General features: G+C 33.8%; 1 protein-coding gene across 1 annotated transcript; it reads right to left on the minus strand.

The window, feature by feature from the left end:
- Positions 1-74,632: 74,632 nt before the first annotated feature.
- Positions 74,633-119,532, minus strand: LOC129231347 (protein TRC8 homolog). The gene is made up of 2 exons (XM_054865640.1): positions 119,256-119,532; positions 74,633-76,684 (listed from the first exon to the last, which is right to left on the minus strand). Exons 1-2 carry the CDS (start codon positions 119,482-119,484, stop codon positions 75,132-75,134), a joined length of 1,782 nt encoding a protein of 593 aa, XP_054721615.1. The 5' UTR covers positions 119,485-119,532; the 3' UTR covers positions 74,633-75,131.
- Positions 119,533-144,179: the final 24,647 nt, after the last annotated feature.

The following is a 144,179-nucleotide window of genomic DNA, read 5'->3' on the forward strand; positions in this document are numbered from 1 at the left end:
CCACTTCTTAACCGAACTTTTAGAACACGGAGTCAGCTTTGTTTTTGCAAATGCTGACGTAATTTTTCACTGTGTTCTTCACTTAAAAACATGTTTTAAGCTAAATAATAAGCTAAACTAAATTATTGCAAACCATTATATGAACCTTCAAGTAAATTTATAACAGTGTTGATTTTTTTTTTTTTTTTTTTTTTTTGCGAGTAAGTTCTAAAGTAGATGATGGGGCACTTAACACAACATCTAGGACACATGTGAACAGTTCCTATTTTCTCTCCGTAATATTAATTTTAGTGTAGGGTATCATAAGTGTTTAACTGTGGGAACATTTATACTTTATAATATACTTATAATATTCTGCTCAAATTTCTAAGCAGTTGCTGATTTGTTCTTAAAACCATGATACATTCGAGATAACATTTTGATACTACATGACATTTCCACTAATATTATGGTTTTACCAACTATAATGTGATTTACTTCATTTTGCATTTTTTATAAGCCGAAAACGAAATCTATTTCGCAAATAGCTTCCTGGATCGAAATGCAAGGAAGTATTTTTTTAAAATGCAAGCAAAGTTTCTTTTGAAAAAACGATTGCGATTTCAACATTTAGCTAGATTTATTACTTCTTTTGACCTTTGCACTCATAGAGAACATTTGAAAGCCATTGTTTTAGGTGGAAAAAGTGAAGGGGGGTGTGATATTACCAAGAAAGTAATACTGGCCAGAGTGGCAGAATACATTTAACTCACTGGTTTTGAATTCAAACGAACGTAAGATCGCATTTCGACCATTAAATCTTTCTTGATGGAATCAATAATTGACATTTTTAAAAAATTGTGTATAGACGTACTTAAAAGAGTCATATATTTTTTGCCAAAAAAAAAAAATCTCTTTTCGTTATCAGCCAAAACAAGTTCGGTAGAATATTATTAACAAACACGTTAATGTAAATGTACTGCAACAGTTATATAGAGGTGATGAATAAGTAAGTAAAAAAATAAGAAAGTAAAGATGAGAAGATAAGGAAGTAAAAATGGTTCTAATTTAGTACATTGTAATGCATTGAAAAGGTGGAATATTAGGAGAGACTGAGAACTTAAGTTTTAAGATAATTGTTGGGGGAATGTGAGGCAAAGTGAAATAGCGGGGCAAAGTGAAGTGGTGATACATTTACTCTGCTTTTGGCGCCACCTATCTGGTAATATTTTAATTAGGTAGTACCACACGTAGTCTATTCCAGTCGAGAAAAAAATATCGCAGAAGATTAGAATTTGATGACGCAGACAATTTTTTAAAAATGGTACTCATATTGTAATATTTTGTTGTTTGACAAAATTATTTTTGTTACAAAAAAATCATAAAGTTCTTCTTATTAATATTTTAAATATTAATTGAGACCACCTAATATTCAGTGCAGTATTAATTTAGTTAATATTAAGCTTATTTATTTTTAAAAATTTTTACAATTAGTCAAGTACATGCGGGGCAAAGTGGATGGGACAAAGTGAAATTGTTCATTTTGTTAACTCACTCAATCATCTCAATCATTTACTAAATCGCTTACATTTTTATTTATTAATTCATTCATTTTCATTCCTTCATTTAGTAATTCACTTATTTATTCATTCATTCACTTATTTGTTATTCATTCATTCTACCAAATCTGAGGCAGAATTGCAAGTAAGAACCAAGCTTTGCCTGCTATTTCTTACCATGCAAAGCTGCAGTTATCCAGAGACTTATTCACGCTCTTTGGGAGGTTAGTCAATCTGGACGAGTAGTAATCAACTTAAAGCCGATATACTTGCTAAACACGTTCAGTCAATCTTTAAACAGATAGCTAAAATCATTTTTCACAATAGTGAAAAGTCTTCATTCGTGCAACTTGCAGCTATTCAGGAAACTTTTTTGCTAAGATACTTGATTTTACGAGGACATAGATGAAAACCCGTGAAATCTCAAAACGTTACACTGAAATAATTTGTGACGTTTCGGAATTTTTTCACTGAAATTGCGCTTTAGAAAATATTGAGAAAGTGTATTACACATTGTAAAACTCTCTGGAGTAGCCTTAGTTTAATGTTAGAACGCTTCTGTCAGGGCCTGATTAACGCACGGTCCGGCGGGTCCGCGGACCTGGGCACCACAAATTTAGGGGCACTAAAAGAGCCTAAATTAACTTCCTTCCTTCCTTTTTTTTTCTGTTAAAGTGAACGTTCCTTTTCAGCTTTGAAAAGAATCAAAAATCGTTTGAGAAGCTGCGTTTCTCTGGATAATTTACAGGCGTTTTTCTTATTGACCATTGAAAATTCTGTGACACCAAAATTAGATTTCGATGATGTGATCGACACATTTGCCTCTGTTAAAGCCAAAGCCTTTTTAAAGCTTAATGTCAGAATTAGTTTTTTTTTTTTTTTTTTTGCTATTTTTGCAGTTTTAAAACGTTTTTTAATTCATTTTCACCTTAAGGTGAGGCAATTTTAACTATGATTAGTATGTTGACTATCAAGTGTTTGGTATTCAAATCCCAGGTTTTTGTAGTAATGTGTAGGTTTCTAGTGTATTAGGTTTCTAGTATAAAACATTGACTTTGAAATTGTGCTGATTTTCTCATGGGGGGGAGGCACCAATTTTTACTCAGGACCTGGGCACCAGTTTGTCTTGATCGGGCCCTGGCTTCTGTAAGCTTATGAAATGCTTTCAAAAACCTGTAACTAACTAAAAGTGCACAATATTTTTCTCTAAAGAAGAAATCAGTGAAAAACCTGACATTTATGCTCCCTAACCTGTAATAACTGCCTGCCGATATCTTTGTCACCGTGAAGCTAATATTAGAAATGTTACGTGATACCGTGAAGCTAATATTAGAAATGTTACGTGATACCGTGAAGCTAATATTAGAAATGTTAGGTCGTACCTTGAAAATTATGTTGGATGTGAGGAATGAGCTGAGCAATCTGCAATAGTCGTCACGACTCTACACTGTTTAAAAAAAAAAAAAACCTGAATTCTCAGATGGTTTTCTGGGTGATTTTTACAGAAGATAACCGTACTGCTTTAAAACGTACATTTTTCTTCCAAAAACGGAAATATCACATGAGCCAGCAATTTAGAAACGTACAAAAACGGAATTTTCCCCTTTTTTTATGGTTGCTGCACTTTTATTAACTGATTCGTAATTGGCAAAATGCCCCAATGGATATTCAAATTTCAGATCGTTGCCGAAACATGTTTCCGTTACCCTTGAAATATTTGTTTGTGAACTAATTTCATATGGGGCTTTTTGCGCACAGAAGGAAGGAGAAATCGTTCAATTTTAAAGCTCCACTGTACGCTGCAGTCGCCAGTACTACTAAATATATTCATTTTTACTTAACACTATGATAATGTGACAAAATCATATAATCATATTTTTAAAAACAGTACAATCATCTTAAAATTTAACTCTCAGCCTCTTCAATAAATCCATTTTCTCAGTGCATAGCAATGTAGTAATTTCAAACCATTTCTATTTTCTTTTATCTTTACTTACTATTTCATCATCTTTCTAGAACTAATGTAGTTCTTTTACATTTTCCAACGTGTTCGTTAATAATGTTCTACGCAACTTGTTTCGACTGAAAGCTAAATGTTTAGACTCGCTGCTTCCTATTCCACGCTGCTTTAATACGTTTTAACAGAGGACTTGCAGGTTAAAAAGGAACACCCTGTATAATTAATTGAGTGTAAAGAAAAATTAATTATTTGAACCTAACTTCATAAATATCGGTCAGTTGTCCTCCAACTCCCCAACTCTGCCAACTCCCTCAACAAAGCAATGCTATTCACGATTATTAAACTGAGGAAGCTGATCTCTTCTACTCATACTCAGAATGCACTAATGTCCAGTCTGAAGTTTTCTTGGAAATTTTCAGACTGAATAAAAAGAACAATTTCATTCAATTTTTACTGAAAAAATTAATTTAGATAAATTTTATTATAAGGTTTGGAATCTGGAAGAATGTACAGATTTTTGAGAAGCTATGACACTTGACAATGCAACGGTGAAAAATAAATTGGCATTATGAATTTATATTTTTTATTTTAAATTCTTGATTATTCTGAAAACAGAATACGATGCTGTACGCTTATACAGTTGAGTCTTAAGAGTAGAGTCGGAAGATTTACTTCAGTATGATAAATATACAATACAAATACAAGTACAAATGTGACGACCAGCAACAGGCTCTTGGCCAACATGTATGAGATACGACCAATGACCATGAAAGCTTTAGAGAAGGAAAAGAATGTGCAAGAAAAAGAAAAATGGTCAAGCAAATCCAAAGTAGCATTGAAAACTAAATTGATGCAAAGAAAAAGGAAACTTATGATTGTTAAGTCAGCGGTCAGTTTAAAAAATCAATGCCCAAATATATTAAGTACCACAAAAAAATGTCAATTTCACTTTTCTTTTTTTAAATGAATATCAAAATGTCTATCATGAAAGAAAATTTTTTTGTTTTATTCGACAGGCATCTTCATTTTTTTTTTTTTTTTTTTTTGTAAATTTAATTTAGAGAGCATGATCTTAGTCAAATTTGCTTTTAAAAACCTTTGCATTTTTTTATTGTCATTTTTTGTTTTTTAATTCAAGTTAAATGTAAATATTCAGTCACTGTATTATTAATTCAGTTTTAATGAATTCTTTACTATCATTTTTTTCTTTATTTATTTTTCCGTGATAAAACTATCAGAATATTAATGTTTCTAGTCCCTATACGATATCAGTGTTTGTTTAAAGTTTGTAATGCTGCAAGGCGTGGGGGGGGGGGGACACATGCAGGGAAGTTTCCCCTCAGACTAGAGTAGCAACCTTGTGTGTATCAGTTTTATTTATTATTTCACAATTAGGTAAAATTTTATCAACCATTCCAACCCAGACCTCGGATAAGATAAATCCTTGGGTAAGTACCCAAAAAAATATTTACCTACCCCACCCGATCCACATCACTACTCTTAGGTATTTAAACAAGTTTCAACTTCATTCTCATAAAACCGCGCAATACGGAGCCAGTATATATCGGCATTGCGAAAATTTTCAGGTTCTAAATTGGAATAGAGAGTTGTTTTCTTCCCTTAAACGATTTTCAAACAGCTTAACTTTGTTCACTTTATTTTAACTTTTTTTCTATTTGAAACATGTTTCAGCGGACCATGTATTTTTTTCCACTTAGCAGCTGTTTCCGTGATGATATTTTTATTAAAAATAAAATTGAATTGTAAATATTTCGGTGACCTCTATGAAGCTCTCATGTTTATTACCATTTCATCTTTTATTTGACTGAAGCTTGTCATATGTTTTTGCTACACAATAAATACTTTTTTTCGTCAAAAAAAAAAAAAGTTTTTAAAACTCATTTCGGCATTCCTTAACTAGGCAACTTATACTACAAAATTTTGGATGAACCCAAATAATATTTTAAGATTGCATTTTCTTTCAAAATTTCAGATTTTTTTTTTTTTTTTTTTTTTTTTGTTCGCTCAGTATTATTATTTTGTTTTATTAAGACTAGAAAACGTTTTTAAAAGTTTTTCGTTGAAAATTTTTTTGAAGAGCTCAGTTCTGCAGCCCTTAATCTAAAAAATTTTGGATGACCCTAAATAATATTTTAAAATTCAATTTTCTTTCACAATTTCACAGAATTTTCTTGTTTATTTATCATTATTTTTTTAAGACTGAAAACTTTTTTTAAATCTCTTACATGAAAATGGAGACCCCATGTCTAAACCCCGGGGGGGGGGGGTAGCGTCCCTTTTTGGCAACGCCCTGAGTACAGTGGTACCCCCATTACTGAAGTTATGCGCACGCTTAAGATCCGATATTGACAAACATTCCCTTTTGTTTGTATTATTTTATTTAATCCGCAGACAGTAAAGTTTTTCCCTTAATTTCTGCATCAAAATCAGAAGCAAACACGTAATTGCATGCAGAAGTATGATTCAAAATCAAATCATCTTATTAAATAATTCTGGAATTAATGCACACAGATAAAGAAATGCAAATAATAATATAAGAATGCACTTACACTCTGGATATGAATATACCCCTTACTTATTACTGACAACTAATAACTGACAGTTTAGTAAGACAAATCCTACTTACATTTTTTCTCCGATCGCGAACAGTCAACGCTTCACCAAGTACGAGTAGAGTTTGCCAAAAAGAAAATAAACGAGCTTATGGACGAAAAAGTCCGTAGGTTCTACGTATCTGATTGGGTGATGGGTTTAGTATAAGTTGCTATTTTGGCGACTTTATCAACTTCTATTTTAAAACTATGAGCGAGAAAACATGCATAATTGTTTTCTAATTTCTATAGCGAGTCGCAGTTATTGGTTTTCATTGAAGATGAGGTGTTGGTTTTAAATATTACAAAATAAGTTAACAACGGGAAGGAAAAACGTTACACTGGCAAAATTTTGAATTATTTACTAGTTATAAAAACAGTGTTCAATACATAAACTAAATAACTATTGCAGTTTCTTTTCAATTTAAATTAAATTAGCCCGGATCATTAGATATTAATTTTAGCAGATATTTCTGAAACAACATTATATTAATGTTTTATAAACTATAATTATCCTAAAAGAAATAAAAGCAACTACTTCGCAATTTTCATAATTTTTATGGTAATGTATATGTTTGTAAACATGTTTTGGGACATGTCCAGAAATTCAAGAATTATTTGTGGCGCTAGAATAAATATTTTTGTTACCATAAGAAACTGACGCGCATAAAATAATACAGGGTGTCCGAAAAATCCTTGACACATCTTAAAAATTCATAGAAAAGCAACATATTGTCGTATGAATATGAAATTTGCGCCACAAGTTCAAAAATTATTTATGACATCATAAAAAAATGAAGAAAAAAAGTAAGTATACGTAATCGCTGTATCGTCACATTAAGAAAAACGTCATGTTAGGTAGTGGCGTCGCTACGGGGGCGGGGGGGGGGGGGGGGGGTTTCACGCCGCGTGTCACCCGCGTTGGGGGTGACACCCAAAGTGAAAATACAAGTTTTTGAAAAGTATGAAGCTAAAATGCAATTTTAAGACAACAAATACGAAAATTTTCCGGTGGGTAAACCCTTCGGACCTTCCACTTTTATTTGTCTTTTGTACATTAACCCTCTTAAAATTTCGCTATAACACAAACGTAGTTGAGTAAGAAATAACAACGTCAAAAAGCACAAATTGCAGGTTACTGCAGACACGTGTTTCGGCTTTATAAGGAACGCCTTTATTAATGCAAAAAGTAATAAGCTTATGGATGAAAAGACATCCGACAAAAACTGTTTCTGAAAATTGCATGAATTTCATTTTTTAATGCTCACATATTTTTTTCTTTTGCGTTTGTAGGGGGAGGTGACACCACAAATACCGAACCGGGTGTCACCCATGCTAGGTACGCCACTGTGTGAGGTGTTTAAAAATATTATTAAACAGAAAGCAATACCACAGAATATAAATATCGTTGGCAATACCTTACATTACCTACCAGAGTTCAACGTGTGTATCGTTTGTGGACATGGGAGGAACTTGAGTACTGTTTAGATGCGGTTTGTGCAGAGCCGCTGAGAGCCAAGGCGTACCTCTTGTCAGTTTGGTTGCCGGGTCCCTCTCCGCGCCTAAAACTTGTCAAATTTATACTTCTCCGATTTCAAGCCGGGCCCCCTCAATTGACGGGCCCTAGTTTCTAACTAGGTTTACATGACCTCTCGTAAGCCCTGGGTTCATGCAACATTAGGGCTTACATTACCTTGAAAGTTGTGAAATTCTTTTTTTCTTATTTGTACATGTTTCATCCTTTTATTTGGTTCTATTTACTGTAAAAATGATGCAGAAGAAGTTTGAACAATGTACTAACGTATTTAGAGGTAGTTCAACAGCCTCTTTTTTTAGAAAATACAGTATAACTTCGATTTAACGATACCCGATTTAACGATTTCCTCAATTTAATAATACATTTCACTGGTCCAGATCTGACTGCTGTTATACTGAATAGAGAAAATTACCATTTCTTCAAACTTAACAGAAGCTTTCAAAATTATCACAGAAATTGCAAAGTTTTAAAAGTAGTACACATTGACTTTAACTTTTGAAATTAAGATTGTATCATCATTGCAAAAACTAAGACTTCTGTCTCTGCTAGTAGGGTACTTTGACTTTCTATAGCTCGTATCTGTAATTGATAGTTTTCGCCATGGGCTAACCCGCTGTCTTTTATAAGAGCCACTGTCTTGCAGCGTCCAGTACCATGCTCCAAGAGAGCATCAACCTTGACTCCAAAAGGACGCAAAAAAAAAAAAAAAAAAAAAGTTGCACAGGTTTGAAGGTGAAAAAAAAAGAACGACTGAAAAACGACAGCGGACACGTTCAAGGACACAAATAATGTAAAATAGAATACAAACAACCGAAAGCGCATAGGCTCGAGGACGCTAAAGAAAAGCCGAAAGAATTCAGGTTTGAGGACGCAAAAAAAGAAGATGCTTAGGTTCAAGGGCGCAAACAGAAAAAAAAAAACGCACAGGTTCGTGGGTGCAAAAAAAAATACACAGGTTTGAAGGTGCAAAAAAAAAAAAAAAAAAAAAGAACTCCAAAGGTGTACAGGTTGAGGGCACGATAGAACGAAGGTACAACGGGGTTCGAGGGCAAAAAAAAACCGAAAACGTGCACGTTCGAGGCCGCAAATAAAATAAAATGAAAAATAAAGTTCGAGAGAAAGGAAGAAAAAAAAAAGAAAGAAAGAAATAGAAAGAAAAATGGAAGGCGCAGCACAGGTTTGAGGGCACAAAAAAAGCAACAATGGTGAGCTTTGAAGGCGCAAAAAAAAAAAAAAAAAACCGAAGGCACACAGATTTGACAAAAAAAAAAAAAAAGAAAGAAAGAAAGCGAAGTCACACTGGTTTCAGAGCGCAAAAATAAGGAAATAAATAAACAAAACGAAGACACACAGAGAGGGCGTTCGAGGGCGCACAGGCGGGAGGGCACATCGCCCCGCGGGCCCATTGTCTGGCGGGCCAGTCCGCCCCTGCACATATATGTTTCCTTCGTTTTAACTAAAATATAAAAATAATGACAATTAATATATAAATATTTAAACAACAAAAAAATAATATAAATATCAGATAATCTAATTACTGAAGGGAATTGTCAATCAACAATAAAAGCTTTGTACTGACAAGATGATACTAATTGGTAAATAATGATCTAAAATAAAATCTACTATAAAAGCTGGACCACTATAAATACACATTTTAATTCAAGAAAGTCGAAAATGATCCATTTATGTACACACAGAAATATGGGCTGCTAGTACACCAAAGTGTGGGGGGAGGGGATCAAAAGAGGAGTGATAAGTTGGGGGAGGGAGGGAGCCTCTAAAGTTTTTATTTTATAAATTTACCATATATTATTGAATTTTATCATCACTGATTAAATTATCTCTAAAAAAGTTCAATTGTGATCTCTAAAGTCGGCATAGGGCGACCGCAGATATCCCCCACCCCCTTCCAATTCAAAGCTGCACTCTTATAAAATACATGAGAAAAGTCCAGAAACTCGGAACTTTTAGTTTAATCATATTGCAATCTATCCTCTGAAAAGTGAGGGGCAGTTGCCTTCCCCACCTTCCCCCCTCCTTACGAGCTGCCTATGCACAGAAATATGGAATATAATGAAAATATGAAACGTGGGTGAATATTCCATGATTGGCGATACTTGAGCATTCGCCAAAGCACAGGGTTGCAATACATTTCCACGTCAGATTTTTCCACCACTGAAAGAATTTTAGGAAACGTTTAGTCACATGATTTGTAGCACGTGACTTTTCTGAATCAATTTTCTCCTCCTCTGTTGACCTTAGATAACTATATCTGGCCATTGGCCTGAAAAACACTGGAGAGTTTAGTTTTTTTTCCTTTTTTTTTGTCCGGAATTATATTTATATCTTCTAATGCTTTGCTCTGAATGTACAGTGGGTTGTCAAATTAATGAGAACACTCGGAAGTTTCTATTATTTTTCATTTTACGTACATTTCACGTGCTTACTAGGGCTCAAATGATGCAAAACTTTATTTTAATATGCAAACTGATTGCAATCATAAAAATATTTATTTATTTATTTTCTTTCTTTTTTTTTTGTTTTGAGTGTGCTTTTTTTTTTTTTTTTTTTTTTTGAAACAATAATGATTTGGATGCCTTTTGATGTCTATACTATAATTCGTAAAATTTACAAATTGCTTAATTACAAGATTCCAACCCTTCCATTCTGTTGGCTTTTAATCCTAGTCTCACAAGAGGTTCCCATGACTACAATTAACCAATAAAACGGTGGCCTTGCAACACATCTTTTTTTTTTCTTCTCCAGAATACTTTTATTTTATAGCTCATCATTTATGGGTGAAGGTACCGATCCCTCTTCTTGGAACAAATTCAAGATAAAAACGATTCTATTGCTCACAGATCCCTCCCAAAGGATGTTAGCATACATTTGAGATATTTTTCATCTCAGTTCTTGACAAAATCTAACTTAATTTGGATATAAATTTCACAATTTCTACCAACAAGAAGGGATGTGTCACAGCATTACATCCAGGGCCTGATTACTACACAGGACGACTAGGCCTGGGCGGCCTGGGGCCCCATCTTACTAAGGCGCCCCAAATAACTTAAAAGAATTATGCGTAGCATTATAACCATGCGAAAAATACATATATTTTTTAAATAATAATAAAAAAGTAATGACTTGTTAATAGGAAAAAAAACTTTCTTAAAAGAGAAATTTTATTCATATGCCAGCAGTGAATTTACCATGTCAAAATTATGAGGGGCCCCGAAGGGGTTTCTTAACTGTCCATGATAAATGATTTACATAGTTCTGTGACAGACAAAGAGGCCCTCAAAAAAATCATTCCGACGAGCCTCAAATTTTAGTCTAAGATCCCATTAGCTTGACCTCCCCTCATCGAGTTTCCTAAAATTATTACCATATATGAAGAGTAAAAGTTGTAAATAAAACGTGAAAGTAAGAATTTATGCCTCTTTCACGTGAACTAATCACAGGGTTGCCAGGGGTTGAAAGGTGCCCAAAAATGAGTAATTTACTCTCATCGAGTTTCCGAAAATCGTTATGACAAATGAAGAGTAAAAGATGGAACTAAAACGCTAAACTAAGGTTGCGTACCTTTTTTGGCTCCCTAATCAGGGTTGTCAGGGGATAAAAGATTTTCAATGAGGGAGATAATTTACTCCTTATCGAGTTTCCGGAAATTGTTGACATAAATGAAGAGTAAAAGCTGTGAAGAAGATGTTAAAGTAAGGTTGCCTACCTGTTGCGTGTTAACTAATCAGGGTTGCCAGGACTAAAAGGTGCCCAAAAATGAGTAATTTACCTTCATTAAGTTTCCAAAAATTTTTGTCATAAATAAAGAGTAAAAGCTGTAAAGAAAACGTTAAAGTAAGGTTGCCTACCTTTTTCCGGTCACTATCCAGGGTTGTTAAGGGCTAAAAGGTGCTCAAAAATGAGTAATTTACCCTCATCGCGTTTCCACATAAGTTACAAAAAAAATGTAAATAAAAATATTACAAAACCGATGATATAGGGTTGCATAAGCAAAAGTGCTCCAATCATAGGGTTGCCGCAATTCAAGTTTTAATATTTAGACTTCGATAATAATTCGATATAAATAATGTAAGAATCTTGTATTTTTAAGAAAATTACAAAAAATCAATGGTTTATTAATTATTGATACTTTATTTGTAATTTTTTTTTATTTAGATGAATCAATAGGAGTAAGAAGGCTTTATTTCTCGAATTTCATGCATTTTTCAAAAGATAGTTAGTATGGTCCCCCCCCCCCCCCCCGCCATAAATAAACTGACTAAAGACTCTATAAGAAGACTCTGAAAAAGAATTGTTTGTTAAATAACCCATCCACTTCACTATTTAATGGAGCTATGAATATATTAAGTTATAAAATGAATACAAAAAGAACAAACTTTAAAAAAAACCAATGACATCCCCATTATCTTTCGTTGTGTTTGAGATACATTTGAAATAGTTAAGGGCCCATCAATTTTCTACATCCCCTAACTTTTTTGACTTCGCGAAAGTCTTGCACATACAGTGGCTCCCAAAAGTATTCGTACACTTTGAAATTTTTTAGTAAAACCAAAATAACTCAAAACTGAATTCGAATATGAAGTCCAATATTTTTTTACATCATTCCTAAGTCATTCTAAATACAACCCATTGGTTTTTTTCAAAATATTGACGGATCTTCTTTTTGAAATGGGTCAGAAAACGAAGAGACAGAGAAATAAGACGCCACAAAAGTCATCGTACACTCAAATATTTTCGAATAAATTCATGATTAAAATTATCATATGCCGTTTTATTAAATTTTGTACATTGTGTTGACCCTTATAAGTCATTTGGCTTTAATTTTTTGTTTATTTATTCCTTAATATTGTGCTTATTACTATAAAATGGCAGGTATTCGTAAAAAACCGCAAACACCATTTAAAATTTGAATTTTTTTCCCCACAGTAGCGGTAAATTGGTTTGAAATGTCTCTAATGTAGTTAATTTATTTGTTTGTATATGAAAGTGCTTGATAAAATGCTTTAAAGTAAGAAATCGGACCGAAAACAAGGTAAGAAAAGGTCAACCGGCAAAGTTGACAAAACGCAATCGGAGATTTAAAGTTAAAAAAAATTATGAAAAATACACATTTGAGAGCTGTAAAAGTTTCTGCAGAGTTAAATTAAACATTTTACATTTCATTTTCACCTAAAATTGTTCGCCAAGTTCTCTGATTAGCTGGATTAAATGGGACCTCTTCCAGCAGAAATTTTCTTGATCGTGCGAAAAACAGAAAGCTTACGCTTTTCGTCGCAAAATCAATGATAAATAAGCTCAAAACGTTTTAGAATTACGTCTTACTTACAGATAAAAATTAATTTAACATTTTTGATTCAATTGTTGTATAATTGTAAGTAGAAGAAAAAATTATGAACTTAATCTTAAGAACTTAGTTGGATCAGTTAATCAGGACGGTGGAGGTGTTTTAGTGTGAGGGTACGTATCAGCATCAGGACTTGGTAGTTTGGAATTTTTTGATGAAATAATGAATCATGCTGTTCCTATAAATATTTTAAAAACCAATTTTCAACTCTTAGTCAAAAATTTGGTTATCGGAAACAACTTTGTTTTCCATCAAGATAACGATAAGAAGCACACGGTTTTCAATGTTTGCGTCTAGTGCCTCGAAAATTGTCCTAAAATGTAGAAAATATCCCCTCAATCTCCAGATTTTAACTTAATGTAACGTATTTATAGATATCTGGGGGGCTAGATTATGAAAATAGGGCTTTAAAACGAAAATAGAGCTAGAAATAGTAAGACTCGAAGTGTGGTTGAACACTTACTCAGAAATTACGCAAAAAAAAAAGAAAGAAAAAGAATGAAATTTATTCCCAGACGTTTAAAAGGTGTAATGAATGCTGTATGATATTCTACTAATTAATAACTTAATCAAAAAATAGATTATTCAATAATATATAGACATTTTATAAAGTGTACGAAGTCTTTTGTGAAATAAAATTTCTGGCACTTTTTTGTTTTTGATTTTAAAAAAATTTAGTTTTAATATTTTTTAAAAACTTTTCATGTAGTTTTGTTTAAAATAAATCATAGATCTTATAATTAAATACTTATTCCGAAATATTAATTCTAACCAATGGATTGTGACCTATTTCTTTGAAAGTCGAAGGTGTACGAAGACTTTTGGGAGCCACTGTATGCGTCTAGGGGAAGTTATGTAAAAAGCGTTCATAATTTTTATTTGTCTTTTGTACAGTAACCAAATCAAAATTTCGTTGCAACATAAATGTAGTTGTTTCTGCAAATTTTATGAATTTCATATTTACATAGAACTTTTTTTTTTTTTTGGATTTGTAGTGGGGGAAAGGGGTGTCACCCATGCTAGGTACGCCACTGCTATCAACTTAAAGGATTATTGTAAATGATGATAGTCAAAAGTTAAACTGATAATAAAGTTTAACTGCTCTAATCAACAGATAAACTGATAACTGATAAAATCTACTGATAAAAATTACTTGAGAAGAATTTAAGAAGCTTTTCTTCAAAATGTAATACAAATAATCTAGATCGATGGCCTTCAAGATTCTCGTCCGGAAAATGGCGTATCAGATTAGAGAACACATCTGATATATATCTGATATAGTGTAAATGATTTCTTGATTACAACACACAATAACTGCAGTTAATCATAAAATCTTCATATTAAGATTAGTTCTAAAGCAGCCAATAAAATTTAAATTAAAAATTTAGCGAAGAAAAAATATAGGTATAGTAAAAGCAATTCATGCAAATTTGTATACCGCCGCATTTTGTGTAAAACTAGCTCCTGACGTATATGTGCCCTATTTTCGTTGAAATTTTATTGATGAAATATAATTTAAAATATATTTTCAGAATTAAAGTAGTTATATTTCTTATAAACTCTGAAATTAACTTTGGGTGTCATTTACCAGATAGGTGTCATTCAGGGCAAACCACCCCCTCTCAAGAACTTGGATTTAGAAAAAAAAAGCTTTTTTTCTCTCAAGTTACAGCTTTTAAAAATTGAAAGCACACGATTTGATCAATATCTATTTGTTAAACATTAAAGGGGGGCAAGTTACAGATAATCCTTTTCAAATTTTTTAAAAGGGATTTTTAAGTCATCTCACTATTTAACTCGTAACTATTGGAAAATTTGATTTTTAAATTGAATTTCTAATGTTGTATGCGTCTTGGGTTTACAATAAAAAACAAAATGCGAAATTTTCATAAAAAGGAATTAATATTTCAATCTCTGTTTAGAGGTTTTCCCCCTTCCCCTGAAGGGAGAGAGGGAGTTGAAAAAATACAATTAAAAAAAATAATAAAAAAAATCTGGAGTCGGAGTTGGGCGTTTCAAAATCCAGGAGTCGGAGTCGGGGTCGAAGTCCGCCATTTTCCTTCCGACTCCGCAGCCCTGGTTAGACAGGCCCGGCTCTTGGGGTAGACGACCTTTGCCACCGCCTAAGGCGACGGATTTTAGGGGTGGCAAATTGCATAATGGCAAAATGCAAGGAGGGAAAAAAAGAAAAAAAAGAAAGAAAGAACAACTCAAATTTGTTCCTTAGTATTTTTTTTTTCTTTGCAGCTCAAATTGCAGCAGAGAGTTAGTACGCTCGATTATTTAAAACTAGCAGTACCCGCACATGATGCTGGTGCTAAGAATGTAAAGGAAGTCCGTTGAATAAAAAAAATTCACGCCCCTCCCCCTTTTTTGATGTGAAAAGATTATTTTTCTTCAACTAAAATGCGTAAACACCTTTTCAAAAAACCTATTAAAGTCTGTTTGGAATTTAAGGCTACAATGGAATATGATTTTTTTTTTTTTTTTTTCATTTTGAAGATATAGTTCTGAAATTTTTATGAGTTATGTAGACCTTTATGAAGGGAAGTCATTTGGAGAATTTTGTTGAACAATTCTGAGTAGAGAAAAAGAGAGAGAAAGTTTTTAAAATACAGAGGATGTTGTATTTTTTAATCGCAAATATTTGAACCAGAAATAACACTCCAGGAGTAACAAATTTTTGTTTAACTTTTTTTTCTATGCTTTTCTAGGTGCATATTACATATTCAAAGAAAACTTGGGGAGCGAAATTTCAATAACCACGATATTTTGTTCAAAAAATCTCAAAAACTAAGTCTTAGTTAAAATTTCGAATTTTTCTGAAAAAAGTCAATAAGATTAGGATTTAAGCCTAATTTCAAAAAAAAAAAAAAGAAATGATGGTATTACAAATTTGCTCCCTATTCTTTTTAAATTTGTATCTCAATATCAATCTAAAAAAATCAAAGTAATTAAACAAATTATGATCTCTAAGGTACATGTGAAAGATACACATGAATTAAATGTTTACGATTTAAGATTTGCATTTAAATGAAACATTCGTTCACAAAATGTATACTATCAGACTGACAGAACAGCTTATAACTTCTGTAAAAATAGTCCGAATTCTTTTTTCTTTTTTTTTTTTGCTATGAATAACTCACATTTCAAAGATTAATTTTAAGAAAAAAAAATAAATCAAAATTTTGGTCGATTTCTCTCATTTTAAGACTCCAATGTAGCCTTAAAACTATTTACCAAAAGACATAAAAAGATTTACAGTAGCCTTAAAACTCAAAATAATCCATCGCTTAACGCGCCAAGCAACCACGCTACCGTAACCTTGCCCTTTAGCGAGTGAAGCGGTTTTTTTTGCAATTTGAAAGTTTCGCCAAATAAACAATGCTATAATAAAAACGTTATAAAGAAAAATCACAATTGAATAATACGACAAATCAAATTATTTACTTATATAATTATCTCTCTTCAACTATAAGAACAAAAACAAACGTTGAAAAAATAAGGAAAACAAAATCCAACAGAAAAATCTTACAAAATCAAATTATATACTTGAATATCGAAAATCAAAACGCATTCGAAAATCAGTTCGCTAGCCACGCGGCATGATTCCTCGCAGTTATCGAGACTGTTAGCCAGCGCCCTCTAGATGAATTAACTTACCCCACCATCTATTAGGAATTCATAGAACTAAACAATTAATTAAACTAATTTGCAATTATTTCGGTGAGTCTAATTTAAAAAATATAGCCTATAGCCTTCCTCAATAAATGGACTATTCAACACAGAAAGAATTTTTCAATTCGAACCCGTAGTTCCAGAGATTAGCGCATTCCAACAAACAAACTCTTCAACTTTATATTATTAGTATAGATACACATATAGTATATATTATTAAGAACAGAGTCCGGCACTTGTTAATATCGCCTGGGGTGGAAAAACTACTAGAGCTCGCCCAGGCTATAAAGCAGCGGTTCAACCGATGGTTCGCGAACCCCTGAGGGTTCGCGAGAGGTTTTCAAGGGGTTAGCAAAAAAACTATTGTAATGGCGGAGTTTTAACATGCCTGTTTCTGATGAAGTCTCATTTCAAGCGGTTTCGAGCAAATTTTGCTCCTTTTTATTTATTTGTCTCTTGAACATTCGATACTCTTAGCATAAAAATATTTGCATACTTCCTGACATATTTTACATTTAAATAATTTAGTCTGTCACTGCAAAGAGTCAGTTTTAGCGCTTACATTGAGAATTATAGCTCTGAAGCCATGCTAAAACAGTTCTACCTATGAATACAATGTCCTCAGGTGAAAGAATTTGAAAGCGTTCGTTTCCTCAGAAGTTTTTAATAGGAAAGATTGATTAAACTTGATGAAAACATAACATGGAGCTTATATGCGAGGGCCTAAAATGTTTTAATGTTTAGTTTCTTTACCATTTGAGTCCGACAAAGAACTATCGCTCTTCCCTTGTGTTGAGTCAAAAGTGTATAGAAGTCAGATCACGCTGTTGCTGCAATAATTTTTACACTACATAAGACTACAATTTACTTCGAACTTTATTGTCGAAAAAGGGAAAGAATGACTAGTAACCCAAAAATACCACAGGAAGTGTGAAAAAATTAACTACTGTAGAAAGTTTTCGTGGGTGAAAGTTTGGCAGTGTGAGGTTTACGCAGTAAAAAAAAAAATCAATAGAATTCAACCATGCAACTTAATTTGCGCAATATGTAAATAAGGAATTTATGAAATTTGTGTAGAAAATTCATTTTTCAGTAAGTGAGCTTGAAAATATTTGTTTTGTGCAAAAATTAGATTGAATACGTATATTGAAAATAGACGCTTCTATTATTTTTCAATCTAAGCATTTTACTCCGCACTTATAACATAACTGCAAGAAAATTCTTCAGAAACAAAACGATTAATGTTATATCTGTATCAAACTGCTGGGCTCGTAGTCCTTTTCAAGAACAATTAAACCTATAGATCTTTCACATTTTACTGTGAGAAAAAAGTTCATTTAGTTAATCTGAGGCAGTTAACTGAAAGGAATTTTAAAGGAATTTTTCTTTAATTAACATCTGATTTAGTAATAGAAATAAATGTACCTGAGAAAAATTTCAGCCTGTTTGTTCCACAAATATCCCATTTTCAAAAAATTTTCGAAGTTGATTGAAGCACAATTTAGAATAATCACTGTTCATTTTTTGGTGAATTTATTTTGCATTCATTTTTTAGAGATCATTTTAGTTCGTAGCGATATTTAATTCTATATTTTGCAATTATGTTTTCGTTCTTGTTATAAACTATGGAGCAGCATCAAACTAAAAAAAAATCCCAAATTTTATTGTCTATGTGTGTGTGTGTCCGTGTTTTTTTTTTTTTTTTTTTTGCTTTTTATTTATTACCTAGTACACAAGGGCGGTTATATAGGGTTTCGCCAACTTCTTTCAGAGTTTGGAAGGGGTTCGCAAGAGGGAAAAGGTTGGGAACCACTGCTATAGAGGGACACTTTCCCCAGTTTCTCAATAAACATTTATTCCACATTTTTAAAAAAAAATACCGAAGATCGGTATTTCATTTTTGGTCCGGTATAGCAATCACTAAACGCGTTCTAGCATTTTTTTTTTTTTTTCAGACAAAGTACTTTAGGACTAAAAGTTTTTTAAGCTCCTAAAATTTCTGGCTTCCTATGGGATAAAATTTTTTGCACACGTAGCCTAAACATAGCAATTCGTTTGGACAGAGAGTATTTCAAACTCATTTGGGCATCCTTATCTGAAAGAATACCTTCGGAGAAAGGCAACTTAATTTAATAGGAAAAAATATGCTCTTTGTAATGGTATTGACGAAAAGAAGAAACAAGTTGACAAACTTAAGCCACAGAGCATTGAAAATAGGCTGTTTTTCATGTGAGCGATTTTGATACTCACTGTAGCTGACACTATCTTTACGCTACAATTGTAATCCATTAAAAACAATCATTTTGACTACAGAATTACGAAATACGGACCTATGAATTTGTTTTGTTTAAAATTTATGAGAACCTAAAATCCAGAAAATAATCCCCCCCCCCCCCCCCGCGTTTTTTCTACAGTTTACATTCGTGCTACACAAAATCTAATCAGATCAAACTCACAAAAACACTAGAAGATTACTAACAGTCAAACGTACTTTTAAGCTTCCAAGATTTCAGGCTTCCAGTGTCCCCTCCCCCCACGCACCCCTAAATGATGAGCCTGTCCGACATTTTGAATCAAAAATTTGAAAAATTGAGTAAGCACATCTTTTAATCCTTACATTTGATACGGGGATGCCACTGACACAGTTTTTTTTTTTGATATTTAGAATTTAATTTATTTGCATGTGTTACGTGTGGAACGTCTAAAATGAACCTCTTGTAATTTGCTGTATAAATTAGTTAATACTTTTGCTGTTTCAATATAGCAATGACGAAGCAAATTTTAGGTTTTCATACCTAAGGATTCTTTGTAAGGGAAACCATTCTCATTTGACGAGAGATTTGAACCATCATTGAAGAAATATGTATTTAGAGAATGCGGTTTGAAAATTAGTCATTATTTGGGGTTCCGCACCCTGCCCGTTTCTCTTGCGGCGAGTGAAGATGATTTTAATGCTTTTTCCACAGGATTTTTATTTTATTTTATTTTATTTTAAACCAATGATACCTTCGTACCTGCCATTTCTAGCTTAACCGGTGAAGGGTACGCCTTGTGGATTGTTTTTATGAACTTTTATCCTTGGTCCCTTAAGATTTGTAGGTTTGAGACAGGAAGGAATGGCTTTCCCTGGATTTCCTGCATCCAACAATATCAGTATTGACATGGTAGGCATTGATAGTCCGGATCAGATAAGTTTACAGACACACAGAGACAAAGACAGATGCACACAGGTTTTAATAGTATACTAGCTGCGTGCCCGGCGTTGCACGGGCTACTTAAAAAGTGAAAGAGATGTCCAATTGATGTTTTTGTATTACTCTGACATCAGTTTCTAAAGCGCTAAGGAGTAAATAAATACGCGTAATGCAAGGTTTGCAAAACATCAGTAGAGCATATGTTTGGCAAAAATCTCTTTAACGGTAATCATAGTTATCAGTGATAGGACTCGACCGATGCATCGGCGCCGATGGTTCAACAATTAAGCCATCGGCATCGGCATCGGCGGCCGATGCTAACTTGCAGGAAACATCGGCCCATCGGCCTTAAAAAAACATCAAAAAGCCGATGGAATTGGCCGATGTTTTAGGGGGAAAAAAGGACCTTTGCTGTTTCACTTTTAATACAAAGTAAATTGAGTTATTGTTTTCATATAAAATTGTTTACTTAAACTTCAGTATGAATTTCTATTTTAGTCACCGCTGAAAGAGTTTTTAATATTGCATTCAGGTCACCAAACAAGTTAATTATTGCGTTACTTCTTTCGGCTAGATGTACGTATGTATCTCTTATAAGTCGTAACTCAAAATTGGTAAGCTGTAGAAGGCTAAATTTTCGCATGTGGGGTGTGCGTACGTTCCAGTTGTGCACTTCCCTTTTTGTTTTCGATCGGGTGTTCTAAAAAGCCTATTTACTCATTTTTTGTGGCTATTAATTACTTATTTCAATGCAAAACTAATATAGCGTCTCAGACTGACGATCATTTGGTGATATATTGCCGAATTGGAGACTATGGAAACAAATATGAGATGGCGAAACCGGTTTTGTTTCATTTTGTTAGATTCCCGTTGAGCCGATGGTAATTTTTCGATATTTGTAATATGAATCACAGTAATGCAGTCTTTTCTGTATCGCTTCTGCTGAGCGACAAGTTTGAGACCCGTCAAAATACATTTTGGGGATCTATTTCTCTATCACAGAAGTTGTAAAACATTTATCATAAGAACCATTTTTGTAACTCCTAAAGTGCCCCTACGGTTACGGGGCCTCTCGTGCAATTGCAAGATTTGCTATATTTTAAATCTGCCACTGCACGTCAAATCAAACTCGGGTGAAAGTTTTAAAAGGGGTTTTCTGATCAATGTTTATGATTATTAATGCAAAAAATAGTCTATTTTTACGACTATTTTTTGTACTTCCGAGAACACTTGAGTGCCCCTCCTCCCACTCCCTCAATTTCTGAAATTAAACTCTAGTTATACTTCTGAGTTGTTTAAAACTAACACCATTCATAGAATTAGAGATTTTTTTTTCAAACTATTTCTATTGTTTAGGAAGAATTTAGAGCATTTATGTAAGAAATTGATTAAAGGCGTTTTGAATGGTGACTTAATTCGGAAATCAAAGGGACTTTTGAATTTTTTCTTCGGAAGTGCTGAAGTAGATTCAAAAATTCTTCCGAGGCGTTGGTGGTATCGGTAGTAAAAAATGAGGCCAAAGTTGGAGCCGCGCGCGAAGTTTAATGTTGTGAGTTACTCCACAATCAGAGGGTGACCCCCTAACCCACCCTCGTCGTTTCAAGCATTTCTTAAATATTTGGCGATTATTTATTTTGGTCAAGAAATGTCATTTTGCGTATTTCTTATCCTTGTTCCACCTATATTTCGCAATGCGCCATCTTTTTTGCACCATTATTAGCGATCGATTTTTTTTTTCTGTTGTAATTAACTATTTTTATGTATTTATATAAAATGAATGAATAAGTTTTCATCATATTTTTATAAGATGTTATAGAAAAGTTTCAAGGATTCTCTATTATGCAATTTTTTAAATATCAGAAAATTATTGTTAAATTGAAAAATTCAATTAGAACTTGTTTGTAGTGCTTCATAAAAGATTAAACAATCAAATTGTTTAATACTGCGTGTGCAAACATCAGATTAAGTAGTATATGTATTCAGTTATTAACTTGGTGCAAATATTGAGTTTCTTTATTGTAGCTGCGTTTTAAAAACCTCGCTTTTTTCATGGCTATTTTTTTTTCCGCAAAATTTATCACTGTTATAGCTTTTATCAAAAATGCAAACTTTTCTATTCATAAATTTTAAATAAGTATAAAAATATTCCTATTATGATTTAATATTGTAATTTATCTGTTACCTTTTTTGTTTAACTTGATGACTAAAAAATGTCTACGTGCAATCTTTACACTTGAATTGCATAATTTGTTGACCGTTTCATAGTTTTGTTCTTAATTTCCTTTTTGAATGAATAAACAACATAATTTAATGTTTTTTAACTATGTTTAGTGTACCTAAATCAATACGTTACTAAGATATTACTGAAATCTTAGTTATATGTTCAATTAAGAAAAAAAAAACAAATATTTATTAAATAGTTTTTTTGTTTTTCTTCCATTTTTCCTTTTTTTTTTTTTTTTTTTTTTTGGCTGTTGTTCTTCGTTTTCCATCATACAGCAGTCTGAAAAGGAGAAGCATAACTACAGATTGAATGTGGTACGATCCAAAAGTTCGGGGAACAAGCTATATAAAACCTTCTACAGAATAGTTCACATTCCCGAAGCACATCCACCTTCAAAAGGTCAGTTTGAGGGACTATGTACTTCTGCCAGTGTTCATATAACTTTTGGAAACACTCCTGGAAGCCATTTTTCGCTACCTTCTGTGATGCAGCTTTATCTCCTCCTGACAGAACAAGAAGTTCTGTCTAGAACTATACGAGCCTACTTTCCCGTATACCCATACTACTTTCTAGTACCTGATCAATATTCTCAAAAATAGCTAAAATCGCAAATTGTTTCAAACATATTTTTTTAATATTTTAAGCTGATTTCTAGGAATAAAATATTCCTCACTCATCTAAAAAAATTAGATGCGTAAAAAAAAAGAAAAATAAAACGAACAAATAAAATAGCAGCACCTTTTAAACAAAGCAGCTAATACACTTTTTTCCATTAAAAAAAATATCTTTAACTGCTTTCAAACCAAAAAAAAAATAATAATAATAATAATTAAAATAAATACACCATATCAACAAAAAAAAAAAAAAATCGTTTCTTTTTCCCCTGTTGCCAAAAATAATTTTTTAAATGAATTAATGCACTTATCGAAATAAATAAAAACAATAAAATGTCAACTTAAAAAATACTTTTCATTGTCAAAAAAAAATAAATAAATAAATAAATAAAAAATCGTCTGCGCATATCTTTATGTAGAAACATAAATGACTTCGAGTTTATTCACCGAAAACTGAATACCTAAACTAAAACGTAAGCGAGAAAATAAAAACAAGTCATATCAACAATAATTATTTCACAGTTAAAACCATAACTGCGGAGTCGGAGTCAATCTCATTGTGGGATAAAGGAGTCGGAGACGAATATCCAAGAGTCGGAGTCAGTCATTTGCCCTCCGTGTATAAATTTTTGCCAAAGCTACAAAGTCAGAGTAGGAGTCCGATTAATAGTCGGGCACAGGAGTCGGATTCGGAGTCAGGTGTCCCTAAATTCTCGGAGTCGGGATCTGGAGTATGGCGTCAAGAGCTATTTTCAACAAAATTTCTTGAAAAAAATCCGCCTTCAAGTACGGAATCTACATTGACTTTCAGTTTCCCCGTAAGGGATTTGAACTGTTCAAAATTGAACGGAAAATTGTTCAAATCAAAAAGATATTTTATATAAAAGTTTTTCATCAAACGCTTTTTCCTACAAAGTTTGTTTGAAGCAAATTCGCCTCACAGTTCGGAATTGCCTTGAATTTCTCAGTAGGCGCTAAAGTTAAGTTTTTTTGAAATGTTCAAAATTGAACAAAAAATAGTTCAAATCAAAAAGCGAAATGTGGGAATGAGGTGTCCTCGCCGAGATCTTTCGAACAAGAAAAGTTTATTCGAATCGGACAATTCATTCAAAAGTTATTAGGGGGGGGGACCGACAGACATTTTCCCCCATCTCAATACCCTACTTTCCAATTTTTAATTTTTCGATATTTATTTATTTTATTTATTTTTGCCTTTTTTTTTCGCGATATTTTTAAGATGCAATAAACCTTTTTTCTTGCTTTTTTCTTCTTTTTCTGACTTTTACTGGGAAAGTAGGCTAAAAAAGCGGCGTTCATGCAAACGTTTTTTTTTTTTTTTTTTGCTGGGAACAGGTAAAAGTCACACGGAGCTAAGTCCGACGAAACGTTATGGTATTTGTTTGCTATATCAGAGTATTGACCAATCGAACCGTGCATCCTCAACATGAAAGTCGCCTTCATCCCCACGAAGAAGTTAAAGCAACAGCGCAAGAAGCCTTGCAGGAGGTTGCGATAAATGTCTTCAAGGTGTCCTTCTAAAAGCTATACGTACGTTGGCAGAAGTGCAGAGTCGTTCAAGGTGACTATTTTGTAGATAGATGTACTTCGGTGATGTGAACTATTCAGGGTAAGGTTTTATACAACTTGTCCTCGAACTTTTAGATCATACTACGTACGTATGAGTTTTCAACTTACTATTTCATAACGTTTTTAAGTGACACTAATTTACGCGCATGAAGACATCACAAGAGAAATTGCGATAATTAGCTAAGGAGGCGTTCAAAATGAATATTTCGGTCATCTACATGTTCTTAGGTACATGTGCAAGTACAGATGTGGCGAAAAAACTTGTGAATTGTAAACTGAGTGATTGTAAAATAGAAATTTAGGTCGAAATCTGATTTTTTTTTTATGATTACAATTCCTTATTCGTAGAAAGGAAGTAAAGTGAAATGAATCAATGATCCTTTAAATCCCTGACAGTCTTATCAATTTATTTCCGTTAATTTTTTTTTTTTGCCATCGGCCAACGGCATCGGCCATTGTCCATCGGCAATCGGCCATTTGGAGGAAAACAATCGGCCATCGGCCGTCTTTGAACAATCGGCATCGGCCCATCGGCCAAAAAATGCCATCGGTCGAGCCCTAATCAGTGATACAAGTTATGAGTATTTTCAATTAGCACAAAAGATGAAAATATATGCATTATCAACTATAATCTGTGCTCACGTTAAAATGAACTACATCTGATAGACTATATCTGAAATATTTATGTACAGTTATAATCAGCTTTTTACATAAAATGACACACACTTTTTGGTTGGTTACGTGAAACTAAAGCACCAAGACTAAATAACTACCAATAAGCATTAATTTAATATCAAGTCATCAGATTCCAAATTAGCTTTAGTTAAAATCTTTAAAAACAATCTTTTTTGTTCAGCTCTGTTTCACAAAGAAATCCAAAGTATCTTAAGGGGGTCAGTACCCTAAATACTTTCAAAAATTTGATTTCTTGATTTTTATATGTTTTGAAACTCCATTTCAATACCTTTTTAATGATACAAATTTCTTGATGGTGCTCATATTAGAAGTAAGTTAAAATAAGCTTTGAAAAAATTTAAACGCATGTTGATAAGGTATGATTTTCCCCTTTAAATTGCAATATCTCGAAATGGTATTCTTGAAACTAAATGTTCCTTTCTCTCAGAAACTAAATTGTCTTAAGCTTTGAAATTTTTACCACATATTCCATACATATAATTGCATATACTGAAGTAAAATCTTTCTCAAATACCAAAAATATTTTTTTATAGAGCTGATTTCGTGTTACAAAATGTCATTTTTTGAAAAAAAATCAGTGACTTACGCATTAGAATTTTTTTTAAAAAAAACTAAGCTTCCTTTATGTAAAATGTTACTTCAGTATAGAGAAAACAGTCTACTTAAGGTACAGAAAAAATTTCATAAATGTATCTTAAACAGATTTTCAGAAAAAGGTACATGAACCTGTACAAATTAACATTGACGGTATAGAGGGTACTGACTCCCCTTAATTTAACATGTTCTTTTAACGATAAACTGTATTTTAAAAATAGAAATAGGAAGGAAAAAGAGAGTTATTACAATTCGAAAGCTCACCCATGTGACGGGAAAAAGTCCAACAAAAGAAACATAATTGGTCGCACATCCTAAGTGTACCAAAATATGATCCCGGTGAATGATAAACTTACACTACAATCAATAAACATAGCTAAAGAAACAACTTTCATATGCTGAAAAGAGTTAAGAACGTTGAATGTAAAAAATAAAAAAAGGACAGACGATAAAATAAATGCTATGTCCGAATAGGGCAATCAATTTTAAACTAATTTAAAATGAAATTCTAGATTGAAACGTTGTTTTAAGATTTGGACAGCAGCCAAAAAAATCTCTTTTAAAACAATTATTAGAATTTTACTTGCTCACGCATATGCAAAATGGCAACAGGAAAGAAATAAAAATTCCTGAATAACGTTATGTTAATTAACGTTTTAATTAATGGACTGACTGACTGAGACTGACTGACTGCTTTAGTGACTAACTGACTGCACAGGACTGACCGACTGACTGACTGACTGACTGCCTGACTGACTGACTGACTGAATGACTGACTGACTGAGACTAAATGACTGACTGCTTAATATCTTCACTAATTAAAATCTCACAATTACGAGATTGGTCCTATTGTTTTCTTTGGAAAATTTCGAGTTGATCGGTATCTCGTTTGACTCTCGATTCGCAGTGGTTCTCGAGAAGATCGATCTTCAGACAGACAGACAAACGGACGCGAACAGATTTTAATATTATAGTGGGTGGATAAGGTTCATTTAAGTAAAACCAGGTCAGTGCGTCTAACTTCACGTTAGACGTTAGACGATGCCACGTAATTGCATGTATGGAGACATCATTTATTGGTAGAGAGACTGACGCGTGCGCAACGTTTCATGTTGCACAGTCTCAGTGTGGTTTAACGCCAAAGAGAAGGGGGTCACACAAGTTATCGTCCACTACGATACAGGTCCTTTTTTGACCACAAGCGCCCACTCAGGGGAGGGAGCCTACTCCCTGAGCCCACTGCTTGTCGAGTTCCTGAAACGGGGAACCACCATCAATGCTCAGCGTTATCAAACCTCTTTACAGAGCCTTAGACGAACCATTACTAGGCATGTTGTCCAAAGGCATCCACATACGGCCAATGCGGTGAAGACAACATTACAGTAGTATCGGTGGGAAACGCTGGAGCTGGAACATCCACCGTGTACTCTTTCACCGTCTAGACCTTTCACTGTGTGACTTTCATGTTTTCGGACCTCTAAAACAAGCTATTCGCAGATGATACACCGGATATCGCGGATATCACAATGGACGACGAAGTGTGTGACTGGGTACAGTCCTGGATCCCATAACAAATACTAGCTTCCTCAAAGATGGAATTGACCACCTAGTGTTGCAATGGGATAAATGTGCCAACAGTTTTGACGACTATTTTTGAGTTAATAAAATCGTAACCGTTACTTCAGGCTAGTGACCACGTTTCATTTGAATGCCCCTTATAAATCACCTAAAGATTTTTACATTACATGAAAGCATTTTATTCCGTGGAAAAGGAAGTCAGTTCACTCATAGAAACGGAAATAAAAACTTCAATAGTTCCAAGGTATATTTATCTTATAAAAAATGTATTCTTTCGGAACTTCAAACACTTTTTCAGAATGCAAGCAGTGGATTAGTTTGTACATTAGTCTGTATTTAGCCGCTTTCAGGAGTCTACTAAAAATAACTGAAGTACTGTCTGTTTTTCTTAGCTGAGACCTTCCGCCAATTTGCGCATGCGTCAGGTCTGCTCTGGTTTTATCAAAATAGGGAGGGAAACTCGGAAGTAAAAGGTGCAAAATGACAGAGTTCAGAAAGTTCTTCCAAAGTAGCGTCAAAAAAAGACAGAGATTGCAAATGGAAAGTGCCCATCCTCAACCTATCGCCCATTTTTAAAATGGAATATATCCCGAGTGCTTGTCTTTGCTTCTGAGGACGGACAGTATCTGGTTTATGTTTACTATTTTTTCGAACTTATATGCAGTAAAAAATGGCTTATTATTTCTGTTTTGCATTAATGAACTGCAAATCTGTTTAAAATCTTTGTAAAGACCGATTGCGTCATCGTTTAGGAGCCATTTCAGCCACCCGCAAAATATTCCACCATGTTATGATATCACTATTCATCTCAAACTGTTTCATACAGTGCTTCAATGCAAAACGCTAAAATTTCATATAACGCAGCTCAATAACTTTACCCCATGCTAACAAGTAATTCTGCTTCTTCCTCGGCATTAAAATTACTATGACTCAGGATCCATTGCTTACTTCTGACGCATTAAAAAAAAATCTATTCTTGGTAGTGAAGAATTTCTTTATTCACTAGGCGATTTACATACACTGATATATTTACGTTACTGCCTATGAATTAGAGGACATAAATGATTTTTGATGTAATTTTATTGTAAAAAATATTAAGAAAAATAAAAATTTAAGTAAAAATTCAAAATAAAACATGAATAACTACAAATAACTGTAGACTCAATATCTTGCAAAACAAATCATTATAAATACTTTATCAAAATTTATATGCAATTTAGAATGATAGAGAACAAGCATATGGTTTAGAGACTTATTTCCTTAATTTAATCTTCGCAAAAAAAAGACCCGTTTTGACCGACTTCAATGTGAAGGTAAGTTTCTAAATAGGTAAAAAACATAGATCTGAATCATGTTTTCTGTATCTTAGTATGAACGCAAAATAATAGTAATAACAATAATAATAATAAACAAAAATAACGTTATTCTGGTCGTTTCAGAAACAATACCCTGTGGCTAACAGGAACGATTGAAATTCAAAAACCGTGCTACTACAACCGTACAAGCTGGTATTCTCGTTCCTTCTAAGAGAAATATGGGAACTCGTCGCTCTGCCAGAGATGTTTGTAGAAAACGAACACAATTAGGAAGGCATTCACTTCGCATGTAATAAACAATGTTTAAAAATGTATGCAGTTTATTTCAACTTTTCTATCATGAGTTCTATCTATTCAAATCAATACACAGATAAATGACCAGCTTCTGCTCAAAAGAGTGATACACAAGATCTAAGGTTTTGATTATTAACTGTGATGTATTTTTAACAGTATTTTCAGTACTTTCTAACATTCTAACTCCAGCGATGAACTGTTTGATCAGGGACACCAGAAAAGGGGTGTGAAGAGGGGCGACGCCATAACTCGGTCTAACATTCATATTCAACAGACTATTCCATTCTCGGTCCGACACTTGAACAGCAGATTGAAGCCTCCTTATGGATTGAAAAAGGCTTCGACTGGTGCTTTTGCTGTCAGACCGAAGATCGATTCGACTGGTGAATACAGGCATAATCCCTCTGGTTACGTTCCTCCAACAGCCTGCAGGGGACATGAGCAGCGGAAAACAGTTTTCATAAACCTCTTAAGACATATGCATATCTTTAGTAAATCAGAATAGCAATAAAAGGCAACTGTGACGTAGTTGATAATATCAGAGAAAGTAATACACAGTACAGTTACATTAATGTGATCACCTATCAAAATCCAGAATAATCACAAGCCAAGCGAACCGCTGCGTGACGTGCAGGAAGAGAGCCAATTACGTTCTTATAGGTGTTAACTGGTATGACAGTGCTGTGGAAAAACCCAGAATCTGGAAAATTAAAGGTGAGTCCAAGATTTTAATGCTCATATTACTGTTCTACAATGTTCAAATTATAAGTGTGTAGCTTTACTTGAGTGAGTCCATTCCTATTTCTTTAACTATCGCGTAATTATATCAAGAACATGTGTTCCGGTGTGCTAAAATTCCCTTCTGACACTTTATTTGGGTCTTTTATAGTTAGTTTTCCTGTTAAATCATTTAATCGAATCACAACATTATTGAAAAACAACTTTAAGACAAGGCAAAAGTTTAAATTGTGTAAATTAAATTTTTTTAACGATAGATCTCTGTATTCGGTTTGGCGCGATCAATTTCGTGCTTGGCGACGAGTGGAAGTAAACAAAACATACACTTGTGATATACGTGAGGATGTCTTAACTTGTGATTTGTATCATAAATGCTGTATGTTGCAGATTTTTTTTTTTTTTAAATAAATGTGACTTGATATTAAAACCCATTTTAACTTATGTTTTAATTTTAGGGTTTTTATTTTTCCTGATCATTGACAAAAATTTTGTATCGTTTTTAATATTCCTTCAAGCTATAAAACTCCAAGTTAAATCTTCTCTTTATGCAACGTAAGTATTTACAGTGTCAAATTTTTGTTTTTTGAAAGGAGATGCAGAGGAAATAAAATGCTTATAAATTATAGAACTTTCAATGCTTGCTGGCAGTATCTTTTAATAACGTTTAGATTTAAGGAAAAACGATTTGTTATGATTTTCTGCCAAATATTTATTAGTTAAAAATTGTAAAAAAAATGTCAATTTGATTATGAAATTAATGTCACCACATGAATTTGCCAAAGCGTTTGAAGTGGATATGAAGTAGAACACTTGCTTGACACACGGCAGTTTTTATCGATTTTTTTATTTTTTAGGTTGAGCGAACCAATTTAAAATGTACTATTTTATTAAAAATTTAATGAATTGTAGGCAGTTTTGGTTATTTTGGTAATTTAATCTTTTTTATTCAACAAGCATGTCACTCGCTGTGTGTTCCATCATAAACAGAAAACTGAGATGTTCTAAGTTCGTTTCAAGTAGTGTGTTGGTACTTTTTATTATGCTCTAATTAGGGTTTACTAATTTTCAGGTTGCCTAGTTATTTCCTTTACATGCTACTCTTTCTTTATCACCTGAAGAATAAAGTACATGCTATCACCCCGCTTCAGGTTAGTAAAAATTTCTATTTTTATTGAGAAAATGATTTTTAAATAATTATGACCATGATTGATACATAATTAAGTTTTAACAAGTGTTGAATTACCTTTGAAATCAGGACCGTTATCATGGGTTTTTGAGATTGTAAAAGTCCTCCCAGCAACAGCTCTTGTTTGTCAGAAATTGGGTACATTTAAAATTTTGCGGGTTGAAATATCAATACTTTTATTATAAAATGCTGAATCAAAGATTTTTTAAGTGAAACTTTTTACGCGAGGGCTTTGAAGTTATGATCCTTCCTTTTTGTGTGACGAAATGTGGTAGGGATAAGCAATGTCGGTTAGAAGGAAAGCAGTGGCTTGCTTGCCTTCAGGTATTGGAGAAAAGTGAGACATTACACTCTTCTCGCTTCCTTTCTCATTTTGTATGGTTGCATGTACTGCGTTCAGGCAGCGCAGAGATCAATATGTACATTTGTTATTACTTACTTTAGTTATCGTAAACAGATCATTTCTCTTCTTAAGAAGGAAGAAGATGATCATTATCAGTGGACACATTTATATAATTTTATGTAAAAATATGAATAAGAAACACAATCTGTTCAAAAGTGTTTGATGAATAGTTAAAATGTTTCACGTCTATCGTGTGTCATTATGACACAACCTGTTTCTTGGAATCAAACTTTAGAAGAATTCTACTCTTCTAGATCAGCAGAAAAATAAAGTACATGAAGCTTTCACCCCACATCAAGTTCGTAAAAATTTCGATATTGGTGGGAAAATGATTTTTAAATAATCCTATCTCAATTAATGTGGAGTTAAATTTTAACTAGTATGGAATTGCATTTTAAAATAAAGGCTGTCATCGTGGGGTTTTGAGATTATCTGTAAAAATCAGGGTTCAAAAATATCCGATATTTTGATATACAGTTGAGTCCAGACTTACGCGAGGGATGCGTTCCAAGACCCCTCGCGTAAGTCGAAATTTCACATTGTGGAAAAAGGTATGTGTAAAAACTTTTATAAACATAACCAATCATTTTAGACACGTGTAAATACAGCCTTAAACAGTTAAAAACCTTTTCTTAACCATACCTTACTGTTTCCTACATAAAGAACTGAATTTTTATTTGTATTTTTAAAAAAAGCCGTTTTATTCAACATAAAATACTGCTATGATGCACAGAAACAATGATCAATGGGAAAGAAAGACATAAAATAAACCAGTACTGTACGTACGGCATGTAGTAAGGAGAACAAATGCCCTATAGTTGTACTGTACAATTGATTCAATAATGATATTTGTAAAAATGTTGATTTATGCTGTTGTTATTCTAATATATTTTTAAATACAGTTGCTTCATTGGTTCTTTTATAAAGTTTCCATCTATGGCATTACCCCTCTTCCTGGTTTCTTTTATCTACAATAAAAAACAGCTTCCATTTTCATAATTTTTGCATTTTGCTTGGATACTATTACTCGGTGAACTTTTATGGATTTCCTTTTCCTGACTTTTAGTTGTACGTATGGAAGATTCACTCATACCATCATACCTAATTGTCGTGCTACCCTTCGAAGCATTTTTTGGTTCAGCTTCAGCTTTTCAAGAAGCTTTACCTTTTCTTTAATTGTCAGAAACGTTCTCTTTTTCTTTCTATCTTCACCAACTTTAGATAAAGCAGCGCTCCTAGGTGTCGTTATATTTCGTTAACTTCCGCATTTAGAATGAAAAAAAAATAATGGAAAATGAGAAGTAGTTATTTATATAAGCGACAAAAGACTAGTACAGTGTGGGTTCTTCTGCTCTCAGTGATTCTAAAAGGATGAAGGTCCATTCACGAAAACAACTTACTCACTGCGGTTCCTTTCCGAAAATTTTCATTTTGCGGGCAAGGAATTCGCGCTAGCTCAAAAATTCTTTACTGTTGAAAAAATCGCGTTATTGCCATTTCGCTTAAGTCGGATCACTTTGTAGCGGGAGTCGACTGTATATTGGATATTTTGATATTTATCCGATGTTTTCAACCAATTGCAAAATAAAGTGTTTAGTAACTGCTTCCTTAAATCAGAGTTATTTATTTTCTTATATTATTATTATAATGCATCAACTTTGAAAGTAATTTTTCTTTCATTATTTATATTCATTTATTACATGTTCATGATTTTGCCTCACCCACTCAAAAAGTAATTCAATTGCATCCGAGTTCATTTCAACCACTCATAAAAATAAATATATATATAAATGAATATTCAATTTATCAGAGCTTATCTTAATTTGTTGAAGTCTTTAGAAAATCAATACTTTTGTCAGGAAATAGAACATTGAAATTAAGGGGAATTCAAATGCTCTAAAACAGTGGTGCCCAACATACGGCTTTCAAAACTGATTCATGTGGCCAGCTAAAATATCAGGTACAGATAAATGAATTTGCTAAAAAATGTGGCTTTATTTTAAAGAATTTAAATTCAAGCATCAGTATATTGCATTCCCTGTATTTTTACTTCACTTAAATTTATATATTAAAAACAAACAAAAACAGTTTATGGTTAATTTCTTTAGTATGCACTCACATTTTTTCCAATCACAATCACAAGTAAGTGCAGTGGTATTCATGTAAAAGTTGAATTCATTGAAGTTGAAAAATTGAAAAAATTGAACTCATGTAAAGACAGGAGTTCAATTTTTTTTTTCGCAATCTTGACTAAAACCATTAAAAAACTTAATTCATAGTTTTCTGAAAAGTACTGAGGACTGCTGAAATAACACTTTCTGGAATAAAATTTGTTCAATATAACTACCATGTGATTTCATTATAGGATTTGTAGGACCATAGGAGCTATTTGTTGGTCAAAAAATAAATTAAAAAATATTAATATTCAAATAATTGGAACCCGTACAACATGCCCCACTATCCAATGTGCCCCACTTTCCCCTACAATTTTGTTGTGGATATTCCTAAGTAAGGTGCAGAAAAAACAAGCAAGTTTTCTCACGGTTCCTAAAAAGTTTAGAATCACGAACGTTCATTACTTATTTTAGTCATCATAAACTGATGATTTCTCTTCTTAAGAGCAAAGATGATGCACAGTAACAAATATGTACATACTTAAATGAAAAACAATCTATGCTAGTCAAAAGAGATTGATGAATTAGGTAAAATATTCCCCTGTAATATGTGTTTTACTTTTTCAAGTGTTTTTAAAACACACCCTGTTATTTGAAATTAAATTTTACAACACACTTAATGCAAAGTAGTTGAAATACAGTTCTATTTCAATTAAAGTGTGTTTATTTCTTTTCCATTTATAATTTTATGAACTAGTTTAAAAAAACATTCCTACCAATTGTGTTCAGCCGTATTGATGATTTAGCACATTTAAAGAGTTTTACTTCTGCTTTTAAATTTATTTGCCCTTAATGTTTAAGTTTCTTCCAGATATTCTGACACTTGAAGAAAGCTCAACTACTAGCTGAATGGCCCTGATGAAGATGTTCTAGAAAACTCATGATAGTATTGTACTGTTCGCTTAAAGAATTGTATAATAGAATGATCTCCAATATTTAGTTTACAAGGATGTCCAGAAATCATTTTCCAAGTTTTCTTAGCTTGACAGCTTTATCAAAACTAATGAAGTAGTTAAAAAAAATGATAAACTTCCATACATAATATGCCATTCATGTTTGTTATGCTTCTTATTATGCTGATGACTTCAGAAAATTTGTTGCCGAAATGGTCTTTGGACTTTCAACAATGACACACAAACCAACAAAAATTCTGTGTTTAAATGCTAAATAGTGTAATTAAATAAAATTTTGATCTTCTTCATACAAGCAGTGCTGTATTTCTGATTTGTCACGCTTATTATCATATTTATTATCATTCATTTGTATAATAATATTGAAATGTAAAGAGATTAAAATAAACAATTTTGCAACAGAAATTGAGAAATAGCTGGAATTCTGTTTTGATTCTCTAAATTTAGAGTTTTGAATTTGTTTTGTAAATCAAATGCTTTAAGGTTTATGCTTGTTTGTCATGTAAAAATATTGTTTTCAATTTAGATTTTTAATAAATTTTTCGGTATTCAATTGAAGTAATTTAAGGTATACATAAAATTATGAAAGATATATTTAGGTTTGTTTATTTCAGCATTAAATGAACAGTTCATTGATGCTTATTCTCTTTGTGTAGTTATCCAGAAATCCCCCCCCCCCCTCTAAAGAAGAGATTTTTCTCCCCACTTAAACTATAGGACAGGATTTGAATAACTGCAAATAACTCCAATTTTGAAAGGGATAAGTAGCAACTGTTATCTTAGTCCACTTCCGACTGTCAATGCACCTTCTCTGTTTCTGACTAAATTCTGGAAGCATTTTTCAAGATGTTGGAATATAGGTCATGTTCATCCATCCATGATACAGGGTAATGAATGGAATTGCAATCTATATGAAAAAATCTGAACAAAAAATTCAATTTATTTCAATCAAGGGTTTTTTTTTTTCACAAACATTCACATCACAAATAGTATAAAAGAAAATAAATTACAAGCATCAGTATATTTTGCCCTGTCTAATCGAAACTCCCTAATTGAGTAGATGGGAGTAAAGCCTATAACAAAATTCATTTTCTTTATGCTTATAAATGACTGAAATTTTTGATTAAACTTGTGTTTTGTCCATAGTTATTAGTTTCAGGAAATAATACTTTGGAGTAAAGAATTTTTAAAAATTTGATAATAATAACCACATTTTGAACATGTGAATATTTTAAAGTTACGTTGCATTCCAGAAAACACAAAGATTAATCTTTGCTTATTTTGTTACTTAAGCAGTTATTGACAATAATAGTTTGCCCAAAATCTATAAAAACTACAAATTCTGTTTTGTTACCCTGAATTTGATTTTAATTGCCTCATTGAGAAAAATGTCTTTGTTTTCTCTCTCTCTCTCTTTTTTTTTTTTTTTTTGTGTGTGTAAAAATGTTAGATATTCTATGTTTGAAATAAAGTTTACAGATGTAACAACACCAAAAAAATTAATTGAACACTAGAGACTTTTGTAATCTTTATGTGGTAATGACCTGAACTGTTAGTATGGAATGAAGGAGTTTTCTTCATGCTAAGTTGTATTTAAAATCTCTGTCAAAATTAAATGTAAACATTGCTTTTCCACGAACATTGAAAATAAGTACCAGTCCTCTACTGGTGCTGGGAATGATTTTTTTCTTTGCTTCATTAAGAAAGTGACTACTTTCTTTTCTTTATAATATTGTTTTGATTTGAAAATATTGTTCAAAATGTAAGTAATAGATGCATGATCTGATGCAGAGAAATAAATAACAATAGATACATTTGTTTCTTATTCATATGAGTTGAAATTAAGTAATGTTTCAAATTGCACCCCTCAACTCCTCAATTTATTTCTGAATATTTCTATCTACATCAAACTAAAGTAATAATTTTCAACTTTATTCAAATTAATATTTTAACCAAGAGTGCCTACTGAACCACTAAAATATTTAGAGGTTCTTGGTATTCTTTCTTTCTTTTTTTTTTTTGGGAGGGGGGGGGGAGGGAGAGGTTACCTCGTTTTGACCATCTACCTATTTCTAGTATTGAACTTTCAAATTTTCCTTTGCATATTTATATTTCAAATTTTATATTTTAATGTTTAACTTAATCACATTTAAATCAGAAAATTGTACAGGGTAAACTAAAACATGCAATTTTAATTAGCCTTTTTTTATAGCAAACCATTTTAATTAGTGATATTGCGTTTCAGATGGTTACAGGAAATACTTTTAGATTTAAAACTCTTTACAACGTTTGCCTTTCCAAAACAAAAACAAGCAATTTCTAATGTGCATTATCTGTCGTTCATTTATTTATTTTCATTTTACCTTTTTTTATCTCTTTATTTATTTTGAATCAATTAAATTCTAACACATGGAGGGGAGAATTCACATGCTGCAAACCAAAAAAAAAAAAGAAAAATTATTACAAAAAAAAAAAAAAAAACTGTCGGCAGATTTAAATGGCTATATTTTTGCTGAAATTAAAAAATAAATTATTCCTTAGTTTTAACTGTAAAAGGCATGTGATAGCAAAGTTGCACTTTTTGAAGATTAGCCCATTAGTGACTGAAGTTTTTAATTAAACTAATGTTTTCTTTTTCGGATGAAAATGCAGAAAATTTTGTGTTTTAAATGAAGTTTATAGATACAATAACACCAAAAAGTAAATTGAACAACAGAGATCTATGTTGTTTACAACAACAACAAGTTTACATCAATAAGATCATGCTATTGATCTGAAAACTTAGCATGAAAGAAATGAGTTTTCCTCATGCTAAATTGTTTTCAATTTTTAGTTTTTGCTTTGTCATAAAAATTCAAAATAAGTACAAGTCCTTTTTTGGTGCTCTGAATTGTTTTAATTTTGTTTCATTAAAAAAATGTCTATTATCTTACAACCTTTCATTCTAGTTTCAAATAAAAATGACCTCTGATTAATATAATTTCAGTTTTCAACTTTATACAAATTAATCTATTAACTAGGTGTGCCCACTAAACCATTAAAATATTCAGAGGTTCTTAATCTTTTTTTTTTTTTTTTTTTGAAGTGGGTTGGGGCGAGATGGGTTCCCCGCAGTGTGGGGTGCTCCACGTCTTAAGGGGTCCAACGACCTCTGAAATTAAAGACAAAAATTGACAAAACCTAGCACTAAGACTTATTTAACGTTACAAATATACACTGATGGCCTCTGGGGAGGGGCTATACAGATTTTGTTGCAGGGAGGCCTAAAATGTATAGATCCTGGCCTGGATAGTATACCTTGTTTTAAGCTTCTACATATTTCTAGTATTCCTCTTTCAAACTTTCCTTTGCATATACATGGGTGCCACACCCCTAACAGCTCCCCCCCCCCCCCGTAGGTGGGCATCCCAGGCATATATTTTCTTTCAGAATTTTTTAAGCTAATGCTAAGCTTTGTTCCATTTAAATCAGAAAATTGTATATTTTTCCTTTTATAGAAAAAACATAAATAAGTAATGCTTTTGATATCAATATAAGAAATATTTCTATGTTCAAAAATCTTTATAAAACTTAATTTAATGTAGCAAAAACAAGAAATTTTTTATGTTCGTTATTTGTTGCTTATTTATTTTCATTTTCTTAATCAGTCTTTATTCTTTCATTCATTTTAAATCAATTAAAATTATAATATAATTTTCGTTGTCTCGGAATCTTTTGATTAATTTAAAATTGATCGTATTAAAGAGAATAAGGTTTAAGAAAAAAAAATCTGCTCTTAATTCTGCTAACACACAGCCATTTTGTCTTTTTTTAATGCTTGAATCAAAATCGAGCGTTTCACTTATTGAACAGCATGCATTTTCGAATCCGCGCACTGTCAAAAATGAAACGCTCAATTTTGACGATTCGGCAATCCTCGAGCACTATTTCGTTATTTTCGATGATCCTTTCGTCACCGAATCACGTGATATTTGAAGAAACCAGAAATCTCAAATTTTTGACGAAATTATTTCGTCCCAATTTCGTCATATTGCAGTGCATTCTGGGAATTTTCGTTTCAGTCTTGTACTTGCTCGTTAAATTATCTTACGGAAATTATCCTACAGGATTCATAAAAAAGGTTAGTATTTATTAAAATTTGTATGTGCAACGTGCCTTCTTTTATGTATTGTTACATTTTTGCTTAGTGTTGTGTTTATTGTTGTATTTAAAACACATTAAAAAAGAAAACGAACGGTTCGATTAGGTTTAGAATTCTGTGTGTTGTTAACTTTGAGTCACCTCCACGTTAGGCTTAGCTAGAGTTATTTTTTTTTATTTGAAAAAGAGAATATTGGTTTGTTGACATTTATTTCCAAAAACGTACTTCCTTTATTTCGCTAAAAAAATTACAAACATGACTAAAGAATTTGTACGAATTTAAACTTACAAAAAAAAAAAAAAAACACTCCACCGTAGCTAAACTAACACAGATGATATACAGCGCTTTTATAAATGGCATAGAACTTTGAAGCTTTTAATTTCAACGTGGAATATATTACATGGTTATGTGTTTTCATTCTTCTTCATGAATTTTACAAAAATAATTCTGTTAAACGAAGTGTATTTTTTAGTTTAATAGTTCAAATTTGTTTCATTCCGCATTTTTATTTTCTTAAAAAAATACTATGTACCAATCCCCCAGTAAGTATTGATATTTTTTCTTCTTCCACTCTACATTTAATGTTTTTTTCAATGTAATAATTTATATAGTAGTTCCCAAAAGTGTTCACAAACTTATCATTTTCAATGAAATATTGCTATACCCATTAGTAAAAATTAATATTTTGGAATGGGTAAACAATATTACAAAACTTCATGAAATATTTAAGTAGCAAAATAAAATTGATTTTGAAGAAATTAATAATCAAAAGTATCAAGAACTTTATAACACAAAAGTGTTCGTAGAAAATATTTTAAAATAATTGTTTAGCAATCTTTGAATAAAATCGATGAAACTCGAGGAAAAAAAAAGCGCTTGATGCAATAAAAAATAAATGCAAACCGTTTATATCAGCTTTTGGATCCGAAATGATACCGTCTTTTATTTTGTTAAGCTCGTAGACAAGACTTTTAAATGCTTATCCCATGTTGTTTATATAATCTCTTTCCCTGCAGCAGATGTTTCTAGCAATAAGTGCTTATGTTCATTATTTGTGGAGCCTTTTTTTTTTTACTTGCATAAAACATGAAGTAAAGTAAATATCAATTTAATACAAATCATTTTAAGATAGAGAAAATATTAATTTCCATAAAGAACTCTATCTTTGTGCTTGATATTTCAGCAGAATATTTTCAATATTTTTTAAAAAATTTCCGCAAATTTAAATAAATTATTGAAAGTAGAGTTTTAATGTTTAACCTCGATTTAAAAAGAAAAGATAGTATAGCAGCATGTTTGAAAATTGTAATAACAATAATAAGCATTTCTTGTTTATTTTCCCACTTCATACACTAAATTTATAGGTTTTTCTATGTCAATTTGTGTTACATGATTTGTTACAATTATGAATTTTTCCATTATACATAGTTTCTACAGCTAAAATAAATGCAGCATTAGTTTTATTGCCATATTTGCCGCCTGAAGGTATTGTCAACAAAAAGTGAGAAATCCCGGTCTACATTAAATCAGACTAAGAAGCATTTTATAGATGAACTTCCAATAAATCCAAATTTTTTGTTGGAGCTGTAATTTTGCTGGAAACAAAGTAAAATGTCTGAAAATTTAACCGAACTTCAATTGAAAAATTGAAAGGATAATGAAAATATATGAAAAATTAAAAGGATAATGAAAATATATGAAAAATTAAAAGGATAATGAAAATATATGATAAGAAGTAACAAGCTTTGCTTATTTGCACCACACTGGTCCCTATTTTCATTATAAATCTTTGGAAAAAAAAAATCCATTGATATCAGTCAATTAGTTCTCAAGACACAAACAAACAAGGAAATGCACTTTGTTATTGGGTTTCCCCTATCTTTGGCAGCTCTTCTCCCTTGGCGTTTTTTTTTTTTTATTTACTGCGTGAAAATTGCATATTTTAAAAATCAAATATGCTTAGTTAAAAGGTGATACTCCCTTCGTCTTCGTCCCAAACTAGTAAGTAGAGCTACGATTGAATATTTTTGTACTAGTGATTGATTCTGATGATTTTATGATTTTGTTCGAATATTTTTTAAAGATTTCAAGGTACTATACTATCAATTAAAAATTTTACTTGGCAAGCATTCCCTCTTAAAATCATTACCAGCTGAGTTAAAAAAATCCGAAGTACACACGCCCTTAAGCTACGCCCCATTTTGTAAGTACTCTACCCCCAGTATAGCAGAAAAATCAGTTTTTTTTTTCTACTAAATCACTATCCATCAGCTAGAAGGTAGCTTTATGTAATTATTAGTTAACTTATGAAATGGAGCTTGGCTTCGAGTGTTGGAGTCCTGGGTTTTTGACTCGAATTTCATAATGGTTTAAGGAGGTAAAGCTCGGTAAGTAAATGTTGTTTATTGATAACATAGCACGATAAAATCTCTGAAAAAAGTGCAAATAAAATCATAATCACCAGTTTCAGTACTACTTAATTCATAAGTACTTTATTGGAACTAATTTCAGTAGGGGGAGAGAGTACTTCAGAAAACATTCGTGAAGAAAATGGAGCACGAAAATCGAAAAAAAAAAAGAAAAACGGTGTATTTTGGCTATCGGTTAAAATAAAAAATAAATAAAAAAAAAATCACAGATCAACAATTTTCGCACTTTTGATTTTTTTATAGCTCAAAGAAATGAAAATTCACGACTTGATGTGCAAAAGAATTTACTCGTTTAATGGCTAAATAATGCTGATTCGCGATAAATTGAAGAAACTCTAATTCTAGAATATTATTCAGAAATTAATTTCAGAAACTAACTGAGAGTCTATCTGCCTAAATAAAAATTTTGTTCATCCGCTGTAAAAATAACTCATTCTTGCAATCTGCTTGAAAAAAAGCTGTCAGCATTGAAATCATCATATATTTTGAAAAATATAAAAATTAAATCAGATGCTTTTCAAAGTCACAAGCGAATCGTAGCTTTTTAACTTAAGGAAAAAAAAATTCAGATTTTGAAAGATAACGTGAAAACATGTTTTATTTCAGAAATAAACTGATGAATTTAATCGTAAAACTTTCCTCGAAATAGAAAAAAGATCCATGTGTATGAGGGCATACACCCATGGACTTAAACCTTTACTTATTATGTTATATATTCTCTTTTTAAAACTTTTTTTAGGATGGATCCAACATCACGGAGATAATTGGAACAAGGACAGACGAAGATTTTTTCATAATTATAACAATATTCTAAATGTTCGTATATTATACATTGATTTCATGTTACACATGTTTGGAAATAAAAATAAAAACTTAGGGGTGAAAAGCAAAGGTATATTTTTATAATTATTTAACAAACATTACACTAAATTAATTTTACCGAAAGATTTATTTCACATCTGCATTTTTTTAAGATTTATATTTTCAAATACCTTTTGCAATTTTGGCAGAGAATTGTTTTCAAAGTATGAAGTATGAAATGCATGCAATAATAAAATTCCTGTATTAAAAAACAGGAATTTTATTATTGCATGCATTTCATGTGGCCAAATAAACATTCTACATACAAGCAAAATTAATAAAACAAATAATTAATTAGAAAAAGAAAAAGGTAAGCTTTTTCTTAAGATTATCTAATTTTATTTTCCGTATCTAATTTTAGAACAAATATGTACTAACTTAAAGTTGTCCAATTTATTGTACTTTTTCTTTGAAATTTATGGTATAAGTTGGATAAAAATCTTTTTTTTTTTTCTGGAATTTTTCATGCGATGCAATGAAGAAACTTCTCAGCAATTTTCTCCCGAGCATATATCGATCTAACTATGCATAAAAGTGGCACATGATTTATTTTTCCAGAACCCAATGTCTGCTGAGGAAGTAGCACTTTTATATTCCCAGTAGGGGCAGGGCGATGTAGGAATTTCAACATCGTGATGCATCGCCGTCCTTACATCGCGATGTAGCGATGTAGTTCAAACAGTTTGAAATATTCTTTCTGCTTTAGGGGCACCCCCCCTCCCCAATTAGGGGAGTTTTCCTTACAAAAATCCAGGCTTTTGTCAGATCTTTTTCTAATTTGGCACATAGGTTCTTTAATCACATGGGGTAGTACCCCATATGAATACTACCCCATGGGAAACTATCCTATGTGGATTTCCAGCATCAAAGGATATCTGGGCCGAATCTGGAAAAGATCCGACGAAAACTGGATTTTAATAAGGAAAACTCCTATGGGGTTTGCCACACATAGCGGGGCGAAAACTACACTATGAGAATGCCGAAACATCAAAAGACAAATGTACCAAATTTGGAACAGATCAGACAAAAACTGAGTTCTTTTAAGCCCCCCCCCCCCCACCCCACACGTGGTTTCCCACTCCATAGCGGGACGAAGGCGGGAATTTCCGAGCGTCAAAGGATATCTGTGACAATTTTGAAAAAGGCATGATAAAAGTGGTTTTTTGTAAGAAAACCCCTCATTTGGTGGTTGTCCCCCATAGCGGGGCGAAAATCACCCTATGAGAACTCCTGAGCATCAGTGAACGAGCCTCTATGCCAAATTTTGGAAAGATCCGACAAAAAATAAATGTTTTTCAAGGAAAACCCCATCGGGGTTGCCCCCCCCCCCCCCCATACATTGACGAAAGCTAACCTTCGTGAATTCATGAGCATCAAAGAACCTCTATGGCAAATTTAGAAAAGATCGGAAAAAAACTTTTTTTTATATAAGGAGAACCCTCAATGCGGTGTTGCTCCCCCCCCCCCCATCATGGAGGGTTGAAAACTACCATGTGTGAATTCCCGAACGTCAGAGGACCTCTGTTCCAAATTTGGAAAAGATATGATAAAAACTGTTTTTCTATAAGAACCCCTCCCGTATGGGGGTTGCCCCCCATAGCGGAAAGAAAACCACCCTATCAGAATTCCTGAGCATCAAATAACGAAACTCTACCAAATTCGGAAAGATCCAATAAAAACTGGATTTTTTGTAGGAAAACTACCATAGGGGTTGCCCTCCTCCCCCATAGAAGACCGAAAACTACCCTGCGTGAATCCCCGTGCATCAAAGAGCCTATGTGTCAAATTTTGGAAAGATCCGACAAAAATTGGATTTTTTCAAAGACCCCCCCATCGCCCCCCCCTCCCCTTATAAAGTGATGAAAACTACCCTGCGTGATTCTTGAGCATCTAAGAACCTCTGTGGCAAATTTAAAAAAGATCGGACAAAAACTTTTTTTTTAATACGGAGAACCCCCAATGTATGGTTGTCTGACCCCCCCCCACCCCCCTTCCACATAGAGGGACATAAACGACCTTGTGTGAATTCCCGAGCCTCCAATAACGAACCTCTGTGCCAAATTTGGAAAATATCCGATAAAAATTTGATTTTTTGAAGGAAAACTCCCATTATGGGGGGGGGGGGTGATTAGATATCATGGGGAGTTTAATCTGCAATGATTTGTTTTACCTTTTTTAAGAAGTTGTTTGTTTGCATTTTTTAAATAAAAATTCGCTTGACATATTTTATGTGCCTCTTTTTTTTTAACAATTACTTGTCTTTTTATTTGATGGGGGGGGGGGTGGAGAGGGGGCTGCAGGCAGGTTGTTTCATTTTTTCCCCAAATATGACAAAGAGTCTGTACCCAATAAAAATTTTACAGAAAACGAACTAAAACAACGGCCAGTCATGTATAAAAACATGAATGTTCAAAAATCAAGACGGGAGGGGGGGTCAATTGACCCCTTGACCTCATAAATGACGGGCCTGTGAAAGTGACTATACGTAATAAAGTGGGAAACTACGGTGGTAAGATTCTGAAGTTAGGATTTGATCACACGCACACGAATCTTATAAAATACAGTCGAACCTCGTTATAACGAACTTAAAGGGACCATTAAAATCGATTATTATAAAAAGTTGGTTCGCTTTATCCAAAAAACAATAAGACAAACATTGCAAAAAAGTTTCATTTCAGCAGTTATTTGTTTTAAGCGTGTTCGAATTAACGAGGTTCGACTGTATTCTCAAAAAAAAAAAAAAATGTGCCCAAAGGAAAAAAAAAAAAAAGAAATAAATTTTCTTAAAAATTTACGAAATTAACGTCCTCATATATGACGAAATCAATTTGACGAAACTAATGCTCTCAAAACTACGAAAATGATTGTTAATTTGACAAAACTAGAATAAAGAAATATTTCGTTACATTTGACGAAATTCGCATCCTCAAACCACTAACAAAAGCAGTTTCTTCAATTTGACGAAATGTTCGCTCGGAGCATATCCCTGGAAGTGGTTTCGTCAAAAACGAAGAAAATTTCGTCAAATTTGAAAGTCCATTTCTGAGAGTGCGGTGCTAACATCCTTCAGAACCCGTTTTAGCCACTCTTTCCGCTCCCGTTTGCGACTATTTTTTTAAATGAAACTCGAAAGCGAGCAAAAAGCCAATCTGGCAACTCGGCGGCAACCCTATCTTCCCCCTGTAACCGGTTGCGCTTTCCGAGCGTAGCTGTTGTCGCAACTCTGAAAACTACGTTTTCATATAGGGACTCTAGGTTCCACAGATTCTCGATTGGGTATAAGTCCAAGGAATTTCCTGGCCAAGAGAGAGCGGTTAACTCCTCCTGACGAGCTTCAAACCACACTGCAAGCTTTATGACGCGTCCCATTGTCCTGCTGGAAATTGCCATCATCCTGAGAAAAAACAATGAACATTTAGGGGTTAGAGAGAACCGCAAGGATAAACGCATACTTCTGCAGATCCATCGTGCTTTCCACAATGATATGTACATCCCCCAAAATCAGAGAATATCACGAAAACATTCCCCCGAACAAAATTTTGCCTTCTCTAGCTTGGATCTTGCCGTCAATAATTGCACAGTGTTTGCTTTCTGGCTTATCACGCCGTATACGCCAACGGCCATCTATCCAGTTAAGCATAAAATGTGATTCTTCAATAAAACTCCCTCTACCCACTCAGTACAAAGTACAAGACGAATTGTAGTGCTGGCGAGCAAAATCCAACCTTAGTCGCTGATGAACAGCAGTCAGCATTGGTATGGTGCCTCAACTAGGCTTCGGCTGCGAAGACCGATACACAGCAACGTTCATTGAACCCTCATTGTGGAGACACTGTTGGTATCCATTTGGTTCATCTGGACTCAACTGTTGCATGTTTATTTGCCCAAACGCATCTCCGCAGCCGTCGTTCTCCTCAACCATCTATTGCCCATGGTCACGATATTTGCGACGTCGCTGATTTTGAATAGTGCTATTTTGCCAAGCACGGTATACAGGGTGTCCTGAAAACGACTGACTGTTTTCAACAATTTATAACAGGAAAATGATTAATGATAAAAAAATAATTTTTGCAGAAAATTTATGTGGTGGACCGTAACTTTCGTCCCCCCAAAGTTCCAAGTTTTAGTTCAAAATTTTTTCAATAGATGGCGCTGCATATAATTAGCCTCTACGTCAAAAAATAATTATTGGAACTCACCGATTTTTCCTCCGATTGCGACATGTGGTTGTAGCCGGCGGTAGGCATTTTGAAAAGATTGTTGCGTAATTTTGTTTATTATAAAAACATTTTTCGAAAAACTATGATGAAATTTTCTGTCTTCTTTGATTTACGATCTTACAATCTACAGCGCCATCTATTGGAAAATTCTTGAACTAAATTTTGGAACTTTGGGGGACGAAACTTACGGCACACCACATGAATTTTCTGCAATTTTTTTTTTTTTTTTTTTTTTTTTTTTTTTTTTTTTTTTTTATCGTTAACCATTTTATTGTTATAAATTTTTGGAAAACAGTCAGTCTTTTTCAGGACACCCTGTATTTTTACCACGGCAGCCCGCGAAGAATTAACAAAATGAGCAATTTTATAAATGCCTCCACCCTTGGCTCGAAAGCCAATGATCATGCCCTTTTGACGTCGGATAAATCGCTCCGTTTCTGCATGACTGCTAGAATTGAAATGGTTTCCAAATGCCTGCAGCACACTCGAGGTCTAATTTATCAAAAGGGAACATACACTACAGGACCAAAAGCATTGGGACACTTTCAAAATCTCACATTTTTAAAGATTTCTCATGAAATAAGAGACCGATTGCCTTGTAACTTTTGTCACATAAAAGGTATGCTCCAGATGTCATTTTCCAATTAAAGTTATAACACCCTTGCGTTTCGGAGATCAGTAAGAAATTGGGGAAAGCAAAAATGTCATTTTATCATCATTTATCGTAAATAGCTCACAATGGTCCATTTAACTTTTCGTCTGCGAGTTTTTTAATTCAGTATTCAGGATTAGTAGCGCAATAGAAACTCGTTTTATTCAATAATGACTGGACTTTGTATACATAATACAAGTCCGGTTAAGCTCTGAAATCAGAGGAAGTTCGGCCTCATTTTGGGGCCCCCACTGTTGCTGGGTGAAATTTTTCTACACATTCTAGCACATTGATAAAACACTGACTAATGCAAAGTGGCCCAGCAGAATTCAGATTTCAGTTAATTCCACCTTACCGAATGACAGAAATTTTGTTTGTTACATACGTTGCACTTGAATTCTCAGGAAATATGGGTAGTAACATGTTGAATCATATTTGACACTTCACAAAGGAAATTCAAGGTCATAAAAGTACATTGTAACAAAGTTGAATCCAATCCCACATTTGAAAGTATAGCTTGTGGTCACATTTTATCAAATGTGTCTTCATTTTCCATAATTGTTTCAAATATTTTTATTTGGCAGTTACTAATTTTTGAAATCTCTTTAAAAAATAGTTTGTTAAGCACAATTTTACAGTCATATTTGTACCCTCAAAAAATTTTAAAGGGAAGTTCACGCTTCCAGAGCCTTTTGGGTAACTAGGCCCGGTACATAATGAACATGCGTACATCTTATAGTACTACGATTGCGCAAAAAACGCCAAGAAAAGGGAAGAAATAAAAGATAATGTGTGTTTTTACATATTTTCTGATGAAGAGCCAAGATGCTTGAAATCAGGAAAATACGATTATGAAGAATGTATTTTGTAATCAAATAAACCGTTCCTCATTCTTTTAAAATATTTATAGGATCAGGGCCGCGCCCTCCCTATGTGCAAGGTCGTGCGGCGCACGACGGCGACAGAGCCAAAAAGGCGCCGAGCTCTACGAATATCAATGCTCTAAATGAGAGAATAAATCTCCAACCAAAAAAAATAAAATTGAACTTTTCAGTTTTCTATTAAAGTACCTGTGAAATTATACTGCTCATTAAAAACAAACAATCCTCCTTGCTGCCTATCTATAAGGGGGGGGGGGGGGAATGCCTTGTTGTGTCTGAATATGCTATTCAGAAGCGCAACCTTTTACACTGAAAACACGCGATGCTAATTAATACATACATCGGCATTTTTCTTCATATGTGGAGTCATGAATGTTATTTCGGTATGTCTATAATTTCACAAGGTTGAGCATACGAAGCAGCGCAAGAAAATTGCTCTTCTCCATTTTTGTTCTTGCGGTGAATTTGTTATAATGTGTGCAATATGTCTTTTTGTGATTTTTAACTACTGTGTTTGCTAATTCCTCTGCTTCATGTTATCATATATTAAAAAATACGGTAAGCACATTAGCATACTATTTACTTGTGCGTAATATGCGTTTTTTGTAGACAATAATTTAGATAAACTTTTAGTTCCAAAAAGTAACGACTTGACCATGATTACCCAATTCCTTCATCCCCTTTTTCTTCAACTATTTGTGTATTAAATTTAAGAAAGAGCTTTGGACAATGTGTTTGTTTTAGACATTAAATTCAATGCCTTTTTAACGACTTCGTAAGTTGGAAGTATTTGTTTTAACGTCAAGTTTCAGTTTCAGATTTTAAAGCGGAATATCCTCTGCAATGTTATACTTTAATTCAGAAATATAATCAGTCACCTCCTGTTTCGTGGCGCAACCAGAGTTGTCCAGAGGACAGCCCCCCCCCCCTTCATTTACTTCTGAAGGGGGGGAAACGTGTCCAACAAAGTGGTTTTAATACGGAAAAAATAATGATGTTGAGTTGAAACTAATATCCACAAATTGGTCAGCTACTCACCCTCTGTCCTATTCCTTTTCTTTTTTCTAGTTCGCCTGAAAATAAGAAAGTTTTCGAAATGCTACTCTACCGAATTACTCCCCCCCCCCCCCCCCCAGCTAAAAGCATTACGGAGCATCTCAAATTTCGTTTCCAGACCTTCAATTTCACAAAATTTCGAGAAAGCTCCCGAATCTGAAAAAATATCGCTTGAAAATCCGTTCGAAAATCAATTAAATTGCGTTTTTAGAGCTTCAATTTCGAAAGGATGCCGGCCCTAATGTCACCAAATATGGTCTTACAATCACGTTTTTAAGACTTCATTTTCAGAAAATATTCGGTCAAAGGCCTCCGAACCTCTTTTCTTAAATATCTTAAAAACTTAAATTTTTCATAAGTCTTTTGAAAAAGTTAGTATAGCCTCTGAACCACTTCTCCTAATATCATAGAATACTGCTTACGTTTTTAGGACTTGAATTTTGAAAAAAAATTCAGGGGGGGGGGTGGAGCTCCACAATTCCCTTCTTGTAAAAATCTTCAAAGTGTCTTTAATTACGTTTTTGTTCTATTTCGAAAAATTGGTGGGGAGAAAAGGGGAATTGATTTCTATCTATTTTTCAAAGAAAAAAACGATCGGGTAGAATCTTAGAGTTCCATTCCTTATTCTAACGTCTATAGATATGAACTATACAATCATGTTTTAAAACTTCCAAATTCTATAAATTTCCGCAGTTCGCCTTGTACCCACTTTCCCCATAACACCACCAAAGACCGTCTAAAATTGCGTTTTTCAAACTACATATTTCAAAAAAATTTCGGGGAGAACCCCCTGACCCCTCTTATTAAAATAGTTTTTTTTTTTTTTTTTTTTCAATTTGTGCCCTTTAAACCTATTTTTTAGTTGCGTCACTGCTCCTGTTGACAGGCATAAAAGTTTCATTAATTATTCATCACTTAGAGATTAGATAGATATTCAAAGTGACTTTAACTTAGATATTAATATATTTTCTTCTTCCAAAACGCATTAGCATATCAGCATATCAGAGGAGCTGCTGAACTCAAAATAATTTCGAGATATGAAGTAAAAACGTACACCATAATGCAAAATTTAAATATTCACGCTTTTTTTTGTGTAAACTAAATGCCAAACGCATTTTTTTCGTTTTATATTTGTCTACAAAATCTCCCACCAGGTGTTAACTATATTTTCCTCGAACGCCAGAGCATAAAGGCGCTCAAAAGAAATTTGCACGACGGCGCCGATCAGGCTTGGCGCGGCCCTGTATAGGATAGGTAAAAACTTTCAAAGAACTGTTTTTTTTTTTCTTTAATTGAAATAAGAATTTTTAGGAAGAAAAAATTCATATGTTAATGGGCGCCGGTTGATAGGATTTTTGTCTCCTGCAGTACCCTCAGTAACGCTTAATACCCGCAAGTAATGTCATGTGAATAGGGTTCACTGAACTAATGTACCCTTCTTCTATACTCTGAAGCATCGTTTCCCAACCGGTGGTTCGCGAACCCTTGGGAGTTCGCGAGAGGTAAGAAGGGGGTTCGTAGGGCCGTGGTAGCCTGATCGGTAAGGCATTGGACTCGGGACCGGAGGGCCTCGAGTTCGATCCTCGCTGGTCGAAGACCCACCGTCGTCATTAATGGGGACTGGGCGACGTTAAATATGCTCGTGGTCTCAATGTCCTCCAAGTGAAACGATACCTCTGGGGGTGCTAGTACTAGGTGGCTATTAGCTCCTGGGCTAGTTCAAAATTCTCACTAACTGTTCGATCCGGTGATGGTGCTGCCATCTATCGGTATATAAAATAATAGAGGCAAGGCACATAGTATGCAGTCCTCGACATAAATACAGTTGAAGTCAGTTGTGACTCTTGAATAGAAAGGGGATTCGTGAAAATAATATTGTAATGGCGGAAAATTTAACATGTTTGTTTGAGATGAAGTCTCAAGTTCAAGCGTTTTTTTTTTTTTCGTCATTTAGTGATTTGTCTCTTGCACATTCGATACTTTTTGGATACAAATGTTAGACCACTTACTGACATTCTATTTTGTAAATTTAAAGTATTAAGTCTGTCATTTCAAGGAACGGGTTTTTACTGCTTTCGTTGAGCATGATAGATTTGAGCCCGTGCCGAAAAACTTTTGAACGCAATGTATGTAGTAGACTTCATCATTGTAGAACGCAATGTATGTAGAAACTTTTGAACGCAATGTATGTAGTAGATGAAAGCCTTGAAAGCATGCGAATGCTTCAGTTTTCTCCGTTTGATAGGAGAGTTCGATCAAACTTGATGGAAGCATTAAATGGAGCACATGTGAGCGTTTGAACTATTTTCACTTAATTTTCTATGTTTAATTTCTTTACCATTTGAGGGCGACGAAGAGCTACCGCGCTTCTCTTGTGCTTCGCCTGAAATGCGAGTGACACAAAAAGTGCAATGGCGCTGCTGTCAGTTGCTACAGTGATGTACGTCGCGTCGTAAAAAGTTTACTGAATTAAAATTTGAAAATTTGCACTCCATGTAAAAAAATAATTCATAAAATTTGCGCAAAAAAACCCTCTTGTAATAATAGGAAAGTTTTCAATTTTTCAATTTTATTTTTATATGATAGAGTAACATGTATGAACATCATAGGTGAAAAAATTTTTGCGATACGATAAGTAGTTTTTTTTTAAATTAATTTTTAAAGTTCAAGCTCTTGTGACGTCAAATGGCATAGGAAGTGACGTCATCCCCTCTTCCGATAGGGGAGAAGCGAAGGTCACGCATTCGACTTCGAAGACGAAACGTAAAAGGCTTTCCCCTTGCATTTAACTCCTCGCATTTCTGGAACATTAAACCTCTCATCCTCCCGAAAATATTCGAATATCTCATTGGTGTTACTTGAGGAAGATTATTTAGATTGTGCTTTAACGAATCCGGCCTCCATAGTGTGTTCAAAAGGATTATTGAATTTCTAAAAAATAAAAATATCAGCGCGCTCAAAATGTTCCTAGCGAAAACAAGGCATCTTCGGCTGAAGGCTGCCCATTCGCGCCCTGTGACGTAGGCTCGTGACGTTTCAGAAGCGCGCACTTTTGCACGTGGATTTTTAAAAATTCATTAAAAATCAACCACGGTGTTTTAACATTCGGCGATGGTGAATTTTTTAGTTTTGAGGGTCAATTAACACTATCCAATAGCCAAAATATGAACATTTAATAGGTTGCAACTTCCCTATTGAGCATACAAATATTTTGTTGGTAAAATTTACCGTTCATGCAATAATTAGCGTTACTTGCAGACGTTTCTACGATATTTCATAAAATAAAAAAAAAATAACCATGTATTTTATTCTGCATTTTAGCATAAGGAAAGGAAAATTCTAAAGCACTAAAACGATTAATATTCACATTTGTATCCTTATCAAACAACTAGATTTTACTGGAAGAAAAGCGATCATTTTGTTTATCTGAGACATTTTCTCTAAAAGATATTTTTCAGATCATTTTTTTGATTAATGATTTAGCGTCACGAATAAATGTACTTTTGCGATAGAAAAAGACATTCTCAATTTTATTACTCCTTTTGGACAAAGTTTCCATGGGAAATATTAATTTCAGTATGCAGAGATAAATGTAGAAGGAAATTTAATTCTGAACCTAATGTAAGACTGAAACTGTGAGACAAGACATTTGAGAAATAGTGAAATTCTTTATTCCATAACCATCCCATTAAGAATTTTTTCAAAGGGAACTGAACCTCAAGGAATTTATCACTCTGTTTGTTTCGTTGTATTTGTTTCGTGATAGTTTTAAATTTGTTTTAGCCATCACTTTAACATGTAGCAATGTTTGTACTTCTATATTTTGCGATAATTATTTTTGTTTTCCAATAATAATAAATATAATAATGATAAATAAAAAATAAAAAAATACTGTGTGTGGGGGGGGGTGGGGTGCTTGTCACTTAGCACACAAGAGGAAGGGGTTCGCTAAACTTGTACAGATTTTGAAAGGGGTTCGCAAGGCAAAAAAGGTTGGGAACCGCTGCTCTATAGTATAGCTCTATGTTTCCGCATGATGTAAATGTGACTGCCGTCACAACCTATCTGACTCGGGCATGTCCCCTGAGTCTTTTTATAACATGGATTCTTGAAACATTTTGAAAATGAAAAAAAAAAAAAATATTATTGCGATATTAAATGTTTTGCCACCATCCAATCTGTTTAACAGAGTGCGTTTTGCTTCTGCCTCATTTCATAATAGTACTATAGGAGTAGCAACCCACTATAGAAGTTAGAAGAGTCTCCAAAAAAGTATAAATCTTTGCAATAAATCACACCCAACCCAAAGAGGGTTTCATGCTTACCTAGGGTTCATTTTCACTAATTAAAAGTTTATCGTTGAAGAATAAATATTTAAACGATCCACACATAAATATTAGACCAAAAACTAAGTACTCATATAAATATTTTTCTGCACTTGGATTATTCTTATTAAAAATTGTCTTGAATTTCTTTAGGATAGCTAGTAATTGACTTATCTATTTTAATTGACGAAAGAAGTCAAAAAGAGAGCGTTCGCATACCTCAACTGGTCTACCGGCGACTAACCGCAGCGTTCTATGAAAGCAACCGGTTAACCGGTTGCCAGCCACATTGGTTGATCTAGAGTCCCTATGTCCCTGTATGAAAACGTAAGGACTCTAGGTTGATCTACCGGTAGATCGTCATTTAAGCTGGTTGATTGAAACACGTGGCTTTACATCTGCGTGTTATTCGTCTGCGCCATGTCTGCGCAAGTAACCGGTGATCAACCGAGCCGGTCGATGAAGCATTGGTTGGTAAACCTAGAGTCCCTATATGAAAACGTAGTTTTCAGAGTTGCGACAACAGCTACGCTCGGAAAGCGCAACCGGTTACAGGGGGAAGATAGGGTTACCGCCGAGTTGCAAGATTGGCTCCTTGCTCGCTTTCGAGTTTCATTTAAAAAAATAGTCGCAAACGGGAGCGGAAAGACTGGCTGAAACGGCGGGTTCTGGTTCTGAAAGGATGTAAGCACGCGGATTCGAAAATGCATGCTGTTCAATAAGTGAAACGCTCGATTTTTATTCAAACATTAAAAAAAGACAAAATGGCCCTGTGTTAGCAGAATTAAGAGCAGATATTTTTTTCTTAAACCTTATTCTCTTTAATACGATCAATTTTAAATTAATCAAAAGATTCCGAGACAACGAAAATTATATTATAATTTTAATTGATTCATAATCAATGAAAGAATAAAGACTGATTAAGAAAATGAAAATAAATAAGCAACAAATAACGAACATAAAAAAATTGCTTGTTTTTGCTACATTAAATTAAACTTTATAAAGATTTTTGAACATAGAAATATTTCTTATATTGATATCAAAAGCATTACTTATTTTTTTTTTTTTTTCTATAAAAGGAAAAATATACAATTTTCTGATTTAAATGGAACAATGCTTAGCATTAGCTTAAAAATTCTGAAAGGAAATATATGCCTGGAATGCCCACCTACGGGGGGGGGGCTGTTAGGGGTGTGGCACCCATGTATATGCAAAGGAAAGTTTGAAAGAGGAATACTAGAAATATGTAGAAGCTTAAAACAAGGTATCCTATCCAGGCCAGGATCTATACATTTTAGGCCTCCCTGCAACAAAATCTGTATAGCCCCTCCCCAGAGGCCATCAGTGTATATTTGTAACGTTAAATAAGTCTTAGTGCTAGGTTTTGTCAATTTTTGTCTTTAATTTCAGAGGCCGTTGGACCCCTTAAGACGTGGGCACCCCACACAGCGGGGATCCTATCTCGCCCCAACCCACTCCAAAAAAAAAAAAAAAAGAGATTCAGAACCTCTGAATATTTTAATGGTTTATGAGCACACCTAGTTAATAGATTAATTTGTATAAAGTTGAAAACTGAAATTATATTAATCAGAGGTCATTTTTATTTGAAACTAGATGCAGATAGAAATATTCAGAAATAAATTGGGAAGTTAAGGAGGGGGGGGGGGGTGTATTTCGACACATTATATTTTTTCAACATTCTTATATGCATAAGAAACAGATGTCTCCATTATTTTATATTTATTTCTTGAAAGTACACTATCTATTATTTAAAATTTTCAACAACATTTTTATACTAAAACAAAACTAGAATGAAAGGTAGTAAGATAGTAGACATTTTTTTAATGAAACAAAATTAAAACAATTCAGAGCACCAAAAAAGGACTTGTACTTATTTTGAATTTTTATGACAAAGCAAAAACTAAAAATTGAAAACAATTTAGCATGAGGAAAACTCATTTCTTTCATGCTAAGTTTTCAGATCAATAGCATGATCTTATTGTTGTAATCTTGTTGTTGTTGTAAACAACATAGATCTCTGTTGTTCAATTTACTTTTTGGTGTTATTGTATCTATAAACTTTATTTAAAACACAAAATTTTCAGCATTTTCATCTGAAAAAGAAAACATTAGTTTAATTAAAAACTTCAGTCACTAATGGGCTAATCTTCAAAAAGTGCAACTTTGCTATCACATGCCTTTTACAGTTATAACTACGGAATAATTTATTATTTTTTAATTTCAGCAAAAATATATCCATTTAAATCTGCCGACAGTTTTTTTTTTTTTTGTAATAATTTTTTTTTTTTTTTTTTTTTGGTTTGCAGCATGTGAATTCTCACCTCCATGTGTTAGAATTTAATTGATTTAAAATAAATAAAGAGATAAAAAAAGGTAAGAAAATGAAAATAAATAAATGAACGACAGATAATGCACATTAGAAATTGCTTGTTTTTGTTTCGGAAAGGCAAACATTGTAAAGAGTTTTAAATCTAAAAATATTTCCTGTAACCATCTGAAACGCAATATCACTAATTAAAATGGTTTGCTATAAAAAAAAGGCTAATTAAAATTGCATGTTTTAGTTTACCCTGTACAATTTTCTGATTTAAATGTGATTAAGTTAAACATTAAAATATAAAATTTGAAAGATAAATATGCAAAGAAAAATTGGAAGGTTCAATACTAGAAATAGGTAGATGGTCAAAACGAGGTAACCCCTCCCCCCCCCCCCCCAAAAAAAAAGAAAGAAAGAATACCAAGAGCCTCTAAATAATTTAGTGGTTCAGTAGGCACTCTTGGTTAAAATATTAATTTGAATAAAGTTGAAAATTATTACTTTAATTTGATGTAGCAGAAATATTCAGAAATAAATTAAGGAGTTGAGGGGTGTAATTTGAAACATTACTTATTTTCAACTCATATGAATAAGAAACAAATGTATCTATTGTTATTTATTTTTCTGCATCACATCATGCATCTATTACTTACATTTTGAACAATATTTTCAAATCAAAACAATATTATAAAGAAAAGAAAGTAGACACTTTCTTAAAGAAACAAAGAAAAAAATCATTCCCAGCACCAGTAGAGGACTTGTACTTATTTTCAATGTTCGTGGAAAAGCAATGTTTACATTTAATTTTGACAGAGATTTTAAATACAACTTAGCATGAAGAAAACTCATTCATTCCATACTAACAGTTCAGGTCATTACCACATAAAGATTACAAAAGTCTCTAATGCTCAATTAATTTTTTTGGTGTTGTTACATCTGTAAACTTTATTTCAAACATAGAATTTCTAACATTTTTTACACACAAAAAAAAAAAGAGAGAAAATAAAGACATTTTTCTCAATGAGGCAATTAAAATCAAATTCAGGGTACCAAAGCAGAATTTGTAGTTTTTATAGATTTTGGGCAAACTATTATTGTCAATAACTGCTTAAGTAACAAAATAAGCAAAGATTAATCTTTGTGTTTTCTGAAATGCAATGTAACTTTAAAATATTCACATGTTCAAAATGTGGTTATTATTATCAAATTTTTAAAAATTCTTTACTCCAAAGTATCATTTCCTAAAACTAATAACTATGGACAAAACACAAGTTTAATCAAAAATTTCAGTCATTTATAAGCATAAAGAAAATAAATTTTGTTATAGGCTTTACTCCCATCTACTCAATTAGGGAGTTTCGATTAGACAGGGCAAAATATACTGATGCTTGTAATTTATTTTCTTTTATACTATTTGTGAAGTGAATGTTTGTGAAAAAAAAACCATTGATTGAAATAAATTGGATTTTTTGTTCAGAATTTTTCATATAGATTGCAATTCCATTCATTACCCTGTATCATGGATGGATGAACATGACCTATATTCCAACATCTTGAAAAATGCTTCCAGAATTTAATCAGAAACAGAGAAGGTGCATTGACAGTCGGAAGTGGACTAAGATAACAGTTGCTACCTATCCCTTTCAAAATTGGAGTTATTTGCAGTTATTCAAATCCAGTCCTGTAGATTAAGTGGGGAGAAAAATCTCTTCTTGAGAGGGGGGGGGGGATTTCTGGATAACTACACAAAGAGAATAAGCATCAATGAACTGTTCATTCAATGCTGAAATAAACAAACCTAAATATATCTTTCATAATTTTATGTATACCTTAAATTACTTCAATTGAATACTGAAAAATTTATTAAAAATCTAAATTGAAAACAATATTTTTACATGACAAACAAGCATAAACCTTAAAGCATTTGTTTTACAAAACAAATTCAAAACTCTAAATTTAGAGAATCAAAACAGAATTCCAGCTATTTCTCAATTTCTGTTGCAAAATTGTTTGTTTTACCTCTTTACATTTCAATATTATTATACAAATGAATGATAATAAATATGATAATAAGCGTGACAAATCAGAAATACAGCACTGTTTGTATGAAGAAGATCAAAATTTTATTTAATTACACTATTCAGCATTTAAACACAGAATTTTTGTTGGTTTGTGTGTCATTGTTGAAAGTCCAAAGACCATTTCGGCAACAAATTTTCTGAAGTCATCAGCATAATAAGAAGCATAAGAAACATGAATGGCATATTATGTATGGAAGTTTATTATTTTTTAAAACAACTTCATTAGTTTTGATAAAGCTGTCAAGCTAAGAAAACTTGGAAAATGATTTCTGGACATCCTTGTAAACTAAATATTGGAGATCATTCTATTGTACAATTCTTTAAGGGAAAACAGTACAATACTATCATGAGTTTTCTAGAACATCTGCATCAGGGCCATTCAGCTAGTAGTTGAGCTTTCTTCAAGTTGCAGAATATCTGGAAGAAACTTAAAAAACATTAATAGCAAATAAATTTAAAAGCAGAAGTAAAACTCTTCAGATGTGCTAAATCATCAATATGGCTGAACACAATTGGTAGGAATGTTTTTTTAAACTAGTTCATAAAATTGTAAATGGAAAATAAATAAACACACTTTAATTGAAATAGAACTGTATTTCAACTACTTTGCATTAAGTGTGTTGTAAAATTTAATTTCAAATAACAGGGTGTGTTTTAAAAACACTTGAAAAAGTAAAACACATATTACAGGGGAATATTTCACCTAATTCATCAATCTCTTTTGACTAGCATAGATTGTTTTTCATTTAATTATGTACATATTTATTACTGTGCATCATCTTTGCTCTTAAGAACAGGAATCATCAGTTTATGATGACTAAAATAAGTAATGAACGTTCCTGATTCTAAATTTTTTAGGAACCGTGAGAAAACTTGCTTGTTTTTTCTGCACCTTACTTAGGAATATCAACAACAAAATTGTAGGGGGAGGTGGGGCACATTGGACAGTGGGGCATGTTGTACGGGTTCCAATTATTTGAATATTAATATTTTTTAATTTATTTTTTGACAAACAAATAGCTCCTATGGTCCTACAAATCCTATAATGAAATCAGATGGTAGTTATATTGAACAAATTTGATTTCAGAAAGTGTTATTTCAGCAGTCCTCAGTACTTTTCAGAAAACTATGAATTAATTTTTTTAATGGTTTTTGTCAAGATTGCGAAAAAAAAAATTGCACTCCTGTCTTTACATGACTTCAATTTTTTCAATTTTTCAACTTCAATGAATTCAACTTTTACATGAATGCCACTACCAAAAAATGCCACGCCATCAAAGCGCTTACTTGTGATTGTGATTGGAAAAAATGTGAGTGCATACTAAAGAAATTAACCATAAACTGTTATTGTTTGTTTTTAATATATAAATTTAAGTGAAGTAAAAATACAGGGAATGCAATATACTGATGCTTGAATTTAAATTCTTTAAAATAAAGCCACATTTTTTAGCAAATTCATTTATCTGTACCTGATATTTTAGCTGGCCACATGAATCAGTTTTGAAAGCCGTATGTTGGGCACCACTGTTTTAGAGCATTTGAATTCCCCTTAATTTCAATGTTCTATTTCCTGACAAAAGTATTGATTTTCTAAATACTTCAACAAATTAAGATAAGCTCTGATAAATTGAATATTTATTTATATATATATTTATTTTTATGAGTGGTTGAAATGAACTCGGATGCAATTGAATTACTTTTAGAATAACAACAGCATAAATCATCATTTTCACTTTTTTTAAGTTACAAATATCATTAGATTGAATCAACTGTATAGTACAACTATAGGGCATTCGTTCTCCTTACTACATGCCGTACGTACAGTACTGGTTTATTTTATGTCTTTCTTTCCCATTGATCATTGTTTCTGTGCATCATAGCAGTATTTTATGTTGAATAAAACGGCTTTTTTTAAAAATACAAATAAAAATTCAGTTCTTTATGTAGGAAACAGTAAGGTATGGTTAAGAAAAGGTTTTTAACTGTTTAAGGCTGTATTTACACGTGTCTAAAATGATTGGTTATGTTTATAAAAGTTTTTACACATACCTTTTTCCACAACGTGAAATTTCGACTTACGCGAGGGGTCTTGGAACGCATCCCTCGTGTAAGTCTGGACTCAACTGTATATCAAAATATCGGATATTTTTGAACCCTGATCTTTACAGATAATCTCAAAACCCCACGATGACAGCCTTTATTTTAAAATGCTATTCCACACTAGTTAAAATTTAACTCCACATTAATTGAGATAGGATTATTTAAAAATCATTTTCCCACCAAATATCGAAATTTTTACGAACTTGATGTGGGGTGAAAGCTTCATGTACTTTATTTTTCTGCTGATCTAGAAGAGTAGAATTCTTCTAAAGTTTGATTCCAAGAAACAGGTTGTGTCATAATGACACACGATAGACGTGAAACATTTTAACTATTCATCAAACACTTTTGAACAGATTGTGTTTCTTATTCATATTTTTACATAAAATTATATACATGTGTCCACTGATAATGATCATCTTCTTCCTTCTTAAGAAGAGAAATGATCTGTTTACGATTACTGAAGTATGTAATAACAAATGTACATATTGATCTCTGCGCTGCCTGAACGCAGTACATGCAACCATACAAAATGAGAAAGGAAGCGAGAAGGGTGTAATGTCTCACTTTTCTCCAATACCTGAAGGCAAGCAAGCCACTGCTTTCCTTCTAACCGACATTGCTTATCCCCACCACATTTCGTCACACAAAAAGGAAGGATCATAACTTCAAAGCCCTCGCGTAAAAAGTTTCACTTAAAAAATCTTTGATTCAGCATTTTATCATAAAAGTAATGATATTTCAACCCGCAAAATTTTAAATGTACCCAATTTCTGACAAACAAGAGCTGGTGCTGGGAGGACTTTTACAATCTTAAAAACCCATGATAACGGTCCTGATCTCAAAGGTAATTCAACACTTGTTAAAACTTAATTATGTATCAATCATGGCCATAATTATTTAAAAATCATTTTCTCAATAAAAATAGAAATTTTTACTAACCTGAAGCGGGGTGATAGCATGTACTTTATTCTTCAGGTGATCAAGAAAGAGTAGCACGTAAAGGAAATAACTAGGCAACCTAAAAATTAGTAAACCCTAATAAGAGCATAATAAAAAGTACCAACACACTACTTGAAACGAACTTAGAACATCTCAGTTTTCTGTTTATGATGGAACACACAGCGAGTGACATGCTTGTTGAATAAAAAAGAGTAAATTACCAAAATAACCAAAACTGCCTACAATTCATTAAATTTTTAATAAAATAGTGCATTTTAAATCGGCTCGCTCAACCTAAAAAATCAAAAAATCGATAAAAACTGCCGTGTGTCAAGCTAGTGTTCTACTTCAAATCCACTTCAAACGCTTTGGCAAATTCATGTGGTGATATTAATTTCATAATCGAATTGACATTTTTTTAAACAATTTTTAACTAATAAATATTTGGCAGAAAATCATAAAATCGTTTTTCTTAAATCTAAACGTTATTAAAAGATACTGCCAGCAAGCATTGAAAGTTCTATAATTTATAAGCATTTTATTTCCTCTGCATCTCCTTTCAAAAAACAAAAATTTGACACTGTAAATACTTACGTTGCATAAAGAGAAGATTTAACTTGGAGTTTTATAGCTTGAAGGAATATTAAAAACGATACAAAATTTTTGTCAATGATCAGGAAAAATAAAAACCCTGAAATTAAAACATAAGTTAAAATGGGTTTTAATATCAAGTCATATTTATTAAAAAAAAAAAAAAAAAAATTCTGCAACATACAGCATTTATAATACAAATCACAAGTTAAGACATCCTCATGTACATCACAAGTGTATGTTTTGTTTACTTCCACTCGTCGCCAAGCACGAAATTGTTCGCGCCAAACCGAATACAGAGATCTATCGTTAAAAAAGTTTAATTTACACAATTTAAACTTTTGCCTTGTCTTAAAGTGTTGTTTTTCAATAATGTTGTGATTCGATTAAATGATTTAACAGAAAAACTAACTATAAAGGACCCAAATAAAGTGTCAGAAGGGAATTTTAGCACACCGGAACACATGTTCTTGATATAATTACGCGATAGTTAAAGAAATAGGAATGGACTCACTCAAGTAAAGCTACACACTTATAATTTGAACATTGTAGAACAGTAATATGAGCATTAAAATCTTGGACTCACCTTTAATTTTCCAGATTCTGGGTTTTTCTACAGCACTGTCATACGCTCCATGTTAATCCTACGGAAGAAGAAGAAACACTGCCTCAGGCGGTCTTCGACCAATAGGAAAATGATACCGCGTTGTCGCAACTCTGAAAACTACGTTTTCATATAGGGACTCTAGGTAAACCGGCAGTTTGTAACCGCTGAGGTCCGTAGCTGTCATGTGATGTCCGCTGATGTCCGTAGCTGTACTGACCGGTAGCTACTGGCCGAGGTATGCGAACGCAACCTTTCAACGTCATTGGGGAATACATATTTAATCATCCGTTTCCACAAAAAGTGTAAGCATTATAAAAAAAAGATACTGAGGAGAAAAATTTAAAACTTGCCGTCTGTAGAAGACTTGATTAAAGTGTCATCTCAATATTTTGCTCAATTTTGTAGGTGGCGCTAGAAGCATTGAAAAACGTATCGTTCAGTCTTTAATCTGAATCGTATTATTCGTGGGTGTGGATTAGAGAATTGACGTATGTCCGTTGCGGGAGGACGCTAGCGCAGTAATTCCCGGCTTTGTCTCATACAATATTTATGATGCACCTGGTTGAGGTCGCTGCGCAGCTATATCATATCCTCTTCTCACGAAGTACTTGGATGTTGTTAAAACTTGTGTCCTGTAAGTATATCCTTTTCCAGTTTTATTTTAAGCTTATTTGAATCCGAAGTGAAATCTTGGAAGGTTTTTTGGCGGACCTTCTTTGTTGAACTTGTCTGCTAGCGTATGCGGCAACGAACGGCGTCCATTTTATTTGAACTGCGCATCGGCGTTAAATATACTACTGACAGTTCAATATGCGGGAATGCATTTGAACGTTTTGTGCTCGAATGATGCACGTTTTATATTTGCCGTTTGAAAATTTTCTGCAACGGCTCTTTCGAAATTGATGTCGACGTTGATGTTTTCCTGGTTGCTCTCAAATTACGTTGGAAGCGGTGTAAATGACATATCGGCACCATCTTCGGCGGTTTCACTCGAAAAAGGGGGGAGGGAAGCGTTTAGTATTGTTCAGGCATCAAAGTCAACTTTTAGTATTGAAAATATAAAATTTCAGAGTTGTATGTGCTTGTGTTTTTAATTTCAAAAGTAATAAGAGTTCGGGGTGTCGAACAAACTACTTTTCTGCCTTTTGTGATGCTGAATTCCTTTGTTTCTACGCAGTTAAATGAACCATTTAGTGGATTAATTAGATTAATTGCTTTTGGCACCTTCGGAGGAACGGCTGTTGGAAATACTGCGTTGATTCAACACTAAATATTAGAGAAACGAAATCACTGAAATATTCCATGTTTAAAAAAAATGAAGTGCTATTTGAAAGAATTCTAATTTAGTGTATTTGTTGATTATAAATTTTGGTCACACATCGGCAGTCACAACAGCGTCCGATTACTAATCGTTATTTGAGAAGCGCGAAACGTGTGCTAATCGCCATTAGGAATTTTTATTGCAACGTTCATCTCTACCGGAATAATTATTTACTTGCATGAAATTTTATTACAAATTTTCGTTGCAAGTGCTTTTAGTTACCACACTGTTGAAAAGTTTACATTTGCCGAATTTATGTCATAGTTCATTTAGTGGTTTCGTTTTTGATGGTGATTTTATTCGATAAATATATTGAACGTATTTGCTAAATTTGTGCCTACTATTTTTAACGTTTAGTATAAAGAGTGTTTACATAAACATCTTTTAACCATAAATATTTGCGATTTTTATCTGTTCTTTCTCTCTTAATGTAATGTTTTTCCAGAACAAATATTATTCTTAAAGCTCTAAATTTTACTTAGTCATTGTAATTGTTTTGCATAATATTTAAGTACGGTAGCACCGAATTCTTACATTTGGATATAAGCTTTAGACTTTGTTAAAACTGTGATTGTGTTTCAGTATTTTATTTGCGATCTGAATTTTGCCTGGAATGCTTTCAACATACAGTTAAGTTATGTTAATATTCATTTGATTAGGAGACTGAAACAAGTTAATATTTTTTACATGAGATTTAATGTAAAAGCTCTTGGGAAACAATGTTGTGTTAATCGACGAACATTTTATCTTAAGGGCTTATGCATTGAACTCTCGTTCATCTAATGGCTGGTCGTCATCTGAACTCTTCTCCAATGTAAACAAAGTAAGTGATCTTAAACATTTAGAGCTTTCCACTGTATGTAATTTAGGATTTTGTGGAGCTGAAAGGGTATAATGAAAAATCTCTTAAGAGATTGCTTGTAAACATGGCATTTTCTCCCTTGGGATTTAGCAAACTTTTGGAGTCTTACACAGATGTGGATTATAAGTATTTGCCAAATTTTTTTTCGCTAGTCCTTCAGTTTTTTAAATATTTTATTTTCGTTAAATGTACTTAGAATGGATTTGTTCATAATGTGCAGTGAAACTTCGTCATGCAAGCATCAGAATATTTATGATGTTTATAGCCAAATGAGAATTTCTGTTTACGTATGAATAAAGGGACTGAAATTTCAATGTTATAACAATTGCCACTCTTATCAAGTTGAGCAGTAGGGGAGTTTGGTCTTGTTGGTCTGCTTTTCTGTTATTTTTATCTTGTCAAAAAATAGGCTGATCTTCTGCCATGAGTTTCATTCAATTTTTCTTATCCCAGATTTTCTTGAACATGTTCATTATCCTTTTTTTTTCTCTTTAATTTAGGGGGAGGTGGGGTACATTAGACCGCGCCGCAATTATTATAATACTATTAATATTTTTTATGACCAACAAATAAGATCTATGGTCCTACAAATCCTATAATAAAATCACATGGTATAGTTATATTGAACAAATTTTATTTAAGAAAATGTTATTTCAGTAGTCCTGAGTAATTTTCAGAAAATTGTAATTTTATTTTTTTAATGGATTTCATCATGACTGAACTTTTTTTTAAGTAACTTCTTTTAGTTCATCATAATTGTCTTTTTTTTTTCATTTTTTGTCAAAAAGAAAAAAAATATAACCTCACTTTATCAGACTAAGAAGGTGGGATAGCTTGGTCCACTCTTTGGGGCACGTTGGACTGAACCAACCTACCCCACATAATTTAAAAACTTTTTTCTCTTAAATCTCGATAATTATAACAATATTCTATGATTTTTTTTTTATTTTTTTAAAAATAATTATGTACTAATGATGAGTGCTTATTGCTGTTTTTAAATAAAGATGATTTATCAGAAAATCAATATGCTATATTGAACATTAATCTTAATATTTTTCACTCTACACACAACAGAGAATAAGGTAATTACAAAGTTTGATAGTATTTATCACTAAAATTATAATGTGTTGTTTGAGTTATGCGGTCTGACATGCCCCACCCGTTGGCACGTTGGTCCACTTTAAGAGATTTCGTTAAAAAATTAATATAAAAAAGGTTTATTAATTCAACACTTCGAAAAAAAATCTGTGGGGTTGAAGTGTTTAGTGAAATTAATTGTAGAAAATCGAACTGATCATTAAATTTTTTGACAAAATAAAAAATAAGTAAAAACTCTGACCAATGTGCCCTCACCTCCCGTTATCTTTTAACTCCTTTGAAGTGGACCAACATGTCCGAAATAAGCTGGTTCACATTGAGAAAATAACTTCTGTTTAATGATAAATACTATCTAATATTGTAATTAGTTTTTTGTGTTAATAATGAAAAATGCCAGTATAATTGAAGGGGCTCGAGGCAAGAATGTGATGTGCCACATGATAAGTTTTTCAGTAGGTCAATTTCTTGCTTATAAAAAATATTTATAGAATTTTTCAGAGTTTTTTCTTTCTATATTCTGCTATAGTAAAACCAGATGTTTTTCTCCAAATGACATAATCCATTGTCATGTTTATTTGAATTTTAGTTATGAGAAACCAACATTTTTATCAATAAGTCATTCCTTGTGGCTTGTCCCATTTCTGCCCCAGCCTCTCTATTATTAATGTGACATTAAATTCAACCTAATACTAAATTAACCTATTTTCTTATTTGTGCTAAAACCATCCATATTTTCTTAAATCAGCACAACTTGGATTTGCCTTAACTTTTTGCTATTACTAGGTTATTGCTTTCAGATTGTTCTAACAGTTTTTGAAAGATCTTAATTTTATTAGTTTTGGCTCTTATTTGGCACAACCTTCTAGATTTTTATTCCTAGTGTTTTGTTCTCACTTTTTCTATATTCCTGAATGTAAATTGACTGCAAGTCTTCAAATCATTAAAATTTAATTCTGTTTTTTATATTCTGATATTATGTTTATAATTAAGGGGATACTTGAAAAGGAAGACTTAAAAGATTCTATGAATTCTTACTGTGGTATATGATAAGTATTTCTTTTTTTAAAAACTAATATCTTTAATAATTAAGCTGTTGATAAATGTCATAGCTTTTTTAATAAATATTTCAATTTTTGATTCTTCTCTCTTCCTTTGTTTGAAAATTTCACTCTTTACTATACCTCTACCCTCCCATGTCACATCATACTAAAATATACTCCCAGTTTGGCAACAAAGCATTACTTTATCAATATAAAATTGTATTTTTTAAAATTTTTACACCCGAAGGCGTTGGTTTGGCACCTTGGCTACAGTCTGGCTTTTCAAAATGCAGAAAATCAATGGTGTCCATGTCTTATGATTATGTGGCATGCTAAAGGTCCCTCAAGTACTCATTTGGCATGGAGTATTTCTATGCAAAAATAAATTCCTAGGGCTATTTTGAATCTGCCTCTATCTAGCGGATACTGGGTGTCAAAATTCTTGTGTCGATGGCATCTCGATCGTGGTGAAATGTGAAAGAGTGGTTGCGATGCCGTGGGATTGCAGAAGTCTTAAAAACATTTGAGCGTAACATTGATTTCGATGATTCAGTCTGATTTCGTCAAAAAAAGCATGAAGGAAAAATCTTATTATTTTCATCCGTATTTCTATTTTAACAAGTAAATACCCAAACCCAAAGAGATTTCCTCTTTAATTTAAAATTCAAACTGAATATCAACATTGATGTTTTGATATAAACCCAATCTAGAGAAGAAAATGGCAGTTTTATATTTCTGGGGTGAACATGAAAAGGATATAAAAAGAAAAAGCTGTTAAACAACTAAAATATTCACCATACATACTCTAAGACACCCTTCCTTCTTGTTATCCTAATCACAATTTCATACGTATCCTTCCCCAAATCAATTGGTAACAGGTTTTGTTGTACTCTTTTTCTTCAATTAAATTATTCAATTTTCAAAAGCTGTACAAATAAAAGCCGTTTAAAATATGATTTAAGTTTTGTAAATGTTTTCTCCTGTTCAATATTAGTATTTCTTTTTATGTTAATTTTTTATGCAATATTAAACTGCTCTGCAAAATGCTTCTCAAAACCACCCTACAGGGTTCTCAAATAAAAGGTAGGCAATCTCACAGTTGCATATTTGCTTATAATATGACTATATGATGTAGTCCTAATTTCTTCATTTGAGTTTTTTTTTTTTTTTTTTTTTTTGTCCAATTATTGAAGAACTCTGTAAAATCCCTGTAATATATAATGCTTTATTTTCACTTCAATTTTGGAATAGGAACTCTTCCTTTTTTTTGCCTAGATAATGAAAAGAATTAATCAGTTTCAATAAACAAAATGTGAAAGGAGATTTTGTATATACAGTGAAGCACCCTTTATACATTTTTCTTTTAATAAGTTTTATCAATTATAAGTTTTTAAATTGGTCCTCGCAGAGTAGTGATGTAAAATACCTGGGTATTTTTAGGGGTAAATATCCAGGGTATATACCCGGGTATTTATTTCAAAAATTTATATTCAACTAAAATACTTTTCTGTATGTATTCCACTATGTATATATATAACCAACCGTTACAAAAAAAATTTTTTTGCCCAAAAATTGTGTTTTGATCATATATTTAAAGAATTATTGTGTGTAGCAACTTAGCAATCTAATATGATATTCGCATTAAATTTGTTGGATATACCTAATCAATGTTGATAGCCATATTTTTGATATAAAAAGCCATTCAACAAAAAGTAAAAAGATTAACTGGTTACAAAAAAGCAAACCTCAATTTTTTAAGATCCTAGTCTTTTGTAACCCAGTAATATATCCCTGCATGACATCAAAATGTAACGAATTGCCGCTCAATTTTTTATTCATATTTATTTACCTATTTCCTATATGCAGAAATTTCCTCAACCTAATTCAAGTGTTTAGGTGTATTCTGCAGATAACGTATCAGTCCTTAGTTCGCTTAATTCATTTTGATATTTTGACTTAAACTTGATATTGTATTTCAAGCATATGTATTGAGTGTGAGAAAAAAAGAGACTTTACAGCTGATATGCTTTAATTTAAAGAGCAAAATAATTTATTATAAAGAATAAATGCATTACAACATAAATGTTAGTATAAAAATACTTAATCATTCCTTTTTCAGTAAAATGCGTTTGAAGACGGTTTACGTTTTTTAAAAAGAAAATCATCACCTTTTGATATAAATTTTTTTTTTTTTTTTTTTGCAAAATGCACAATTACTAGGCAATTTACCCTGCCTTCGGATCAATACCCAAAAAATATTAACCTTCCCACCCTACATTACTATTTGTGTGTATTAAAAATAGTTTGAACAAATTTTCTTCATGAAGTACCAAGGAGCAAATGAGCAAGGCAACAAAAAACAATATTTTGATTTTTTTTTTTTGCTTATTAATGTGAAAACTTTCTATATTTGCCAGGTTATCATTTAAACAGCAATAAAATAAATAAATAATATCATGGTATCTTAATAACTTCTCAGTTTATTTTTCCAAACATCCTTCATGCTTCCTTTTTTTCCCTTTTGGATATGACTAACCTAGATAGTGATTTTGAAATCCTGAAGTTCATCATTGAATTACTTATACTTCTCCAATTATGACATTGAAATGAAAGATTCTTTGGTTTTCGATAGGTTTCTTTCATAATTTCATCAAATCTTTCAATAAAAAAATATTAAAAACTGTTATACGTATGTATCGGTTTTACCAATTATTTCATATTTAGATTTTTTTAAAAATTTCCCATTCACTCTTTACATTTTTTTTTGTAAAATACCCAGTTTTGGGGTATTTGCCCAGGCTTTGGGTAAATACCCAAAAAATATTTACCTACCTGCTGGATATTTACCAAATCCATATCACTACCGCAGAGTCTAATACACATTAACCTATATCTAGTATACTTATACATTTTTTCATTTGTCGCTTTTTTCATGCAGTCCCTTCAAAAATGTATAAACAGTGCTTCACTGTATTACAAAACAGATATTGTCAAGGTGTTCAATATCTTGCATATTATGGACTCAACGTAAGAAAGACGTCGAAATTTTTGCTCAAACTGACTTCAAATTTTACTATGCCTCAAAAGTAGTTTAAAAGGCGTAAAAATATTTTTCCATGAATTATTTATGGAAGAATTCTTTTTAAACGTATGTTACAGACTCTTTATATTTTTAAATTTTGTGTTTAAATTCTTTAACAGAAACAAAACATTGATGCTATCTTATTGTTCAATAGCTTCAATGCTAGAACCAACTGTTGTGACTTTTTTCGTCATATGCAAAAAGCTGTGCTGAAGAGTTGAAGATGGGAGATGAACTATCTCCTGGTGGAACAGACAAGAAAGTGCTGATGTCAGTCTGCTTTTTGCATTGTCCTAAATTTGTTTTTAGAAATAGGCTTTAATTCAAATTTCAACAGGAACCACTTTAATAAATTATAATTTCTAGATATTTGATCGAAAGTATTAAGATTTTATATTTAAGAGATGGAATTTCATTTTTATTTAACACACTGTTAAAATATGTATATTTGTTTTTATGACTTATTCCAGCTTTTGAAATTACTGCTGGTCCACTGGCCCAGACCATTGAAACTTGCCTAGGATCACCACAATAAAAGAATCAGTGGTCCTTGGGACCACCAATCGCTGCTGGCTTTTTTTATCACACTTGGCAAGAAAAAATTCAGAGCCAAACTGTTGGTTGACTTTTTTTATAATTAATATTTTTTTAAAATTGCTTTATATAAATTTAAGGCACACATCCACATTTTACTCAATATAGTTATACTAGAGGGAGGGGTAGAGTTGGATAAAGCCCTGAAACTATGTAAAAATAGTCAAATTAAATTCTCAAACTTTTGGTAGCCTATTTTAAAGACTGCTAATGAAATTGGTTTTCAGACTGTTCACTTGGGTATTTAAGATATCATATTTAAATGTTTTATTGCCAAGCAAAATATTTTAAATTTTGATATATTAAGTATATTTAAAAAATCTCATCAGCAGAAAAGTTATTTACCCTTTGCTTACTTGTTTTAGTGAAAGTTTAAATCGGATCGGTGATGTTGCCTGTGGGCCAGTATATATATACATGTTAACTGGTCCGAAGGACTAGTAGGGTTTTTTACTGATTTCTAATGCTGCTTATTCGAAAAATTCTCATTCTGACTCGGAAGTATGGTACACCAATTTTTAACTTTTAAATGCTTTATTTTTCTCATTAGAGTTCTAAAAACAAAAAGATGAAAGTTATTTTGTTTATAATGCATTGTAAGAATATAACATTAGGATTAAACTTAAAGTTAAATTTGGCAAACTATAAATTAAAAAATGTAGTCAAAACAAAATATGAAATAATATAAATAGAATAATTTGATTTATTTTATTGTTTCGTTGTTGTTCTCCAAACTAACTTTATTACTGTAGAAAAGCTCAGATTGTTTTTCTGATTTGTTCTTAGTCAAGGAATTTGAAGTTTTTTCTTGTTAATTTGCGAGATGTAAAATGATTAAGTTGTATCCTTTACAACAATGTTTTGCTTGGCAGTTTTTTTTTTTTTTTTGTATGTTCTATTGAGCCGAAATTTCAGCGATTTTAAAATTTGTACCTTAAGATTTGGTTTCAATATAACGTGATACACATTCCTTGATTCACATTATTTCCAAGTCTCGTATAACATGAAATACGGTTTCGATAGAACACCAAACATGTTGACATGATTTTTACTGTGTGCATAATTTACTAGTTTAAACAATAAATAAAAGTTACTTTAAAAAAGTCTCTTATAACACAGTTTTGATACACAACCAATTAAACATGTTATAGAAGGATACTCGTGTATACAAGATTCAATGAACATTCCCAATTGTAAAGTAAGTTCATTTTAAAAATAACTTTATTCCTAGTGACGTCGGAGCATTACTTGATCAGTGATTTTGGCTATTGTGTGATATTGTGTGTTCGTAAGGTAATTCCTTTTTTTTATTTTCAGATGCTAAAAGCTAATCACTTTAACATGACATTGTTTTAATTGAATAATTTAAATAAAAATTTGAATACACAGAATGCCAACTAACACTCTAGAAATGTACTGGAAGTTTATCTACATACTGGTTTTCTATGCTGAATTGCTGGAACATAAATTTTATACTTTTCCCTTATGCTCTTTGTATTATAAAGGAATAAAGGAGAACATTGTGTCAGCAAAAGAGCTGTAGGTGATGAGGGGGAGCCTTAATATGTAAAAAAAAGTAACAAGAAAAAAAATATGTAAAGGTAAAAAAAGTGATGCAGTAATTTTTAACCAAAAAGTTAGTACAGGACCAAAAAAAAAGTGCTCATGGTAAAATAGGCTATTTCAAGAAGCTACTCTGTCCTGCACATGAAGCCCTTTGGAACAATTTTAAACGGTAATGAACAATATTTGAGTATTATTCTTTTAATGAAATAGAAGCTGTCATGTGCGATACGAAATATTGATCTTTCCATGGAGTGCTCTAAAATTAATATGTAATAAATGATGTGCCAAACTTTTGTTTTGTTGTGTGATTTTTAAAATTTGCTACTTTGTTGTGATACTGTAAATGTTTAAAATGTCACACTGAAAACATACTGAAATTTTGGACCACCAGATCAGTAAGAACCTATGAAATAAAATGCACCCATGTGCATTCAAAATGCCTTTGCTGTGCATTGAAACTGTTGTTGAATGTTGTCCGAAACCCAATTTATAAAATTGATAAAAAATCTTTCAATAACCATAACTCTTATTTTAAAATATTGTAAGAATGTACTTAGCTGTACTATGAAAGAGCCTTTATTTGTCCCTAGTACTAGTTTTGACTTGCAAATCTGCTCATTTGCTGATACTGTTTACCTTCCTGGGCAGTATTATTATATATTAAAGAGAAAAAACCTTTATTTTCAAACCTTAAGTCACTTGCTGTGAAATATCTAAATTTTATGTTGTGTTTTTATGTCCTTAGCTTTTCTCAAGTTTTTACAAAGTAGGATTCCACAGGGGCCTTATTTGCATGAAAGCTCAGCTCCTATACTTTTCTAATTAAAAAATGTTTTGCATATGTAAGAGTTCAGGTTAATATAACATTCTGAAATTTATGGCTCCTGCATTTGGGGGGGGGGGGGTAAATTAAGCCCTGCTGTTTGAGTCTTTTTTTCTTGTTTGAAGAATCTTGCTAAAGCTTAGACCTTATGCATGTAAAATCAGTGAAGGCATTCTTCCAGGTAAAACTTACATTCTCCTAAAATATCCCCCTTAACTGCTGTTTTTGTCTCGAAATCCTTTGTGTGTAGCTGTAAAATGAATGCAATAATAAATATTATGCATTCTGTTTTTTAATACTACATATGAAAAGATGAAAAATCAATGAAAACTTGGTACACAATTAAACTGTTGTATCCAAATTGTGGTACATGATGTAACATTTTTTTTAATATTGTGGTATCAATGAAGTTGATTTATCAATTTTGACAAGGCAGTTTAGTGTCCGGCCAACAGATAAATTTCTACTTTTTTTATGGATTTGAAGTTATCAAATGTTGTGACGCAAGTGTTCATTTTTCAGTAGTAAGTATAAAATATATTTCTGCAACATAAATTTTTCCTATAATAATTTAATTTTTTTTTTACTTTAAAATCCCTTATGCAAGCCCATTAAATTTCAAGCTAAATTTACGACGCAGAAACTTTTTTTGAGGCATTCTTAACATGTTTTAGTCTATTCGTTCATGCGACTTGCAAAGGCTTTGTAAGTAAGCTTTGAAAGCTTTTTGGCCACTTAAATGATGTTTTACTTAATCAGAATAGATCCAGTTTTTAAGTTTTTACTATCAAATCTTGATTTTAAAAAATACGAAGTCTCCTTTGAAATTACAACAAATTTTCCATGCAAAAATTTTTCACAGAAAGGAAAACCAAAGAAGTACTTATTTTCTAAAGGAAACAGAACTTATTCAATTTGTTGTTAGAACAAATCAGTGGCGTAGCTAGACCCGACTTTCGGGGGGGGGGGGGTTACTTCTTTTATATCTCTCTCTCTCTCTATATATATATATATATATAATACATACATATATATAATATATATATATATATATATATATATATATATATATATATATATATATATATATATATAAATGTGTGTAATCGCTTGGAATTTTTTTCCTTTTCTTCTTTTTTTTTTCTTTCTCTTCTCTCTTCTTTTTCTCTTTTTTTTTTTTTGAGACTAACTTTTCGGGGGGGGGGGGGGTTTGTCCCCAAAACCCCCCCTTAGCTACGCCCCTGGAACAAATGTATGCATTTTCTGTATTGCAACTTACATTACCCATTAAACCCATGTTAAATGCAGTATAAGAAGAATGTTTTTGCAAGATAAAGCTAACATTGACAGACTTCATTTAAAAAAAAGTTAGCTTTCACCTAGAATCAAAATTATTGAATGTATTTTACCTTAAGTACAGTGGAACTCCAATTATCCGAACTTGGCTAAGGCAGAATTAAGTGCAATATACTAACAGCCTGGTTATCACACCCAGGCACTTGTTTCTTCTTTGTTATTGACTCGTCAGTCTGGAATAGTGAATTACCAAGCTGGATGCAGGCGCCATCGCGTACCCAAAAAATCCAATTATCTACATAGGGTCCAGTCCAATTGATTCGTATAATTGGAGTTCTGCTGTAGTTATATAGCCTTTCATGGGCTTTGGGAAGATTGCTTTCCATACAAGAAATGAATGGCCCATGACTGCCCCAAAGCAGAATACTACTAAATTTGCGACGTACGTCGCAGAACAGATACTTCAGCTGCAGAACAATTCTGTTCAAATGTGAGAGGAAAACTGACGTATTTTCTGCAGAAATTCTGCAAATTTCGGTGAAATTTCTGCAGAAACCGCGGTGTCCAAAATCTGTAGAAACCGCTGTGCCGAAAATCTGTAGAAACTGCAGATTTTCTACAAATATCTCCCAACTCAAGATAGAATTCTGCAGATTTCTTAAAATTGGAAGAAAATCTAAAATTCTCGCAAATTACGATAAAATAACGATAATATCTCGCAAATAACGATAATTTGGCGGAAAGCTCGCGATGTTGAATTCAATAAGTCCTTTGTAGGATTTTCCCAATCGATCTTCATCCACTGCAGTTTCCGCCATACACGACATGCGGACATTTAGAAACATGCCGACATTGAAACACGTCCATCACCGGAAATTGCGTGTCTTGTTTGAAATTTCAATCCCTTTGCATCCGGAAAATATTTAAATTATTTAGAAAGTTTTGAATTGTTTTATTACATGCAACCCAAACTCGACTCATTTTATTTATTATTTCAGTAATTTCTTTATTTAGTAACATTATTTTAATTGATCCTTCATGCCATGCAAAATTAACCCAAAAAAAAAAAAAATGGTTTGACACCTAGGTTTGAATTTTTATGAAATTTTGTATCTTTGCTCTTTTTATGCATTTTAGAAAGCACATAAACTATTTTTGGAGAAACTCAATCGGTTTAGGTTTAACACCCTGTTAAAGTTTTTTTTTTTTGATTTTATAGTTTTCATGATCAACTAATTTTCCAAATTCAGTGCTCTTTAATTAATCATTTGGTTGAAAGCTGTGATGTTTCCGGAAGTATCTCATTCGCACAGAAATAAATAGCAACAGTTCAGTTTTTAAAAAAAAACCTATGTGAAACGATTTTGAATTTTGGCACCCAATTTGTAGAAATGTCACGATTTTTCGCGTACAATGCTTGAAGTACTTGCAGAACAATTTTGGTCAAATGATTTTACGTTGCAGAACATCGTAAAGTATTCTGCTTTGGGGCATGACTGTTACATTTGCATGCATTGTGAAAGTTTTGAAATGTTGATTTCTTCACTCACTACAAGAAAGTGATCCAAGATTTCAAAAATAAATGCCACATAATCTTGAACGTGACCCAGACTTATTTTGAGATAAAAGTTGTACTAAAGGGCTGGGTACCATTTCGAACCTATTGCTGACATTTTTTTTTTTTTTTTGTGCTAGTTAAGGAATCTATAGGGTGCCAAAGAAGCAGAAAGGGTTCCATACTCTCAAACTAATTCTCATTATCGCTATTGTCAAACCGCTGCATTATCGAAACAATTTTAGGAACGGGAAAAAATATTATGGGTGCTAATTAAGATAAAACTAAGAATTGTTTTTTCTCTATCGAAAAAAAAAAAAAAACTGGGTGATGTTCAGGATTATATGAAATTTCAAATTCAACGCATTGTGTGATAAATTTTAGAGTGAAAAGTCCACTTCCAAAAGCTGTTGTATTTATTTGACTAGAACATTTTTATCAGAATAAACAAGTCATATTTGCCTGTCTAATTTAGGAAGTACTTGTAGTGCCACTACACAAATGAGTATGACAAAGAGGACATGTTGCTTGTACATTTAACCATTTCCTAATGCATACACCATGGAATAAATGATTACATTTGGTTACTCTTGCTGTATTTAATTCTTGAAAGCAGATAGCACAGTTATTTTTAGATTTAAGTTGATCTGGTGTTGCTTCTGGTAAGAATTGTATTTTTTGAGCAGCTGATCGTCTAGCTAGGTAATATTGCCATTCATTTTTAGCCTGTTTGTAAACATTGAAATAAGCATGCAATAGCATCATGCATGCACGTATAACTCCTGCAGATTCAAAAATAAATATCCATAGGCCATTTAAAAACAAATAAAAACCTAAGACAATTTCTAATGTGTTTGCTGCAACTTTTAGGTAGTAGATATAGTCTTCTAAATTCTCCCACAATCCATTTTTGTACGAGTCTATTATGAAGAGAATGTATGCAAATATTGAAACCATAGTTTTAATAATCAGTTCCATCATGAATGCGGTTAAAGCTAACAACCATGTTGATGCATCATGCATATTCCATTGCTTTATTAAAATGGTTGCTGGCGTTATGATGAGGAAAAGTCCTATCATTAAGGCTCTTATGTGTTTTGCTGGAGAAGGATTTTTTGATGCACTTATTGATAATAAAACTGGATGTAGTATGTTGTACACAAAGTGTAACAATGCAGTGTAGATGAGGCATAAATTGCGACTAGTTCGAATATATCTTGCAGTTGGGTCTAACCGTGTTATTCCGTTTTGGATTGATAATATCAAGAATAGTGTTGCAGCTGCGTTACCGATGTTCTTCTCTGCTGGATCATTAACTTGTAGGAATAGTTGAATACTGTAACCAAAAAGTTGACACACAAGAGAAACCACACTTGTCATGCCTAACAGAGCCACAATATTTTCGCTGCCATGAGATATTATACATTTCATAATTTCACTTACTGATAAGTGCTTATAATAGTTGATAAAAACATTTCTTGTTACATAATGTGTAGATCTTAATAGCCAAAAAGTAAGGAAAACTTGAGGTATATGCTGGTCAATCCAATGCGTTTCTATCATTGTATATAAACCATAGATTTCTACTGTGTCATGACACCAATTGATTCCATTATAAACAGTTTCGCATACTTGTAGTCCATGAACCCACAGATTGTATACTGCCAATATGATGCATCCTGTAGCAGATAAAACTGGCGAGATTTTTATTATTGAGAAAGGTAAGTCAAATGCACATGTTGCTGTTGGCATGAAAAATAAAAGCCATACAACACTTGACCACTTTATACGTATTGAGTTAGTGAAAAAAAATAAAATGGCCAAGATAAAGTGAACGAGATAATTTACAGTCATATTTGTTAAGTAAAACATGTCTGGGGTATACTTTGCATGGCTGTGTTGAGCAATGTAATTTGTATTTAGCTCATAAGCTAAAAATATAATGCCTATTGAAGAAATACGAATGTAAATCGAGAGCAGCTGTTTGATGTTGAACAGGAAGACAAACAGGACTGTGATGAAGGCTGTAAAAGAAAAGATTTTATTACTATTTTGTAAGATTTTAGTAATTACTTACCTCTATTCCAGTCGTTTCAGAATTATTTGCCATCAATGCAAGAACTACAGTATTTAATAGACATGAATTACGTATAAAGAAAGAAAAAGGGAGCAAAGATGGATGTCATCTACACGGACTTGACTATTAATGTTCAAGCTCTCGGGAAACTATGTTGTCTGTTTAACAAACATGGTATCTCAAGGGCTTACCCATTAAAGCACTAATCATCCTTACAAAACTGAACGCATCGCACTAGGTAAGTCTTGACATTTTTTCGATTTTTAATTTTACCTATATTTATGACTATGCATATGCGTCGCCCAAACTTGCCCAGTCGACCTCGAACCTAAGAGTTATGCCAAATCACTAGGCTTGGCATAACTTAAAGTGACGCATGTTTAATAATTTGACTCTGATAAAAGAAAAGGTGTGAAATTTCCCGTCAGAGTAATGACAAGTCTCTAAAGAAATATATTTAAATTTGGACATTTGCCCTTAACATGTGCATTCGAACGAAAACTTTGTAAATAAAGTAATCATTCCCCTTAATATCCCAATACCCGAATGAATAAAGAGGAATTTTGCTCTCATTAAAATAAAGCCCAGTAAGCAAAATATCTTGCCTCAGTATTGCATAAAGGTTGACATGCAAGAAAAATCATCTTGCATTAATGCTGCCTCAATGTTATGTTACTCCATTTATGCTGTCAGCAGGCTGCCACAATATTGACTGACAAGGTGTATGCAGCATAATATCAGGAAAATATCAAGGTAGGCTGCTTTTGTAATCTTGCATACGTATTGATATGACAGGATAATATCAAGATGTTGTCATGACAGCATGAAATCAAGGTCTAGGCAAGATGATCTTGCTTTTGTAATATTGCATACGTATTGATATGACAGGATACATTGACATGACAGAATGAAATCAGCACGTTTGCAAGGTGTTTTATCTATTTATTTATTTGTATTATTTTCACTTTAAACTCGAGAATTAAATTTAATTCTTTAATTATTTCTGTTATTCTTCAAGATAGTTTTCTAGCTTAAGAATATTTCCTTAAAGCTGACATCTGATCGGAAATTTATATAAAGGTATTAATAGTACTCGCAATTTAACTTAAAAAATGAAAGTTTCTTCGTTTTGCGTAATACTTGACTTATTTTTTAAATTCATGCTTCTAATTGTATTATAAAGACATAAAATGCCTAGTTAGGAATAATTGTGGAAGTTTTTATAACATTTAAGAGTAAAGAAATCAAAATAATAAATAAGTAAATAAATACAATAAAGTACATTTCCAAATGGATGTCAGCATTGAAGATATCCCATGGACAAAACACATGAATTTATCTTAAAGAATAACATAAATAACCATTGAATAAAATTAATCTTACTCATGAGATTGAAGTTATAATACGAAATTCTGGGCTTCATATGTCCTTTGTTTCAAAGTCTATGGACGAAAAAAGTTATTTTCGGTCATTTCTAACATTGATCGCACATCGTCTGCGATATGACTTGCTTAGTACTATATTAATAAACAAATGCAGTTATGAGTCATTCATAAGTTATTCCTAAAACAATACTATTCCACACTAATAACTAAGCAACCAACTTGACGAAGCCTAAAGAACGCAAGGCCAACGCCACGTGCAGCTCCTCTGAACCGACTGAATCGTAGGTCAAAGGAGGAAGATGTGCCAGCAAGGCGAGGGACGCTGGGTAGAAAGAACTGTGCGCATGCGCAAGTATCAACGAAGGTCCACCTGTTCTATTGTGTACTAATTACCTTGACGGCGACAGCATGAAATCAATACATCTTGACGGCGTCAATATGTCTGCAATGTTGTTATTGTAAGGTAATATTGATATTTTAAGATGAATGCAATGTTGCATACGTGTTGCTATTGTAATATTGCTTTTTAATCTTCATGCAAGCTTTATGCAGTATGAAACACGTCAATATTGACGCCGTCAGTATAATATTAAGATCTGTCAAGATTGATGCAAGAAATTTTGCTAGTAGGAAGGTAACTTTCACAAGTTTCAGCAGATCCTATAAAGCCTCATTAGCATTATAAGAGTCCCCGAAGATCCCCAGTAGATTTTCGAAATACTCCCTAAAAAATCCCCACTCTAATGAGGACAATGTTCCCCAGACTCTCAATAAGAAAAACACTTCCTAAAAGAAATTCTCCAAAGCCCTCATTACAGCTGAAATTCAAAAAAAAAAAAAATAGAATATCAAAACTTTTTAAACAAACCTAGTCAAGTAAAATGGTTACTATGTTATCTACGTTCTCGAAGATTTTAGCCAACCAAAGTCAACTACACTACAACGATTGCATTAATTGCAATTGTGGGTCCTCGAAGTGAAACCAAAGATGAACATAAAGCAGAGACGTGCTTAACTCTCCTGAACCAAAGAGAAGCTCATCTGGGTGCAGTAAGACTAAAGAGGATTTTACTGAAAGTTTTTTTTTTGAAATATCTGTTGAAGAAAGCGGAAAATTAGAAAAGCGAAGCGCTTGAAAAATCTTGTGCAAAACGTTCTCTCTAATTGAAACATCTTTTACTGTGTGTGGGGGATGTATGAGAAGTGCTGGAACTGGGTAAGTATGTATTCTAAAACAATGTGAATTCGGCTGTTTATTAAGATTTTCTGGATTATGGCGTGATACTCTTTTCTGCGGCACAGCAGGGACACTTATCTTTCAGCAAGATTCCGCCTTGTATCACATCTCTAAATTGCCTCGTAAATTTTTGCAGTAAGAGAGATTTCGGTATTAAACTGACCGTAACTGTACCACCTCAATACCATCGAAAATTTGTGGCCACAGGGATGAAAATCTTCCGCGGTTTTCCGCTTTTTGTACTCTTGCTTTTATTTCCGTGGTTTTTAGGTTGTGAAAGTGATTAAAAGTCAAATTTTAAAGACGGCATATATCGGTCTCGTCGTTGGCGAGACAACGTGAAGCGATGTTGGGATATCAGAACTTTAGGCTACGATGTTCTCCCAACGCCGCATAAACGATATAGGAAGTTATCGTCTTTTCTACGTCGTCACAATGTCGTTTACGACATCACAATTTCACACCCTGTGCCGGATCAGACATCGTAGAATATCGTGATTCCGTAACGTAGCGATATAGTATCGGTAGTTTTACGATATCGTCGTACGACATGCTAGGGATCTTTGCGAAAATGTTAGTAACTCTGTCAAATCTGGGTTGGTGAAAAAAGTTTTTTTTTTGGTTAAAATTAGGTTTTTTTGGTTTTACAGGGATGAGATTTTTCCGGAATTCCGGCTTTTTCTGTTGGCTTTTAGTCTTTCCTTCCATTTTGCCTCCTCTCAGGCCTCCTACCATGAACTTGAAGTTTGACTAACACAAGAAGCAATTATAATTTTAATTATTTTTATGCAATTCATCATTTAATCATTTTTTGCAAGTTTGAATTTTTTTAAAAATTAGGTACATCTTTGATGAAATGGGGTTGCTTCCTTCTGTCAAAAGTAGTACTTTTAGTCACTGAAATTGAGAGAATGAGCAAAAATAACATGGACGCAGAAAATTCATTTTCCCAACAATTATTTTTTAATTTTTTTAAATGTCCGATTTTTCAAACAAGTTGTGGTCTTGATGACGTCACAAATGATGCTCTTTGGCGATGATCAGATCCTATGTTTTTAAGCATGCTCTTTTAGAAAAAAATACTTATAAAATTTTGGAAACGACCCCATTGTGCTACAGAGAGCTGAATCTTTTTAGTAAAGGTCAGAGTATCATAATGTTATTCTGTAAATACGGTGTCTAATGATTCAGCTTGCATTAAGTGTTTAATAAAACGGGAGTTTTATAGCATTAGGTGTCACAAAAGTAATTTCTCCTGATTTTTGGGCGGCTGTGGCAAATATAAAGTGGTAAATGGAATTTAAATATTTGTTAAGACCTTAATTAAATGCAAGCTTATTTTATTTATTAGCCATCTGCATTGTCCGGCTTCGCACGGTCTACCTCGAAAATAAGTCATGTCAAGTGACGCTTTCCCATCAAAATAATCATTCTCAAAGGAAGAAAAGGGAAAATCAAAAATTCCCCAATAAATTAAACGCAAACCCCTACATAAATACAACTAAAATCCTAAAATAAAATAAAGATAAATTGCCAAATATTAATTAATAGGGGAAAATTTTACCTAAAAACAATTTTATTTACTCGCAGCCGAGAAAAAAAAATTTGGCAACCTTCTGAAAGCTAATTTAAAATGAGATCGCGTAAACGATAGTTTTCCAGTAGGAAAATCGAGTTCCATTAGGCTTAAAAGTGCTTTTAAATTTTTTCCCCAGTGATTTTATAGCTTTTTTTTTAATTCGTAGAGTGAGTGAACTGTGTGGGTATTTTTTGAGGGGTTTCAATCAGGCTCGGACTGGCCCGCCTGCCAACCTGCCCGAGGGCAGGTGCGCCCTTCCTACTTTTTAAGATGAAATGCAATGCAAACGCCTTCGCTGAAAAACAAAAATAAAAACTTGTCTTGCAAATTCAGAACGAAAGTTTTCTAATTGATTCGAAAGCTCTCATACCTTCCCCACATTTTGAAGTTTCGACAATTTTCCTCCAAGCCCGCTTTCCCTAATGTTATCGTCTAAAATTTTCCGTCTTTTGAGTTTGAATTTCGAAAAATTGCCGGGAAAAGTTCCTTCTGTCCCATCCCCTCCCTTCCCGCAATGTTTCCAAAGATGACCAACAAGAGCGTTTTTAAGACTCTTATTTCAAAAAAAAAAAGAAAGAAAAGGGAGAGACCTTCGAATCTTCAATCAAAAAGACTGCCTATTCTGGAACTTCGATTTCGAAAACGTTCTGGAAGAAAGTTTCGAATCGCATTTTTTTTCCCTAACGTCATTAAAGATGGACGGCAATAGCGTTTTAGGATTAAAATTTAAAAAAATTTCTGGAGGTGGAGGACACTAGACCTTCTCTCTTTATCTTCTAACATCATCGAAGTTAGTCTAAAACTGCATTTTTGAATTACATGAACAAGTTTATTATTATTGATAGAGTCGGTAGTGGTTACCGTTTGAATACAGTTGTCTAGGCGTTTGTCAGTGAGTTTTTCTACTGTGATGTTTAATGAATTTCATAGTGGAAAAGTTGAATTTCGTATAGATATGGACCAGTGCGCATTTTATAACATAATGACCACTTGACATCAATGTCGCCTAGTGGAAAAAATATCACTCAGAAGATGCGAAATCAAACCACTGGGTGACTTTAGAAATTCCAAATGTACTTATTCATTATTTCTTGTAAATTGCCGTTTTTGGCACTAGATTGAAAAAACTAGTGAAACGTGTCTTCCCCTAAAAGTTAAAAAAGATGGCCTACAGTCAAGATTTTACCATTTCAATGGGAAGTCCACAAAATCTCTCTTCTCCCAAATAAACAAAAATTGTCTAAAATTGTGTTAAAAAATTCCAGGAAAAGATCACCAAACTCTCTCTCTCCCCCCACCCCCCAACACATCACGAAAAATCGTCTACAACTGTGTTTTTGACTTTAATTCCAAAAATTTTTCAGGGGAGAGTCCCGCAACCCCTCTCTCCAATGCCGTCGAAGACTGTCAAAACTTTTGAATTTTTGGAGCTGTAATTTCGAAAAAAATCGCCGGAATCGAAAACTTTTTCGAAAATGTCGTTAATCTACGTCGTTTCGAAAATGTCGTCGGCTTTCAATTACTTTATTAGAACTTTAATTCCGAAAAAAAAAATTCCGGGGGAGAGCCCTCGATCTCGAGTCCTTCTTCTAACGTCAATGAAGACCCACTAACATTAACTAACATTATGTTTTTGAAGTTTCAATATTGAAAATTTGACGGTTTATTCCTGACTCCATCCCTTCCCTTTATACGCTACCAAAGATGGCTAACTATTGTATTACAAAGCTCCAATTTTCAAAAATTTCCAATGGAAATTTCCAAATCCCGTTCCTTCCCCCTACGTCATAAAAGATGGCTTACAACTGCGTTTTTGAGACTTCAATTTCAAAAAAATTCCGGAGAGGAGCGACCATGTCTTTCTTTCCTCATCTTTCAACATCATTCAAAGATTGTCTGAAACAGCGTTTTTGGAACTCCTATATCGAAAAGTTTGTTGAAAAGTTCTGAACCTCATGTCTTCTGCTACTTTATCAAAGATGCCCTACAATTGCGTTTTTAGGACTTCAATTCCAAAATTTTTCCAGGGGAAAGCACCCGAACCCTCTGGTTTTTAGCAATACTAAAAACCAGGGGCTAACAATACTAAAAACCTTTTTAGCAATACTTGCGTTTTTGAAGCTATCATAAAACGACTGGGGTGAACTCAAGTCTCTCATCTTTCCCTTCAAGAACACAAAGATAGCAAATTATTGTGTTTTCAAAAATATACCCTTAAATTTCAAAAAAAAAAAAAAAATCCGGAACGGGACCCCCAAACCTCCCTTCCACTTGTTAACCTCCAAATAGTCTAAAAATGCGTTCCGAACAAAAATTTTCGGGAGAAAACCTGCAAACACTCCTTCCTTTGGGCGAATATTAAACAAAACTCAAACAAATTCAAAATTATCTTCAAATTTTACTTACAAATGCAATTTTAGTATTTCATTATGTTCGGTACGTAAACTGGTAAAAGGAGATGCCATTTTTATGCTGCAACCTTTCTTTTATAAGAAAAAAAGTACAGTTGAGGACCTGTGTGTGTGTGTGAATAACAACTGAAAAAACTTCACGAGTTTTCAAACGAATCAAAAGTTAAAGTGTTTAATTTAGATAATAGATCTAGAATATTAGTAAAAACTCTTTTTTCAATTTTTTATTCTTGTGTGTGTGATACTCGAAACACTTATAACTTTCATTCAAACTCTTTGAACGAAGCACATTATTCGGAAAAAAAAAAAAAAAAAAAAAAAAAAACATGCTTCAGTTCTTAAACTATTTTAAAAATTTTATTCATTAGTCCCCCCTCAATAAATTACTCAATCGCCCCTCTCAACAGGATCGTCTGGATCCGCCACTAATCGCTCTCCTAAAATGATCATCTATATCCTTCCCGCGACCCCCCCCCCCCCCCATTGGCATGCGCCTTCAGAAAAATTGGGGTATGCGCCTTTTTGAGGACCCAGTCCGACCCTGGTTTCAATTGGTGCTGAATGTGAACTGGTCGGAGAATTATTTCGGGTAGAAAGGGCCATTTAATGCCATTTTCAGTCCTTAAAAATTAAAATTTGAACGGTTCGGAACTTTCTTGGCGTTTGAAAACGCCCCCTACGTTCCTTCTTGGGTGCCCAATTACCTTCCCGCCAAATTTGGTCGCGATCCGCCTTAAACTGTGGATTTTTATTTATAGGGAACGTACACACATATTCAGGGACTGATTTACGGCAGGGCATTCGGGGCCCGGGCCACCAAAGGAAAGGGGGCACCAAATTTCTGTCTTTTTTTTTTTTTTTTTGAGCAAAAAGACAAAAAAAGAACCTAAAACAGTTTTATGATGGACAATGTGAAGAAGTCATATTAGACTCTAACCAAAGTTTCAAGGTTTCCTGTTTTTATGCAATCTGGTATAATTTGATTACAAAACTAAAATTCAGAATGTCAGCCTGTGATGGCATATTAAAGAAATTTTCTTGCTTGTTTGAATGCGACAAGCAAAATATTCGAGCAACTGCAAAAGATCTTCAAAAGTAGAAATTTAAAAATAGTTGTATCCTCTTACTAGAAAGGAACCTTCCAAAGTTATGTCACCATGTGAAAAATATCTTGTCTATTTTTCGCCTTAATAGTACTAACAGAAAATTTTCTAGAAAAACCAATGTTTGGATCTTTACATAAATAATATTGACATTTTTGTGGAATGGGGATTTGATGGAGCTTGGAAGTCAATTACTTCATTTTTCAGAAATGTTTTGCAATGATAAATGATGATCAGCTTTCTAAATATAAAACCTTAGGATAGTGAAAGTCAACTTGATCCTTTCACAGGGTGTAGCATCAGTTGAAAGAGGTTTTTCTCGTACTTATTTCAACTGATGCTAGATTTTGATATAAGAGGATCCTCTAAAGAAATTGGCGGCGCTATCACGAGATATTTAAAGTAAACTAAGATCCTGCGATTGGGAAAGCAATAGCGGCATGTATTACCAAGGAAATTCCTATTTATCATGATTTATGTACTCCAACTACAATATTCTAAAGGTAATGGAAAAATTTTCATAACAATCAGAGGCAAAATAAAAGGTAGGCGTGTACCTTCAAAAAAAAAAGTGAAACTTTAAGAAAAAAATTGATTCTACACAGTCTGATTCATGTAGGCAGCCATAGAATGAAAAATGGACCTAATAACAAATGTAAAAACATAATAGAAGCTTCGCAACATCTTATTGATGCTGGTAAGAAAAACATTAAACTTGCAAAAGATGAAATGGAGAAACAAGGTTAGACAAAAGCTATTCAAAAATATAAATAATCAATAATTGTAACTAAAAGTGAATAGATGTCGCATTGTTTAATTTTTGTTTGAAAAGTTTTCCTACGTAAGTAAACAGTTTTTTAAAGAACAGGAAACTCATCCTAGACATGTTATAACTGTAAGCAGTATGATTAATTGATAATAATTCGTGCATGAATAATTGGATAACAAACTGTATTGTTTATTTTATCATGGCAAAATTATTCACAATGTGTCCTATATTTGTCCCATATTTTTTTGTGAAAATGTCCTATATGTTACAAGTTGAACACTTCTACGCTTGCATCGTCAAATCTAAAGACTGCGAAGGCTTTTTTTTTTTTTTTTTTTTTTGTGCATTACTAAAATATGATTAGAATGGAATTCTAAGAAAGGAGGAGGGGGTAGCACCCTCTATACCCATTTATTGACGGTCTTGAAGTACACTCAGGGCCGTCGAGAGGCCATCTCAGCCTAATCGGAAACTATCGAAGATCAACAGACAGGGGGCCCCCGCCTTGGCTTTCTGTGGTTCTGAGTATGCTCAAAAAATGCCTTTTCTTGGGCACTCCTGGTATTAAACCTATTTTCAGTGCCTGGTTGCCTCCCAAGGCTATATTAAACGTAGGCCTGGCACAGGCATCACCAAATTTGACGGTCCTTCAAACTTGTATTCATTAAGAGAGTGTTGCAAGTAAAAAAAGGAGTTTAACCACAAATCGTGACCCACCGGCCCTTCGGGCGATCGCCCGATTAGCTAGTCCGGCCCTGATCCAATGTCATTTTTCTTGAAGAATTATATGTAATGTTTAACAGAACTCACGAATATGGTGCATCAGGTACATTTTCAGCCAAGATTTTATTTTGACAGCAAAATAACATGGCAGCATCAGAACCGATATTCTTTGTTAGATGATATGAATCTGCTGAAAGATAACCAGGATCCTTTTTACTCCCTTATCTTTCAAAAGGTGCAGCATTTATGTAAAAGATATGAAAACAAGAGTCGAAGGTAAATCTCTTTAAACTTAGCTAACGCTGTTGCTGAAGAATTTTAACTCGCAAGGGATATTGCACGATCACGATTTATGACGCCACTGCTAGCCACACCCCTCACATCTTTCGGAAATTTCGATTTTCAAATGGTTTTATCCAATCACGCAAATTTAAAGTTTTTTTTTCTTCCAGCGCTTATATTTTTTGTATTTGCTTGGTCTTTCAACTGTCAAAACCGCAAGGCCGCAAAGAGCCAAGGCATAGTCAGTTTTGTCTCCGCCCCCTTCCTCCCAAAAAATGAAGAAAAAAAAAAAGGACTGCTTCATGTGTCCTGTGACTTCCACATTATTAGAACGCAGTTGTATACAATGCTGGTTACTATACTGTAGCACTGTAAAATTTGGGGACATGTCTCTTTTGTAATAGGTGTAAATAATTAGTTGACATTAAGTTCCAACCATTCATTCATCGTATATAGGTGAAAGGAGACTAACAACAATTGAAGAAACACAAACTTTTTGATCTTCCTGAATCGCGAAAAGCTGGGAATCAGCTAAATTTCATGCCATAAGGGTACTTACTATGTACAGTTATTATATCGTCGCCTCAGAGCTGCACAGACATTTAATCCCAGAAATAACACTATGATATCCTACTGTTGCTCTGAGGCGACGATAGTTTTTTTTTTTTTTGTATGAGTGTCACTTATATTCATGATGATATAATAGTAGAGGAGCTCATGATGCTAAATGTGGCTTTACTCAAGCGTCGCGGAGCATATAACATTTTGTATTTTAGGTTGAGGAAAATGTTATATAATATTTCTTTTTAGTGGTGGAAAAAATGTCTATTGATTTTCATAAATGTAAAAAAAAGCAGTTACAAAGACCATGGCTACCTGCGATCGGTCACGAGATAGCCATTCATGGACATACTCGAGCGTGTCAGATATTAATAGTATTGATGCTCCAACTTGTCTGTGAACCGAAGGTATGTGAATCTGCCGATTTGCGTGGTGGGGGGTGAGCTATCTGGAGGGGTAGAAAATATAAGAAAAAAAAATTTTTTTCGAGCGCGTCAGATATTCAGAAGGGATGTTAAGCGAACCTTAAAAATGCCCCCATCCAAAAGATGGACGTTTTGGAAGTGACGCAAGCTCGTAGCAAATTTTTGAAAATGAAAAAAAAAAAAAAACCTAATTGGAGGAAAAAAGCTACCTATAAATTCAAATCCTTAAGATTTTTACTATCCAAGGATTTACTTTCGGCTGAAAAAAAAAAAAAACATTTAATTGCGGATTTATCCGAAACACTGGTGTTTGTTAACATAAAATAATTTTTAAATTTTGTGTGAATTCGGGAAAAAAAATTACTTCGAAGAGGAATGAATCATTGAAGTATGTTCTTATAAACTACCTAATAGCTTAAATTCAAAATGCTTTCACTAAAAATAAGGGTAAACGCTGTTCATGTACAAAATGTGAGCTCTTAATTTTTTCTCCCGACTATCATGACTCTTCATTTTGCCCAGATTTGGACTAGCAGATGCTTCAAAGTTCTGTTTCAAGGTTGCTAGGTGCACCTGCTTCGTTCCCAGTCACTCATTTAGGGAAAAAAATAAACTTCTTTTTCAAGCTTTCCTTATTAAACAGAAGACAATGAGATGCAATTTTAGTTGCGTTAAAGAGGGTTTTTTGTTTTTTTTTAATCCGAATAAAGTAAATGGGGCGTGATAGTTTACGCCTTCAATTTCCATGAAACTTTTCAAGATATTAAATATTACTAGTCTTGTGATAAGAAAAAGTGAAGCATCTTTCTCTCAAATTTGACTTGTTGGTCCTTGAGAAAGGGTCGAAGTTTAAGGAGGCTTCAAAAGCAATGAGTGACATGTGCTAATGTTTTTGGACTCGGATGGTACTTTGTACTAGGTACATGCTAGTATAAATAATTTGGTTGCTCACGTATGAATGAATGGGCAAAAGTCAGTTGAAAATCCTATTTTCGTTACTTATTTTTTAAACTTTGTTTGTGCCCGGATATCTGCTGAAAAGCAGTTAGTGACCCTCGGGAACAAGTATAGGATAAACTACTCGCGATGGTATAGTACTCAGAAATTTCATTTTTAATACAAACAAGAACTCAGTCTTAAGCCGCACTCAAGCTTTCCTGTGTAGTGCCAAAAGATTCGCTTAAAGCCTTTATTTTTTCACAAAAATTAAAACGCTGGTTGAAGCGGCAAATAAAAATTAAAATGGGGCAATATAACAAAATTAAAAGTATCTACAGGCCATTAGTTAATCAGAAAAAAAAATTTGAATTTTTGAGTCTACCTTTACATAACATAGTTCCTGAAATATCCTCATATTTTCAAATGCCTTTAAAACCTTTTAAACTGTTAGAACTCACAGTGGAAGCCTCCTTTTCAGGGAATATAGTGCTTTATGGTACTAATCAACATTAATCCTAGAACTACAAACCCTCCTTTTTTTTTTACCTGTAAACTTCTGAGGTACATATTTTTCTCATGGGTGTTTTGCTCGTAATTTTTTTTTTTCTAAAAGCTATCTAGTATATCATGTAATACGCATAACTAAGCATGTTTTTTTTTTAATTCATGTCAAAAAAGTCGGTGAAGAGCAATTTCATCAAGGTTCAGTTGGTGAAAATGCGATTGGAATAGCTAAAATTGTCGAAAATCCAGTTTACCTGGGGTAGATATATCTTCCTTGGTTTGTAGTTCTAGGGTTAAAAGCATTTAAAATTGTCATTTTTGGGAAAAATTTATTTATTCTTTATTTATTTATTTATTTTCAAAGTACTGTAGCAAGAAAAAGTAAACACATGTTTCAAAATGGTGCATATCGTCTTAAAGAAAAAAACTATTTTATTTCAAATAAGAAAAACCGCAACAAAATATCAAGCGCTATTCCAGTGATAAAGCACTTTGAATTTTTTGTCGAAAATCACAAATCAGAAATAGCGGGCGACCATTTCTCATTCCGAGACTATCAAGGTAACGCCCCATCCCTACCCCACCGGAATTGATATGAATTTTAGCTATTGAAATAAAAGAAATGCCGGAAAATTATTAAAAAAAAAAAAAAACTTCCATATTTGCACTGATTACTAGAACTCCTATGAACGGAAGGTAAAACGATTCCACTTTTGTTTAATATAAGGGTGATTAACACCGGTTTGCTTCACCAATAACGTATTGCGATTGTTGTTGGAGATATGCTAACATAAGAATTTTTACGCTTTGTCCTTAAGAAATGAGCTGTTTCAAGTGTCAGGTGTCTTGTCAGATCCATACTATAAAGAGGATTGTTTTAAAGCTATCGTACTTCGGTTGCTTGCTGAATCCGCACATGGCAAATGCAACGTAAATGAAGACCTAGAGTTAGAAATTTTATCATCTAAAACTAACCACTTGCGCAAAAAATCAGTGAACCCCTTCAGTCGGAATTATGAAGTTATGAAGTAATTGAACTTTTTTTTTTTCATTTGGTAGACAGAGTACTATGGAAAAGAGTATCTTATAAACAAAATTGCAAGATTGTAGAGGAAAATTAAGAGTTATGGTCTGTCCAATATACCGGACACAAAGTTAGAAATAAACATTTCAGCTAAAAAAAAACCCCGTAAAACATCATGTACAAACTTCATTGCAAAATGTTCTCCAAACAATAATGTTGTTGTTTTTTGCCAGCTAGGCTGACAATTTGGGGTGCGCTGCTTCACTTTTGCAACTGTACCGTGATTTGGAGTGAAGTCCAACTTCTACAGTACACACATGCCATAAAGACCCGTTTATAGGGTAGCAACCATTCACAGCACATCTCATTCACACAAAGGAAGGACAAGAGAAAGGAAGAGGAAGTACATCCATGCCCGAGCCGGGATTCGATCACAGAACCTCCCCATCCACAGTCAGACTTCTCTAACCACTAGACAAGGCGGTCCCCTCCAAACAATAATAAAACATTACAGTTGATCCTCGTTTTACGCGGGGGTTACGTTCTACGGAAATGCCGCGTAAATTGAGACTTATGTAATAGTAGTGTTAAAATAGGGCTTAGGTTCCGTAGATAAAAAAACTACTTCATTCTAGTGATGACTAATTGTATAAAAAGTTTAATGTGTACTTATATCGATTTTTATGCACAACATGCATAAAGAAAAAATAAATTAATTTCGTGTTCTGTTTACAAAGAGGAGCTGGCTATGGTAGTCTTTTGGCAGTCATTATGAATTTTCTCTGTAAATCTTTGCAGAGCATTAACGCATCCATGATTACTTGCGTCATTTCCATGATAGAATCTTCCTTCACTAGCAAATCAGAAAGATAATTTCTATTGTCTAGGAATGGTTCAAAATTTTCAATTTGAACGTGTTTGTTGTGTGTCGCCAATGTCGGTATCCTCGTTGGTTTTAGCCGCCTTTGTCACTCCTAAAAACTCTTCTTCTAGTGAGTTATGAACTGCGTGAGTTTAATAACTTTACTTCTGGAAAGATCTTTGGAACCAATTACATAAAATGTCTCAGGTAGCCCAAGCTCGATTATTATCACGACAAATTCAGTTTATTATGTGTAATCTGCAATCTTTAGGAGTTTGGATTTTGAAAGAGGGGAAAATCTGTTTGCATTGCCGCATCCGCGTAAAACCGAAACTCATCCCCGTAAAATAAAATAAAGGTGTCAAATCTTAAACCGCGTATAATCGAAACCGCCCGCGTATAATCGAATAAACCCATGTAAAACGAGGGTCTACTGTATAAGCATTTGAAATGATTAATAAGAAATACCTTATTTTTAAAAAAATAGCGACGAGAATCCATGGTTGGAAAAACGTGCCAATGCTTTTCTCCTAATCCCTATATTAAATCGTATTTTAGTAGACAGTTACACTCCTGTTTGTTAAAATTACAACACCATGAAGAAAGCATCATAGCTGAATGAAATTTAATACACAGTTGAGTGGTAATGGTACAAATAAATGATTACATTTTCGAAACAAACACACAATAAAAAGAGTTAGAAATTAGTATTTTGTGTGGCCACCAAGCTCCGCAATAAGAGCTGCTACACGACTCGGCATGGAGTGAAACAAAGTTTGAATATCTGCCTGCGGAAGAGTATTCCATATTGTTCGTATGCGCAACCAAAGTTCGTCTGTCGAAGCAACAGGACGAGGATCACGAGCGAGACGCCGCCCAATGAAATCCCACACATGTTCAATCGGTGACATATCCGGGGAATATGCTGGCCAAGGAAGAAGCTGTACCTGCTGCGAATCAAGGTAGGATTTGACGGTCCTAGCGACATGTGAACGGGCATTATCCTGCTGGAATACAGCCCCTGGAAATCATCGCAGGAAAGGAATAGCTTGGGGCTGAAAAGCTTCGTTTATGTATCGGGTACTGTTCAAATTGCCCACAATTCGTAGCAATTGTGATCGTCCATAATATGCTATGGCACCCCAGACCATAACTCCGGGTGTTCGTCCACTGTGGCGTTCGATAATGCACTCCAGAATGTGCCGTTCACCGGCATAGCGTCTGACACGAAATTCGGCCATCATGGTGCTACAAATTGAAGCGGGATTCGTCAGAAAAGACGACCTGCTTCCAATCAGCACGCCAGCTCCTATGCACATTGGCCCATTATAGCCGAAGGCGGCGATGGTTTTGCGTGAGAGGAATCCTGTATAAAGGAATCCTTGCGCGCAGCCCACGCTGCAGCAGACGTCTCCGAATTGATGAAGCACACAATGAAACACTTGTAGCTGTTGACCACTGTGCTGCCAATTGTCTAGAAGAAGCTGTGCGGTCCGTCAGCGCCATACGCACCAGGTGTCTGTTATCGCGAGCTGACGTCACATTTCGGGGTCCACTCCCGGATTTCCGAGCTGTCCGACCCTCGTCCGTCTACTGCTTCCAAACACGCATGATTGTGCTGCTGTTACGCTGCACACGAGCGGCTACTGTGCGATAAGACAATCCAGCTTCACGAAGGCCGACGATTCTGCCTCTTTCAAACTTCGAAATGTGCTCAAATTTCGCTTTCTTTCGTCGAAGAGGCATAGTAAAGATTCGGTTAACGTTTACTCTAGCATATAACCACCGATAATCATATACGCCTCGCTAAAACTTTTGTGATTGCATACCGAACATTTTTAAATAAATTATTTAGCCTTTTATTTAGTTGTAGAAAGTCTAATATGTATCGAGAAATGTAAATCAGATCTTTATGTATTGGAGGATAAAACTCGTGCGCCTGTTTACTAAGGGTATCGTAATTTTGCTTTGAGACAAACTGTATATCTTTCATTATATGCCATGCAATTTCATCAGTTGTGGCCAGAAAATTTTGGATATGTGAATGGTGAAAATTTATATACCTGTAAGTAACGAAATATAAAGTACCTTTTTACCCGACTGCGCATGCGCGACGCAAAGGAGGGTAATGTGTTTATTAGTCTATGTATGCATGTATGTATGTTCCTGTGTGACAGCGTAGAGGCTAAACGCTTCGGCCAATTTGGATGATTCTTACATCAATCGTTTTGTCTTAAATTGGGAGTGTCACTCAACACATGACAGTAATCAAAATTCACCGTATCAACAACCAGTCGCTATACTGTCAGTTCGGGATCGTGTCGCACGCTCCCTACGTGCGACTTTTTGTTTACTAAGTCTACTAATTAAATTTTCATCTCTGACATGGTGCATTTGTTTTTGTCGTGATTCGGGGGACTGGGTTTTGCTAAGGCCCCTACAGTGGAGGAACCGACGCATCCGCCGTTTTGGAGCGAACTTGATCCAGTGCTTCATAGCGATAGCATTGCTGCTGATGTTTACATTTCTTTAGTAGGTGTTAAATTGAGTCTAATAGGTGGTTGTTCGGCTGTTAATTGTGTAAACAGCTCCATAAAAGGATTTCAGCTCTTCAGATTTCCAGCAGATGCAGAAAGAAAAAAGAAATGGATAAATAATAGCCCGCGAAGTGACTGGCAGCCTGGAAACGACGCCAACTGTTTCCAAAATTTCGCCAATGCTCGCCTTCGCTCTCTCGTTCCCTGTTTGGCGAATTATTGCCAATAAAGGTAGCTTTCCCTGTTGTACGCTTGCTCCAAAATGGCGGATGCGTCGGCCTCTCCAGTTATAGGGGCTCTAGGTTTAGCGACGTGTACTTTTTGACGGACTTTTTTAGTTTTGCGAGAAAGATTTGACAGACGGACGTTTCCGAACTCGCGTCATCATGAGTTATACAGGCTGTTTATATAGCTGTGGTTGACTTAAGTCCGCACATTTTTGCTGAAGGTCAAGCATATGTAGCTTTAAGTAGAGTTAGGTCCCTAGAAGGATTAATACTCAGTAATTTAGACCACCAGAAGTTACTTAATAATCCGCACGATTAAACTCTCTCAATGAAATTACAAGATTGCGAAATTTACCGTCTTATAATCATAACTAAGTCAATGAAAATTAACTAAAAAGTAAAATCAAAAATTCTCATTAAGTAAAAACTATATATGTATACAGGGTGATTATAATTAAAGTTCCACTTTCAAAACGCTGTAAAAATAAAACCACTGGTCAAAATGGCCTCAAATTTCAACGGAATATTATCGAAGAAGGGGGAAAATGTATGACAAAAGAAAAACAAATAGTTGGAATTTTTAGCAATAGATGGCGCTGCAAGTGTCAGAATATGTAAATCAAAACACCTGTCATGCGCCCGACTCATTGAAGTTGTTATAAAAGCGCCAAATACACGTTTTTTTCCTTATTTCGCATCTGAGGAGTTCACTATGACTGTCTCAATGAAAGACCTGGCCTCCCGATCACCTGATCTTAACCCGTGTGACTTCTGGATATGGGGCAACCTGAAAGCTGTTGTGTTCAGTGCTCCGATTGCAAACTTTGCTGAGCTGAAGACATGCATTGCGCAGCAAATTCTAAACGTGACCCCGGAAACACTTTTTAATCAGTCGTGAAACATGCTGTTTCTCGATTTCAACTTGTTACAGAAAACGGGGTACATTATATTGAACATCTTTGCGCCAGTCTCACGAAAATTTAAGACCAATTTGATTTTTACTGATGCTTTTTATGTGGTTTTCGGCCTCAGGACAATTAAAAACCAATTTTTCCCATCCGATGTGATATGACCTTTCCGCAGGGCCGGACTGGGTGGTCGACAGGGCGCGGGAAAGCTGAGTTGAAGGGCGCCGACTGAGCCTCCATAATATCTAAGAAATTAAGATTTAGTGCGGACTTTATAAAAGGATAAAAAATTATTGAGAAGCAAATGAAGCCCTTTTTTGTTGCAGAAAATGTCCAAACAAGAAGTCATACTTTTTGCAAGTTCAAAAATAGTAGGAGAGACCTCCCCCCTCCCCCCAAAGAGTGTTGGCACATCTCCTTAAATATTAATGATTACCCCCCAGAAAGAGCCCCCCTAAAAAAGAGAGGAAAGACCACCAAAATACCCCCTGATAATTTGAATAACGTCGGGGGGCGGTTGGGGGGGGGGGAATAATTTCTAGTTTCGAAGAATGAGAAGTTTTGCTAAATGTTTCTCAACAGATACTTCTTCCGAAAATTCATTGCTTGTTCGTCTTTCTTCTGAAATGCATCATGCATCATTCACTAGTTCAATAGCATTAAATAACAACATCTCTTGCAGTAATGCTTTTTTTTGAGTGTGTGTTGTCGATTGAATTTTTTTCACTGGTATCTGCTGTTGTTTTAAAACATGATACTGTCATTTTGTTACATGAATTTGTCGATTTCTTAAGCTGAGAGGTTTGCTCCGTGCGATCGATATTCATGGCCAGGTTTTTTTTTTTTTTTTTTGTCCCTGCATATGCTAGTTTGTCATTTTCGACAAAATGCTTCTGCAATTTAAAATTAAAAAGAGATATACATAACGTTTCAAACTGTTGTCTGTTTTCAAAGGCTGTTTTAAAATATTTTTTTCCCACTTTATTTATTGTGCTAAAGTTCAAAACTCAAAAAGAATAAATTAAAAATATCATTTCATTTGTAAATTTTTTCCTTTGGATTGTTAAAAATCTTTGCATCTCTGCATGGTGCTCTTTTAAAGTATTTTAGTTATGCAATTATTTTGAGAGTAGGAGCGAGTGGTAATGAATATCAGGCCATTTACTAGTTCTCTATAAATGTACTTAAAAAAAAAGGTATGTTTTTGGATGAATAGCAATACAAAAAAGGCATTCAGTCATGAAGGGAAAACTTGATTTTACAAATTGGGTAAATCAAGAAATATTATAATTTGATGAAGAATTTAGTGTGGATATAACATGAGACATGACACTAGTGATTAATTAATTTCAGTCCCCAAAATCAAAACATTACTCGAGTTATGTTTACACATTTGTGCTGTTCTTATAGTAGCTATACTATTGTTTTTTTTTTTTTTTTGCTTTTTGCATCTCAAACGTCAAATTTGATACGAATTATGCATTTGTAATGAAATCGGCTTATGTATGCCATAAAGTAACTGCTACTGTGAAAATGAGTTAAAATATCGTGTATTTTTCTTAACGTTTACAATACATATTTTTTATAAATAAAACATAAGTAATATCTAGAGTATTTCTAATACCAGTGGCGTATCTAGCATGGGTGAAACTCAGAGCGGTAATTAGTGATGTGTCACCCCACCCCCCTCTCCCTCTAAACACAAAAAAAAAAGTTTTTCAATTCTATGTAAACATGAAAATCTTACAATTTTTAGAAACAGCAGTATTTGTGAAAAACAAAATTTTATGTGGAATAATATACAAAAAGGCAAATAAAAACTATGAATGCTTTTTATGTAACTTGCCCTAGACGCATATATGCGTCGAAAGATCAAAAAAGTAAGGGGGTCTGTGAAATTGTTGGCCCCATAATTACTTCAAACGTATGTCACACACAGGGAAAGATAATGGGTTTTCAATATTTTGTTATAAGAGGTCACTACTAGGTCTAAGTATTGACAATATGAACCTAATTCTGAGTATAGTAATATGTATAGTAGTAATCCGGGCGGTCCCACCCCCTGTAAAATTTTGAAATTAAGTCTTCTGTCTTAAAAATGCATTTCAGCTTCATTTTTTTCTCCAAAACTTGCAATTCCACTTTGGGTATCACCCCCCAGACAGTCAAACCCTAGGCGAACAGCCCCCCCCCCCCTTCGCGACGTCAAATAGTAATAGGCTTTGCGTTTTTCTTGTTAACAACATCGTTATATATTCCTTCTTCAAACTCAAACTTCGTTTCGCTTATAATTAATTGTATTGTTTCCTTGTTGCAAAGTTTATTAATAATAACCTTCACAATTCAGCAGGATAGCGAAGGGGGGGGGGGGGGCGGAATCGAGCTTCATCTGAGGGAAAACACAGATCGAAAAACTTCCGAAAATGATATAAAGGCAGCATAAAATGTAATAATATATAATGATTTTATGCAGGAATTCAAATATTAATATTTTTAAGCTAGTATTGTAACTTTTTTAGATAAGGGCGACAAACCCCCACCGCCAGGACAATGACGAACCTCCTCCAAATGCTACACGCACCCCCTCCCGAGAACGTGCCCCCAAAAATGAGATTTAAAAAATATCTTAAGTTAACCCCTAACAATTTCAATGCCGAAGGCTATGCCATGACCCCTTTTCTTTGTGCACACCTCAGCACTCTCAGTTACAAGTGATACCTTTATTTTGGGAAGGGCGCCATGCGAAAATCTTAGCTCCAAAAAGGTTGCCTTGACTCAAAAATCTAGGAATCACCGTACAGTCCTGTCCTAATAGTTTTTTTGTGAATCGACAAAAAAGGCGACATCTGTCATCGTGTTCATCCATCCACTAAAATATTGCTTTTATGCGGCTTATTTCGAAATTACACTATTTTTAATGCGCAGATTTCAAAAATTAACACTATTTGTCTTCTTACTTCCTTCTATTGCACTTATGATCGTTAGCAGAATAGAGAGTCATGCTATACGCTCTTTTACAGCAACTTAAGTACAGTCAATAAATCAAACCATTCTCGTATTCTTGACCATAGATATGTGCTGTCACTTTCTATCCCTTTTTTATTGGGGAAACACCATGGGTCCGCTTTTGTCCTCAGAACTGAAACTTGGAGCAAAAGATAAGCCACAAACGATGCCCTGGGAGCAGACCGGTTACGAAAGGAGAGGGGATTAATTGCCTTTATGAGGGTAATAAAAGGGAACTTTTATATAAATAAGAAGAACATTGCTTTTGCATGTGAAAATATTCTCATGCAAAATCACTTCTTGGTTCCACATAATTTATTCCCATTTTGCTAAAACATTGTTTTGGAAAATAAGAAAAGAACAGAAGGGCGCCTTTCGAGAGGGCGCACCGGGAAAAGTCCCGGTCAAGTCTATGGCCAGTCCGGGCCTGCCTTTCCGTGTTGGATGGGCTTACTTAACTGACAGTATCACACCTGTACCCTCGTGCACGCTGAGTGGTACGGTGTTTTAACGTATAGTTTACACCTTAGGTAATATTTTTTGATTTTTTTGTCATTTTAGTAGACCACTATTAAATATTAGGCTTACAGCGCCATCTATTGCTAAAAATTCCAACTATTTGTTTTTCTTCTGCCATCATGTTCCCCGCTTCTTCGATAATATTCCGTTGAAGTTTGACGTCATTCTGACCAGTGGTTTTATTTTTATAGCGTTTTGAAAGTGGAACTTTAATTATAATCACCCTGTTTGTTTATTTATTTATTTATATATATATTTTTAAAAAAAACTAAAGAAGAAATAAGCCAATTAGTTTAGAATGTTATTAAGTGTACTACTGAATAACTGCATCATTGAAATAGTTTTATAATCGTTATAGTCCAGTCATAATATACAAAAAAAGGGGTTAAATCGCAAAGCACGATGTAGTTCTGATTTTTTAATATGTTGTTTGGGTCAGTTAGCGTAGTGTAAATCTAAGTTTGCAGTTTTCAAAAACCTGTGCTCGCTGCGTAATTCGCGAAAAACTGCGAAATGTTCGGAGTTTGTTTAGTTTTTCCTTTCTAGCTCCTAAACTACGCAACTTTTGACACTAAATGCGAATACTAGTTTTAAAGCGGGGCTGTGGTAGCCCGATCGGTAGAGTGTCGGATTCGGGGTCGGAGGGTCCTGGGTTCGAACCTCGATGCTCGAAGACCCACCGTCGTCATTAAAAGGGACTGGGCGACGTTAAATATGCTCGTGGTCTCAATGTCCTCCAAGTGAAACGATACCTCTGGGGGTGCTAGTACTAGGTAGCTATTAGCTCCTGGACTAGTTCTAAATTCTCATTAACTGTTCGATCCGGTGATGGTGCTGCCATCTATCGGTATATAAAATAATGGAGGCAAGGCACTTAGTATGCAGTCCTCGACATAAATACAGTTGTAGTCAGTTGTGACTCGGAATAGGAATAGTTTTAAAGTACACTAAATTTTGAACAATTTAAGCTATAATGGCGCTCTGTATGACCAATAGTTTAGAAGATATCGTATTTCAAATAATGACCATTTTTTGCGAAAAATGAAAAAATTATGCTTCGACCACATTTCAGGTTAAATATTGACATAGATTCCTATTCTGCAAGAAAAAAGCTGGACATGCTGTTATAGCAAATTTAATTGGCTTTCATTTAAGCTAAAAACGAAGTCTGTAGATTCAATAGTTCTTTTACAATTGCAAAACAAACAAATAATCGGAAAATTAGATTTCTAAAGAAATGAGACAAAACACTTCTCAAGACTATGGAAGATCCTATTCTAATATAAAAAAAATTATTAAATAAAAACAAAAAACCCGACTGCGTAAAAACCAAAAAAAAAAACTAAAAAGAAAAATGTATAAGCCAGTTGTTCAGAATGTATTTAAGTACTACTGAATAACTACACCTTTGAAATAATTTTATAACCGTACACAGATAAGACAAATCATAAATTCAAAAGCAGAATAGAAGGATCAACAGTCGAGGCCCATTCCTTTCTGATTCAAGGAACCCCGTAAAATTTGAATGGGCCCCGAATGTTGATCCTTCTATTCTGCTTTTGAATTTATGATTTGTCTTATCTGTGTACGGTTATAATATAAAACTATTTCAACGGTGTAGTTATTCAGTAGTACTTAATACATTCTAAACTACTGGCTTATACATTTTCTTTTTAGGGTTTTTTTTTTTTTATATAATAATTTTTTATTTTACACTTTTTAGATAATTTTCATTGATTTAGTTATTATGCTTATAAGACGGTACATTTCGCAACCTTGTCATTTCATTGAGAGAGTTTGTTTGTATCGTGAGGTTTATTTAGTAACTTGCGGTGGTCTAAACTACTGATAATTATCCCCTTTAGGGACCTTACTCGGCTTAAAGCTACATGTGCTTGACCTTCGACAAAATTGCGCGAACTTAAGTCAACCACAGCACAGCTATATAAACAGCCTGTATAACTCATGATAACGCGAAATCGGAAACGTCCCGTCAGTTAAATCTTTCTCGCAGAACTAAAAAAGCCTGTCAAGGAGCACAGTTCAGTCCCTTGAATCAAAGCAAAAACAAACGCAACATGTTAAGAGATGAAAATCGAATTAGTAGACTTTCTTTCTTTTGGTGCTTGTTGCGCGATTTTATTTTGATGAGGACTACAATCTGAGTGTCTTACCTTCGCTAAGCGTAGTATATTTTTTATTACAGTACAGAATACATATAAAGAACACATGAAAGAATTTACATCAGAAAGAGAGGAAAGTACATCCGGAGCGAGGGTGTCTTGACTCACCGCCTCAAGCGGGAGAAGCAATCGCTTAGACCACTGGGCCACTAAGACCCCAATTAGTAGACTTAGTAATCAAAAAAATTCAGGCAGCGAAAACTACCTGCATTTATCGCACGCATTTAGCGTTTGATTACTGTCATGTGTTTAGTGACACTCCCAAGGTTAATACAAATCGATTGACGTAAGAATCACCAAAATTGGCTAAGGCGTTTAGCCTGTAGAACGCCACATAGGAACAGACATACATACATAGACTGATAAACACATTACCCTCCTTTGCGTCGCGCACGCGCAGTCGAGTAAAAAATGGGGCGAAGAATGATATAATAAAACTCTAATGTGTGTTTATATAAGTTATATTTGTCAGGAAAACACGCCGGTTATGAAGAGAAAAAAATAGGCCAATAGTCAACAGTCCTATACAAGTAGCACAAAAATTCCTTCTCTTACGTATACATTTCACCTCATACATACCATTGATGATTTTTCGGCTACATTTCGTTTTTCATCTAGAAAGTTACCTACCAAGTTTTAGTTTGAATAGGGAAAATTTTAGATATCACACGATTTTTTAATGAGATACAATTATCCCAAGACGGGCGAGCAGAGAAGCAAAGAATATTAAATGAAAATGAGAGTTCACTCATTATATATTTTTGCAAAAGAAAATGAACTGTCTAGGTTCATCATATCAAACTTAAAAGCTTCAGCGGGTAAACCTAGAATGAAAAGGGCTTTCGTCTACACTTTGGGGATCAATATTTTCGAATGACTGTACTTATTGAAAAATCATTCAAGCATAAAGAATGGAAAATAGGGATACACCTTGAAACATCCTTATATATTATTTCTGTAGTCTGTTTTTGGTTTCTACGCCAGATTTTCCTCGATTCTTGATCGATTTCTTTGATTTACATCTTATTTTTAAGCTTATGGTGCTGGCTACTGACGAAAATAGACCCACGGTCTAAAAATTGTTTTTTGAGCCGAAAAACCTGTTTTAAAGAACCAGAATGAGACTTTCGGTTAAACTTATAACTTTAACTTGCAGTATGACCGACAGAGCTAAATAGCTTGATCGGCAGAGCGTTCTCCTCGTAACCAGGAGAATGCGTGTTCAGGCCCACGTCCGGGCAATCTGCATCAAAAAATTAGAGAAATATCGTGCATTGCATGAATACTTAATTAAGTGAATAACAAATATGAGGGAATAGAATAAAGGAGTAGGAAACCCACTTTGCTGTTATGAAAAATTGAAGTGGTTTTGTGCTAAAGTACTTCTGAATTGTACGTTTTTTTTTTTTTTTTTTTTTTTTTTTTAAAGCTTTGGCTCTGGTAAGAAAATTAAAGCATAATGTAAGTGAAAATATAAGTAACAGGTTTAAGATTTCAGACTAAAATAGAACTGTTTTTTGTTCAGAAAATAATAATAAATCGTATATTGAAATATATATTCTTCTAATGAGTTTTTCACTCTTTGTACAAATAAAAAAATTACTACCTCAATTTGATGGGTAAAATACATATTTTTTCTTTTTTCTTTGCAAAAAAAAAAAAAATAGCTTATCACATTTTTACTACATTTGAAAAGCTACTCTTAAAAAACAGCATAGTTCAATTTATTTTGTATTTAAACCGTGCTGTTAAATGATGAACGCGTGCTGCCATCTAAGTCATAACGGTTCAAGCAGCCAGCGGTAACGAATTGTAACAATTTTCAAAAATAAAAACATTTCTCTTCAATATCTTATCTTATATATTATTCCCTTCTCATTTTAAAACTTATCAGGCTGGCTAATGACGAAAAATAGACTAACGGTCGAAAAAGCAAGTTTTCGGAAACGCCCCTTGCTGTTTCAAAACCTTGATGTTCTTATGCATTTGTACCCCTGTAGTTCTTATGCATTTTTTTTTTTTTTTTTGCAAAGTTCTGATGCAGTTTTCCAATTTTTTACGTCGCTTTCGGCAAAAAAAAAAAAATAGCCTGAGTGTGTGTGTGTGTGTTCATATTTTAATAAAGCTTAAAAGCTCTGGAATTAGTTGTTTGGTTAAATTGATAAGTTTTTTTCGGTAGAGCGTTCGGCTATTAACTATTTGAACTTCGGGCAAGCTTGGGCTGTCCGACATAATATCAAATGTATATTAGTATTACGCATTACATGTACTCATAACATACACACGTAAGAAAATAAATGCAGTGGGAACGCTACTTGGTGTTTCTACTCCTTTATGCAAGCTACAGTTATCATTCAGATAAGTTGACTGTTAATCGAAGGGTGTTCTTCCTTTTTTTAAGCTCTGATTACATCTAGATCACTCAGCATAATATAAGCATAAAAAAGTATTAGATTTACCTATAGGAAATCCTTTTTGTGCAGAAAAACATTTTCATTGTATGCTGAAATATAGATGTTTCTAATAGCAGTGTTCAACCTTTTGTACAAATGAAAAAATACTACGCCAAATTAAAACTACGAGTTTCACCCAGTAAACCTTTAATTTTTTATTCGCGCAAATACGATATAAAGCATTAAAATTATTACCAACTTCATTAGCAAGAAATCATTTTCTACTCCTCTGCTTTCTGCTGAAAAAAAAAATACATTTTGTCTACGTTCGAAAAATTACACTTAAAAAACGGACTCAGTTCAACTGGTTTTGGTTTTGAATTTTAAGTGTTCGATTAAAAGAGAAACATGTGCGGGCATTTAAGCCGTAACGGTTAAAGCAATCTTCTGTGTGAAATAGTTCAATATTCAAAGATAAAAACACTTATTTTCAATCTAAATTATTACTTCTCTTGAATGCTAATTTCAATCGCTACGTGAGATCTTCGTCATTCTTTAATCAAATTCCATGCTTTACGAATAATTTTAAATCGTATCATGCTGTTTAATGACAAAATATAGAAGCATGATCTTATTATTATTATTATTTTTTTTGGCAAAAAGCTTTTTTGCTGTTTTTTACCACGCATTCCTTCAATGAATAGTTTTCGAAAAGAAAGGCGCAATGCTAGGTTTGTTGGGGTGTCGGGCTGTTAATCAGAATGGCGCCAATTCGAATCCGTGCCAATAAATATCTCTTTAATGTTTCTTTTTTTCTTGTCAGATGCTCACATGGGCAGGACTGTATTTGCCACAACGTGTTTTTTCACATGCACAAATATTGCTTTTTCACGAGTCACTACTCAGCCACTTTTGATGATATTTATGTTTGCATTGAAAATATGTACGGCCAAAAGGTGAGCGATGATCAAATTATCACAGCGTTGTATTTAACGAGGTTTTGTTACTGATGTCTTCAAATTACATGCCTTCTCTTGTGCGCTTACTTTTTTTCGGTTCTTCTTCATAATGTTCTTCCTTTGAAATTTTTAAAAAGCGAAATGCCTTATGAAACGATTCGAAGCATAGTGCGGAGTTCCGCACGGGTCGACTATTAAACAAAATGCTTCCATTTTTTCACTTAGCAGGTTTCTGTTTCACAGCAAAAAATGCTCGCCGGTATTTACAAGAGATCTGAAAAAGGGAATGGATTCAAAGGATTTTTTTATGTACTCTAAAAGAATTTTCACGGTTTTTGCGAATCAATAAATTTTTGCTTAGTTTGTGAGCATATTTGAGTAATGAACCGGTTCTAATGAAACTAATAAAGAGTCTGAAAGAACTAATCCATAGTTGTAAAAGATTCCACAATTTAACTGTGTTTTTTCGGGAATCGTGTTCATGCTAAACTTTATTGGAGAACTGGAATGGCTCTAAGACATTTGTACTGTATTTGGTAATTTCAGAACGACTGCGCGCTAGAGCAATATGGTTATATTTGACTTCTCAATATCAGAATGCCCCAGAAGAAACGTTTTTCCAAAGCGTGTAACAAACGACACCTCAATAACGAGTTGCTCCCTACGTTTGGACGTGAGAGCCTTTGAAAAAAAAACGAAAAAACAACAGGAGAAACAGATTGAAACATTATCCGAACCCCCATCGAAAAAAGTACACCTCAACAGATCAAAATCGTTGATGGAGATGATGTGAATCCATTTATATATATTCTTGTTTGCTGTTTTTGTCTTTAACATTCAAAATATTTTCTTCCAGAAAAGCGCCAAAGTCCAGCTAATTTGCATTCGGCTTCATATTTTTTTGAGCAATCACGATTGCTTATTGCTTTCATTTGACTGTTTTTGGCGTGCTATCATTTTTCCCACCGGCGCGGCACCACCCTCTGCCAGCACCACCCGTCGCGTCGGCCGGCCTCACGATGCTGCTCCTCTAGCGAAAACCGTCTCTAGGTTGCGTCCATATCCTACACACACACGCATACATACACGCACCAACACACACGCACACACAAACAGATACACACACATACACAAACACCACCATATACACACACATACACAAACACATACACACACGCATGCATACAGACACCTACACATACACACAAATACACACAACTGCCCACACATTCATGCCTGCACACAGACATAAACACATATGCTTACACACACATACACATACCCAGCCCCCACGCACACAAACACTCATACACACAACTACCCACACACTCATGACTGCACACAGACACAAACACACATAAGATAAATTTGTAAATAATATATTTACAAATTTGTTATTCACAAATTTGTAAATAATATTGTGTAACAAATTTGTGATTTACGTTGTTTTGTCTTACTTTACAAACACACATGCCTACACACATACACATACCCCCCCCCCCCCACACACACACACACAAACACACACTCGTGATTGCGAAAAACATAATTTGAATTCAAGATGACAAAATTCAAATTATTTATTTATTTTTTTTTTTTTTTCAACCGAGGGAAAATGGTACAGCTCTTAGAATCGCACTCTTTCTTCACGCAGTTAGTGGATGTGAATCCACATCTTCTCATGTTTGGATGAATATTATTTCCCTAAATATAAGTTAGGAGACCTGGGGATCGTGTAAAAAGTTAAATTTTGTATTTTTTGACTCTTTTACTTTCACTTCAAACTTTCAATATCTTAACCCTGCATCTGATTTTGAACATTTTTGCAATTGGAAGTATACATCTAGGACTAAAGGTTGCGAAAATAAAGGTCTTGCAGGTTAAAACGGAACACCCTGTATTTTTACTTAGAATAAACTTTCTTTTAAATTATAAATATATATATATTTTATTTCCCCCCCTCTCTCTCTCTCTCTTTTTTTTTTTTTTTTTCACGGTTGCTATAAATACGTCTTATACGAACAAATTCGTGAATTTTTCGGCATTTCGTTTTTACCGAGTTCAACTATTTTTAATAAATCATAAGGTCTCTGATAGACTATTTTCGGTTAGTTGGATTATCGCAAGCAAGAGTATTCCGGCTTGAAATTAAATTTCCGTGTTTTCACTAAATCTCAAGAAAATCACTCAAACCCTGTGAAACTGCTAATTTGGGTTCGAAACTCTGGAATTCGATCTCATAACCTTTTAATTTCTAATCTTGGAGCTTTACGTTCATGAGTAAGTACGTATACAGACACATATTGAGTGTAACATCAGAAAACTATTTCCATTGAAACCAAGAATTCGTGAACCAAGCAAATGATTCTTCCTACGACTGAAAATCAATTTATTTCGAAATGTTTTATTCCAAAAGGTTAAAGGTGCATCCTCTCCTGAATTTATTGAACCATTCTTACTCTTAACTTGCTATTTCTTTCAAGCAGGAAATGTAATTTAGCACAATTACCTAAGAAACGTCGGATTAAAGAGCTTACTCAAAGAGAGTTACAAAAAAATATATGCCGAAACCACTTGAGATTATGTAATTTGTGCTTGGATGCACATGTGGAAATTAAATAAGTGAAAGTATTACTAGAGCATAACGGAGTATTACTTGCTTTCTGAATAGTGTAATAGTATTTTTTATTCGTCTGCTTACCTCAAGGACATTTCAAAACTGGTGTAACAATCGTTTTATTACTTATCTATTATGAAACGATTCATAGAAGCTACTTGAACTGCAACCAGAAAATTAGGGAAGGTAATTGCAACGAAATATCGAGACACAAATTTTAGAATTCTTTCCTTTTTTTTTATTAAAAACAAAAGAAATTGAAAGTAGAGGTCTGTTTGAAGTCTTTCACTTCATAAACAACCAAATATTTTTTAAAGCAAATATTTTTTTAAAGAAAATTTATTTGAAAATAAAACTATTTAAGTCTTATACATCATGTTCCAACCCCACCCCCCACACCTCTGGTACAATATCAGTTGAAGACATGGTGGTGCTACATCAAAAACTGAAAGGCATCTATTAAAGAAAATAATGGAAGGGGGGGGGCTAGCAAGGTGACGAATACTTTTATTTCCAAAAAATAATCGATTTGTCACAAAACTAAAAAATCGTTTTACGTTAACCATATAGCTTCATAAATTAAGATTCATCTCAAGAGTTTCAGATAACTAAATAGCAGCTAACATTTTTTAAGCTCGTGAAAAATAAAAAACTCTTAAGGTCGTCATCTTGCCCCGTGTTCCCCTATACCTTGTACTGAGGTGAAGTAGTGAGGCTATTTCATGAAATATAATATTTTGCTCAGATTGAAAACATATGACTAATATGCTACTCGTACTAAAAGTTCAAAAGTGTCCCAAGTATTGGCATTTGACTTTAATAGTAAATTTCCGAAAATTTAAAGGGCACCGAAAATTTAAAGGGTAATGGGTTTCACTGTTTTTTCGACTGATGGGGCATTAATTTATTTTCGTACAACAGATGGAAACGACACACAAAGTAAATCCCGTCTTAATTTTCTTTTATTTTTCCTTTTTCTGAAACGACTATAATTAGCTTTAAAATACTATTTACAAGGCACCAAAACAAATATTTGGTAGAACTCAAATAAAAACCACACAAATATTAGTAAATATGACGGAGCCATAAAAGTTATTTTTAACAAAAATGGGAATGCTAACTTGTTTCTTTCTTTTTTTTTTTAAAGAATGAGATTTTTAAATAAAAAATGGCGCATTCAGTACGCATATTCAGTACGTGAATATACCGAAATAAAACAATTTTTGTTTTCAACTCCTTTAGAAAGAAAAAAAAATCTTTTTCACTGAATGCAAAGGTTTCGCCAACTTTTCAGATTTTCCTCTTCAAAAACGAAAGAAAAGAAACAAATTTACGACTAAGAAAAGATATCATCTAGGAAAGCGATCTTGCAGGACACAGTTACTTGTCAATTGTCATATGAATCCCTGGCATCTGGTGCAACAAACTTCTAATGCTTTTTTTTTTTTTTTTTTTTTTTGCAACTCTGATTTCAAATCGGACATTTTGATTTGAATTTGTGAAAGTATGTATTCTTCATCGTCAAATGCTTAGAACGACAAATATTCCACATCATTTTGAAAACCTGTTGTTTTAAACACACCGAGAAAGTAGGAAGATATATTTTGAAAAGGATGCAAACAAAAGTAACAACTTTCATACCAATTAAATCAGACTGGACAGTTTTTGATTCTTGTAATTTTTATCCATTTCAAAGAGTAAAAAAAATACCATTTACAGTAGACTCCCATTTTACGCGGATTCGAATATACACGGTTTAACATTTGATTTATTTATTTTATTTTACGCGGACGAGATTTGTTTTCATGCGCATGCGGCATTGCAAAAAGATTTTTTTTTCCCCTCTTTCAAACTCCAAACTCTTGAGATAGCAAATAATATGCAATAAGCTGCATTTTGGCGTGATAGCTTGGACCATTGGGGACATTTTTTGAGATTGGTTTCAGAGCTCTCTTCAGGAGTCAGATTATCACAGGTTTGTCCTATTTTGTCCACCCTGGAAAAAACCGCCGGAAAAAACGTGGAAAAACCGTCCTGGACATTTTGTCCACTTCATCAGTAAACTGAAAGTTTTTAATTAAAAATTTGAAGTTTGAAATAATAAATAATTATATAAATTTTTTTTATTCAAGTAATATTTTAATATAAAAATTGCATACATAAATATGTATATAAACAATTGATTGTAAAATATTTTAAATTGAAAATAAAAAAGTAAGATCAGTTGAAGTTTTTGTAAGTGTGTTAATAAATCAAATGAAAATAAATTATAATGCATGTAATAGCATTTATAAAACAAGCACATCAGCTGTAAACTTTAAGATGTTTATCTGTGATATTGAGGTTTATCGCCCGTAATAAGTGCATTTATAAAATTAAAAAGTAGAAATAAGTTTTTAAAGGTTGGACTTTCAAAACATTAAAAATCATATTTTTAAAAAAAGAAAAAGAAAAGAAAAACTACTTGATATTAATAAAAGAAATGTTGGCATGAAGTGAAATCTATTCTTGCAATACAAATACAAATGTGATGATCAGCAACAGACTCTGACTAGGCTGTTCCGTAGTCAAGTTATTAGTCCCCAATGAAGATTAATAGCCCTTTCAAAGCTATCTACCTTCTTGCCTATTATAGCATCTTCTGGTACACTGTTCTGAGTACCCACAACCCTAATAAAGTAGTAATTTTTCTTAATTTGTATGACATTAACATATCCATAAAATATGCTGAGTACATAAATATTTTACTAACGGGGTGACATCAATAAAAACTCGAAAAATATAACAGTTATAAAATATTTTTAGTTTATAAATCTTTGTTTTGTATGCGTGTCTCTAAGCATTTCATTTGATTTTCCCCATTGAGTTTATTTTCTACTATTGTATATAATAGTCTAATCATGACCAATAGCTCATTCACATTGTTAAATTTTATTACTTTTAAGTAAGTTATGATCTAAAATTAGCTGCATCAATGTGTAATTGAAAGATTTTTTAGATTTATTAAATTCTAAAGCTAATAATTCTATTCTAATTAAATGATTAATTTATAATAGAAAATGTATTAGAATAATAAACTATTATTACACCATAACAATGAATTTATATATGTATAATCAGTTTATTTTACATTTCGTCCATTTCGTCCAGTTTCTTCCGGCGTCCAGGACTTTCTACAAAAAAGTGGACAAAATAGCAACCCTGGATTATCAACACACTATTCAGAGGAAGAAGAGCTGAAGAGCTTTTAGAAGTGACAAAGCAGGACGAAACCAACGAGGATACCGACATCGATGACACGCAACTAAAATCTTTCACATTGAAAATTTTGAGCCATTTCTTGGCAATGTCAAATGATCTTTCTGATTTGTTAGTGACGGAAAAGATCCCGTCTTGGGAGTGGCTCGAGTGCTCATGGATGCGCTAATGCGCTACAAAGAACAACAGAGAAATATGATTAACGACTGCCAAAAGGCTATTATAACCAACTCTTTTTTATTCACACTAAGTTAGTTCATGTTTTCGTTTGCACATTGTGCATATCGTCGCCTCAGAGCAACAGTAAGATATCTAGTCCCAGAAATAACACTAAGATATCTTACTGTTGCTCTGAGGCGACGATATGTATCGAAAAAAGTACACATTAAACATTATACATTCCTATAATGAAGTTTTTTTTTTTTTCATCTATGGAAACTAACCCCTATTTTAGCACCACTATTAAATCTTAATTTACGCGGCATTTTCGTGGAACGTAACCGCCACGTAAAGCGAATTTCTACCGTATTTGCAAAAAAAAAAAAAAAAATCATCAAGTGATCATTATAAATGCAGATAAAAATTCTCTGAACAATTGTGAAGTTATCTAGTCCCATTTTATGGATTCTGAGACTTGTTAAATATATTCTGTTAAGCACATTTTTTGTATCCATTTTTCTTCATACAAGGTATTTTATAAATGCGCACATTACATTAAGTATTCCAAATGTGAGTATGTGATTTTCATGCAAATTTTCAAGTATGGACCTTCACTGAAGCAAATTTCAAATTGAAAGAAAAACTGAAAATGGAGAGGGGGAAAATAATAACTTTTTACTGTCTTCCCAGAAATACAGGGTGTCCGAAAAGTTCTTGACACATTTTAAAAATTCATAGGAAATCAGCAAATTGTGGTATGAATATGCGATTTGCGTTATAATACTTCACAGGCTTAAGAATTTTTTATAACATGGTAAAAACAAAAAATAATAATAATAATTGTACGTCATCGCTGCATCGTCACAGTAAGAAAAACAAACGTCATGTGAGGTGTTTTCATTTTATAAAACAGAAAGCAATATTCTCCATTGCCAGAGCTGATTGAGTATACCCATGCGGACATGTGGTGATGAATACCCTTTTGATGTGGATCGAGTAATATATGGTACTCACACTGAACTCTAGTAATGAAAAGTACTGCTTTCCGTTTAATAAAATGATTAAACAATGAGGTTTGTTTTTCTTACTGTGACGATACAGAGATCACGTATAATTACACTTTTTCTTTTTATTAATTTATTTTTTACAATGTCATAAAAAAATTCTTGAACCTGTGAAGTATTCAGACGCAAACCGCATACTCATATGACAATTACTTGCTTTTCTATGATTTTTTAAAATGTGTCAAGGACTATTCGGACATCCTGTATTTGCTGGCTACCATGCTATTTAAAACTCTTGAAGCCCTTATATTATATATATATATATATATATATGCCAACTAACATCAATCTTACAATAAATACGAATAAATAAACAAACCATTATAACTTTAGTGCTTATCAGGATATTGCTGCTTATCAGGAATGTGATTTTGAAGTCTGTATTAAAAGTACTCGACATCAACTGTCATGAAACGTTGAACACAGTAGAGCATGTCAATAAACATTCCTTCAAATTTTCAAAGCAAGCAGTGACGCCTATAAGAACCTTGAAAGGCTTCTATGGAGACGTGTAGTGGAGATAATGAATAAATAAAATCGCCGGTTTTCTACAACTGACAAGTCGATACCTTGACCTTGTTCTTCTAGTAAACTATTGACCTTGATTGCAACTTTGAATGACCTCTCTCATCAAAATCCTTCAATCGTCCCTTGAAAAACCAGAAAGTAACGGAGGGCATTATCACCTTAAAAACGCCTCACAAACCCTTGACCTGGAAGCAGAGGTGTTGCAATATAACCAGAAGCATACATTTTCTTTGAATGTTATCTTTCTTTTAACTTACAATTTCACTTTCAAAAACTGTTTAAAGAAAGTATAATTTACTTTATTAAACTCCAGGAACAACCACTTTTTGAAGCATAACTATAGTGTTCAACGTGTGCAGAGAAAGATAAATCTTCAATGAAAAGGAATTTTATAGAATCTTCGCAAAATACTAAAGGAGAAAAGCTTGGAAAACTTTGTGTTGAGAAATATTAACTGATTATCAGAAGTAATGTGTTTTTCAGTGTTTTAATTTAAATAAATACAGAAATTATTATCACATATATAATTTCATGATAAATTATGAATACACATTGCTTAGAAATATTAGAATCTGATGCATAATTTCATGATAAACTATAGCTATGCATGGCTAACGTTCCAATTAATGAAAAAATAATTTTTTGATTAGTTTTCGAGTTTAATCAAACTTATCATTTCGAAATTTTCTAGGGGGGGGGGGGGCATATAGCATATTCAATGCATTTTTTCGAAAAGATATCAAAATACATACAAAAATTCAGAAGAATATTATGTTTTTAAGATAGAGGGCGAAAAGAGAACAGACTCTTGATCCCCCTAAAGGTCACTCCCAAGTTTAGAGAAAGGAACAAATAGGTCCTTTATTTCCAACCTAGTGACATAGTGGAACATTCGATTTCATTGCTAACGTTTTCAGAGTCATTTCTGAAAACTTTACACGAATATTGATGATGCAAATGTATTAGGGTGTCTCTCCCCCCCCCCCAAAAAAAATAAATAAATAAATAAATAAATCTCTATTTTTCAAGTCGCACTCTCCCTGATATTTTTCCTTTTATTCTCAGAACAATAAAGTTTCATATAATTTGATCAACGGCAACACTTGCCGACTTGCGTTTGAAACTGAACCAGCACTTGTGTACTACACCGAATCGAGAAAAAATGTAAATTTCATGTTAATAAAAAAAAAATCCACATGTATCACAATTTTAAAAATATTCAGATATACTAAGACTAAAATTTATAATTTTCTTTAAAAAATAGATTTTTTTCTATATATAATTTGTTTAAATATGAGGTGAATTTTAAGAAATTATCAAGCTGAAAATATGAACGATAAAACAGGTATTTAACGTTCAACAGAATTTTTTGTTCTCACCATAGTACTCAAAAATGGATTTTGTCAAGTTTAAGTAAAATTTTTCATTTTAAATCCCTTTTTTTTATTCCTTTGCAAATGTTGATTAGAAAATTTGTTCGATAATAATTTTTCAACTTAATCCTTTATTTAAATTCAGTAAAAATTCAATTATTTATGTAAAAATGGTTTAAAACAGATTGAGAGGCGTTTAAAAATGCCTAAAATAATTGGGCATATTTACAAAATTCGTATACATACCCTTTTCTATAACGCGAAATTTCGACTTACGCGAGGGGTCTTCGAACGCATCCCTCGCATAAGTCGAGACTCGACTGTACATAAATAATACAAAAATCATTAGAAATGTTCCTAATTTAGTTTGCTACATTTTGTGGAGTTCAGAAGGAACATAATGTTGGGGTCAAACCAGGTAGGTTGGTGCCCAACCTTCGGCCCGCCTACCAAATCCGGAACGATTAATGACAGTTTCACAAATTTGGAGCCAAATACTTGTAGGGGTGCCACCTAGGGGGTTTGGGGGGTCATGCCGCGGACTGCCCCATTGAAATTTTTAGGAGGGGTGTTTTGATGGGTATTTTTCATTTTGTGGGGGTGAGAGCTCTTGCTTTTGGGTGGTCTTTGGGATCTTTGGAGGGGGGATTGCGCCCTTGCTCATAGGGGGTGGGCACCCTTGAATTAAGTAATTGGTTTCTGAAAAACATACATTAAATGAATTAAGAATCAAAGTAATGTTAAAAGTAATTATTGGTTTTTAATTTTACATCTTTTTCATATTTCCCCCCTGTTATTTAGAAAAGAATGAACTATTTTGAAATTTTATATGTGTTCTGGCCCGTAAGAATGATTTTAATATGAGATTTGGACCTCGTTCATAAAAAGGTTGGGCTAAACTGTACTATAACATTTTGAAGTGGCTCAAAGCTAACTGGCATGGCTCAATTTACCCTCAATGAATGTACTAATTATATCCTTTACACGAAACCACTCCATACTCACCAGCTTTTAAACTAACTTTGTACAAATATTGGGGGAAGAAATGACTTCTTGAATTCAGATTTTATATCAATAATCTTTAAGAGTCCAAATTTTTGAGATGTGCTACAATTGTCACAGATGAGTGATATGTTCCGAAAGTACACAACAATCTTGGAATCTTAGAGGCAGACGACTAATTCTAACGAAGTTACAAGTATGAGGGTTTACAAATAGCAATGTAGTCTATGAGAAAACATGTGATTACCACTTTCAATCAATTTGTATTGATTTAAGCTTTTCAAAGAAATATGCTTTAGTTATCAGACGCCAAAATACACTATCGCCGCGAAAAATTAAACGGTTGGGCGTAGAAGAGAAACATATTTTGCTATTATGCGATACCCAGAAAAGTAACAGATTAAAATATTTTGTTTTATTAATTTATTCATTTAGTCAATTATTCATTCATTTAATCAATTTATTTAGAAGCTAAACAGCTTCACGTACATAGAGGACTGCGTGCCAAGCGCCTTGCCTCCGGACACACACAAGAAAGATTTACAACACAAGAGAAGGAAATACACCCATTGCCACCCAGGGCACCGGCGGAAATCGAACCCATGACCTCCGGCTTAGAAGACGAAGCTTCTACCACAGAGCCACGGAGGCCCCATTTAATAAATCATTCATTCATTCAATCAATGTATTATCTATTCATTTTTTCTTTTCAGACATTCCGAGAGAAATACTGGGTAACTTATATACAGCAAGTCAAGGCTTATTTGTTTTTCTTCAAAATTAGGAAACTAATGTAAAGTTATGAAACTGGGAAGCAAATGATCACACAAAAAACTTTTCATTTTATTACTTAAATAATTTCAATGATTTGCGTCATAAAAAGACCTGAATATTTGGAAGATGCTAATAATACAGAGTAAGAATAAAATTGAAAAAACTTTTTAGGGGAAACCTACAATAAATTTGGATTTTATTAGATTAAGTTTCACTGATGCACCCCATGTACAAATAAAAAGTCCTAATAAATATTTTAAATGAACATGTAAATAGAATTAGTTTTTTAAGACCGCTTATTCACCTAACAAGCTGGGCCAAAATTAGCAGTCACATTTTCTAGCCAGATCGAAAGTTTCTGCCCATTTCTTTCTGTATGCTCGAAGTAGATGAAATTCGCTAAAATTTAATGCCTAGACATCTTCACAGATAAAAATTTTGCAGCCCAGCCCTAAAACTTAACAATTGAATTCGGTCCTATCCAAGTTTTCAATAAATATCTGAAACCTGAAACTCTTTAATAAATATTTGATAGTGGAAGCATTGGCGTAAATAGCAATCCCGGCGTGCGAGGGGGGGGGGGGGGAGCGGCGAAAAAAGTTTGTGGGCGTACAATTCGGAAAGAATAGCAATATAAGTCGCAATGAAATTATATATATGTTAAACAATATATTTTCTCCTGAATCCAGTGCTGCAGTTCGGAGGGGGACAATGAGAAATGCCACCCCAAAATATTTAACTTTTTTTTTATTATAAAAATAATTCAAGTACAATGTAAATTTGTTAAAACCATCTTTTCTTTTAGTAAGTTCCTCCAAACATTTTTTTCCAGCTACAGCACAGCCTACATCCAAGACTTTCTGAATGAAATCTATACTATAAAGTCACCCTCCCCCCTTCTCCCCACTCTCAAACTCTCCCTCTCCTATGTCCTGCTCTCATGTACAACATTTAGGAGAGAGCTGTGCCTTGCCCCCTTATAGCAATTTTAAGCTCATCTCTGGTGCCACGGCACAAAGGTTTTTTTTTTTCTTTTTTTTTTCTTTTTTTTTTTACGATTTCTGTTTTAGATTTATTTGTTGAAAACCCTCTTCCAACATCAATCCAGCTATACAATAGTATTAGCAAATTTATAAATTTATCAAAGCAAAAAAAAAAAAAAAGAAAGAAAGAAAGAAAAAGTAGCAAAAATTGAGGAAAAATGACAACAAAACAATTTTTGAAAATCATTAACCCGCGAACGAATCTCAATCTTAAGTTTCTAAGTTCCGCCTTTTCATTGCAGTTACGATTTTTATTATCTTAAATTAAAATAAAATTAATGATTATAAATAACCATATATCTTTTCACCATAGTGTCTTTGTTTTTAGTTATTATTTAAATTTTTTGTAGTAAGTCTGAAATAGGGCGCACTTATAAAACTAGCGGGGGGGGGGGGGGGGGGCAAACCTGAGTCTATGTACGTTACTGATTGCAAACGTTAACTGTTCCATTTTCATTTCTGTAAACATATACATTTACGGCAATGGAATCAAACTAACTATTCAGCTGATATTATAATGGACAGCAAGGTTCGGTCATTTGGAAAAAGACTTGATGCGTGTGATCCTACAGCAGAAGCTCCCGACCTTTTCCCCCCTTGCGAACATCTTCCAAACTCAAAGAAGTTGGCACACACCTTGGATACTAAGCAATAAGTAACAAAATAACAAAAAAAAAAAAATTGAATTTTGTCATCTTGAATTCAAATTATGTTTTTCGCAATCACGAGTGTGTGTGTATATGTAAGCGTGTGTGTTTGTGTGGGGGGGGGGGTATGTGTGTGTGTGTGTAGGCATGAATGTTTGTGTCTGTGTGCAGACATGAGTGTGTGGGTAGTTGTGTGTATGTGAGTGTTTGTGTGTGTATGTGTTTGTGTATGCGTGTAGGTGTATGTATGTGTGTGTCGGTGTACAGATGTATATGTGTGTAGGTGCATGTATGTATGCGTGTAAGTGTAGGATATTGACGAAGCCTGGAGACTGTTTTCACTCGAGGTGCAGCATCGTGAGGACCCGGTCGACAGTGATGCTGCGGAGGGTAGAGGTGGGAAAAATGATAGGAACGTCAAAAACAGTCAAATGAAAGCAATAAGCAATCGTGATTGCTCAAAAAACGCGCAGTAAAATTTGGGAGATTTTTTTTTTAGTTTGATGCTGCTCCATAGTTTATAACAAGAACGAAAACATAATTGCAAAACATAGAATTACAAATAGTATTGCTACGAGCTAAAATGATCGCTAAGAAATGAATGCAAAACAAATTCACCAAAAAATAAGCAGTGATTATTCTGTGTTGAGCTTAAATCAACTTAGAAAAATTTTTGAAAATGGGATATTTGTGAAACAAAGAGCCTCCCCCCCCCCCCAAAAAAAAAAAAAAAAATTGGCCGAATTTTTTCTGACACAAGGGTACATTTGTCTCTATCATTAAATCAGAAGTCAATTAAGGAGTGATCTTTAAAATACCTTTCAGGAAACTGTCTCTAATTAACTAAATGAACTTTTTTCTTCCAGTAAAATGAGAGTTTAAATCTTCTTGAAAAGTAAGACGAGCCAGCCTGTTTGATAAGGATATTTTGCGCACATTAATCGTTTGATTGCTGAAGAATTTTCTTGTAATTATGCTATAAGTGCGGAATAAAATGCTTATATTGATAAATAATAGAAGCGTCTATTTTTCAATGTACGCATTTACTCTAATTTTTACACAAAAGGTAATTTCTAACAAAACAAATATTTTTAAGCTTACTTACTACAAGAGAAATTTCTACACAAATTTCATATTTTCCTTATTTATATATAGCGCAAATTAAGTTGCATGGTTAAATTTTGTCTTTTTTTTTTTTCTTTTTTTTAACTGCGTAAATCTCACGCTGCAAACTTTCACCCGCGAAAATTTTCTGAAGTAATTAATTTTTCATACTTCCTGTGGTATTGTTGGGTTGCTAGCCATTCTTTCTCTTTTTCGACACTAAAGCTGGAAGTGAATTTTAGTCTATGTAGTGTGAAAATTATAGCAACAAAAAACAGCATGATCTCACTTTTATGCATTTTTGACTCAACACAAGAGAAGAGCGATAGCTCTTCGCTGGACTCAAATGGTAAAGAAACTAAACATCAAAATATTTTAGACGCTCGCATATGCTCCATATAATGTTTTCATCAAGTAATGTTTTCATGCTAAGAGTATCAAATGTGCGAGAGACAAACACACAAATGAATGAAAAAGGAGCAAAATTTGCTTGAAACCGCTTGACCATGCGGCATGTTAAAACTCTGCCATTACGATATTTTTTTCACAAACCACCGGTTGGGAACCGCTGTCTTACAGCATCGGAAGTGTGATCCTGCATTGTGTTAATTCTACAGCATCGGAAGATTTCTAAGAGTTGTACTCTCCGCAATGTTCCAAAGATCTAAAACAACAATTAAAACTACTTCATTGTGTTTTCTGAGAATCGTACCACATCATGCGATCCTCGATATTATATTCGTCATTTTTTCGAAAATTGCTTAGCGAATAAGTAGATGGTGCTCAACAAATTACTATTTATATCGAAGAGAAAATAGTTAGTTATATGTTATAAATTAGCTTTGGGTGAACTCAGAGTCCTTGAGTCTTGTAATTCTTAGCTGTTGGGGGGATTTTTTTTTTTTTTTTTTTTGGTAACGTAGTTAGTGAGGTGGGTTGCACGTAACCCCAACATTATATTTCTCAAGTACTCTACAAAATTTTGCAGAGTTTTTTGTCCAATTCTTTTGGGGTGCAGGGCCGAATTTAGCTCCATGTAGGAAAATTTCCTATGATTTTTGTATTGTTTATTTAAGCAAATGCAACTGAAAGGGTACAGTAAATGACTTAAATGTACGTATAGAGTCATATATGTACACATTAGAAAATGCTTGATTGCAAAAGTCCAATTCTTCTGGGGTGCAGGGCTGAATTTAGCTAAATGCCGCCCCTAGGCAGATTTGAAATCTGCCGTCCTTCCTCCCCCCCCCCCCATAAGAGAAACAAAGACTCAAAAACACGCAAAAAAGTGCTCCTGAAATTTAAACTGTCAAGTTTATGAAGAAATGATGACCGTTTCACATTCAGGGGGGCACCGATGGGAAGTCACTGCAAACTATCAAAAAAATTCTTATTCGGCCAATTTTGCTGACGATTCGGAAAATTTGGAGATAATACTTCAACCTATCCTTTTTTTCTTTTTTAAAAATTTTCAAAATTGTTTTTAATGATGCCTAATGTTCTTTTTCATTAAATTTTATGTACATATGTATGATATGCGTGTAAGCTCGTGTTTTATCATTCGGTAAAATTAGAATTTTCCTCCTCCCAAAAATTTTAGTTCGATGCGCCTCTGTTTATATTTACGCTGACCAATTATCATGATTGAAAAACATTTGATTTTCATACGTTGTGAAACGCATTTCATTGTGTGAAAGTAATCATTATTAAATTTCCAAAAAAAAAAAAAGTCTGTGTGAAAAATAAAAGAATGCTTATATTTTACTTTCAATAATAAAAAAATCATTTAAAAATGTATGTATCAAGCAAAATTTGCCGTTTCTGATAATTTGCCGCCCTAGGCAACTGCCTACTCTGCCTATTGGGAAATTGGGCCCTGCTGGGGGTGTGATAGACCCCAACTCACCAGTTAAAGGTTAACGCAAGTCGGTAGTCTTGCCAAGCGAAGACATTTCATTTAATGTGTCTTATTTGAAACGCAGCTGAAACCATTTCTTCAAACAAAAACACTTCATGGGTGCCACTCCTAACCCCCGACACTCCTTTTAACCCCCTACTCTTTTGGTACCATCAGTCGCCTATGTCCCGATTAAAAAGAAACTTTTTCAAGGGAAATTTTCGGAACCTAAGAGAAATTTCTTTCTTTATTATATTAGGAACCAACCCATTTCACATAAAGGGATAAAACCATGGCACTTGGTAAATGAAGTTCAGTAATACATTAAACCCTTATCTTTGTCCATAACTGTTTGTTTCGAGAGACCTTTGCAATTATTAGAACCGGCAGAAAAAGTGACATCGGTTTTTGACATTTTCAACATTATTCAATCAAAATAAAAATTAAACATAACTAATATGCTCATAATTATTTTCTAATGGTGATATGCAAAATAGATTACCATTTCATACATACCTTGTGCATACATCAAGTAACAAAACAAAGAAAATCCAAAATTTTCGATTCCTGTCGTGGTCAACCAAGAACTATTTGACGAATTGCCTTCATTTCTGAATTCAGATATCAAAGCTTTAGTTTGCTTCGATATTCCCCATTCGTAATTTAAAATAGCATCAAGTAAAAATAAAGGGACAGTTCTGAGAAGAATGTCCAAAGCGGCTACAACTCTACTTTTTGCCGACATGCTGTCCGTTAGTCGAACTTACTGTTTACCTTCCGTATCCTTTCCCGACTTGAGTGCTTTCGAAGGCGAAAAATAGAGGTTGCCAGAAAACTTTGCCGTGAACACCTAGGTGTTGGAAGAAAACGCCAAAAAAGAAGGTAGAACTCAGTTTGAACTTGGATCAACTTCTCCAGCAAGTTCGTGATTGTGGTGAGTCAGTTTGAGTGGAAGCTGCCATTCATTCCTATTCCGTGCTCGTGGATAAAAGAGAACTAATATGGTTCTCTGTTGGGGGTAAAATTGGAGTGACAGGGAAAATTAAGGTTCATAGGAAAAATTATTGGAAGCGATTGAGCAGATGGTCTATTAGGGAAAAAATACGATGGAATCGTGAATGAAATTTCGCATTACAATATTAGCAGCAATAGAGAAATGCTTCCTTTTCTTTTGTAGTTGAGTCTTGTTGGTGTGCTTCAGTTCTAAACGTTTTATTATTGAAAGGAGGATTTTATTGTTTATCAGGAAATGGTAGAAACAGAGAAAAAGCATAGTAGAAATTAAAATGGCAATGATGCTTTACTTTGGTTTGTAAGATAAGATGAGAGAGATGGTTAAGTACAATTTCTAAATGAAGCAACCATGAAGATTATTTATGAAAGAGGCTGAAAAGCAAATGGGGCAGTCAGAAGCAAAGGGATGTAAGTGGCAAAATGAAAAATTTGGAGATAACTAGTACAAATGGTAGGTGAACTTCTCCTCTGTCTTGAGACAAAAGCTAGTAGTACTAGGATCCCTGGTAGGTGCTTGTATACAGAATGATTTAGAAAAACTGTAGCCAACTGCTGTCAATGAAAGCCTACCTAGACCCACAACCTTAAACACGTTTTACTCAAAACTTATTGAAAATGTCCACGTACATTACAATGTCCCTTTACTTCTCACTGCTTCAAGTAGTTCACGAAGAAACGACAAGTAAGTTCTTTGGTTTAAAAGAGAAACAACATTTTAACTTAATGTTTAGTACCATGAATAGCATGGTCACCAGTGGGTCACGTCCTGCAGATTAGTAGGCGTTGGTTAAACGCATTAATAATTTCCTTCTCTGCTCGTTTTCGTTTCTAAGCTCGTCCCATAAAGAACCAAGCCGGGATTCAAGGGGTAGGTCAAGGGGGATCTGACCCCCCCCCCTTCTTTAATGCAACCAAAGAAAGCCTAAAACTGTGTTTTGGGGACTTGAATTTTAGAAAATCATCAGAGGAGAGCTCTACATATTATATTTTTTGTCGAATATTACAGCTATGACCCCCCACCCCCTTTTGATTCTTTTATGCGTATTTTAATAATGACCCCCTCTCCCTCTCTAAAACCACAAACTGAGTCAACCCTTGCAATAAACGAATATCACGTTCTTCGGATAACAGTTGTTAATGTGACGCATACGTGCATGTAGGCACGACATTTTAAAATAAAAATTGTTTCTAAAAAAAGATAACTAACTTTGGTACTTGATTATTTCTTTCTATGACACAGTTTTCCGTCTGAGCTATAAAGTACAAAGAAGCGCGCTTACTACATTTTTTCTCTTCGAAAAAAGAAATGCTTGATAGCTTCTATCGTACGTCTGCGGTTTCATAGCGCATTTAGCAATCAAATAACTCTTTTCAGTGAAAATAGTTGAATTTTGGAGACATAAATTCCTAAACATGTAATTTTAATAATAGCTTCTATCGTATGTCTGCGGTTTCATAGCGCATTTAGCAATCAAATAACTCTTTTCAGTGAAAATAGTTGAATTTTGGAAATATAAATTCCTAAACATGTAATTTTAAGTCAATTTTCTTGAGAATCAGAACATAGTTGAAACTTAGTTCGAGACCTTCTATTGGAATGAAGGAACATTCAGTTATAAGCTTCGAGTCATCGAGATCTTACTGTGATTTGTTATTTAGTTGTACTTTATTTGTTGCTTTTTGAATTAAAAAAAATATGGTGACTAGAAAAAGGAAGTGGCGACTAATAAATTTAGCAGCCTCGATCCTTATAGAAAGGTCTAAATGAGATATTTTGCACATATATCACTTTCTCCAACAATCTAAAGTATGTATATAATCATAATCCAATCCTTACAAAAATAAATCCATGCTTGTATCTTTATCTTGAAAAGCTTTCTCATTTCTGACGATTAAACGCATTCACGCCTAGCGCGGATGAGGTTTTTCATGGAAAATTAGATCACAGATTCTCGTGTGAAATTAAGAAATTCAAAGAATGCTTTTGCCTTTGGAAAATCGATCGAATCTTTCGGAGGAGAAAGTGCTTTCTCTTTCTCACTCTCTATATATGGATTCTGCTGCTCAATACCTCTGTTGACAAACCCTTTCACTGCGCAAAGTTTCCGGAATTCGCAGAGTTTAAATGGGCACATTATCTTAAAGAGGTTCGATGGCAAGACGTTTAATTTCATGTTGCAGTTGAAGGTAGAAATATTTCAGGTATAAGAGCATAAAATATTCGTTTTGTGATTTTCCTTGAGTAGAGTCTTTAACAAACAAAAATGCTTAGGTAAATTCTTTTTCTTTTTTTTTTAACTATGAAACCGTAACGATCACAGGTAACTATTATTTTTCTGACACACATTGTACAGCGTATAGAACATAGAAATGCTCAATTAAGAAGCTTGGGTTTCATTAGTTCCCTTAAAATAAAAATTTAAAAAAAAAAAAAAAAAGATATCTGATAAGAAGTTTGTGTAAAACTAAAAGGACCTTTCATCTCATGTACTAACATCGATTTTATGATAATAGTTGTCAGGTTTTCTGGCCTTTGTTATTTCATATGCTCTTTTTCATTGCAAGAAATAATTATTTAAAAGCAAAACTTAGTTTTTATCAAAAGGAAAAAAAAACTGGTTATTGTAAAAACGATAGCACAGTTATCTTTTTTTATCAGGCGTTTTTTTCTGATAATTCTTTCTAAGAATATTTCTAGGCCATGCCATTTATGTTTAAGAACAATGTTTCGGGATGAGTGTGGATAAGAAAGAAAGTAAATTAAAAAATAAAAATCTAATTTGAATTCCGAAACTTTGAATTCAAATTATGTTTTTCGCAATCACGAGTTGCGACAAGACCCTACTGATTAGAGTTATTGTTTCTAGAAATGGCTCCCCCCCCCCCAAGCATGTCCCTCCTCCTGGGTGGTTATGTGTGTATAGTTGTGTGTGTGCAGGCTTAAGTGTGTGCACGTAGGCCTGTGTATGTGTGTAAAGGCGCTCACGCGTTGGCGAGTGTGTATGAGCATGCGTGTGAAGGATATGGACGCCACCACCCAGCAGAAGTGGATTCCGAGGGACAGTGCTCAGGACCAGAGCAGCCGTGCCGGTGGGCGGTGGTGCTGCTGGTCCAAGCTGAAAAATAATCCCAACGTCAAGGACTGTCAAATGAGAACAATAAGCAGTCGTGATTGCTCAAAAAGCAAGTATAGAAACAAAGTAAAAGAGTAATTAAAGTTTTGAATTGCAACAAATACAGCAACATTTAAAACGAGCTGATGTGTGCATCACATGACTTCCTTTTATACTTATTTAATACTAATAGTGCCTTGTAGTAAGCAAGGAAACACTTTAAAAATTATACAAAAAAGTAAAGATAAACTGTTCAAGTTTTTTTTTTCCCACTCACAAATGTTCGATACGTGCGCCTTTCGTAACATTTTATACGGATTACTTTTTCCAATTTTGGCAATTTTAATGTGATTCAATTCAATGGTTTACTTTCTAAATATCGCCAATGGTGGCCAAAATAAAACCAGACGGAAAAAAACCTGCCAAATTTGTCGCCAAGTTGGCGACAAAACTTGGCGGTCAACATCTTAGCGATATAGCGCCTAGTGTTTGCCAAATTATAACACCACTTGAGTTTGCATTGAAATTAACAATGATTCCCCCCCCCAAGGTGTAAAAGACCCCCTTTGGAACATTCGAATGCAATCAAAAAGGGAGGTGCACAACTGGACCCTACTACGAGTCTACGTATCAAATTTCAACTTTCTAGGGCATACCGTTCTTGAGTTATGCGACATACATAGGCACATACGCACATACATACATACGTACATACAGACGTCACGAGAAAACCCGTTGTAATTAACGCGAGTATCGTCAAAATGGATATTTCGGGTGTCTATACGTTCTTAGGCACTTATCCACGTGTTGTCGGGTTGAAAAAAAAACTCAACATTCATTCGGATGTGTGCAAAATTGAAATTTAAGGTCGATTTTTGAGTGAAAATTTTTTCGCGAATACTTCCTTTTTTGTAAAAGGAAATAAAAAATGCAAGTGGTAAAAATAATCCGAACAAAAATTTTTCTGCTTTTCTTATTTATTTAATCATTAATTTAATTTTGCTTTTTTTTTTATTACTTAATGAAAATTTTGTGGGAATTTTAGCAAATTCCTGCTTTATTTATTTTATTTATTTATTTATTATTCTTACAACGAAAATACAATACCAGCTGCGTATAAAGCTAAATGTTAATTTTGTGACAGTTAAGTGTTAAAATTACAGAAGATGAAAAAAAAACCCGTTACGTTTTAAAGCTATTGTAAGAAGCATAATCGTGTCGCTATTGTAAAATTGTTAACTAACTAATTGTGAATTCAAGGACTTTTCTTAACTACCTTCCATTATTCAAAGCATACTATAAATTCATGGAATACACCGCCAACTCAGTCATTTCCAGCCGAGGACTGCAGTTTCGTGCTTATTAGCACTCATCAGCCCGGCATAGGAAAGTGACTGAGCTGGAGATGGAAAACCTCTTAAGGAAGCCAAGAGTGCGAAACAAACTGGTAGCTAATACAGGATTAGCAGACCAGACGAGTGACCGAAGCAATGGTTTGGTTCAACTCGAAGATTGAACGCGAGGCAAGGTACCTCTTGGCTTCCTTAAGAGGTTTTCCATTTCCAGCTCAGTCACTTTCCTATGCCGTGCTGATGAGTGCTAATAAGCACGAAACTGCAGTCCTCGGCTGGAAATGACTGAGCTGGCGGTGAATTCCATGTATTTCTGCTTTAGCCCTGGCTGATGGGCTGGTAATTTACTGAATATACTATAAATTACTCGTACTAAATTTTCTTCATTGAAAAATGAAAGTTACGTTTAAACGTTACTTGATATCCATTGCACACATCGGTGCACACTTTTCACAGATTTCGAAAAACAAATGGAAGTTACAGAAAAAGCCTCTGAAGAATTTAAAGACGCATTATCGGAGGATCTGAACTTAAAATCAGTAGTTGGAACACTGCAGAGATACAAAAATTTAGGCTGTTCATGATCTTGAAGGTTCACTTCTGACATAAACCATCTTCAATTTAAATAAAGTGCTCTTTTTACAAATTATTATTTATTTTATTTCTGACAAGTTTGAATTCACATTATTTTCGCGGCAAAAAATTAAATTTTGGGGAAGGAATGTATAATAATTCCGTGTTCAATAGAAACATTTTTTTTTTTTAATTGTGTATGTGATGTATGTAATCGTTGTTGTTGTCAGAAGACTTAAGTCAGACAAAAACGAGTCACAGGTCTAAGTATAAGACAACAGAACCTCTGTATCGCAGTGTTATGCTTTAGGAAAAAGCCTTTTTTCTCTTTTTGTTGCTATTGCAAGATTTCTACATATTTCTAACACTTTCTCTCTTCCTTTAACAAATGTAATTAACAAGCTTCCGCGTAGCATAACTTAAATTCCTGGAAGTGCAAAATACCTCTCGTTTTGAAATACCATATTACAAAGCCCCCGACCCGGGGGGTAAAATAAAAGTGCTGCATCGTGGAAATGAATTAGTTTTTGCTTCGGTGGTGGTCTAACGTTGAAATGAGCAGTAAGGAAATACATAGATTTATTGATGAAATTAATACTTACAAGGGAACACTTACTTGATGAAATTAATACTTACACTATGAACTTGTTTTTTCTGAAAAAATATTGAAACATGACTCTTACATTTTTCGAGAGCGCTGAATCCGATTGTGGGGTCAAATTTTTCACCACTGTCCCGTTTTTGAAATATATATGCAATTGAAATACGAAAGTACGAAAAGTCCTTGACACATTTAAAAAAATCATAGCAAACCAACAAATTGTCGTATGAATTTGCGGTTTGCACCATAATACTTCACAGGTTCAAGAGTTTTTATGACATCGGAAAAAAAAAATGAAAAGGGGGAAAAAAAGAAGAAGAAAAAAGTCATTTCGCAGCCATGGTGTCAGTATATGCTATGCTTGTAATTCTTCGTTCAGTAATTTTCATTCCTTTTTGCGTTTTCCCATGTCAACAAAAACGATTTCAAAGTAACTTTTAAATCGTTTTTAAATCGTCAATGTTTTCAAGCATTTTTTTTTAAATTTAAAATACCGGTATTCCGGTATCACGTTTTAAAAATACCGAATACCGGTATTGGATTTTCGTTCCGGTATTGCAATCCATAGTGCTAACGTTAATATCTTTCTTTTGCATTATTGCATGAAGCGAGTGTAGTATCGATTCTTTAACTTATATTTTTTCTGAATTTTACCAGCGTTTTTGTTTTGTTAGTATAGATTAGTTAGAATGAATACATGGTTAAAAATTTGTTTAGATTTTTAATCGGTCGAAGAACTTCATATTGAAAAAAAAGTAGGATATTCAAATGTCGAATCACATATATGCGTATTAATATGTTACTCTTGATTAAAAATTTTAATTCGATTTTATTTTCCAGTGATTTGTTATATTTTTGGTTGTTCCTGTGAATGATTTATAAGTACGTACTCTTCGTTTTCGGTACGAATCATTCTGTAGTAAATGTCAATAACATATTAAAATTACTGAGCAATACTAGGGGATACACAAAAGTTAGTGCAAGAACAAACCAATTAATATCTTTAATTGTTCTGTTCTTCGTTTAGAAGTCATGAGAACTTCTAAACTATGTTGGTAAGTCTGAAATGTAATCAAATGCCTTAAATTACAAGTTTTAATCCAAACTGGATTCATTGTGAAAAATGTATCAAGACTTCATGTATCATAAAACAAAACAATAAATAGAACACAATTTATTCAAAAAAAAGTGCACAACACAGGGGGAGGGGGGCAGGATCCGCAATTTCCCCAGTACCATCTTAATTTAAAAAATACTTTAAATGTAGGCAGTAAAAAATGTCGCTTCTTTTAAAAATTTGAAAATGCAAAAGTCGCCAAACGAGCGATTGAATCTGTGATACAGAATTCTGAGACTAGTTTTGCCAGTGACCTGTAAAAGGAAGTTTCGTTGCTTCCGGCTGTAGTCTCCCACTATCTTTTCATTTGTTTTTTTATTACCTTCATCAACGAGATGAACCAAGTACCGTTAGAGAGAGCAAGCCGCTTCCCTGGTAAATTTATATCGCCGGGGTCAGGGCCATTCTGCCGACAAGGCACATCACACAGAAGTTGGGTCTTCCCGTTTAACATGATACTTGTGACATATTAGAGCAATACACTTAATTCACATTTTAAACACGATTGAATATGCTTTAATCTCTCATATAGTACAATTGAACTCTCTTAATACGACCACCGTTAATACGAAATCACGGTAAAAACGAACGTTTTGTTAGTAAAGTTTAATTTGCTATTTATTTACACTACGAATTTCACGCATAGCACGTGCATCAAAATGCAAGTTTCGGCTAAGACGACACTAAACAATTTTATGATTGAATAGCAAAACTTTTTTTTATAAAGAAATTATTCAGCATTTTATGTGGTTGTAGAAAGCCCAATAATGCGATGTGACTAGAAAATGTCGATAAAAGAATTGCACCATCGTTTTTCGCCGAGATTATGTAAATGGTGAAATTTCGTAGGCCTAATAATAACTGAAATATAAGGGATTTTTTTTTCGCAAAACTGTTAAATTTTAAGAAGTAAGCAAAATTTTCCTCAATGTAAATTGATTGAAGTACAAGATGTATATAACCAATAATAAAATAGTAAGAATCTTTTTTTAAGTATAAATATGCATATCGTAATTTTTTTTTTCTTTTCACAATTTTACTTATTCACTGTTATTACGAATAACGTCTAATACGAACAAATTAATGAATTTTTGGCGTTTCGTATTAACCGAGTTCAACTGTATTATATTCATAAAGAAAACACGAAATTTTATCAAAAAGTGACAGCTTCTCTGGTTTCACCAATTCACGAATATTAAGCAGATTTCGAAATGGTTGCATAATAATTGGACTGCTGGGGTAGATATATTTTTTAACACCTCTACACCTACTACACATTTTATGCATTAAAAACCAGAAATTTGCCTCAAAAATTTTGTCAAGCGTATTTTCACGCTTTCTATTTTAAATTTAAAAATTAGCATCATGGAAAAAAATTGGAGTTTTTAAAAATATTGGATTTGACACTATTTTTTTAACAAAAAATGTCCATGTATCAAAAATTTAAACACACACATAATAAATATCTCTTCTTTCTCAAACTTCTTCTATTTCATTCTTGAAAGAGAGGTTTTTTTTTTAATATAATTGATTACTATTATGATCTTTACTATTTCCGTGTATTTCAATCCTCTAAACAACTGATGGAAGGTCGCGGGAAATCACTGTCACCTCCCCAAAAATCGAATTGCTCGGCAAATTTGAGGATAGTATGACTTAAGGCATTATTATTGCCTTTTTTTTTTTAAGGATTTTTTTTTTTTTTTAAGGATCATTCTTATTGGCTGTTGGTACTATATGTGCATGCTCGTATTTTATCATGCGGTAAAATTAGAAATTTCATTCGGTAAACTGAAAACTCCCTCCTCTCAAAAGTTTTAGTTCGTTGCGCCCTATGTTCAAAAATGAATTTTACTTTAAAAAGTGCCAAAAAGTTCTTTTCATGCCTTGATGAAAAAAAAAAAGAAAAGAAAAGAAAAGAAAAGAAAAAGAAGAAATCAAAGAGATACTTATCATTTTAGTTCCTTTTACATGGTAAAGGAAATATTAAAATCGCGAAAAAAATGTTTCTAAAATTCCCGCCGAAAATTCTATTTTTCTCACTCCAGATCAATGTTGAGTGTTTTTTTTTTTTTTTTTTTCGGCCCATCCGCACGTGCGTTATGTAAATACGAATGCATGGGCAGTTAAAATGTCCATTTTAACCATCCCCGAGTTAATTGCTATAAGACAGGGGTTCTCAAACTAGATGCCGCGGCACCCAAGGGTGCTGTAGGAAGAGGCGAGGGGTGCCGCGAAGTGTCCATGTTATCAATACCTATATATGATGTTAGGTGGGTTTACCAAAGTTCGAAAAATTTAGCCATCCTGCCGCATTTTGATGTACAGTCAAGGTCCGTACTTGGGACAGTTTGTTTGTTGATTTGACAGTTTGTTGTTGAACTTTTACCTTTAGTAGCATATTAATCATACACTCCTGTTTGTGAAAATTGCAGCACCACGAACGACTTACGCGAGTGAGCTGAAAATTGCAGGAAATGTAAAGTAGGGCATGATATGCAAATGATTAGAATTGCAGACCGGTAGCGCATTCGTATGCTGAGCAGCGCTGAACGGCGGATCGAACCGACTATAAATAGACTGCTGTAGCGAGGCGCGTATGATTATCGGTGGTTATATGACAGAGTAAACGTTAACTGAATCTTTAGTATGCCTCTTCGACGAAAGAAAGCGAAATTTGAGCAAATTTCGAAGTTCGAACGGGGCAGAATCGTCGGCCTTCGTGCAGCTGGATTGTCTAATCGTGCAGTAGCCGCTCGTGTGCAGCGCAACAGCAGCACAATCATGCGTGTTTGGAAGCAGTGGACGGACGAGGGTCGGACAGCTCGGAAATCCGGGAGTGGACCCCGAAATGTGACGTCAGCTCGCGATGACAGACACCTGGTGCGTATGGCGCTGACGGACCGCACAGCTTCTTCTAGACAATTGGCAGCACAGTGGTCAACAGCTACAGGTGTTTCATCGTGTGCTTCATCAATTCAGAGACGTCTGGTGCAGAGTGGGCTGCGCGCAAGGATTCCTTTATACAGGATTCCTCCCACGCAAAACCATCGCCGCCTGCGCCTACAATGGGCCAATGTGCATAGGAGTTGGCGTGCTGATTGGCAGCAGGTCGTCTTCTGACGAATCCCGCTTCCATGACCCGCTTCCGGCACTATGATGGCCGAATTCGTGTCAGGCGCTATGCCGGTGAACGGCACATTCCGGAGTCCATTATCGAACGCCACAGTGGACGAACACCCGGAATTATGGTCTGGGGTGCCATAGCATATCATAGACGATCACAATTGCTACGAATTGTGGGCAATTTGAACAGTACCCGATACACAAATGAAGTTTTACAGCCCCAAGCTATTCCTTTCCTGCAAGGATTGCCAGGGGCCGTATTCCAGCAGGATAATGCCCGTCCACATGTCGCCAGGACTGTCAAATCCTACCTTGATTCGCAGCAGGTACAGCTTCTTCCTTGGCTAGCATATTCCCCGAATATGTCACCGTTTGAACATGTGTGGGATTTCGTTGGGCGGCGTCTCGCTCGTGATCCTCGTCCTGTTGCTTCGACAGACGAACTTTGGTTGCGCATACGAACAATATGGAATACTCTTCCGCAGGCAGATATTCAAACTTTGTTTCACTCCATGCCGAGTCTTGTAGCAGCTTTTATTGCGGCGCGTGGTGGCCACACAAAATACTAATTTCCATCTCTTTTTCTTGTTTGTTTGGTTTGAAAATGTAATCATTTATTTTTACCATTACCACTCACCTGTATATTAAATTTCATTCAACTATGATGCTTCCTTCATGGTGTTGCAATTTTCACAAACAGGAGTATGTTTTTCATTCGAACGAAGTATTCTATTTTTAGGATGTGCCTTAATACTTCACCTCAGGACAAGTTGTAGATGCGTAGATATGTCTCTTTAAAAAACAAAAAAATGTTCATTGTCCCAAGTTAGGCCCCCCCCCCCCCTTTTTTATTACTATGATCTATCTTTCATGTCTGCAGCAATAGATAATAGTTTGGGGCACCAACTGTTATTTTGAAGAAGATTTTTTTTTTTTTTTTTTACAAAAGGAAAAAAAAATCATTCGATAGAAATAATATAATCTTGTAAACGTTCAAAGTTTTCAGAATGTATACTTGCCCCTGAAAGTATTGAATGTCTCCCCAGACTTCATAATTCTTTTGAACATTATGTTTCTGCTCTCTCCTTTATACTTGGAAGCATGAAAAGTAATTGGTGAACATAAATAGTTCTTCGATTCCGAGTCACAACTGACTACAACTGTATTTATGTCGAGGACTGCATACTAAGTGCCTTGCCTCCATTATTTTTTATACCGATAGATGGCAGCACCATCACCGGATCGAACAGTTAATGAGAATTTAGAACTAAACCAGGAGTTAATAGCTACCTGGTGCTAGCACCCCCAGAGGTATCGTTTCACTTGGAGGACATTGAGACCACGAGCATATTTAACGTCGCCCAGTCCCCTTTAATGACGACGGTGGATCTTCGACCATCGAGGTTCGAACTCAGGACCCTCCGGCCCCGAATCCGACACTCTACCGATCGGGCTACCACGGCCCTATAAATAGTTCTTAATGCAGCTGATTTTTAGCTCTCCGTGTTCTTCTTTTCACATCTTTTCACATTCTGTTCACATACAAGAGACACATAATAATAAAATTTGAAGTTAAAATATGGAAAATTTGATGAAATATGATTTTTTGAAGCAGTTAAGTTTCCACTGCGCATGCGCGAAAGATATCAATTCATAATCCAAAGATCACTACACCTTGTGATGAAATTCCAGCTCGATATCTAAAAAATTCAAAAGTTATCAGCGATCTAATGAGCCGAATTTCAATAACTCTTTGATAGGTGAAGACTCGTGAGGGATCGTTCGCAAATAATCTGTTTTTATCACGAGTCACACTGAATGACGGCAATCAAGTGTTACCAGTTTGCGAACGACCCCTTACGATTCGTTGCCTATCCAAGAATTATTGAAATTCGGTTCATTAAATCGCTGATAACTTTTTGAAATTTTAAGATATAGAGCTGGAATTTTATCACGAGGTGTAGAATCTATCTGGGCTTTGGATTATGATGGTTATAAATTGATATCTTTCGCGCATGCTCAGTAAAAACTCAACTGCTTTAAATGTTCATATTTCAAAAACTTTTCAATATTTTAATTTCAAATTTCATTCTTATGTTTATCTTGTATGCTGTCAAATATTCTGAAAGTTTAGTAATGGTTGTGGGAAAACTCTGTGTGCTATGAGCCGAAAACCTTAAAATAAAATTTGCATTTTTGAAAGAAATGCTTATACCTCCATGGGTATAAGAGATACTTTCACGAAAATATAAAAATAAATTCTACATAGTTTGTGCAGTGTTGACAAAAAAAAATCTTTACATTTGGTTAGCAATGAAAAATTTTAAATAACTTTTTCTTGTCGTGATTTTACATGCATGCTCCCTTTTGAATTGGCCGAATACCAAATATTCGGCCACAATCTGGACGAATATTCGATATTCGACCAAATAACTAGGGATCATGCCAAATAAAATCAGGACGAGAAGTTTGCATGTTAAGTTTTTAATTGCGAACTAAATGTAAAGATTTTTTTTTTTTTTTGCCGGCACTGTACTATTTTCTCTCATTGTTTTCAATTAATATCGTTCATAACCTTTTTGGTATTTCGGATAAGCAACTATGAAATGATGCAAAACAATTAATACTAGTATCGCATGTGGTCAAAATTACACTATTTTCACTTTTCGTTTTTAATTAGTATCGTTCAGAATATTTTGATATTTCGGATAAGCAATCAATGAAATGATACAGAATAATAAAAACTTGTATCACTTATGGTCGAAATTCAAGAAAAAAAAATATCTACTTATCTTTTAGCGTTTTAATCGGACTCGATTCCGTTATTCTTGGAGGCATAGCACAAATACATTTTCTGTTTACTATTTAACTAAATGCAGGCGTATACGTTTAAACTTTTCTTTTGGTTAACGCACAATTTTAAAGCGAGTGAAGGTTTTTTTTTTTTTTTCGTATCCAAATTAGGGAATTTCTGTGAAAGTTTCGCTTACAAAGGAAATTAAAGGACAAAATCAAATTAAAAAAAAAAAAAAATGCAGTGAAGAACACACCTCCTTTGCCCGAACGAACTTTGCACCAATTGTTATGGCTCTTATGATGTTAAAAAAAGTAAGAGAAAATGTGATCGAAAATATAAAATGTGAAAGAAATCGGGAAAAAAAGTGATAAAAATAGATCAAATATGTTTATGTTACAAATATAAAATCTTCATTGTTGAAATTATTCAATTCTAAATAAGAAGTTAAATGTCATTCGTGCAAAACCCAGCGTCTTACGAGGTCAGCCAATGAAAAGTAAATAGTGGGGTTTGATCATTCATTAAAGAAGAAAGTGAAACCTTTCATGTTATTCAGAAGACTGAATAGTAGGAATAAAAAGTATTTTAACCATCAAAACTAAACAAATGGGAACAAATCGTTCAAATTACAGTACAGCATACTGAAGAACTAAGCTAAATAAAAAAAAAAAAAAAAAACACACACAATACCTAAATACAATGAAGCACCGTTTATACGATTTTGAAGGGACTGTATGAAAAGAGCGTATAAGTGAGAGAAAAACGTATAATAGGTAAACGTTAATGTGTAATAGATTCTGCAGGGACTAATTTGAAAAACGTGTAATTGATAAAAACGTATAAAAGAGAAACGTATAAACAGTGATCCACTATTAACAGTGTTGTATAAATAGAGGAATGATATGAACTTCAAAAAACGGATTCAAGGCATTCGAAATTCCCCAGAAATGCCCAGGAAACTGGTCGAAACATTTTCCGAAATAAACGTTTTGACCAGTTTGGATGAATAAAAATTTAAATGAAATTCGGTTCAACACAGAGTTAAAATCTAAAAAGACTTTAACATTAAAACAAATGAAATAAAAATAATTTTACGAGGCAAAATTGAATTCATAGAAAAATTCAAGCTGTTTAAAAGCAGGTGACAATCAAAAAAATGTTAAAAGGAAACTCCACAAATTGCAAAAACATAAACCAAACTTGTAAGAAATACAGAATGAAAGCTGAATCATTAACCAAATTATGTATGCAGATTCCATTTTATGCGAAAGCCCTTTCAAAACCAAGATCTAGTATACAGGGGAGAAGAGTTTTTGAGTTTATTAAAACTTGGATAGAAGTTAAGAGAGTGGTTGAATCTCGAACAATGAAAAGTTATGGGTTTCTTTGCTGATAAAACTTATAATGAATGAAAAAAGTTTTCAAAAATCACAATTAAAATTCCCACGTAACTACCCTGAAACAGGTAAGTTAAAAACCTTAAAATACTAATAATTAAAAAAATAAGATTTAAACAAACAAATTCAAAATATAAGTAAAAATATTAAAGCAATTAAAAAACAAACAACAGTCACTCATTTAAGAACTCATTATTGGGGGGGGGGGGATAGAAATAGGCCTGGGTATTGGGTATCAAACTTTAGAGCCAAGGAAACAACATTGAAGGGAAAAAAGAGCCTGGCCAACCTCAGATCGTTACAACGCTGGAAAATGGTATTTGTGAGAGCTTCCATCCAGGAATCTAAAAAGTGTTTAGCACTTAAACATTTAAGCGATTTTCTGATGAGAATGTAAGATGTAAGAAAAATCCTGGACAGTGATATTCGCAACGTAAATAGTTTTTCTAGCCGAATTGATACCTGTCGATACCCCTTCCACCTCCGTATCCCCTCCAGGGGCACCACGAACTTAAATTTTGAGGAGGGCAGAAATTCTCAGTTTGCAGACTTCCACATTTGCCAAATTTTGAAGAATGATGATAATTTTATCGAATAAAACTCCAAATTTCCCAGAATGATGAAAATTTTACAGAATAGAGCTCCAAATTTCGCCGAATGATGATAATTTTGTCGAATAGAACTCCAAATTTTACCGAATGATGATGATTTGCCGAACCGTCAGACAAAAACTGCCGAATAAAGAAATTTTTGGGAGGTCACAGTGACCTCTCCCGTGACCTCCTATCATGGCGCTCCTGATCCTCACAAGAAATCACACAGCGCCCTCTCCAAATACGAGAGGTTATTATGCCGGACTCCGTAGAATAATAAAAAAATTATTCTCCGTCTTCATTCATAAAGCTTCACATACACATCAAAAAAAGGTTTGCCGGGTCTAGAAAAAGAAAAAAAAGATCAATTTTATAAAAATATTTTGCTTCCCCCCCCCCTCTTCCCCCTGAACGTACTGTGATCGCGCTTCCGCAGATTACCACTTCTGAAACTAAAAGTTCAACAAAAAATAAACGAAGCCTGTTTTTCCACTTTTCATTTTCTCCATTAAAAAATATTAAAAAAAAAGCGGAGGTAAGGTACTCGAGCACATATGCAGCATATAACCCGTAGAATTGCTTGACATCGAAAACTTCTCTACTTCGCCGATGATAATAGCCATAATTTTCCTCTGCATGGTCAGTCAAGTGGAGAATAACACGTTTTAACTAAGCCAGGAAATATATCCAACGCTATTGCGGTTTGTGATTTTGCGAGGCATCCAGTTCGGATGAAGCCTGAGAACACTGAATAATAAATGAAACGCTGATAATCGATTTTCTTCTGTCGTTTCAACCCGATCATCCACGCAAATCCATAATTGCAAGAATAAAAAACATATCAGTCTTTTAAATAATTCAAAAAAATCAACCTTTTAAATATTTTTGAATAAGCAAGTACGTAAATAAATATAACAGCTTTTAAATCTTGGAGAAATAACATTGTGACGCTCTAACTTAAAAATAAATTGAATACACTTGTAATAGGGTTGCCACTTGCCAGGAACCTTTTATTCAATGCGTAAAACTGTAATCAATGCATTGTGCTAGCACTGAATTGCTAACATGTTTGTCTCTTTGATGACTTGAACTTCAATGAACGAGGAATTAAACGATTCCATTTTGTTAAAATGGAGGTGGGGAAGGCCGGTTTGCTTTGCCTATAATATAGTCAACGCTTTTGAGAACGACCTCCCATTACTATTACCCTTACGTTATAACGACCGATGGATGAAGTCCCGTTTGCTATTCCATACTACAACAGGGGCGGATCTACAGGGGGACCATTGAGGCCATGGCTCCTCCCAAAACCTTGTGATTGTAGGATTTTTTATTTTTTAAAGAAAAAAGATAGAAAATATTATATGAGTGATAACAAAGTTTAACACATCGTGTGTTTTACTTTGAAGGAAATTTAAGTTTTAATTGGGAGATAAATTATATCCCTCTCCTCGAAACAGAACTATTATTTCCAAATTTTACTCCATCGTTTGTATCATTTCTTGATTAAACTTTAGACATTTGCAGTTTCTAAATGCTGCTGTCCTTAGAGTGAACCTATTGCTCACAAGACCAAAGAGAGAATAAATTTGCATTTTTATGACTTTTATTTTGAAACTTTTCTGGGGCAGAACCACCTTTTCCCATGCTGCTCCGATCACGAAAGGTCACGAAAGGTAACCAAAATTGCGTTTTAAGACTTAAATTTCGAAATTTTTTCAAAGGAGATTAGCTTACTCAACCCTTATCCCTAAACTTGCCTAAAAGCAGCTTAAATGGCTTTTTTTGGGGCTTCAATTACAGTCGAGTTTCGATAGGACCCCCCCCCCCCCCCCCCCCGTTACTATCCTGATGATAGCATTATAATAAGGTTTTTGGGCAAAGAGCTCACACGAATCTTCCATCTCTTTCTGCAATACGTCCAAAAACAGCTGAAAATTAGACTCTTAGAGTATCAATGGCAAAATATTTCCAAGAAGGGGAGATTCCAAGCACCCTCAATCTCCCTTTAATATCAGCAAACCTAAAGATGCATTTTTAGGCTCGACAGCAGAAGAACTAGATCACCCAATCCCCTCCCCTTGTTTCTCGGCACATAATGGCGTAATATTTCGGTTTCTAAACTTTACTTTCCTAAAGTATTTTGGTGTCAGCATTTGAACCCTTGACCTTTCCTTTTACATCTAATTCCTAAATCCATATCCCTCACCTAACATCTCTAAAGATAGCCTAAAATTGAATTATTAAAACTTCACTTTAATAAAATAACCTGGGGAGTTTGTTCAAAAATTTCGGATGGCCCCTCCCAAAATGATTGGCTAGATCCGCCACTGTACTACAATACACGTTATGTTATTTTAACGTTCGTCAGAACGGCCAAACAGAATAAATGTTCATTCCAATATAACGTCCAAAATTAAGCTTCGACTTTTTTGTAGTTCTCAAGACTAGCTAGGGTAAAAGCCCCAATAGTCGGTCATTTAAGAGATCGATTGTTGATTTTTGTTAACTTATAAATTTCAGCAATCAATACAACAACAAAAACTGTACAAATTTAGGCTATACTTTTCTGATAATTATTTAATAATTTGTTTTAGAAATAGAAACATTTTTATTTTAAAAACCAAGCTATTTTTAATACGGGAAAATGCTACAGTAGTCGGCCATAGAAATCTAGTGTTCGGTCATGTATGAACCCAGTAGTCGGCCGTTTTATTTTCATTATTTAGATGGGGTTAAGATTGAATAGATTTAAACAAAGTTTAATGAAAACTTACAGCACAGCACTGTACTTACAAATTGATATGATTGACACGTGACTGGTCCATCTTTATTAGAACGAAATTTCAACATACGGAGCGAAAAATTAAAATTGTAGTTTTGGAAATAATTTCACCTCAGAACAATGCAAGTAAAAATTTGTTAAAAAAGCTCTAAAAACATTCGCAATCAAAGTCACATTTAAAACAGAATTTTTCATGAAAAATGAAGGTACTATGTTGTGAACAAACAGGAATTAGGTGAATTTTGTAGGCAGGTCCGCATTTTTAAAGTGTTTCGTTGGGAGGGGGCAAAGGGTATGAATTCGATTCATTTTACAGGAAAAAAGCATTAAAATACAAGCAATAAAACATGATCATATTAGGTTTTGAAAATCCAGGGGGGGGAGCAATCGCACCACCCTCCCATGCCCAAATGACGGGTCTTTATGTAGATAAATTGAAATTGATAAATGGGGGATGTCATGAATATAATCTTACAACTTTCAACAAGAACATTAGCAGGGGTGCCCACCGCAGACTGCGCCATTAAAATATTTAGTGGGGGTTGTTTTGAGGGGTATTTTTCTCATTTATGGGGGGCTTCTGCATTTGGGGGGTGTCTCCGAGATATTGAGGGGGTACGCCCTTGCCCTTAGAGGGTGGGCACCCCTGCCGTTAATAAACAATGAATAAAATAAAATTAATTGTAGCCACGTAATGTAACTTTGAAATCATGTAATTTTGAAACAAACTCAGCATAATTTTAAACATGAAATAAATTTCGATTTCTAACTGAAGAAAACCTATTGAACTAAATGTTTGTTTGTAGAAGCAGTAATAAGAAAGTGGTACCAACATTTGAAATAATTTGCCTAAATTAGAATGCAGGCTTTTTGCACCTTTGATGAAGCAAATAGTTTAGCATAAGGAGCAATAGAAAGAATAACTACAGGTTTAAATCTCATTGAAATAATTTGAGTTAACATAACTATTGAAGTATTACATCCCAATTCCTTACAATTGGAAAGTTTATTAATTGCCGAATAAATACCACTAGAAACCAAATCATTTGTTTTATCAATTTCATCAACGTGAGATGATTTCATAAGAAAAACGATGAATTACCATTCGGTAGTGACAAGTTGAATATTAGAGTTATTATTCTAAACGCAAACGACGGACTGAATTCACAAAACCTGTTTTCAGGAATTCTAAATCAAAATCATTATTAGAAGCAAAAAAAAGACGAAATGACTCCTTTAATCAAAAAAAGTTAAGACGCAAAATTTAAACATTTTCTTTAGAAGAAATAATGGTAGAAAGGGAATTTTTACTCAACACAGCTAAATTGTTACTGTATTTCAATACACAATTTTAATTACTATTTGATGAACATTATAAATTCCATATTAAGAACATGGCCGACTCCTGGGTATATCAACCAAACAGCATAGGACCAGTGGCCGAGGCCCGGGCTCGGGCCAACAGGTGGGTTCTCCCCCCACCCCCGTGCACGCCCCTGCTACCATGGCCAACGACTGGAAATGCAAAAAAAAATCTGTACCCAGTAATCAGCCACCCCTTTAAAACACACTCCATTAAAACAAGAATAAAAACAAATTTACAGTAGAATGAAAAAAATAAGGGTACTTATCATTTAAAGAAGATGTTTCAACTTAACTAAAAAATAACCAGAATTGCAAACTAGGATGACGGCAGAGGCATGCACGGGTGGGGGGCACACCTGTTAGCCTGGGCCGAATTTGAAGGGGGCCCAAGATTTTTAAAATGAGGTGTGAAATATGTGTAGGGACGTAGGAGTAAACAATATGGAGGGAGGACAAATGTCATTTGTGACGGGCCCTAAAATTTCTGTGCACGTCCCTGGATGACGGGTGCATCATTTAAAATAAAATGACTCATTACTACTTCAGAAAAAGTACCCACAACTTAACTGTTATTGGATGATAGTTGGGAATAGGCGGATAAGTAAATAAATGTGGGAATGTGTCATAACCGATTATGCCGATTTTTAGTTATACATAGGGGAAGCAAGGGAGGTTCGACCCATAGGGAGACTATACTTTTCAAGTAGACTCAAGGACTTATTGAATTGTCTTGTTTTCAAGGACACTAGAACAGTTAAACTGATTAAAGACCTTCATTTGCACTTTCCAGTCTCTAACATTTTAATACTAGATTGTATCTTTTTATCGAATTGTTCTGAACTTGTAAGAAACTCCTTACTTTTAAGTTAAGAAAAAAAGAATGCTTTAGATTACGACAATTTTTTTTTTCGAATTCAAATATTGTCAAAATTACAAAAGAATAGAGGTAATGCATTTTTTTTCTCAGTCAAAAAATACAAAATTTAACTTTTTATACTGAGAGGCTCCACCTCCCCTAACACCCCCCCCCCCTCCCTAGTATCAGCATATACAGCTTCAAATTTCATTTTAAAAAATTCCACGGGAGAATCCTTGAACCCCTTTCTCCTTCACATACATCCTAAAAATGACTTCTTGAAATAGATTTCGTGAGGGAAAGAGGAAAAGATAGAGGCAGAGAGACCTCATTCCTCTATCTTTCCCAAACCTAAACCTAAAGTCACGTCTTTAGGACCTCAATTTTGTGTTCCGGAGAAAAGACTGAAGAAAAGATTTCCGGAGAAAAAATTCCGGAATAAAGACCTGATTTCACTTTTGTGACGTTAGGACATGTAGGCCGCTTATTTATTCATCTTGACAGCGATTATGATGTCGTGTTATTATATTAAAATAACTTGACGCATTAGTTTCAGCAGCTGCTTTATTTTCAGCACCGATCAAACATCGTAGCATTCGAACCCAAACCAAAACTTCTCTGGCGTTGCCAATTACAAACGAATAACCTATAAATTGGTTCGATTATTGGTATTCGATTACAATTCAATAATAAAATACAAGTATACATGAAATAGCAATAATAAGGTAATAAACATTTAAAAATAGAAGGTATTAACTTCGTAAATTTAGGAAATATATAATACTAATGAAAATTAATAATAATTTCCATTTTTATATTCCTGTGCCGCCACACTACTCCCCCACCAGTAACCAAGTTACGTTACACGAGTGAGATGTAGGAGCGGATATCCTTAATAATATATTTGGAATAATGTATTTGAAAAAAACTAATATATAATAATATATAATATAATAATATATTTGAAAATAAGATATAATATAAAATGGAATTCAATCAATTAAAATATTACAGAAACACATGACATGTTACATATAGTCTTTAAATCGGACAGGTAAGCGAATAGTTCTGCCAGTTCGAGAATGTTTTTCAGGAGGTGGCTCGCTAGTAGTCACTTTCATTGGTGTTTCTGGTTGTTGTAACTCGGCACGATTCAACTGTGGCGTATGTCAGGTGATCAAAGGTTTGTCCATGTCAGATAACAGATAAGCTGACTTTAAACGATCAATGGATACATTCACAGTTTTACCTCGAATGAGAAGTGAAAAATATTTATCCGTGCGATGTTGTACAGGAAATGGTCCTTCATATGGCGGTTCCAATGGTTTCCGGACCCTATCTACACGTTGAAATACATGCGAACAACTTTGTAAATCCTTGTGCACAAAGATGTGTTTGTTGGTATTGCGTCCGATGGATCTAGGTCGCACGGTTTCCATGTGCTTCTGAAGGTTCTTAGAAAAATTTTCCGACGCAATTTGGGTCGTAGGTTCGTTAAAGAACTCTCCAGGAAGCCGAAGAGCTTCTCCATACACAATTTGAGCTATGGAATGGTTCGTGTCCTCTTGAACAGCAGTACGTAATCCTAAAAGTACCGTTGGTAAGGTATCCGTCCATGAGACATTGTTATGGGCTTTTAACGCCGTTTTCAAGGTTCTATGTAATCGTTCCACCTTTCCATTGCATGCAGGATGGTACGCCGTTGTGTGACACAATTTAATACCACAAATTTTTGATACTGCGTGTAAGGTTTCTGAACGAAACTGCTGTCCTCGGTCGGTAATTAGTTTCTTTGGCGTTCCAAATCGGGCAATCCAGTTACTATAAAAAGCTTTGGCTACAGTTTCAGCAGAGATGTTGTCTAAGGGTACGACTTCCATCCAATTGGAAAATCTGTCTATACACGTCAGGCAGTAAATATTCCCAGAAGATGGAGGAAGTGGCCCAATGAGGTCAATATGGACCACCAAAAATCTTCCCGGAGGTATGTCGTATTCACCTAGTTTAGATTGAGTATGGCGATGAACTTTAGATTTTTGACATTGGAGACAGGTTTGAGTCCATACTCTAATGTCTTTGTTGATATTCGGCCATATGAATTTAGAAGTAATTAATTTTACAGTAGCCTTTATTCCTGGATGCGAGAGACTATGGAACTGATGAAAAATTTGCTTGCGAAAATTTTTAGGAATGTACGGTCGAATATTTTGAGTAGATATATCACACCACAAGGACTTTCCTGAAGGTTGCGGATATCGCTTAAATTCTAAGGAAGTACTGGCTTGCAATGTCTTCATTTCATCATCATTTTGCGCGTCTGCTATTTTATCATAATCAATAGGAGTAATTTCATTAACTCTTGATAATGTATCAGCCACAGTATTTTCCTTGCCTTTTACATATCGGATATCTGTTGAAAACTGAGAAATGTACTGAAGTTGACGGGCTTGTCTAGGTGCAGCTTTATCTAATTTTTGATTGAAGGCATAAGTTAAGGGTTTGTGATCAGTATGAATGGCGAGTGTTCGACCTTCAATATAATGTTTAAAATGTTTGACTGAAAGATAGATGCCAAGTAATTCGCGGTCGTATGTACTATAATTTTGTTGAGCTGCATTTAATTTTTTTGAGTAGAAAGCTATAGGTTTCCAAGATTGTTGTTCATATTGTTGTAAAACCGCGCCAATTGCCCTATCCGAAGCATCTGAAAATACTGACAGAGGTAAATCGGGATTGGGAAACGACAATAACGCAGCGTTGGCAAGGTTTTGTTTGCATTGTTCAAACTGTGCTTTGGCCTCGACTGTCCAGTCAATTTTTCTTTTTTCTTTCCTCCTTGCACCTTTAAGGTAGTCATGTAATAAAGTTTGGTATTTTGCAGCATCTTTTAGGTATCGGCGATAGAAATTGATCAGTCCTAGAAAGGTTCTAAGGTCGTGAATAGTTTCAGGCTGGTTATAATTAAGAATGGCTTGCACTCTATCTGGTAGAGGACGGGAACCTTCGGATGTAATAAGGTAGCCCAAAAATTCTATTTGTTTAACAGCAAATTAGATTTTGAAAGGTTTATGCGTAAACCAAAAGAATTTAGTCTATCCAACACTAGCTTAAGATGTTGTTCATGTTCTTCTGAATTCCTAGATGCCACAAGTATATCGTCTAAATACGGGAACACAAAATCTAAACCTCGGAGGACATTATGAATAAAACGTTGAAAGGTCGATGGGGCATTTTTTAAGCCGAAACTCATAACGTTAAATTCGTACAACCCGAAGGGGGTGATGATAGCAGTTTTACATTTGTCCTCTTCTTGTATCGGAATTTGAAAATAAGCCTTATATAGGTCAATTTTGGAGAATATTGTCTTTTCTTTTAGAATATGATTGAAATCTTCAATTCTTGGAATGGGATAGCGGTCAGGCACTGTTTGGGCATTTAGCTGACGATAATCACCGCATGGCCGATAAGATCCATCTTTCTTTTGTGCGAGATGCAAAGGACTTGACCATGGAGAATTTGACGGTCGGATTATATCATTTGTCAACATGAACTGAAATTCCTCCTTAGCTACAGCTAATCGAGTGGGATCAAGTTGCCGAGCTTTGGAGTGGCAAGGTGGGCCATTAGTTGTGATAAAATGTTTAACATTATGTTTTATATCCGTAGGAAAAAGATTAGGTTTCGAAATTTCGGGATAGTTGGACAGTAAATTAAAGGATTTTGCAGTTTTATCTAAGGTGCTAATGCTATCATCATTATTATTGGTAATAGATGCAATATCACAACAAATACTAAATTGGGTTAATCCATCAATTAACTTCTTTTTACTTATGTCTATAAGTAAGTTAAATTTATGTAGAAAATCAGCTCCTAAAATGCCTTTTGTAACATTAGCTATAATAAATGGAAAAAGAAAATCACGGCGTAATCCTAAGTCAAGATTTAAAGTTTTTATACCAAAGGTAGAAATTTCAGTGCCATTGGCAGCGTACAATTTATAATCCGTTTTCTGTTTATCCTTACAATGTGCTGGTATAATGCTGACGTCAGCACCACTATCCACAAGGAAGTGCAAATTCGATCTTCGGTCTCGAACGAATAAGCGAAATTTGCGACAACCAATAATTTCATCCGCAGAAGAGCTTGTCGCTAAATCATCTGCAGATATTAGTTTCCCTGTTCAGTGGTTGAAGTGTTGCTCCAACTACAAGGAGGTTTGCATTTATCCGGAAGGCACTTGGCTCCGAAACGAAAATGATAAAAACAAAATTTTCCTTTGGGGTCAAATTTTAATCGGCGGCCACTATTTGAACGCTGGCGATTCCGAGAAAAGGAAGAATTACGTAAACTGGACCGGGCGGTTCTACGAACACTCAATTCTGCAATTTGCTGTTCCAGCATATTTATACGAGTGAGCAATGCGTCAGCGTCAGGGCGGACGGAAGAAGCACCATGAATTTCATTCGCAGGACTGATATCATAAATTTTGTCAGCCATTATTGCCAGACTACTAATATCTTCGTTGCTCACGATTAAGATGTTTTTAATAGATTCGGGCAATTTGCCGAGCCATAAAGTCTTAAGTAATTTCTCTGAAATATCACTAGTTGCCACAGTTTTTAGTTTTTGTAATAACTGACTGGGCTTCATGTCACCTAACTCAATTCCAGTAATCAAACGCTGGATTCTAGCTTGTTCACTTTCTTTAAAAAGGCTTAAAAGTCTCTTTTTGGAATCTGTGTATTTAGTAG

The sequence above is a fragment of the Uloborus diversus genome, chromosome 10, assembly GCF_026930045.1.
Source record: "Uloborus diversus isolate 005 chromosome 10, Udiv.v.3.1, whole genome shotgun sequence".
Lineage (NCBI taxonomy): Eukaryota > Metazoa > Arthropoda > Arachnida > Araneae > Uloboridae > Uloborus > Uloborus diversus.

Bases quoted from the DNA above. Each gene is read 5' to 3' on its own strand.
- LOC129231347 (XM_054865640.1), bottom strand. From the start codon at position 119,484: ATGTCGGCAAAAAGTAGAGTTGTAGCCGCTTTGGACATTCTTCTCAGA. The intron at 76,685-119,255 runs GTATGTATGAAA...TTTCTTTTACAG, and splicing joins TTACTTGATGTATGCACAAG to CCTTCATCACAGTCCTGTTT.